The sequence below is a fragment of the Amblyomma maculatum genome, chromosome 3, assembly GCF_055883805.1.
Source record: "Amblyomma maculatum isolate TAMU_Amacu chromosome 3, ASM5588380v1, whole genome shotgun sequence".
NCBI lineage: Eukaryota > Metazoa > Arthropoda > Arachnida > Ixodida > Ixodidae > Amblyomma > Amblyomma maculatum.
Window position 1 is genome coordinate 53,038,818 of NC_139346.1, and position 125,357 is coordinate 53,164,174.

At 46.5% G+C, this 125,357-nt stretch overlaps 1 protein-coding gene across 2 annotated transcripts; it reads right to left on the minus strand.

Moving 5' to 3' along the window:
* Positions 1–49,520: 49,520 nt before the first annotated feature.
* LOC146194771 (monocarboxylate transporter 9-like) lies at positions 49,521–121,446 on the minus strand. Of its 2 annotated transcripts, none has more exons than XM_084597537.1 (5): positions 121,293–121,446; positions 91,511–91,746; positions 82,729–82,872; positions 51,211–52,110; positions 49,521–51,122 (listed from the first exon to the last, which is right to left on the minus strand). In XM_084597537.1, the coding sequence occupies exons 1-5, from the start codon at positions 121,295–121,297 to the stop codon at positions 50,935–50,937; spliced, it is 1,473 nt and encodes a 490-aa protein (XP_084453663.1). In that variant the 5' UTR covers positions 121,298–121,446; the 3' UTR covers positions 49,521–50,934. The 2 variants fall into 2 exon arrangements, with proteins under 2 accessions (XP_084453663.1, XP_084453662.1); XM_084597536.1 differs by having other exon boundaries at positions 91,511–91,761.
* Positions 121,447–125,357: the final 3,911 nt, after the last annotated feature.

The window sequence follows — 125,357 nt, forward strand, 5'->3', positions numbered from 1 at the left end:
CAGTCATTGGCATTGTTCACATGTCGCAATGTATTGTTTGGTTGTCTTATAAATTTGTGGCCAATAAAAACGGTGGCGAATTCAGTGCAGGGTACAACAGACGCCTAGATGTCCAGAGGTAATATCATCGTGCATGGCATGCAAATCTTGTTCACGGAGATCTTTTGGGACGACAAAAAGGAGGGCAGCACCGTCAACTGAGTAGTTCTTGAAAAAAACTCCGCCTTCGATAGTAAACTGCGTTGACTCTGCTCTTCCTTCTGCCTCTTGTGTAAGAGGCTGTAGTGACCGGTCGTTGCGTTGTTCTCGCCTAAAGGTCGCCATACTAGGAAACGTCGACGCGATTCAGGCTAAACACCCGTCAAAGCTTTCTTCATCGTTAACGGAAGTCGGCAGTGGGTGCCGTGACAAGCAGTCTGCATCACTGTGATGTCGTCCATCTTAGACGCGACACCAAAGTTGTATTCTTGTAGGCATATGCCCAGCGCGCCAGACTACCAGATGGATCGTGAAGTCCGATGAGCCAGCATAACGAAAGGTGGTCAGTAACTATGGTGAAGTAGCGTCCATATTGGTATGGTCGAAACTTGTGCACAGCGGACACAACAGCGAGACACTCCAATTCGGTAACTGTGTAGTCCCGTTCACATTTCGTCAGCGTGCGACTGGCATATGCAACAATGTGCTCAACCCCACTATGCAGCTGCTCAAGCACCGCCCCAAGACCGACGCCAATGGCGTCAGTGTGAGCCTCCGTCACAGCAGAATGGCCGAAGTGGCGCAGCAGTGGTGCTGAAGTCACAGAAGATTTGAGTAGATTGAAAGAGGAGTCGCACCCTGGGCTCCACACAAATTGCGAATCCTTGTGCAGTAGAGAAGTAAGCTGATGGGCAAGTTGCGCAAAACCAGCAACGAAGCGACGAAAATAAGAAGAGAGGCCAAGAAAGCTTTGAAGACTTTTCAAGGTGCACGGAGTTTCGAAGTCGCGTACTGCAGCAATCCTCTGCGGAGATGGCCTGATACCATCCTCGTTGACGAGGAACTCAAAATCTAAAGTTTGTCGTTCTCCGAAATTGCACTTCTTCGAATTCAAAATGAGGCCCGCTTTGCCACTGCGTTCAAGAACTTTATGGAGCCTCTCATTGTGCTCTTGGAAGGTCTTTCCAAAAATGATAACATCATCAAAGTAACACATGCATATTTCCATTTGAGACCACGAAGGATAGTGTCCATAAATCGCTCGAACGTCGCGGGCGCTTTGTATAATCCAAAGGGCATTACATTAAATTCGTATAGACCATCTGGTGTTACAAAAGCAGTCTTCTCACAGTCGGATGTATGTAGAGGAATTTGCCAATAGCCAGATCGCAAATCAACAGAGGAGAAATATGACGCCGAATGCAGACAGTCGACAGCGTCATCAATTCGAAGTAACGGGTATACGTCTTTCTTTGTTACCACATTCAAACGACGGTAGTTTACACAAAATCGCCAAGAATTATCTTTTTTCCGCCCCAAGTTTACTAGTGCGGCACACGGAATGGAAGATTCTCGGATGATTTCTTTCTCCAGCATTTTGTCCACCTGTTCTTGAATTATCTTGCGCTCTGCCGAGGAGACTCTGTAAGGTTTTTGGCGAATAGGGTTGCGTTTCCTGTGTTAATTTTATGCTGTAGCCGAGAAGCTCTAAAATGGCTACCCGATCCGCTTGAGGGAAAGTCGAACACTTGGGTATGAGTTGTCAAAATATCTTGCAGAATACGACGTTCACTAGATGGGAGCGATTTGTTGACTATGCCCTCAAACTCAGCACAATATTAAGGCTTGTCTTTCGCAGCTCCTCTGCAATTGGAAATAATTCCAGCGGTATGAGTCACATAATTTTTAAATCTCGCGAGTTTCAAACCATAAGGAAGACGAACAGGCTCTTTTGACACGTTCACAGCCCAGAGGTATGCGCGACCATCCTCCGCCTCCACGACCGGAGCTTGGCACCAAAATATTTTGTTCGCTCCATTCGAGACATCTGGCTCAACGGCTATTGAATGTTTGCCCATGAAGGATTCAGATGACTTCACGAGGAGAAACGTTGCCATCATCGCAGGCAGCAGTACATATCTTCCTTCAAGGCGAGAACTCCTTGATGACTGTGAGACATGTTAGCTACTAATGTGGGGATAATGTTCGGCTACAAACAAATTTTACCGGCACTAAAGTGTAAAGGCGTACCGCACTCGCGCAAAAAACCAACACCCAAGATAACGTCATGCGTGGCACGTCTGAATACAACGAATTCTGTGCTATGGCACTCGCCATCAATTACAATTGAAACTGAGCACAGGCCAACCGGAACTTAAAGGGGTCGTGAAACGTTTTCAGGAAATTTTGCACAGCTTGGTTAAATGAAATCGTTTACCTGCATCATATAATATACCTCGATTCGTTTCATCACCCGCGTTGATTTAATAGCGACAAAAACAGAATTTCGGTTTCCTAGCGCGTGTCCTCCTCAACTAAACAGATACGTCATAGCGTTAAGCCAATGAGCAGCTCCCGTTGTCGGAGCCTGCTGAGCCAAAGTTGACCAAGCTCAGTGTATTTTAGAGGTTTTAATTGTACCCTACTCTACGCTCACACAGGGTTTTTTAATATGGCCGACGTCCCAGGTTCCAGCGTCGCTGTATATTCTAGGCACTATAGCCGCTGCTATAGTGAACTAGAATGTAGTCGCTACTGTTAAAACATGGTTACATCGTGGGCTTTGAGCTCACGATGCAACTATTCGGTTGCCAGGTCGGCGAAGGAGGAGCCTGCGACCGGTACAGTAACACTTTTGTCGAGAGGCCGCGGTAACCGCGGTACAACTCCGGCTTGCAGAAGCCCCGACCGTCAGCCTCCCGATCCCAGCCGTTTCGGAACTACGCATTTGTATGTATGTCCGAGTCTTGCAGCCTAGCCTACGTTTGACAGTTGCGAGAGTGCGCAATCGCTAACCGAAGCTTTCGAACAGGCGCAGCTGCGGGCGGTGCGTGCCGATGCCGACTGCTCTTGAGAGCATCTGGCGAGATCCCGGCGGCGACTACGTAGTTGAAGCAGCCGTCTGGGTGTTACAGATCATCCGCATTAACTACTAATGCTTCTTGGTCATGGACTGCTAGTCGAGAATACAAGGTATGAACCTTGAGCGAAAGGCGACATAACTTGAACAAGCGGCCGCCTGTTTTCCATTTTCTCGAGCAAGAAATGCTGTAATGAAATCAATTGCGGAATGCAGTGCTAATAAAAGAACGCTTCCCCTTTAACGTTACTTACTTGCGATCATCTACACTGTCTACAGTGTTGATATTGCGGCACGTTAGCGCGAACACAACATCGCTCGTTTTCATATTTTTCTTGTTTCCGTAGACGGTGCGCATGAGCACGACGTTTCACCATGCAGATTACTGGTTTGCTGTGTTCCATGCACGAGTAAATGAGAAAACACGCATCATCTGATAGTGTGAACCTGCTAAATGGAAAGGGCTTGCACATTGATTTGAAGTAACGGCAAAAAAAAACGCTGTCCGGACACATTTGCGTCTTTTATTAGCCAGGTATGACCTTCAACAAGTGCAGCACTTCAAAACAGGAATACATAAGGAATGCCACAAGAAATGCAGTAAATAAGTAGAAAAGCAATCTCATTTCGGAGGAGTCTGTGCTACGTGAAACTGCATGTAGTGAAGTAGCCTGTCTCCTGCAGAAGCCATGGGGAAAATGCACTAAAAAACGACACAAGAGAAAAACACAAAGAGCAGGACAGGCTTCTGCAGATGATCACTAACTAGCCCGTCAACTTTTTTTAGAGCCTGTCCCCACTTGCTGCCAGAACAATCACCATATCAGCACTCAAAGTTTTATTTGCTAGTTCTTTTGTTTCTTTTCTTAACCACTTGCATTAGGTGACAGCGTTGCATAGTGTGCAAATATATTTAAAAAAAATTGTATGACTTCACTGATACCATCATCAACACCTCCACACAGTAAACCGCTCCAAAATTATTTGACACTGATATCTTACATGTGCTGAAATGTGGCAATCAAAAAAAAAGAAAGACGTTCTTCCAAAGGCCAGTACACCGAAACTTCCACAGCTTGAGTAAGTGTTGGAAATTTTACAATTAGCAAATGAAGTTATAGAGTAGTTTTGCGGCACTTGCAGAAATTTTGGCACGTGGCGTGCTGTGGGGAAACAACTGAGAGCCGTTGATAGAAATGGACTTGTCGTTTATGGCTCATTCGAATATAATGACTCCATGCACAGAGCTGCTTAACGCATAAGTCGCATACTTAACATCTTCGTGCTATGCGGATATAAGCGTGCACATTGACATCGGTCACAACACTAGTATACAGGGTGTAAGACGACTACCACGTTTTGTCAGTGAAAAGCTGCATTGCCTTCAGGCATTATTTTGCTGCAGTAGCAAATTGTGATTCCACTGCAGTTCTAATATTTTGTGGGTCTCATTCTCTCTCGATGACCTGCAGCAGAATTCAAAGTCTACCATACCTCCAGGGAGAAGAAATTGACAGTGCAGCTTCTGTTAGACGGGAATTAATTGTACAGATGCATGAATAACTTTCAAATTTGTAAAAGACCTAAACCACATTTTCATTTTGCTATGCTGAAAAGTGAATATTGCCTTTTCTCTTGTCAACAGGAGGCACCGCTACATCTGCTGCAGCCACCTTGCGCACTGGCTTTGGGAATGCCTCGGCAGACATCACAGCAAAGTCCTCCCTATTTGTGATACAAGCTAAATAAGGGAAATGTTTCCATCTGACAGCTACACTGGTTTCCAGTTTGCACAAGGTTTGTAGAGTCATCACCTTATTAATTCTGAAACATGCCAGAAAACATGAGAAGAGAGAACTGCAGGTCAGCTGGACTAATAATTGAAATTTTGCTAAAGGATAGAGGCAAAAGAAGACTTGCACAGAGATGCACATGTAATAAAGGCCCCAAAAGACTGTTGACCGACTTCTTAGCCACCAACACGTCCTTAGCCTTTGCAGTATTGTGTGCCTTTGGATTTGGATCTGTGGCTTCGTTTTTGTAACGAGTGGTCCTTGACCATAAGAAATTTGCTTTTTTAGATGATTTTTTAGACCCTTTCTGCTTTGCACGCTTTCAGTGCTTTGGGGTTTTTTGTACACGTGCATTTTTGTGCGAATCTTTTTTTGCCTCTTTCCTTCAGTAACATTTCAGTTGTTAGTCAAACTTTGTCTTGTGCTCCTCTCTTCTCACTGGTTTCGTCTTCTGGATGGTTTTAAGATAAATCACTACCAACTCATGCAGTTGTTAGTCTTGTTGATATCACTAGCCTGACTACACCCACTGCTGGGCAAATGCCTCTCCCATATCCTCCCGAATAACCCGATCCTGTGCCAGGTACATGATTCCCGCTAACTTCTTAATTTCATCTGCCTGCCCGAGTTTCTGCCGCCCCCTGCTACACTTGCCTTCCCTTGGAATCTACAAGACATATATAGGCTCACTTAGAATGAATTTTGTGTACTCAATCCCTACCTATACCTTTGTCGGATGCATTTTTTAAACACTGAACTCAACACTTGATTGTGAAGCTGTATATACCCATTTGTATATTTAAGAATGAGGAAGAGAGAGAAGAAGCATGAATAAAAGGTGTCTTGCTCTAGGTCAGCTGCCTTCTAGCCTAAAAATTTTAAATGCATTGATGAACCTGCGGTCAATCAATAAATTATTTTGAAAGCAACATGTCTCTAACACTCATTTGGTAACAATAGAGGATGCCCAAATGTACTACAAAGTGGTGGTCTTTTTAGCACTGACAAACCTAGATTTTCTAGTTGCCGCATTCACCTTTAGACGGCCTCGAAAAATAGTGGCTCATGGGGAATAGAAAAATCGAACGGTTTTCTGCAAAAGCTACTTTGAAAGGTGGCCACTGTTTGCAACACTTTGCATTCTCATTCAGAAGCAAGCCAACATAATCTGCATATAAATAGAAATGCATACAATAATATGTGCCTTATCCTTTGAAATGTACCAGACATTAACCAGTCATGAAACAGCTTGATGAAAAGGTATGTATAGTAAAGCCTCCATCGTTGATGATCATACCCATAGTTTGCTTAAAACATCTGCACTAGAACCTGCATGACGCTGAGTTAATTGACCGGCTGGTTGAATATGGCACCAAAATGCTGGTAATACAATGAACTTCCTCGGTGCTGGGGTCAAGTCTGGAAATATAAAGTTGGGATGATTTAATTGTGAAATCTTTTGCTGCTGAATTCACTGCAGGCTAGAATGTATCAGGATTAAAGGGCAGCTGTAGACCTAAGGGCAGCCCACATTGTCTCTGCATCTTGTGCGTCCTAGGGCACATATCTACATACCGTGCATGTTTTGCTTGTAAACAATGTAACCACAGATTTGCAAAGCTCCAAGAATGCTACACTGCTGCTGTCTGGGTAGCTGCTTGTGTCGCTGAATATTGTGAAAGCCTTTTGATGGACCGAAAACTGCTTGGTGAATACTTATGCAGAGTGAGGTTGTTCAGGAGAGCAGGTGATATGTACACCTTCGCAATTTAATCACACAAGCACAGACTATATGATACTCGTACAAATTGAAAAATATAAGGGAAGGAATTGAACTGAAGGCTTCTCGGTTCGACAGTCCAAACTTCTGCTACTTGTGCTTTGGGCTGTGTGTGCTAGCCCACTTAGAATCTGATCGCCCGAGCCAGGAAAATGGTGCACACCCATATGAGCACCACTCCCAGTGATCTTTAACATGAACATAGAAGTGCAGGTGCTTGGGATAAAGCTTGGCTGCCGCAATGCACCTCAAACAATGGCATGTTAGCCAGAATAGCAGGTTGGGCTTGTTGGTTTTCCATCCTGAGGTAACAGCGCAAAATGTGGACGGGAGCACAAGACGAGAAGACGATGAGTCATTGTGTCGTCTTCTCGTCTTGGGCTCCCATCCACGTTTTGCGTTGTTACTTCAGAATGTCACGTTCCTGCCCAATATCTACATAATTGTCATACGAACCACTTTGTGTGCATTTACGACTACTTGCACAACACCGTTGCTACCCACTGATGACGAGCAGCTGAACAGCAATTATGCACGTGCACTCCGCTGCCATTAATCCCAAATGCTATCACGCTACGATTTGCCACATTACCCCACCCAACCTCTGTGTGTAATGACTCAACCTTTGGTGCGTTTTTATGTTCTCAGGATACTGAAGAAATCCATAGTACCGATTAGTTGATTCAAGCAACGTAATCTGACATACATTTGGTGAGAATATCAGAACTATATCCATGCATACACAGATAGATCTGTGTCGCCACAAGCGTCACCTACAACTGTGGTGATACCCGCTCAGAACACGACTCTTTTTTTTTTAGGGCATAATTCTCCACAAACCGCTGCTGAGCTTGTGACCCCTTGGTAAGAGGCTTCCCATTTATGTGGGAAACCACTTCAGAAGTGGTGTGCATTCACAGTTTAAAAGCCTGCATTACAAATTTTTGGAAGTTTTCAACACCACACCCTTATCAGCATTTGGCCTTTCGCACTACACGTCACTGAGTTCCTTATATCTGCTTGTGCTGAAGGCCACGAGATAGTGCTTTAGTGGATCCATGCATACGTGCCAATTATATTCCATTATGCATGCTTTCTCCATAGACTGCACTTAAATGTGGTCTCACACACTGTCCGTTTACATACCTAATTGGACAGGCGGACTGCCCAGAATGTTCCACGTGACATTACGGAGACCGTGGAGCGTGTACTAGTGGTGTGTCCCAGTATATGCGCGCAAAACAATAACTCGAGTTACTTTTTTAAAGTGTTTCGGCAACAGGCCTCTCTCAGAGGACTTATTGGCCGGTTAGCCAGAAATGGAAAGCTCTACAGGAAGTGCAGGCTTTCTGCTGCTTGTTGCATGACACAGGACTTGACTCGTGACTGTGGTGCAAGTTACTATTCCTGTATAAATTTTAATGCAGTCACGACCCTCTTTGTTCTTCTCTTTCTCTTTCCTTGTACAGAGTAGCAGGTCAGATATTGAACTTTTCAGTCAACCTATCCGCCTTTCCAATCAATAACACTTGCGCGAATGTATTTCTCCTGGATGGTTGATCTGGTAATCACACCATCATAATGCAAGGACATGGGCTGTATGAGCTTCTGAGGTGTACAATGTTTACCCTAGGAATGTCTTTTTAAATGATGTGAAGGATTCTGAGCTCTGCTCAACATGATCCTCCTCTTTGGTTTCTAAGGCATCAGATTCTATGGGACTAGGTGAGTGCTGTAGAAAGAATGTGACCAAAGTGTAACCAAGGGGCCTGTTCTGGGTGGTACGGTATGCTGGTAGGGGAACCTGTTTTGCTGGCCTCACGGTATCGTTCAAAATAAAAAAATTCTAAAATGCGCATAATTACTGCAATGAGGACAGTCTGGCAGATAGAACTGGTGGCTTCTGCGAGTCGAGCAGTTCTCTAATAGGCATATCTGTAAGGCTACAAATTGGAACTACTTTTACTACTTTTATCACGCGAACTTGCCTCAGACCGCCTACACGTTTTTCGCCAGTGCACTGGGCCAGCGGTTTTGCGTCGGTACGACGCATCGTTTGAGGTGAGCTTTCTTCGTTTCCATGCCGAGGCTTCGAATGACGCTGAGGTTCATTTCGGACTTCCAGTAGAAAGTAGTACGAACACATGAACCCAATCGGTGTGCCAAAACTTGTGAAAGCGAACGTTGCTTCCACTCGGAGAAGTCGTGCTGCAATCTCGCGACGCACACGGTTGGCATAGCGAGCACTCAAACCCGCACAACACGCCTAAACCCAGAGCCTAACATTGTCAGGAAAAAGAGGCGAAGTCTGAGCACTGTAGAAGTTGTAGAAAGCATGTTTCCAGCTTCCTTTTTTGAGAAAGGTTACGAAAGAGGCGTCGGCAAGGTGGGGGAGCAAAGCTGCGACAACGCGTTGGGTGAAAAGGCCACCCAAGTACATTGTACCAACCTTTATTTTTTTTTTTCTGTCGCCAGCCACCCGTAACATACGAGTGGCTGGCGGCTCTGTTGTTCACTTAAGGATCCCCTGAAGGCCGAGATGGGGCGACAGAAGCGCGACGAGGAGCATCACGAGGCAACTCATCCGGATGGCCTGGACGCTGCTGGAAATAAAGGTACGATGTTGGTTGCAGGGTCCACTCCACGCCGTTGTTGTAAGGTGGTTCACTGTTATTTTGTGCAGCCCATGGCGTACGCTGTTCCCATGATGATACGGACCTCAATGTTAGGTGGTAAAGTACATCCAAATATGTACGTTGGCGCTTAATATCCAGCTCCTCGCGTATAATCCTCCTGACCATAGAAGCGATGTCTTCAGCCTGCGGAATCTCGATACCGGGAAGCAGTTGTCACATTAGAAACACGGCCAAATTGGGGCGCTATCCGAATGCCTTTAACGCCTCAAATGCCCAGCACTGCTTGGTGACATCTGCTACTGTGGCAAGGGATTGCGGTAAGAACCCGCACCCTGAGGAGCCCGGCTGCAAGCAGCTTCCTCACTGCGTAGCCTGCGGCGCATCCACGTATGTCGCCCTGAGTGCCCAGTGTCCGGCTCTAGCTTATGCAAAGCCTGTCGACAAATCGGCACCTAAGAAGTCAGATGATCCGAATACGCATCAGGTGATATCCTCACATACTGTCTCCAAACATGTATCATATGCTGAAGAGATCTCTTCTCCAGGTTTAACCGATCTCATTGAGAGCCTCAGAGCAGAAATATCTGAACTACGCCGCCAAACATCAGCGTCTCCGGGAGATGACAACCAAGGGCAAGATAAGAAAGGACACTCAAGCTCGTCCCCAGACTCCGCAACGCAGGCGCTCAGAGAAGGGCCGCAAAAGCCGTTCGCCTACCCGCCGACCGCAACCCACAGCGTCTGTTTCCGCCTATACCCCCATGCTGGGGCTAATCCGACAGGATCGCGCCCAAGAGACAAAAAAGCTGGAAGAAACTCTGCGAAAGGATATTAATGCAACACTTACTGCTGTCCTCACTTCCATGCAGAGCCATCTGCAGAGTACGTTTGAGGAGTTCCAACGTTCCACACTCACAGACGATAGTAATCTGTGCCCCTTTCATGAGTACTATGGCTCATGATTGATGACCTAGACAGGAAAAGTAGGAAGGCATGCTTGAAACTCAATAGGCAGAAGACTAAGGTAATGTTCTACAGTCTCGGGAAGGAACAGCAGTTTACATTAGGTAGCGAGGTAAGGGAAGTAGTAGGCAATTATGTCTAATTAGGACAGGTAGTAACCGCAGATCCAGACCATGAAAAGGAAATAACAAGAAGAATAAGATTGGGATGGAGCGCATATGGCAAGCACTCGCAGATTATGACTAACCGCTTACCGGTATCGCTCAATAGGAAAGTATACAGCAGTTGCATCTCACCTGTACTCAACTATGGGGCTGAAACGTGGAGGCTAACCAATGACTTCTACTTAAGTTGAGGACAACCCAGAGGGCTATGGAACGAAAAGTGGTAGGGGTAACATTAAGAGATAGGAAGCGTGCAGAGTGGGTCAGAGAAATAACTCAAGTTACCGACATTCTAGTGGAAATTAAGAAGAAGAAATGGGCATGGGCACGACAGGTAGCACGAAAAGAGGATAACCGATGGTTGCTTAGGGTAACAAACTGGATTCCAAGATAAGGAAATCGTAACAGGGGGCGGCAGAAAGTTAGGTGGGCGTTTGAGGTTAAGAAGTTCACGGGGGTCAAGTGGATGAAGCTAGCACAGAACAGGGTTAAGTGAAGAATTATGGGAGATGCCTTCGCCCTGCAGTGGGTATAGTCAGGCTGATGATGATGATGGCTCATGGGATTCAATGGAACTGCAGTAGCTTCCATAAGAACGGACCTACCCTTCGTACAGAACGTCCTACTCTTCGTTCCGTCCTCTTTTCATACTCCTTCAAGAAACACGCGGTCCTTGTAAAATTCCTAGTTACTGCAGTTACCAGACACCTACTATCTAACATAAAAACGGCCGTTCAGAGGGACAGGCGGCCGTAATAATCCAAACGACTGTCTTTCCACTCAGCTCCCGCTTCAATCCCTTTGCTCTCCCACTCGGGAGATTGTTGCAGTAAAAATCTTCCCCACGGGCCAAAAACCTTTCGTCGTGGCATCGGCCTATTTCCGGCCAGGTAACGTCATGGCAGAACCGTGTACCTGGCTCCTTGACCTTGAAAACACAACACACCCTTTTCCTATTCTTATCGACGGAGATTTCTACGCACATCACGCAGCCTGGAGCTCATCTCAGAATAATTAACGTTGTAAACCCCTATATGAAGCCCTTGATCAAACTCTTCTTACCCTGTGCAACGAACGTAACATGCCGACTCGTATCGGTCTCCATCCCTTTCAAGCGGACACTGCACTGGACCTTACATTCTCTTCACCACGTCGTCTTCGGCGCTGGGAAGTCCTTTCTAATTCTTGGGGTAGTGATCACTTGCCCATCTTGCTCACTCTCAATCATAAATGTCTTCGAGTTCGGACAACACGTTCGTTTTTCAACTGGGACAAGTTTAATTCTAATACTACGACCCCCTTCTCGGCTACTGACTCTTTCCTGTCCGTTCTCCGAGATGCCCGCACTCAAGCTCTCGAATATATCCGTTGTGACGATTCCACAGTTGGCATGGATGCTCACCTGGCTAACCTTTGGCGTCGCGCAGATCACCTCACGCAACGTTTTCGGACACGCGGAAAACGTCACAAAGATCTCGTACATCTTCGACGACAATTCAAGCTTATCCGGGCATACCAGCTTCACCTGCAAAGTGAAGCTTGGCACTCTACATGCGACCGTCTTGGACAAGTACTGGGTTTATCACAACTTTGGCCCATCTTTCGTGGCCTAAATGGCAAGGCACTCGGGGCCCCTCCTTTCGCCGAGCTCCTTCTGAATGGTAACCAGGCTGATGTTGAAGATGAAGTTATACACACCTTTTCCCTCACGCCAGGCTAACGCCTCCACCAGCAGCTGCCATTTTCTTAGTCAGAAACCCTGTTCAAGACCTGGATCGCCATTTTCTAAGGGAGAGCTGCAAGCAGCCCTCGGAAGAGGCCGCGCTCGCGCCACACTCGGGCATGGCCGAGTTAGTTGGCAGGAGCTTCGCAATCTCGACTGGGCCGCCCAGGATGCATTTCTCGACGTCATTAATTCTTACTTGGAGACCGGAACGATACCGGATAAACTCAAGCTTTCTCTTATTTTTCCTATCCCTAAACCTGGCAAAAACCTTCGACTTCCTTGTAATTTGCGTCCAATCGCCCTGACTTCACAGCTCTGTAACTTCAGCAAGCGCCTGCTGCATACCCGAATTAGTCACTACATTGAATTATTCAGTCCTGGATTCCATCCAGCTCAAGCCGGGTTCTGCCCTAACCTTGGAACTCATGACTGCCTTTGGCTTTTGCGAAGAGTTCTGAATAGAGCTCATCGTAAAGTGCTACCTATCTCCTGGCTGTCGATATACACAAAACCTTTGACAATGTTCGCCATGAGGTTATCCTGGAGGAACTCGCCAAACATTTCCTAGCACTCGTTCCGAAATCTGGATCCGCCATATTTTGACATCTAGACCCATACAGCTATATGGCAAAGTTCAGAGATGGGTGCCCAAACCTCATGACTTGCATAGGTTTTGAGATAGGGGTGTACCTCAGGGCTCCATCCTCGGACCCATGTTGTTCAACTTGGCCATGACACGCGTCGCCGAGATTCTGGAACTCGGCACAAGCGCGAGATTCGCTATATATGCCGGTGATATTACCGTCTGGACTGAGGAAGGGGATTACCTAGACAAATATTCTATGCAGACTGAACTGCACGCGGCCCTTCTTTGTCTTGAAGATACACTAACCAAAATTGGCCTTGAAACTCGCGCCATTAAAACAGAATTGATTAGTATCGACGGAAAATATAAAACAAACCCCAGTATGCAGGTCCATCCTCACATTGAAGTCAACACCATCACCTCCTCAAATGAGCAAATCCGCATTCTTGGCCTGCCCATCTCAAGCTGCAACAGCCCCCAGAAATGGGTTCATCAGCTACAACGAACGCCTTTGGTCAGCACTGCTACACACTATTCGTCGCCTCTCCAACCGGCACAGCGATGCGCGGCAACATGCCTGCCATGCGATGGCCCGAGCAGCGGCGTTCGGAAAAATCCTCCACACACACCCGTCCTCCAAGTGTCGAAGACCGACTTCGCTAAAGTCGAACGCCTTCATCGCGCAACACTACGCACTATTACCGGTCTACCTAAACACACTCTTATAGCCGAACTTGAGCGTTTGGCCGTTCTTCCACCTCTAGCTACCATCGTTTCCGAGTCGCTGACGCGTCATCGAATACGTCTAGAGAACCCTGCTCAAGGGCGTCGCCTGCTAGCCTGGGATGGACAGCGTAACGACAAAACACCAGCCCTATATGCATCTCTTCCCCCTTGGGAGGTGCCAATAGTCACAAGCCTCCATCGCCGACCTATAAACCGCGATTTTTTAAATCCCCGGGAGCTCCTCGGTGCACATCTCCGACAAGAGCGAATCCCTGATACCACTGACATACACCAACGCTTCAATTACAAGCGAATTTGCGTCTATGGGCCGTGCATGCGATGAAAATCCTTCCCTTTCAGGCGCATATGACTGCCACCTACCTCAAGGTACCCCTCTTCATGCTGGACTCCTCGCGATTTGGGGAGCCTTGTGAGAAGTGCCTTGCTCCGGAACTGGTTCAATACGTATTCTTACTGATTCCTATGAAGCTTTCAAGGAAAGCGCTACTCGGGGTTCACAAGATGCAACTGCTACGGCCATACAACACCTCCTTAAACGCCCCCAACCTGTGACCAGAACTGTCGTTATTCAGTGGGCCCCAGGTGACTCGGACGAATCAGGGGGCAATGCGGCGGCCCACACCACGGCTGCCTTGGCAGGTGGGATGTTCACATTTACTTCCCCACCCCCCTTGCTTCATCCTTACTCGACCTTGCGCGGGCAACACACCCTTTCTCTTGCCCTCATGCGCTATACTCGAACCAGTCTTCGTGGCCTCATTCAGCATCGCATGCAGGGGGCTACACCAGACCCGCCTTTTACGCAAAAAACCCACTTCACCCGAAGTCAAGAAGTCTTTTTGATAAGCTCATCGCCCATGCGGCTTACACGCCACGTATTATGGCCCGCTGGTGTCAGTATACAGAGGATATGATTGCCTGCCCCCCCCCCCCCCCCCTGTACGACTCTAACGCGCGGCGGCATATCTCAACTACTCTGGGATTGCCCTGCTTTTTCTACTGGATGCTCTGAGATCAAACCCTACCGCCAGAACTATCGTTCCCTTCTAGGAAATGATGCTAACACACTGATGATATTTGCCAAGTATGACTCGCTTAGTGGCCTGGTTAGAGCAATATGATTTAAGTGACGACCTAAACAATGAAGATTTTGTCTACTCCCCTTTACTCCCATCCATAGCCATGAGCCTTCCCATTCAATAAAGGACATTCAATCAATTAATGTACCTCCAATTGTATTCCGTTCATTGCAAGTCCAGGCGTCCACAGAGGTCAGTCAGATACTGCACGTTCCTTTCCAAAAATTCAAACCGACTAAATACGTTTGACGGTGGCTCAGTGGTTAAGAGGATCGGATACTGGACTGAAGTACTCGGGTTTGAACCGAGTGCAGCGACCGCACTTCGATGGAGACTTTCTGGTGCTTTTCAATGTCAGTGCATGCTAAATACCTCCAAGGGAGCTAGTTACTTCGCAGACATCCACTACAACACCTGTTTTTTTTTCCGCTTTCACTCCCACTTCTACACTTCCCGTTATGGCATGGGTGTATTGTCACGTATAAATTGTGACAAATACCATGCCTTTCCTATAAACAAAATAGTGTTATTATACCTGTTCTGACGCTATAGCGGAATGGTTCAGATGCCCTTCTATTGTGACGGCATACTCTATACGAACCATAGTTCCGCAGCCGCGTATCCGAGGAGGCGAAACGCAAAGGTGTTCGTGTGTGTTGTAATGACACTGCCCTTTAAAGATCCCATGTAGGTCGAGGAAGGAAGAAAAATACTTTATTTAGCCTTATGTTAATTTCAGTGGTTTTGGAGGCGTCTTTAAGTGTGTCTGCTTGTTTCACCTTCTGTAGCCTTCTCCGTCGACCTCGTCCACGTCTAACCAATGGCCGGTTGACCTCATTCCAGAGCTCCGATGGCCACTGCAGCCCGTTGCGCTCGCTGTACTAGACTTTGCAGGTCTTCACAGCGGTTGCTGGACAGTACAGTCTTCCAATGCTCCGCACTTGGATTTCTTATTTGGGTACCACGTCTATGTTTTGACAGGTCGGTGTGATGTGATATACTGTGGGTTTTTCGTCGTACCACGGTTATCTAACCACGCTCATCGTAGGGTGCATTTTGTTAGAAATGTGTAGGTTTGAGTGTGAACCAGCTGTCTGTAATTGTCTCCAAATGACAGCTTCCGTTATGTTGAGATAACTGTGCCGTGGAGGATATCGCATTCTTCTTCCTCCATAGTTTTCCTCTATAGCCAAGTATTCCTTGGGCACTGGCGATAGTTCCGTGGCCTTGTCAGATGCTGGGTAAGTATAAGTGTATGTTTTGATCTATCCTCTCGGCCTCTTGGTTCCCTGCCACCTCCATGCGCACCGGTACCAATATAATTTTGTATAGTCTTGTTGTTCCCTTCATGGATTTTAATTTTGTCGCCTCGTTCGAGGATTATATATAGCGCTTGACGACCTACCCTACCTTTCATGTAATTTCTACAGACTTTGAGAGTCCGTGAGTATCGTTAGCAACCACCTGGTTCTAAAGCCCTCCGCCACCGCTTGCTACGTTTCGCCACCGATCCGCGTGGGACAGCTGACGCGGCCACCGCATAGCAACAGGCAGAACCGCGAGCGGATCGGCGCCGTCCATCGGCCGCCCAATGCTTCCTCCCGCGGGCAAGTCTCGACGTGATCTTGCCACGCGCCAAATGTGTGTGCGTGCGTGTGTGTGCAAATGCCGGCCAAGCCCGGAGCTCGAGGGACAGTGCGTCGCCCTCGCCCGTCTGCAGGAGGTGGAGGAGATGCGGTCGGGCCGCCTGCGATTGAGTCATCCCGTCTTGTCCAAACTTGTTGGGCTCTTTCTTCCCTGTGAGGGCTCCCCCTTTCCCTGAGAACTGGCAAACCTATAAAAAGCAGCGGCCGACTCCGCTGGGCCAGAGACTACTTTGACGCGCCGTTGACACAACACTAGACACCAGCTGTGTGAGAGTGTCTGTATTCTCTCCGGGTCAGCTTCTCTGCCCGTTTCTTCATGACGCTGTAGTAAAGGTTGTTCCGTTAGAAGACTCCTCGTCTTTGCTGGGACCATTGATGCCGTCCGCCGAGCCACGGAGCCGCCAGGCCAACGCTACCGAGAGTGCGCGACCCAAAACCTAATACGCTAGAGCAACGGCTACTTCCTCGGCCTCTCCTACCGCACAGGGTCGAAATTACTCCAGCCCTACAATACAGTGCCTATCACTTCCCGCTATTATTCTCGCTGTTTTCCTTACCTTACTGCGCACTTCAGACATCTACGGAAAAAAATTTGTCTCAGCACTTTTATAAGAGGAGAATGGCGAAAGCCTACCGTTCCTTTCGTATCATTTGCCTCTCACTGTTTGTTTCCTGCCCGGTGTTCGTTGCGTTGCTACCTAAAAAATTAAAGAGCACTGCAGAATCTACACTGGAGTAGTTTGAAAGCACGGATGCTGCTGTTGGTTGCTTCTGGCTACTTCTAGTAGCTTAATTCCCTTCTTGTATGAACATTTTAGTCTTTGGTACTTTGAAATTGCACGCCAATTCATTCCTATGCCTTTTTTCGCCTCTACTTCCGGTTGCATGACGTCACATCCTCTACCTCCCATTAATTCCCTTCTTGTTATTCAACCCTGCATGCCGGCACTGCGGCGACGGGACGCAGGCCACTCAAGACCATATACTGTGGGAATGCGCCAGCAATTCCAAAGACACTCTTGCCAGCTCGCTCAGCGTAGGAATGGGACAAGCTGTTGGCCAGCCCAAGAAAAACTACGCAACTGGCCCTCGTCACGCGAGCTCGAGAGGTCGCTCCCGACTGGAGGCCACCCTAGACTCGCCCCAGCCCGAAATAATTCATTTCAGTTCGTGGCAATAAAAGTTGTTACCACCTACCCCTTTTAGTCTTTGGTACTTTCAAATTGCGCGCCAATGCCTTCCCTAGCCCTTTTTCAGCTGTACTTTCGGTTGTGTGGCGTCACATACTTGTCATATTCACTACACCTGTTTCTCTCCGTTTTCACTCCCGCCTTCTTCCCTGCCCCGCCGGGGTGGTGTATTTGTACCAATTCAAGCAATAATGAAAAAAAAGCCGGGGTGGTGCAGTGGTAAGACGCCCGACTACTGTGCCGGAGTACCCGGGTTCGAACCCGACCTCGGTGGCTGCGTTTCGATGGAGGCGAAACGAAGAGGCGTCCGTGTGCTGTGCGATGTCAGCGCACGTTAAAGATCCCCAGGTGGTCGAAGTTACTCCGTAGCTCTCCACTACGGCTCCTCTTTCTCCCTTTCTACTTTCACTCCCACCTTCCTCCGTTTTCTTACCGCACGGTTGAGTCGTCCACAGAAACAAGTGAGACAGTTACTGCGCCTTTCCCTTCCAATAAATCAGTTTTTTTTTCCTTACGGCGTGGTTCAGTCGTCCGCAGAATGTGTGTGGCAGATGCCGCGCCTTTCCTGTGGACCACTTATTCTAATTAATTACCTAAATAATTTATTGGCCTAAATATTTTTTCTGCAACAGCAATACGTCAGCCTCTATTGACTGACACCACTCATTAACCTCTACCACTTGTCAATTCTCATAGCCTGAGTTGCTTTGGGACGTTAACCCCACAAACGAAACCGTCAATTACCCGCAGCTGCTGTGGACACAATTTTGCGGACGCGGTGTGCGGACAAAAATCTGTGAACATAGCGAAGTCTTTCGCGTTAATAATTATAATTGGTTTAACGGAAAGGGAAAGGCACAGTATCTGTCACACTTTCTCCAGCATTTGTGTGTTTGCACAGTACACCATCGCTAGTGTCGTGCGGCGTTCCTTGGCGGGTGTTCAAGAGTGGAATTGCAGCAGATGACAGGAATGGTAGACATGGAGAAATCTCGCGGAATCTCGGCCACAGATCCGACGCCGCCTAATAAGAGGCGTTGACAGATCTCACGCAAAAACTTTGCGCACAACTCTCGCTCCAGAGATTTCGTTACATGAACCTAGAAGGGCTTTCGCCTTAAATGTGGGACAGATACAGCGCCTTTAGTTTGCTGTGAACTCACGGCGGAGATTGTGTGCAGCTAATGGTTTATTGTTTTATCTGTGTTCCAAAATTCGACCGAAAGGAGTGTTTTGTTGGAAAGCAACACTCGGACAGCCAAATCGAGACCTCAGCTGGTCGCAGCAATGCGTGAAGAGGAGCTACGGTCTCATAAAGTTGTTTCCACCGGGAATTGAACCTCCATCTCTCGGATCTCAAGCCAAGCGCTTTAACCAACCCGGCCAAGCCCGGAATCATGAATAGCGCATTTTAAGTCTTTCTCTAGCGTGAAGATGATGGTGGAAGATAATGGTAGTGATGATAGGCTAGTAAGTGGCGCATTTCGGTTGAGTGTGTACTGAGCATTGACACGATCGGATTGAACTACATTAGATTTTATTGGGTTGAATTGGTTTGGATTGAATTAGACAGGAGTGGATTGTATTGGGTTTGACTGTAATGCACTCTACTTGATTGGACTGGAAAGGATTCCACTGGATTGGTTTGGATTAGATTATATTACACTGGATCGGAATGCACTGAATTTGATGGGATCAGATTGTATTGGAGAGGCAGCCCAGCGCTGGGCACACATGCTTTCGCTCCGTATATCCTAGCCTATCTGAGCTAAGCCACCACCAATTTCCAATCGTAACCATAGCTCCCTAGCTTTTGCTAGGCCTCGGTTTAACCAGAGCTAAACCACAACTAATTTTTTATTTATTTGGGTATGGCACACCAAGAAGCAAGTATGTGCGCTGCCTGGAAGGAGCAGAGAACGTTGACTTTCGATCATTGAGGAGAATTGGGAGACTTATAAAACTTCTGCTTCTTCCTTAGGTTTCAGGGCGTCTCGTAAAATTACATTTGGGAACGTTGGATTGCGTATCTGACATCGGTTATAGCGCTGTTTTATTTCGGCGAAGTTTGAATTGCCATTTGTTTTTCTGGCTTTCGTGTTAATTGTAATGCGCAACCAAGCATCGAAACCCACAATTCTGGTGCTCTAAAATGTCCCCTGACTGCGCAGGCCACCATCATCAAGACAATGCTGATTTCTACCCTCAGCTTTGTGGCCAGCATTCTTGACATCCCCCCGGACAAGAAAAAGACAGCCCCAGAAACATATATACCGCTTTTTGTGGCAGGGAGCTCCCGATAAGATAAAGCGAGCCATTGTCTGCCTGCCCAGATTCAAAAGTGGCCTGGTGCTGCCCGATCTGGATATCCATGCAAGGGCTTTGCGCATCAAATGGACATTCACAGCCGTCGAATGCGACATGCCGCTGACAAAAACGATGGCTTCGTACTATCTGTAGACGCGGCTGCGAACATTCACTGAGAAGGCCCTACACCACAACACCCCGCATGCAGCGTCACTCCTATCATTTTACCGAACCGCAGCCACGGACTTAGAGTACCTGAAAGAAAACTCGTCTGGCGTTTACCCACGAACCATGTACCTGAAAGATGCTATCAATATGATCCCCTCTCCGCTCCCTACCCGCCTATCGAGCTACATGTTACGTGCAGCAAGACCCAGTTGGCAGTATATAATCGCCCACTTCTCGATGCACGCCGGGCCTGCCTGATGTGGAGGTTCGCAAGAGGCATCTTACCAAAAAGAAAGGGGTGCCTTTGTCCCGGCAACGTCGGCAATTACTCACCTGTGTCCCTTCTGCTTGGCCCGAGAGACAGCGGAGCACATCTTTCTTGACTGCCTAATTCCCACAGCTCTGCTAGAGCGTCTGAGAGATATGTTCGGCCTCCCCGGGATCCCATACCCCACCATACGTTACTTGAACCCGCTTCCAAAGGAAGGGCGCAAGCAGTTTGTCTTGACACTGGCAGAGATCAACTTGGTTGGCCCGCTGGAAAGCGGCCTACTCCAACAAGACTCCGAGCCTCCATGAAGTGAAGGCCAAAATCAGAAAAGAACTATGGTTCCACCTAGAGAGAGAGAAACGCCACTTAGGGAGAAAGAAGCTTTTTGAAGAATGGGGACACCTCACGGTGATCTTCAAAGAAGAAAACGGAAAGCTAAAAGTGAGATATTAGAAGACTTGCTCGCGTCAGGTTTCGACCCACCGGGGTGGTGCGGACGTGGCGCATATGCACTACGACCCCGCCCCGGTGGGAGCAGGCTGGATTGCATGAGCCCCTTGTCTGGGTAATGCCCGCTCCTCGAAACAAAGAAACCCCCCAAAACATATGGTGCGGCAGGCCTTGCCTGGGGTAGCAGTAGGATGATGATGGTCGCAGGTTGAGGTCTGTACCCTCACAGGATGATCGCACCTAGTGCATCCTTCCTTCCATCTGACAAGACAAGTCAACTCTATGGTTACATGTGAATTAAGTGCAAGTTTAGTGAAGTGGTGGAGACTTGATTAGTGGCGGGCGTCTCTGCGTGTTTCACGTTAGGGGCGTCCCGTGGATTTGTCACCTTGGCATCTTCAACGCCGTGGCACCCTTCGAAGACTGAGGGCTTCTACATTAGTCGTCCCTGTGGGAACCTGTCCCGAGACCGTCGTCGATGCGGCGGCTTCAATAGTGGGTTTACCCGAAGTTTACTGCGTCCAGCATATGGGCGCCCAGTCGTTTCAAGTTACAGTGAAGAGCATGGCATCCATGTCTCTAATTGTTGACGCCGGCTGCCTCGTCATCGGCAGAGAGCGTATACCAATCGTCCCTGTTGGGCCTCAAGTTACCACCATGGCCTGCCTTTTCCTACCGTCTCACCTCTCAACCGAAACGCTCATACAGGTCCTGAGCCAGCATGACAAAGTCCTGTCCGTCACTGCGGGCCAGATGGACTCTGGTAAGGGTGTTCTCACTGGGACGCGGTATGTTCGGATGGAGATGTCTGCGCCGTCAGCAGTACCCAACTACTTACGTGTCGCTGGGCATCGCGTAACCTTTGACTACAAAGGTATGTAGCGTGTTTGCCGGCGATGTGGTTCTACGGAGCACTTTTGTGCGCAGTGTTCAGCGCCTTTTTGTGGACGCTGTGGTATCCACGATCACCAAGGCGAAGGCTGCGCCCTGCCCTGCCGACGCTGCAGCGATGACCTCCCGACGGTGACGTGCCCGGTGCGCCGTTCCTACTTGGACGCAGCGGCAAGCGTGTTTCCTCCGCTTACACCCATGAAGCCTACAGTGCCGGCCCGATCTGCCAAGCCAGCTTAGTCGGCTAAAGGCAAGGAGGAAGTGCAAATGGACTCTGTACAGGGCACGACATCAAAAACGTTGACGAAATCGTCTACAGGTACAATGTCGGAAGGAACGGCCAGAGGTGATGATATGCCGTTGGACAAGCATACGACTGGTCTATCCCAGCCTGAGATTGCTTGCGCGAACGCGGCTGACATCGCAGTGGTCCCCGAATCATCGTGTGAGCCTTCAGTATCGAGGCAGCTCCTGCCACATCGTCACCGGAACCTCAGTGCACGTCTAAAGTTCGCGACGCCCAGGCCAAGCATGGAGTTCTGGGAAAAAAGGTGCAGTCGGCATCTAAGGTTTTGGCTCCACCGAAAACCCGCGGTGCCCTCGGAACGCAGGCTGGTCATATTTTCAGGCTGGCGGCGACGCCGGCCACAGCTGCCGTTTATAAGATTCGCGGATCCTTGGAGAAGCAAACGGGGCGCGTGAAAGAACTACCGGCATTACGAAAAGACTTAAAGAAGTCATCTGATGTGAGCCAGAAACTGGAGGTGGACGATTCCAGCAGCTCTTTCAGCCTTGGTGTCGGGCACTCCTCGTCGCTTTCAACGCTCAGTGAGTATGATATTGAGATTGAGCTCCAGCGAGTAGGGAATAACCTCGGTATTTCGTCGCCGAGCTCAGGATCGGATGCGGCACAAGGTCGCCCGGAGGAACACCCTCCCAAGAAGTCCCGTCCTTCTTCAGGAGGGCCGGGGAGCTCCACCTATTGCGTGTGCAAAGCACTTTCGTGGTGCCACTTTAGGGTGCGCATCGGCCTTAATGGCGTTCCGAACTCAATACCCGATATGCCATTAGGACTGAACATTCTTTAAACGCCCAGGGGTATTTTAATATGCGAAAACAGACAGAAATAGTAGATTTGGCTTTCAGAACATACTTCTTGTGTCTTCAGGAAACAAATTTTACTACTCTTTCTGATGTATTGGCCTTTAAGCGCGATTTTCATTTGGAGTGCTTCTTTTCATTCGCCACTTCGCGCTCGAGTGCCGTAGGAATTGAGGTGCTCAACAGATCCCTTTTGAGCATCACCCCTTCACATATGACGGTTTTGGGCGTGTGCTAGTGTTCGATTGCTTATTTGCTGCTTTGAGGTTGCGCATCTTGTGCGGACTCCAGCCTTAGTAATAACTTCTTTAAATGGTTGGATGTTTACGGTTTAGACGGCCGCCATGTAATAACAGTGGCGATCTTAACTGCGATAGACTCACACGTAGATGTTCAAGGCCCTGGTCAGGGAGACCGACTTGGAACGCACGTGAACTGCAGCGCCTGGTTCAGCATTTTGTGCTTGGTGATGCCCACGAAATCATGTAAGGGTCGCGTTTCTGCTGGAAATGGCATCGTAGTTTATCTGCGAGCAGGTTAGATCGCGCATATGTGCCACAGCCCCTTTCAACGTATGTGTCGGCTATGGAATGTGCGACCTTGCCTCAGACGCCCATTCATATTTCTGACCACCGGCCAGTGATGCTCAGCCTTTCCTCTCCAAGCGCTGGCTCATTTCGTCCGTGGCGTTTTGATGTGCGCATACTACACGATTCGCGTTCGCGTTAGAACTTGTCGCGAGCTTTACGCGTCTCGCTTTCTGATAGTGCAGAAAATAAGTGGGACACGCTAAAATCAATTGGGCGCATGCACAGTTCGGTAGAGGGTCGTCCACTACGTCGCCGCGTGTCTCAGGAGCTGGTAGACGCAGCTGCGAAGATCCGCATCGCACACAGAGCGGGTTGGCATACCCCTCCGATGCGCGCATGGTGCGACGAGTTACATAACCGGTATCAGTGCCTTATTGGAGCCTCGTCCCTTTCGGCGGTGGCCTGACGTAGAAGACTAGTCCATTTGCACATCCTTAGGTGCTTTGATGTGCGCGGGGAACTTACATCCATAGCTCAGCGTTGAGCGGAGGGCCCCAGTCTGCGTCCCATAAAACTAGGGATTGTAGGCGTTTCTTGACGAATTTTAAAGGCATGGAGCTACGCTTGATGGAGGAACTGTAGAGACGCATCCGATGTTAGCTGGGTTGCCGCTGGTCAGCCTGGAGATGCATGATGTGCTTTGTAAACTTCCCTCTTTAGAAGAGGTAAAGACAGCTTTAGAGTCAATGAAACGCGGGTCTGATGGGCCGCCTGTGGAATTTTATTTGGGTTTCTGGGACGTTGTCGGTCCTGCACTCACCATGTCCTTCGACAGTTCTTTGAGCATTTAGATTTTCCGGCCAGTTTTGAAGAGGGCGAATAATTGTAACCACAAAACGTGATCCTAGATCATCTCGACCAGAAGAGTGGAGGCCGATCACCCTTCTAAAAGTAGACTACAAGGCTCTCGCAGCCATCGTGGTTCGGCGCTAGAGGGATGTGATGGCCTCCCTTATTGGTTTTCATGAGGTGTGCTCTGTTCCTGGCAGGGAAATAGTTTGTCGTATGCCACTCGGGACATTATTGATTACAAACATAGACGCTCCGCTAGTGGCATCCTTGTTTCTTTAGATCAAGAAAAAGCCTTTGAACGGATAGAACATGGCTACATATTCAGCGTTTTGCATGCTTTTCAGTTTCCTGTAGTTTGTAGACATGGGAGGCGTCAAGTTCGGTGTAACAAAGCTCAAGCCCCGAGGTGCCATCCTGCTTCACAGCGTCTCGGTCGCCCTCTTCAGCGTCGGTCGAGAAATTGTGCACGCATCAAGTTTCCGAGTACCACTGTGGGTTACTGATGCATCGCTCGCAGTGGCGCTATCAGCTTATGGCAACGTACAACACGACCATGAGCCAGCGTTCAGGGGCCGCCCAAGAGTTGAAACAGGATGCTGGGTTGCTCAAATAGAAATGAAGCCTATCCCAAATTTTCTTTCAGTGTAAGGCTACCCTGATGTGTGGCTACCGTGGCCTCTAGAAGCTTTTCTGAAGTTGCCGCCTGGTAGATCACATGCCCCATCCGAGACATTGTGAAGCAGGATGGCACCTCGGGGCTTGAACTTTGTTACACCGAACTTGACGCCTCCCATGTCCTGGAGGGACTTTACTCCGGCTGAATCGGTGACAGATTTGCGGGCGTCGATGTCATCATCAGCAGTGCTGCCTTCTGGGGTGGTTAAGATAAAACAATGAGGCTTCGGCGAGGGCCCGCGTAGGCAATCTTCAGACAGAACGGAGCGTTGGTTTCCACGGAAAACAGCTTGGTTCCAGGCGGTTCACTTGATGCAGTACTTATGTGGTAGGTGCGGAATCTTCAGACATGACACAAAAGGTTGTGAAGAACCGTGCCGCAAATGTGCCGGCCATGACGCCATAGCTGACCGCGTCCAACCAAGGTCCTTTGCAGCAGCAGTTGCGCGGACACGCAAGTTGCACCTGTGCTCAAACCCCAAACTATCGCATCGGGCGCAAATACGGAAGACTAATCGGACACTGACACCTGCATTATTGATGGCGAGTCTCGACACACAGAACATCACAGTGGGAACAATGCAGAACATCTCGAAACGAAGTTCCCAGCCTTGCCAATAATCTCTTGACAAAATAAAATTGTCGAAACTACACAGGAAGGCTCATCCAAGCCTGCCACTTCATTGTCATTACTTAGTGATGCAAGCTCCAGTGAAATAAATGATGCAAGTACCGACAAGCCACAGCGCAACGATACCGGACGCGGTTCCCACGTAGCTGTGCGCGACATTTAGCCATTTCGCCACAACATCCCTGCCTGCCTGCCTGCCTCAGCCTGGCCGTGTCGGCAAGCTTCTCGCCGAAAGAAACAAGTGGACTTGAAACACCCACTCAGCCGCCTTGTCAGTCCATCCCCCTTGCACTTCACTATGGAGGGAGATCGCCGGCAACGTTACTAGAACAAGCTCAGTTACACAGCTCCGCCCGGAGAGGTGTCCCCGGTGGCGGTCGCGTGACCTAGCGGCGCTGCAGTTGACTCTTGCTGCTTTCCGGGCGCGTCGTCTGCTACACGCGGAGCGAAAGCATGGACCGCCCGGCATATACGTAGCTGTTACGTGCTGCTGTTGCACTCGACACGGCTTCATTGCAGTTATGACTACATTATGACAGTTTTGGCTTCGAAGGCATCCATTACCTCAGCGAACGCTTTAGTGCGATGCGAAATTTAATGCCATGAAACAACAGTGACAGCGTTGTCGACTTGGTCGCCAGAACCAGCGTTCTGGTATTGTTCTGCTCTTAGGTTTCATTTCTTTTTTATACGCGATATCGGTAGGGCTAAGTCATTTCGTAAGAAGGAAAATAAGAAATATCAGTGTGCTGTCATGCAAGTTTTCGCTTCTTATTTAGCAGCGCGCACCTTCCTTTCCAGTTTGAGTCCAATTTGTGACAGGGATTCAGGCCGCCGACATGTGTGCCTCCAATTCTATGCTGTTCACTGTGAACGTAAAGTGTGCGCCGAGAAGATGCTGCGTATGCTTTGCCAACTACGTGCCAGCCTCTAGATGCCTAAAATGGGCGGAATGCACAGACGGCGTTAATGGCGTTATCGCGTCCTCTCTTAGGAGGAAGCTTTCTGCTTTTGTTTTTCTTTAACAACAGGCCTCTTCACGCTGGCCGCCATGCAAATTTGCACCGGGGGCAACGAAGCCTATTGAAACGATTACAAAAGTCCGTCATTTGTTTGGGTCACTGATAGACTTCCTCGAGTATAAAATGTGGGCAAAAGCTCTGTACATAAGATATAACTTGCTTCGAAGTGAACAATTTCTGATCTGCATTTAGCAAAGGAACTATATTCAACTAATTTCGTTATAGTTCGTGTAGCAACGCTCTTTATTTTCTAGCTGGCACATATTTCGAACGCGAAAGGTATTATATACCGAAGAGAAAGCACACCAATAATCGCGCTGCTCTGTGTGTTTCGACAGCAATGCCAGTAGAGAACATGCAAGATTCCAAGAGCCTATCAGTGTACATCGCGCAAATTGGGCAGCTGAGCTGCACACACCGATTTCGATTTGGATCATTATGAGTTCGTCGCAGTACGAGCAATTCGAAGGAAATATGAGCATTTTTGCGACTAAGAAATAGACGAGCCATCAGGGCGAGGAATTGTGCTTGTTTAGAAGACGTTTGTCATTGAGCGGTTAATTGCAACGGCAATAATATGTTGAGCATAAAATTCTCATATCATGTGAATTGAGCGTTGCTTAAAGCTCTTCTAAAGCATGTCAATTGAACGAAGTTGTCCCCGGGGCTTCTAACTCAGAGCTAATGAGAAGAGAGGAGACATCGTAAGAACTGCAGAGAAATTCGACAAGCAAAATGATCACAAATAGCTGAGCATGCGGCATATAAAACGCTGTGAACTGCGGCAGCTGACAAGAAAACGAAAAAAGATAACGAATGAATTAAGCCTTTATTTTATTGAGGGGCTGACTCTCGGCCGCTGTTGGGGTAATTAGAGAGTTAGGAGGGATGGGAGTGTAGCTTATCGCTAGGTATGGTTCTTCTCGTTGTTAAAAGGTGAGTACCTAAAAAAAGCTCACAAGATGATCTATATAGATCGGCATCTACAAGCTAGGCCTTCCAGACTTGCAATGACTGATACGTCAAGCTCCTGCCTGGACTGAGGTATGATATGTCGAACAGCTTCTTAACTGAATTTTTCTGAGGCGCGCAAGCACAGCTTATAAGCTTCTGAATGAGCTCAAGATATGCTACCAACGAAGCATATATTGAGCTCCTTAATGCATGCACTGAAGTGAATTTGCTGCAAATATGGTTTTTGCTTTAAATACAAAATCACATACTAAAAAAAAGATGGTCAGGGGAAGTTAAGGACGCTTACGCTCATTTCCCACCAGACACACACACAAAAGCATTATGCTGCCCACTAAAATATTTCTCAAACAAAGTATAATGTTCCCCTCCGAATTGGATGTAACCTTGCAATGTTGATTAAGCCAAGTTCTGGTTGTTTGCTGCGATCAATTAGCCTTAGTGTTGTTGACAATATTCCTTTTTTTTCCATTTTTTTTCTTGTTGCGCTAATACATAACAGGTTCATGCAATTCACTTCTAATGCCCTTTTTGGCGCAGTAGATACCTTAAAAATAAAACGTGTTTTAAAACTACATTCCAGGGCTAGTTTGAAATTACATTAACTTTCCCTACAAGCAAAAAATTATGTCGTTTTTCTTTTCTGTGTGTGTGTGTTAATGAGGAGGGGAATCTATCAAAGGCGCGAGTTGAATACTCGCAATATACGTTTTTTGAATAGGCTCAAGCGCTTGTTCAGTCAATTCCATCCGCAGTGCACACGCCCATTCTCACTGATTTTTCTTTCAGTGAACTCATTAAATAACTCTTCACATCTGACGTTGTTTTAGACGACAAAGGAATATTTTTGTTTTTTACATTGCTATATACGGGAATGCAAGAGTACCGATCCGGAGCTGTGTTCCACGCCATACCTCGAAAGTGAGACATTAAGAAAAGCGCTTCTGGTTAGGCGACGAAGGCCGTTTATGCATAATCTGCGTTCACTATATCGTTTGACACGAATAGCCAGACTTCATGCACTGCATGAACAGGCCGCCTAGGCTAGCAGATTTTTGCGTGTAGTTGCGGCAATCAGTGCAGCGCAGTAGTAGCCGTGACACCCACTGCGTTACATTCTAAGGCTAGAGTGCTCCTATGCAATGAAAAGTTGACTAATTTGTTTGCATGACAGGATCTATTCCCTGAAAGAACATATTACAAAACACAGGCCAGGGAGTAACGCAAGAAACAGTGCTTGTCAGCAAGCCGATGGCGCTCCACACTTGTTTCACAGCAATAACAAGTAAATTTCGCATAACACAAACGCTTTCTTCGAGGTAATGCGTCGCTTCGACGCCAAAGCTGTCGCAACGTAGCTATAATTATACTACAGCCACGTATAGTGCAACGGCAGCCCGTAAAAGCTACGTGTGTGCTGGCTGCTCCATGCTTTCGCGTCGCGTGTAGCAGACGACGTTCCCGGCGAGGAGCAAGCATCACCGCTAGTTCTCGCGGCCGCCAGCTGGGACACTATTCCCCGCTGGGTGGTATGGGCAGCTGTGAAATGAATTTGTTCTAGTAACGTTGATCGCCACACCATGAAACGGGGACACCCTGCTTCTGCGTACAGCGGAAGCTCCTCTGGTACTATTAATCCCCGTAAGATTGCAAGTGCTCTGACACAGTCATGGCCCACTCCACCATAAAGAATGGGCTTAGTTTAGTTATACCTTTTTCCTTCGTTTCAAAATATCTGCGTACGCTCTCTTCATAATATTGGTTGTACACCTTCTATTTCTGAATGCTCAAGGTTTGCGGAACGACAAACAGAAATAGATCGTGAACTTCGGGCACGCACGCAACTTAGAGATTTTTTTCTTACAAGAGTGTCATTTTAGTTGCCATATAATATCAAGTAGTTTTTATCCCGGTTTTGTGAAGAAGCGTTTTTACGCTAACAGATAGCTTCATGTCTGGAGTCGGAGTTGTAGTGTCTGCCTATCGACAATGTGTCAATTGTTATTTCGGTTTTGATGGACGAACGTTAGGGGTTGATTTTAACCTGCATGGTCGTCGTGTGGTATCACTTGTAATATACACTCCGATACAAAGCTCTTATACATCTGAATTGTTTTGTGGAATTGATGATTTTATATTTGATATTTATCTCTATGTTTGGTTGGAGATTTCAATTGTGTCGAGGATCCTTTTAGAGAAGTCAGTGAACGCAGACAGGGCAGACCTTAAACGGTAGTACGAACATCGAAACTACTTATTCATAGCTTCAGGCTCAGAGATGTGTGGTTCGACATTCATGACAATGAATGTGAAGACACATGGCAACGAGGCTTTAACATGAGCTGATTGAACCGCTATTACTTTCCTTAAATACTAGACCCTCACATTATTGGCTCTGATGTCCTTAGATTTCCGCTTCATCTCCTACGCATCTCTGATCACTTCCCTGTATCTGTCCATTTCGCCACTCAGTTCCCCTTAGACATTCTTGGAAAATGGACAAAACGCTCGTACACGACTCGCCGAGCGTTTCAAGCTTTCGTGTGGTACTTGGGTACGCGTGCTGCCGTCCAGTAAAACCGCGCTGTTGGGATGCCTTGGAGGCCAGCTGGCGCGCAGAGCTCATCAAAGCAGGCCGAGAAAGTTGAGGTTAACAGCTGAAATAAATGACATTCTTCGGATGGCATGTATAGTGCGGCGTAGCGAGCCTCTCACGTTCACTATAGGAGATTATTTCAGCCAGTTAAATCCTGTTATGAACGCCTACTCCGCCTGAGCTCTCGCGTAGTTGCAGAATTGTTCCTAAAGGGGAGGCCTGTCACTTATCCAGCTATTCTCCGCAGTGTTCGTAGTGATTTTTTAAAGGAGTTACACCCATTCCCTTCGTTGTAGTGCCTAAAGAAATAAAGTCTGACAGCCGCGAAGACATAAAGGATGCGTCCAGCACGTGTTCAACCAGCTGCTCTCGGCTGAATGCAGTTGGTGTCAACTGCCATCCGGTAAAGTAGCTCGCACCACTAGAAAGGAATGAAACACAAAGCCGTGAAACGGATTCAGTAGCCAAGACATTCGACCTACCTTTTTCTAGCCGGCATACCTAATCAAGAGCAGTACTTTTTGCGCAGCTTTTTAGGCAGCCAATGTGGCCCGTCCTCCTCGTAGTGTTCTGCAGTGGTTAGCTACTGCGTTTAGGTCGTTTCTATTGAACGAGAAGACTGAGAGTGTTTCGGGGCTCTTGTTCGCTTGCCAATCGAAATGGGTGGCTCAGTATCCCAGATTCTGAAATAATGTACCACGTGTTGGTCCTAAAAGACACCTGGGACATCATCGTGGATGTAGCATACCGTGCCAAAGAACCTATTGAGTATCTAATGGGGACCTCTCGTCATCTGTTTAGAATAGCGGCATGTGAGGGCCCGCCGCCTGCGATTCATCATCATCATCAGCCTGACTATACCCACTGCAGGGTGAAGGCCTCTCCCATATTTCTCCACTTAACCCGGTTCTGTGCTAGCTGCATCCACTTAACCCCTGCGAACTTCTTAATCTCATCCGCCCACCTAACTTTCTGCCGCCCCCCGCTACGCTTTCCTTCCCTTGGAATCCAGTTTGTTACCCTAAGCAACCATCGGTTATCCTCTCTTCGCACTACATGTCCTGCCCATGTCCATTTCTTCTTCTTAATGTCCACTAGAATGTCGGTAACTGGAGTTATTTCTCTGCCCCACTCTGCACGCTTCCTATCTCTTAATGTTACCCCTACCATTTTTCGTTCCATAGCCCTCTGGGTTGTCCTCAACGCTTTCAGGGCTCTTCATAGGCATCATCGTGAAAGGAAGGAACAGTACGTTCCACGTTAAAGAGGCGTTATCAGCCTAAGAACGTAAACCCCTTTGAATACATATTACAAGATCCTGCACCTTTATTCCTAAAGCGCATTAACCCTTTTCTCCTAAAGCTTCTAAGCTAATTTCAATCGTCGTAAGTTTTTGGCTGCTCCATTTCCACCCTTCTCAAGCTTGTTGGTGACCTTACAGCATACACTGACGCTCGCGCAGCAATAGGCTTCACAGTTAACCTTGACGAGAAAAAGGCATTTGACCAATTGGACCACCAATACCTGATGACCCTTCTGGAGTGTTACAACTTTCCACGCATCTTCACGGAGCTTCTAGTCGTCTCTATAGATACATCTCAGCTGATATCTTCCTCAACATTGTGAACACGCCTTGCGTCGCAGTGACTCATGGTGGGCGGCAAGGCTGCCCACTCTCCCCAGTATTCTACGCGCTGGTCCTTGATCTGTTGCTGCGACGCTTGGAAGGTGCGAGTGCGGTGCGTGGTGTCTGATTCCGGGCTCAGCGATGGTTAAGCTAATAGCGTACGCGGCTGACATCACACTTCTAAACCGCGACGCAGATAGCTCGGTGAGCTTTGGGCAAGTATATAACGATATTCCCCACTCTTAGCGGGCCGCCTTCATGAGGCGAGGAGTAAACATTTATGTGTAGGGTAACGCCGATATACGGTGCCGGACCAACTAGCGTCTACCATGTTAAATATTAGGCGTCACGTTCTCAGCATGCGGTGTTTCGGCACGCACGTGGCAACACTGCAGCCATTATAGAACATGCGAGGCCGCTTCCACTGCACCTTGTTAAAACTGTTCTTTGAAGTAAGTTATAGTTAGTGGCCCGTATCGTTGTGCCTCCCTGTCCTGTGGTCCGAAATTGAACTCGCCTATATTTCGTTGGTTTTGGGATCACAAGACTGAGCTTTTATCGCATGCCCACCTCCGCCTTTCGCTAGACCGGGGCCGTTGGAGCATGCCCTGCCTCGTAACATTTTGTCGTCTGCTATGCACAAAATTGGTGCACACGCTCATAAGCCGGTTGAGCTACGTGAGCCTCGTATCTTGCGGTCTCGGTAAAAGTGACCCCGTTGCAGAGGCTCGATGCTATGTCTTTCTACTTTGCGGCCTCACGAATTTACACTCCGTTAGCGAACCCTTTTCTAATGAGGATTACCTAGGAATAACTTTGTTGCGACTGTCTCGCGGTCTCGCTCAGCGCCGTCTCGCTCAGAGGCAGTCTCGCTTAGCGGGCTGCCACCTGGCCCTCACTCCGTTGTTCGCTCCAGTTCAACATGAAAAGGCGTTCACGCTTCCGTGCCGCCGGATGCGATAAACGATCTCCGCTGGGGGATCGCGTGGAGAGTCCTTCCTACAAAAAACCGGTGAGAAGCTGGGGAAGGGGTTGTAAAGGATAAAAAAATGTGTCCACAACGGCAAGCCACAGACGCGCAAGCATGTGCTGAAAGAATTCATAGTGGCTCACACGCTCCACCGCTTGGCGGCGCGGATGTTCTCGGTACCCTTGTCCAGACTAGCCACACGACGGACAGCATTTGAAGCGGCTCCTGAAGTTCACCATCGTGCTCTTTTTTGGGAGAACCCCAGTTTGGCTACAAAGTTGCAGACACCATTTCGATTCATGCAGCCCTCATGACCTAGCTAGCGGTGGTAATGGGGTGCTTTCTTGATGCTCAGGTTATTGTTCTTGGTGAGGATGCCTTCCTTAGGCGGTGGTCACGTGCCACATGCATATTACGCAGTACTGAGTGGCCTTCAATGAACTGCACGGTAGATTAGCAGTCGCATACAAGTGGGGAAACTCGCTAATAGACAGTAATATACGCGTCCTAGGCGGATAGCATGTACTTTAAAAGTTTTTATGTTTTCAAGCTATTGTGACATTTCTTTAGTTGGAGTGGGTTTGCTAGCTCTTTTGTACTGCTGGCGGCATAGAATCCAGGCAGGGCGCTTGTAGATCATCCATCATTTAAGAAGACTGTACCAGGTTTTCACTACACATGTCAGTATTTGATACCAGCCATTCACTGCGTCACGAAGCAACCGCGTTGTCGCTTGTATAATGGTATGTCAGTGCAGTGTTTGGTTTTATAACTCTTGTTTGTCCCATCACATTGTTCTTATAAATTATTTTTCAAGGTGTGGTAGCTTTGCGTTTTTTTGCTTTCTAATAACTAATTAGAATAAAACAGCTTTAGTTTAGCTGAAGCAAATTCCTTCAAATTAGAATTTTAGTAAACGTTCTGACACCTTAAAACAGTGTGAACGTTCGATGGATGCGTAATAACGTTTGTCATTAATTGGTGCTGCTGCTGACTTAGATATATAATATATTAGGTCCAGGTAACGCAGTAAAATAAATGTCCTATAAAAAAAGCAGGCAAGCAACTCCTCGGCGATCAAGCTCACGGGCAAGTAGAAGCATAAACTTAATTGCGCCATCTGCTAAAGAAATGCGATGTGAAAACTGCTTGAACAAGCATACATTGTTTCAGATGGCATGCAATATTGGAAACATTTCTGTTAATTATTCTAAATTACGTTTTTATATAGCTAATATGAATACACGCCCTTATAAAAGTATAATATCAATTTAACCACGTTTATACTAGTCTGCATCCTCCTGAGGAGCTGCAGACGGTGACATAGCAGATGGCGGCCCCATAAGATTTTTGGGGCCAGAATCAAATGTATGTTATAAAAACTGTCGTAAAAACGGCCTCAGTTTTGTCGTGAAAAAAGGTAAGTCTTAGCGAGTAGCTACAAAGCCAATGACTATTGTTAAAGCAGTGGAACAGGACTTCAATGTCTTCTTATCTGATTAAGCGAGCAGCTCTCGCTTGGACAGACGCCGCCATGCTTTCACGCTTACTTCACAAAAACCACTGCGCTATCTCCTGATTATTACATGCATACGTTACGATTATTTCTAAGTGTGCGTTTTCTATACAACCGCTATAATAAAACTCTTTAGTGATGTTGTCGAATAGGCTTTAAAACCGTTTTTGCGTACTAAATGCACCATTCTGTGAACTACCAAGTATGACCCAAACTTCACATTGATCAAGCAGACCTGTGAGGTTATTATCCCAGAGGCCCGTTTACACCCTACAGATAATCGACTCTCTGCGTCTGCGTACGTGATGTAACACGCGCTCACATCGAAATGTAGATCCCAGGATAAGGGTATTGTTAGTTGCCAGGAGCCAGTGCCGCTTAGATCGTCTCAGGGCATAACAACGTGAATAAACGAAAAATCACCTTATGCACTAAATTACAGACATGGTTCAGAAAAGAACATAGGCACAGAGGCCGAAAACTACTGGCTAACGCAACTTACGTACACAGCGCAGTGCCGGCCAGGGAGAAACCATGACGTCCCTCCTGCCGAAGAGCACAGCTCACTGTGAACTCTCACAACGGTCTCTCTCGACCACCGGCCAAGCGTCTTCTATTAGGAACGAAAGCTGCCCCATTGAAACTGTCCAATCCTGACGCAATAGTTGTCGGCGGGCCAAGAGGCTCAGTTGGAGAGCGCGCTGGTCTGCTGTCACGTTTCTGTCGCCAGCGGTCGCTGAGGCGCCAGGTTGCCTGGCGGTCTTACCCAGATACGCCTGGTGCAGATGCCTCTTCTGAATGCGCCGGTGCCAAGCGGAGCAGCACCAGGGATTGTAAAACGGCGTCCGATGCTCGCCTCCACCCGTTCCATTTCCGTCGTCGGCTGCTGCAGAAACCGCGGGAACCACGCCTATGAGAATAGCTCGTCCGCTTCCCGCAGAGGTCGCGATAGGGGTCACGCCTTCTCGAATTCCCCTGAAGAGGCCATGCCATCTGGGTTAGTTTTTGTTCCCTGTTTTATCCTGAAGAAAGCGGATCGGCCGCAGGGAGATCAACTCGAACCCAGTACCTCCACGCGCTTTCACAAACTCGTGCGTCCGAGAACATGCCTGCTGCGATATCGTGCATGAAGCATAGGAGGCTGTTCTGGATCTGCGGGAAAATTTCGCCCTTCTTGTGGCTTCAAGCACTTGAGGCGGCGAGATGCGCTTCCCTGAGGGAGGACTTGGTCTTCTCGGCGAGCACCAAGACAATTCCAAAGCAAATCACCGTGGTCAACACCGACCAGGTCGGCCAAAGTAACAGCAAACCACAACACGCGCAATCACCCCGACTCCGCTCCGTGACACACGATGCTGTCCACAACAAATATGGCATCTCATCCATTCTTAAATTTCGATTCTGAGGGATTTGGGCGATTAAGAGAGCGCATCATTACTCTGTTGACACACTAAACTCGTAGATCAGCGCACAAAGCCGAATGTTAAACGTATGCACTAAAGAATGCACAGATACGTCCATTGACTGAACGCACAAGTATAACATTTGAAGTTTTCCCATTAATGTAACACTTCAGAATAACATGCTCTACCCATCGGCATTGCCATTCTTCTTTCCCTTCTTACATCTCAAAGAGAAGTTATATCCTTAAGAATGATGCTCCACCGAAGCAAGCGTTCGTTCTTTTGTGACATCTGTCCCAGCAAAGTGAGATCACAGTGGTCCATCTCGAATACGAATTTTGTTCCGTATAGCAACCATGACAGTTTTTGTGCTGCCCAGACTAAACATGGACATTTCTTCTCTGAGGCGCTGTATGCTTCCTCCCTCAGTGTCAGTTTCTGGCTTGCGTACAGGATGGGGCGTTCTTTGTCATTTCCTACCTGACTCCCCAATACTTACTCCCATTCCTCTCCCTCTAGCTTCGCATTGGACTACAAATTCTTTGTGTTAATCGGCCGTCCGCCGGACGGGACTTAAAATGGCCACATTGTTCACTTCTTGAATTTCGTTCTCCTTCACCTGATCCCAGAGAACAAGTTCATTTTCACCCTTACTGACTGCATCTTTCAAAGCGCTTGCTCGTTGAGAATGACAGGGAATGTACCTCTGATAATACCCAACAAGCCCCAGAAAAGAGCGGATGTGTCTCCTTTTTCGAGGAGTAGGGAATTCCGCGATCGACTTATCCTTACTTTCTGATGACTGTCTTACTCCCCGACCTATAACGTGCCCAAAGTAGATCACGTGAGAACAACCAAATTTGCATTTTTCAACTTTCAGAGTAAGTCCAGCATCTCTCAACTAGACAACATGCTCCTCGGGTGCACTAGGTGCTCCTCCCAGCTGCTTGAGCAAATTACTACATCGTCCCAAATAGGGTACGGCATAGCTTTGTAGGTCTTTTAGAACAGTATACATCAATTTGAACAAACTTAAAGGGGGCGTTTTTGAGGCCGAAGCTCAAAACGAGAGGTGCGAATGTCCGCATTGGTGAAATTAACGCTGCGTAGTGGCTCGCGGTGTCTGAGAGATGGACCTACCAATAACCCCTCACGAGGTATAACGCTGAGATAAACTGCGCCTCACGCACCTTTTTAATCTCCGCGCAATATTCGGTATATGATAGAAATGATCTTTGGTCATCGAGTCTCCTAGCCTGGTACCTCAACGATGATCATGGGAGACGTGTAATCGGTTTCGGGTTGGTTGATTGCCCCAATCTCGAGCGTCCGCTTAATTTCTGCCTCAATTATTTGTTGTTTACGATGGGACAAACGGGAGACTTTCGGCCTAATTGGTTCCGAGAAGGTCAGCGCGATCTCGTAAATGATTAACTTCGTTTTGCCGGGTCTACTGCTAAATATGGCCATAAATTCACTCAGAAATTTCATAAGGTCAGCTAGCTGCCTTTCTGGCTGTACTTCGTTTCTCGGGGAGGCGACAGGAGATCCTCAATGCTAAAATATTTACAACTGTCTTGATCTAACGCTGGTAGATTAGGAGGTACTCCTTCCGGCACGTTTACCAACATATTGAAAAGGTCCTCTCTGTCTACATAAGGATTTATCAGGTTGCAGTTGCAGAGAACAATATCAATCATTTTGCTTTGCCTTTTAGGTCGTAGTTGGTGTCAGACAGTTTCTATTAAGTTTCCACTCAGCCGTTCCATTGTAGATCCAGTTAGTGCTTCCTTGATTGGCGCAAAATCAAGTCCTTATCGCCAATATAGAATGTTCGCTTGCGGCATTGTCTGTCATAATAGACTTTCGCACTTTGTTGTGCTGTTTTTAAGTTCTGCTATACCAGAGCACGTGTAGATCTTAGCCGCTCTAGCAAATCTAGAACGTAACTCAAAGTCATCTGGCTTTCTCCTGTTGACTACCAAATGTTTTTTACGATTCGGAAACAACGTAGGGCTCTACTGTACAACGAGTTCGGCCTGAGTGAAACCCCATCGCTTCACGAGGCACTGTTCTCAGCGCGAACTATGTCACCAACAAACAACTTTTCATCTTCCTTTAAGGTTGATATTACAATGAGCGTGGAACCCTTTTCAACACAGATTGCTCTTTTCCAAACCGGCTAGACTGTGGGTGGTATACTGAACTGTGAACTAGTCTACACCACATTTTTTTTCTGAAACATGGTTGATAAAGCGTTAGTGATAATGGTTCCCTAGTCGGCCTGAATTTCTGCGGGAAACCGATTCGTGCGAAAGTGGTGAGCAAAGAGTTCACTAACTTAGATGAGCATTCTGCCTTTAAAGAAAACGGCCTCCGGGAACTTAGTTGCTGGGCACAGCATGGTGAGCATATATTATTATCCGGATTTTGTCTGTGGTAGAGGCCCTACCCTGTCGATCACTTACCTACGGAAAGGTTCGGTGATCAGTGGAACCAATTTCACAGGAGCTTTACATCTGTCCTCCGCCTTCCCGACTTCTTGGCATGTGTCACACGATTTCAAGTACTTTTCAACGCGTTTGAAGCACCCTGTCCAGTATCCAGTACTTTTTCGAGATCTCGAGCTGATCGAAAGTTTTGCCTTTCCGATCTTGGTAATGCTTTTAAAACAGGCCACCCTTTGCGATAATTGCAACGCTTCGCCTAACCCGGCCCTTTTTCGCAGTTGTTTGCATATGCTTTAAACCTGGGTCCTTGTTTCGCTCAGTATTTACCTTCTCTTTGTCTACCTGCAAAAGCCGCCAAAGCCTTGCGAAATAGGAAACAATAACGACTTTTCCGCTTTCTCTTTTTCTGACGGTTTCCTTGGTGCTGCAGTCTCAATTATGTCGCATCTGGGGGCAACCTTGACCAATGGTTCAGCCAGAACACCTCGTCACGAGTTTTCTTCTAAGTTACTTCTGAATGGGAGCACCCATTTCCCGCTTCGCCCTGCGTTAGGTCCTGTTTAAACAGAGCGATGATCTGGTGGGTTTTCGCGCGCGTTAGTGCATGCCCTCTTCCTTCTCCAAACTTCTGTCCTCGCTGACACAACAGTCTTTCGGACAAATCTGAGCACAAATAGGGATATGCCAGTGAAACCATTTTTGAAACTGCTGCTTCCGTGATCATTTCACCGAACGGGCCTGGAATCTTGACCCTTACCATAGGCGAACAAACACGGTGCTCCTTTAGCATCTTTTTAATCCAGGTTACTTCAACCTTGAAGTGTCGGGAGCAACATAGGATGGGTCCACTACATCCATCGTCGCAGCACTGTCCCGGAGCACGCTACAAAGTTTACTGTTAACTTTTATCTCATGAAGCCAGTGGCGAAGAAGTGTCAGGCTTTCATTGCTGCTGTTTTTGCATCCGCAAACAACCCGCGGTTTCGTACACCTAGCAGCGATGTGCCCTAGTTCTCGGTAGTTGTCACACCCTAAAAGCGGCCTTGTCTAGAACTTTCTTTTCCGCACCTTTTCCACCTCTCGTCCTTCGAATGACCACCATCATTCTCCGAGGCCTTTTCGGGGACCTTGTTCTGGTTATTTCCTGCACCTCCTTTGGATTTGGTGAAGGCCTTTTCGAGAAAAAAATACGTTTTCAAGAAGGGTTTCCTTCTTCTGGCGGTACTTCATCTGCCATCACCTTTCGTCGCATCGCCAACTCATCTGTACGATGAACCTTACGCTCAAAAGACTAAATTTTCTTTACCCAGTACCGAAAGCTTTACCGCCGTCGGGATGCTGCGGAAAAGTTGCTCTAGACTGATACTCTCGACCACCTTGTCTCTGGTTTCGTACGCATTTGCCCCTTTAAGCCACTTGAATAGGCTGCTTTTCTACGAGTACGCAAACTCCGCATAATCCTCAGCGGTTTGTTAGGCTGCCTCTAAACGCTGTCGAAAAGCATCCTCCGAAAGGCGGTATTTCTTTACGAGTGCTGGTGTCAACTTTTCATATTTTCCTGCTTCTTGCTGGCTAAGCGGCCCAGTACGTTGGTCGCCTCGCAGGATACATAAATTAGCAACCATTATGACCAAACATTGTCAGCGACATTGCTTCTTCGGCAGGCCATTTCAAAGTTAACTAGGTAGAGGGCGATGTCTTCGCCCATTTTGTAGGGATGCATCAATGTGCCTGCCCGCTGGGACTCCACTCAGTTTAACTAGTCCGCTGTGCTTGCTTTCGCGTTTGGGCTGCCAGACGCTGGCTTTCGACTTGGAGCTCCATCATTATCAACTCTCTCTGTTTATATGCATTTTTTGCTCGTCCTCTATTTGTTTACGTTCTTGCTGTCTTTTAACAATTTGCCACGCAATTTCGATTCCCTCTTCCCCCATATCGCTACTTTAGATTCCTGTGATAATTTCTTGTTTCTCATTTTTATGCGTTTTCGCACCTAGTTGCTCACACAACAGCAGCAACTGTTCCTTGACTGTCTTTCTTAGCTCTATATGATTGCAGTCCACAAGATACCTTTGTTCGCTTAATAAATGTTCTGTGCAAACTATCACTGTGGTACAGATCCCTGCTTCCCAGCAGTTTAAGATATTAACCCAGAGCTTAAAGCCTGTTGAATCAGGGAAAGTAGTCAAAGTGGTGACCTGCAAATGTACACGATGTCATCCGGCCCATCCCAAGCGCTACCAAACAAACGTTAGATGTCAGCACCGGTGCCGATTAGACCATCTTGTGACGAGACGACATGAACAAAAGAAAATTGAGTTTATGCACTAAATTACAGACATGGTTCAGAAATAACAACATCTGCACGGGGGTCGAAAGGTACAGGCCGACGAAACTCTACGGCCACAGCACAGCGTCGGCTACGAAGAAGCCGCTACGTCCCCTCCGATTGAGGAGCACAACACGCGGTGAACTCTCACGACGGTCTCTCACGACGGTCTCTCTCGACCACCGCCCCAGCATCTTCTTTTATAGGCCCAAATGCCGGTGCCATTCACACTGTCCAATCCAGAGGCAGTAGTTGGCCGCGGGCCAAGAGGCTCAATTCAAGAGCGCGCTAGTCGGCCGTCACGGATCTGTCGTGGCGCGAAGCGGGAGAGGAGGGCCGGGCCTCCACGGCGCTGGCGGTCGCTGAGGCGCAAGCGTGTTCAACTGTCTTGCACGGACACGCTCGGCGCAGAGGCTTCTTCTCGATGCGCCGGTGTCATGTGGAGCAGCACCGCAAATTGTGTAAAACTGGAACTGCCGCTCGCCTCCACCTGCTCGCTTCCCATCGTCGGCTGCTGCAGCAGCCGCACGAACCGCGGAGCTCGATCCCAATAGCACATTATGCGTGAGTGTAAGGGCCAATGTCGCAAAAAAGCCAGTGTTGGCGTTGTAGCTGTCTGCAGTAACGCGAAAATCTACAACGAATGAAAAAACCTGAAAACCAACATCCGTGCGTGTGAAACGGTATTGCGTAATTGACAGTGATTTTAGACCGGCTTCACATCGAACGTAAACAGCGCGTTCCGCTGAGCGTGCACTGGGCCGCATCAAACTTTAAGAAGTGGCTTTCAAGCTTACCGCTGTCGTCATCACTCGGCAAGCCATAAGAGGAAAATATGAAACAAATGTAACTCAGAAAAGCTCACTAATGTGTGGGAAGCCCTATCAAGTATAAGGAATATTGGGGGACGTTAGGCGTAGCCCTAATTTTTGTACTTATTTCAATGGAGCCGTGTGGAAGAAGGCGAAGCCCAGTAAATCAAAGGTAGACTGTGGTCAACTAGTAACGTATACAGCAGCTAGCTTTGTGTTTCAGATCCCGTATGTGGTCATAGGTGATCTTGCCCTATAACTTGAGAGACAGAGAGTTGTGTAAAAGAGAAGACACTCCCAGGGAACTCAGGCGATTCTAGCGAAAACAGAGGCCAGTGACAGAAACAGGCCCACACATCCTATCTCTGCGTCCTAACGAATTCTGCATTGCATCCGCATTGATCACACCTGTCTTTAAGCCTGGGTGGAAATAGTTTTTTTTATTCATTTCAGCACTTTTTCTTGAAACATTTTTTTTTATGCAGGTTGGAGCTAAAGTTCATTTGATAAAGGTAGACATTGGCTAATAACTGTCTGATATCCGTTTATATTCATGTTACTTGCCCAGGTGGCGAATGACTGAGGAGTGAAGGAAGACGAAGTTGGAAGGACGACGAAGTATCGAAGGCGCTTGTGCGCCTGTGCTGCTTGCTGCTCTTGTGTGTGGGCCAACCCCTTCCTTAAAAGGTATCTCTGGTATCCTGAATCACAGTGTACGTGACATTCTGGGGGAGGTGCTAAGTGAAACGATTGCCTAAGGAAGTCTCCATCTAAAAGACGTCGCATCAGCCCTGTGTCATTTCATACCCCGGCGCATCACTCCAGTAGACGGCTCTGGGACTGTCTCCGGAGCTTCAGCCATTAGCCGACGCCATCGCATCCAGTGCTTCTGCTCAGCAAGTAGCCGGCGTCTCACCGGCCTGTGATTACCCATAGCAGGCCCCTCGGGTACCGAAGTCTTTCCATGGGGGCCTCTTTGAGGATATGGAGGACTGGTTCGTTCAGTTTGAGCGTGTCGCTGCTTTTAGTAAGTGAGACGATGCTCGCCCTATACGACAACAGCCTTCTCGTGTGTCTACCAATAAACTTGAAGTAATCCGGACTCAACTTCAGGAGATGCTAGATTATGAAGCTGTGCAGCCTTCACAATGTCGGTTGACATCACCAGTCCTTCTGGCCGTCCTGGTGCCGTCTTCTTCATGAAGGACGGCACTCGTCGAGTTTTCATCGACTATCGGAAATGGAACAATATGACACAGGAAGACGTATACCCATTGCCGTGCATTGATGACCCACTGGACAGGTTGCGACGTGCTAAGTATGTTTCATTCATTGATTTCAAATGTGGCGGTTGGCAAATTGCAGTGAAAGAAAGGACGCAGAAAAAACCACATTTGTCACTCCATACGGCTTATATGAATTCAAAGTACTGCCATTGGGATTGTGCAATGCGCCGCATACATTCCGAAGGATGATGGACACCGTCCTCACTGGCCTCAAGTGGCAGATCTGTCTTGTGTGCTTGGACGACCGTTGCTGCTTTCCCGAAATATTTTACCAACACCTACAATGTCTTCGAGCTGTTCTGAAAGCCCTCGATTCAGTTGATCTCATGTTGAAGCCACAGAAATGCCACTTCGGGTAAACAGAACTCAAGGACCTTGGCCATATTATTGCGTTCAGATCCCAATAAGCCTGCGGCCGTCGCCCGCTTTCCCGTGGCAGCTAAGAAGACGTGCAGCTCTTTCTGGGTCGGTGCGCTTATAATAGGCGGTTTATTGCGGACTTTTCTCAGATTGCGGAACTTTTGACGCACAAGAAAGGACACCTCCTCTGTGTGGAACTCTGAGCAGCAGACCGTCTTCTCTTTGCTTCGTGAGTGCCTCCAAAAGTCCCTTCTTCCGGCGCACTTCTATGAAGTGGCTAACACCGAGGTGCACACTTACGCCACTTGCATCGGTCTTGGAGCGGTCCTCGTTCAGTATCAAGACGAGATTGAGCGAGTAATATCCTATGCTAGCCACACTCTCTCTAGTGCCGAAACGAATTCTTCCACGTCGGAAAAGAAATGCCTTGTGGTCTTGTGGGCCACTATAAAGTTTCGCTCCTATCTTTACGGCCGACGATTTAAAGTTGCCAGGACCATTATTGGGCTGGTTGCCAAATCTGCGAGACCCATGGACGACTTGCACGGTGGAGTTTACGGCTTCAGGAGTCTAACAAAACTATTGCTTATAAGTCAGGCCGCAAACATGAAGACGCTGACACGCTGTCACGAGCACGCGTTGAGAGTGTTGATTCTGCAGATGATGACGATAGCGGCTTTCTAGGAGCCCTAAACGCATCCGAGCTCACGGACTGACAAAGAGCTGATCCAGACATCCTTCCACTCATCTCTTATCTGAAAGGGCGTGATACGACCCTCCCTAGATGAGTATTCCGGCACCTTGGTACCTTCTGTATACGGCAAGGTACCCTGTATAAAAGGAACTGCCAGGGCCAAGAAACAGCTTACCTTTTGGCATTGCCATGTGAGCTCCGTGCGGATATTCGCTTAGCATATCACGACGAACCGGCGTCTGGTCATTTGGGTTTTTGACAGACGCTCGCTCGAGTGCTCAACATGTATTACTGGCGAAGACTCTCGCCGCTGTGAAACAGTATGTAAGAAGCTGCTATTAATGCCAGTGCCGTAAGACACAGCCCCAATCTTGCCGGATTTCTCAAGACCGTTAAAGCACCGTGTGTTCCGTTCGACAAAAATTGGCATGGATCTTCATGGTCTTTTTCCTTTGTCGCAAGAGAGAAACAAACGGATAGTGGTTATTACTGACTACTTGACTCGATATGCTTAGACAAAGGCAAAGTTTCCGAAGTCGCCGAGTTTTTCACGCCCAACATCGTCTTGCCGCATGGAACCCCTTCGTACGTCATTACAGACAGAGGGACAGCTTTTACTTCGCGGCTCATCCACGACATAATTCAGCCGAGGTGCACGACCCATCGCCAGACAACAGCGTACCGTCCAAAGAGCATCGGCCTTATCGAAAGGTTGAATACGACGATTGCGGACATGTTGTCAATGTACGTCGATGCGCAGCACAAGACCAGGGATGAGGTGTTGCCGTACGTCTCCTTTGAGCAGTAAGATGTGTTGTCGGCCTAGTTGCTGCAGTACTTCAGACATCTTAAGTTGCGCGAACAAAGACACACACAAAACAAGGTACAGGACGAGCGCAAGTCCTGTACCGTCTTGTGTGTGTCTTTGTTCGCGCAACTTCAGGTATCTGCAGTCCTTTGAGCATAATACAGCCTTGCAAGAAACAACGCGCCTTGATCACACCATTTCGACTTGTGTACGGACGCGAAGTTCAAAGTATGCTTGATTCCATGCTCACGTATCCAGAAGGTAGCCAGCTTGCCCAAAAAAGACACCATCTTGTGTTACTGCGTCGATTATCGTAAGCTCAATCAGGTAACGAAACGGGACGTGTACCCGCTCCCGCTTATCGACGACGCATTGTACCGGTTGCGAAATGCCAAAATATTTCTTGTCACGATTTCAAGAATGGCTTCTGGTAGATAGGAGTGGATGAAAGGGACAGAGAGAAAATAGCTACCCCCGACGGCTTTTATGAATTGAAAGTGCTCCCTTTCGGTCTCTGTTCTGCGCCAGCAACCTTCCAACCAATAAATGACGCCGTTCTCTCTGGACTGAAGTGGCAAGCGTGCGTAGTGTATCTAGATAATGTCGTCCACGATGCTGCCTCACACGTAATACCAGACAGAGGGTATAGTTCGTCATTTCTGGCATGAGGCTGCTAACGCTGTACCACGGAAGGCTTACCAGATGCATGCTCTTGACGTCTTGAGCAAGCGATTGATGACACGGATACTGCAGATGCCAGCACCTACGCCACAGAACAATGTCTTTCTGCTGAGGGGCACCAACTCTTTTCGGTTAAAAGAAGAAATTGCTGTTGATGATGGGTAACCTACATTATAAATATACTAAGATGTAAAAATATACGAATTGTAACCTATTGCTCGCGTTCGGTTTGTGTTTATTGCTTCTCTACGTGCCTAACTATGCATCATATAACCCAGCGTTCGCTGACTGCACATGACTTCTTCCTTTTTAGAAACGGCAGAGGAGAAAAATAAGAAATTGAGAAATTAAATGCAGAATTGCAACCTGCGCCTAAGGACGCATATTCGAATCTTAGCCTTCTAGCGAGCATTTCAGGCAGGATGGAGGCAAAATTATAAAGTTCGTCTGTTTGCGATGTCAGTGCGAACTAATAAGCTCCAAGTAGTTGATAACATCGCAGAGCCATCAACAATGGCGTCTTCCTTACTCAGATATGTGTCTTCTGGACGATGAAGGTAGCACAAAGTACAAGACGATTCAGCGATGAAATGCGGAAAAGAAAAATTTCAGTGCCGCTATCTATGCAATAAATGTCGCCGGCGACACTATGCCACACACAAGCACATTTGTCTTTTCTTGGCGTGATGTCGTACTGTTGATACACTCTGCGTCCTTTTTGCTAAACTCAAGACGTTCTTTCACCTTGTCTGCACAATTCCCAGCTGCATGTGCACCGTGTCGAGCCTATGCGTGAAGCCGCAATTCAGTCAGCGTGTTTACTGCCTTCCGCCCTCATTTTCTCCTCTCCTGGTCAGCATATAGTGCATGCATCGGATAAGGCGCCGGCTGCCACGTGGTTCGTCATATTCCTCTGTGCTTCTTTGAAACTTTTAAACTTCCCTTTAACAACTTAACGGGGGTAATGGAGCGGTTGTTTGTAGCTACTAAACTACGTAACTAAATCCCCACTCCTTATGCTTCTAGGCACATTTTCTCACGATTTTGAAAGGAAGAAAAATAAAGCTTATTTTCACACGCCGTGAAGGGATTTGAGAAAAATTAATGAACACTTAGTGTCATGCAGCGGCTTTGCAATACCCATGTTTAAAACAATGTCAATGAATATATCTGCCTGTGTGTTTCGTCTTGGCCAACTTTCTTGGCCACTTAAAACCTTTTCAGCGGTTCACCTTTCCTTTAGTTTATATGCTTTCTTATGTAGTTCTTATGTGTAATTTGATTCGCATATTAAGGCGAAAGCATTTAGTGGCTCATACTCCCGGTGTCGGTCACATTATAGTTCTCAATCGAATGATATCGTGATGACGTCATCAGAAAAAGCAAATTCTGCTTCCACCATTAATCAAAACTCCACCCCTGGGATCCTCAATCGAGCGCTTTTTTCAACTATGCTGTGCCTGGGATCGTCTTGTCCGCTTGCCTACGCCGGGATGATAGTGATGACAATGACCCTGCAATTAGTGATAGTGACAATGTTGACATCATCGATGATAATAGCGGATCAAGCTCAGGCTTTTGCATTTCTGCACTTTTGATTTAACAGTGCTCTTGGAATTGTTTTCGCAATTATAGAAACATCATTATGTTCTGTGTATGTAGAACCAATACACTTACATGAGAAGAGACGGTTTAGCACTAAAAACTCATTATCGATGTCTTGCTCTATAAACATGTGTTTGTAAGTTGTTTAGTGGCAGCAGGGTATCAGCTGATTATCAAACTCACTCGTTTTTAAGCGGTACCTGTAGTAAACGCATATCCACATTTAGAGCCCCATCACGTACATCCTCAATTGCTTACATGTTCTAATGCAGAGGCATGTTGGTCCTAAATTTAAATCGACAAAGCAGCCTTCTGCGTATCGCGCTGGAGGCAAGGTCGATGAAGATATCTGAGAAGCTGCGATAAGGAAACAACATTCATATGCATACAGTAGAAGTATCTTTTATCTTCTTAAAAAAAGACAAGTGTTTATAGCAGACACAATTATATTTATGTAACGCTCTAGAGTAAAGCACGTTCTTGCTTGTTTAGCCGCTTAGGCCCTTGCCTTTATTCATATCAGCTTCAAATTGTACTCTCAGCAAGAAATCTAATTCTCTACACAACCTTTGAAGCATTCCTCGTTTTGTGATGTAAAGAATTACTGCGAAAATGGTAGAATTTAAATATCGGGCGGGGACTGGTTAACATTTGAACCTACATATCAGAAATAAAACAGTGTGATAAAGAGTTTCGATAACATTTGGACTGCCTGGGGAACTTTAAAAGTGTACCGACAATTTTGAGTTGTCGTTGTGCCATAAAAGAATGAAACGCCGATTGTTCTATGCAGTTGGCTGCATCATAAGTATTGCAGTTAAAATGTCTAGTGTGCAGCCACTTCATGCATGTTTGGATATTTTACGCCTGTCAAACTTTTTGCAGTTTCTGTGGGGTAAGCAGCTCTTTGATTTACTTAGTAGTGACATGAATTTCACCTGCAGCGCAGGTTTCTTTACTGCGAACGAAGTAAAGCCCCAAATGCGCTTCCAAGCCGTCGCTATTAAAGCACTCCTTCAATTCGAGCTTATTAAGTGCGGGGTGTTTTGAAAGTCCTCATTTTTTTTCAGGAAGAGAAAAACAAAACACCCGCTGAACTGCTTCGAGGAGCTTTACAAACTCTGCCAGCGTAATGTCGACATTTTCAATGATTGGGAGGGAAGCCATGGTTTCAGAACCCAGGAGGTGCTGTCGGCAAACACTGTAGTGCCACACGTAGCGGCCACTGGTGACTGCTAGAAGGAATTTTCTATTAGAGGCAGATAATTTCTTTAGTGAATGCCAGTTTGTGCGCGATACTCCAGCTCGTCACGTGTATAATTGCAAGCGTCGCTTGAAGATATTCTGTTGTGCTACTTGTATGTCTTCTCTATGCTCTAACTGGCTTGCGATCGATGAGCTTCAAAGGCCCATGCAAGCAGATTAAGTAATTTGATTGGCAATTGAGAACATCTTTCCTTGCTCCACGAAACCGAAGACATCCTTAAATATCCATTTTAGTCCAGGTCCTATGTTCTGATGGAGTCGTCAAACACACGGCCTTTCCACATATTGCACAGTCCCATAAAAAATCGCCTCATACGCACCGCACACTTTTTCACCAGAGGCAGAGAACGAATACTGTAGGTTGCGAACAGAAGACTGTTCTTGAGCTTTCGCCGTAATATGCTGCAGAAAAATACTCCAACATGGCACAGGATAGAACACTGATCAATGGTCTCGGGCCTGTTCCACACGCGGCAATTCACCGACTATGGCACGAATATGTACTTATCATGAGGCCACGCTTTTAGAAATGTGAGCTGAAGTGGGCAGTTTAAGCAATAAAGTTTTTGCACCAAATGCATTTAACACGCTTCAAAACGCTAATGTCTACAATCTCATGAAAGGTTGCCAAAACGGTATATGCTACATATCCCACCGTCGCAACCAATCACGCCTCATGTAAAAAGTATCGCATTATAGCGCTGTTTTGAAATTTCAATCATCTTCATCAAGTACCGACTGCAACATCCTCTCGCGCTCTGTATTGAACGTCGCCTTCTTCATGAAGAATCTGGGCCACTCCTACAATTTACCGAAGTAAACATACCATATCTATAGCCGATCCAGCTCAGTGAGGATAAGTTCCGTTAGCGTAGCTTCGTGCGAATTCACCAGGACGCGCGACACTTTCAATTCTTTCCATTACTGCATTGGCATACTTAAGCGCAACCATAGAATAATTTGTATTTCCTGCGGAAACTTGCGTTTCCCCTAAAACACGTGCTCTTTGAAGGGCTGGCTAAAAGCTAAAAATAAAATTATCGTCGTAGTTCAGTTCTCAGAAAAGCGCGTTAATTGCTTTGAGCTTGGCTCCTTAATTCCAGAGTGTACGTTGATTTCCTCTGGTAGCTAGTGAATTGCTAGGTTGCTTCGGTGTTTACAGAATAACCTGCTATAAACATTGAGGTTAAATAACGACCCGCTGAAAGGTGAAGACACCCGAACATGCGACGTTCCGCGCTAGCGCCGCTATGCGTCAGCTGACTATACGTAAAGGTCGGATTGGTGAAACTACAAGCGTGATATCCATACTTCCATGAAATCGCACACTGGTGGTGCAGTACGTAGTGCGCTCGACTGCTGTGACGCAGGATGCAGGATCGAATCACAGTCGCGGCCGCCCCTTTTCGATGGAAGCTTAAAACAAGGCATCCGTTCACTGTGCGACGCCAGTGCAGGTTAAAGAACCCAGGTGGTGTAAATTTCGGGCTCCGTCTACTATGGCGTCTCTGATTGCCTCAGTCGTTGAGGCGTTAAAGCGCATAAAACATCACACCTATATCCCGGGGAACGAGATGAATACGAATGCATCATGGCACAAGCCTCTGAGGCTCAGGTGCTGCGTAGCTTTGAACAAAGGCTAGATGGTATTTCTTTTGGAAACCGTGAGAGCATAGGTCCTATGCTTCAAAGTAAACGCGTATGCATCGTCGAACTCCCCATCTGCTCACTACTTGCAGTTCGGTACTATAAATGGAAATAACAGACGTTGCTCCTTAAAAGGCGGAACATGTCTCATCCTCAGCCGTAGCGATAACATTCCTTTGGTATGCTCCCTTATGATACTTTTTATGCTTGATGCAACCTTCACGACCGAGGAGATAAAATTTATTAACTGTGATTCATTAAATTGTACATGTTCTCCAGACAAACCCCAGACGAGAAATGTTTTGCAGCCGTACAAACCATCTTATTTAAATAACATTGTTTAAAAGCTGTAATTTTAAAAGAGTAGAACTTCGGAAATGACTAGATAGAGGCATTATTGAGTCACTTCTATAATTAGAAGAAGCATACGACAGCCGTAGCAACCTGAATATTTGCATCTATGATCAACAATATATGGCGAGCCAATCGGAAGGCACTTTACTGAGTTCAGTGTTTTGAAAGGTGAACATGAAAAAACACTAGAGCTGGGGTACGTGGAGGACCGAATTCGTATCAACCAATGGAAACAAGCCTAGGCTTTGTCCACCTATGGACAGAAGCTATTATTTTGCATATCGCGAATTTGAAGCGATAGCACCTTAAAGGGATACATTTTTCACTGAACGGTTGACTTTTAATTGCCAGCTTGTTGACTGAAATCATTTAAAGATACTCTGCAAGCAACCATTGGTTTAGAAAGTGCTCTGATTTATTATGCGGTCCAGTACGGTAAAATACGATTGCCATCAATTGGAAGAACTTGCTTAAAGTGAACATGCTGCTTAGGATGCAAAATGCAACAGATACAGAAGCATGACAAGCACAATTTATCGTATATTTCAGGCAGCGTTTTGATTTTAAATGCCTGTCATTGCATCTACGCGCTCTAGTAAGGCAAGCCTAAATGAATGCAATCAAGGCATTTTTTCTTGATGCATGGTTTTGCAGCAATATTTTTACGTATTTTATGCAAAAGTCTTAATAAAACAGGGTTTTTCTTATTCTTGATGTGTTGTCTACATTGACATAAACGGAGAAAATAAAGCTCCTGTGTTTTTCTTCCGGTGTTTGAAACCCCTGTTGATAATGTCACTCTCCAAATATAAGGGGGGGCCCAAGCTTCGTCCTAAGAGTAGAGGTGGTAACGTCTTTACCATCGCATTTTCATTGCGCGATTTATTAATTTATTTAAGACCATTTTTGGTTAAAGAACTGCGCAGGGCACTATGGCATGTAGGTACGGCATGTAGGTAAGGCATGTAGGTACGCATGCAGGTACGGCATGTAGGTACCTACGGCATGTATAGGTACGCATGTGGCTTGAGGTCCTTATCTCGGCTTATCCTCAAATTTAAATCAGCAGGTGGATGCTGAATGGGAATGGAGATACTTTGACACCACTCCGAACGCTGCACAAAGAATGTCACCTTCATAATGCTAATAACAAAGTACGCGAGTATTCTTTTGTGGCGCGTTTGAAATCATGACAGTATTGTCCTCTGTAATTTGGGTTACATCTATGGTTTTGCGGCACAAGGAACACAGTACGCTCTAGCATAACATTTTTAACTGCTATCTCTGCAAACTCAAGATCCCTGAAGCTTCTTTAAACACCCAAGTTCCGACTCCGCAGATACATTCGCGGCCTGACGTTGTCCCCTTTTGATGGCACTGCTGCACGTGAGTGCTGCCAGGAGAATGGCAACCACGGTATTCACTCCGGCGAGCATGAAGTACAGATTGTCGTATGAGCCTCTGACATCTCTGAAGAATCCTGCGCACAAGAGGGTATTCATAAATCACTCACATAATTTATAACCGAGTAATATTATGATGTTCTCAACTTTTGCGAATGTACGTACCCAAAATGGTTGGTCCAGCGAGCAACACGGGGATGCTTGCTAGGCCTGCCACACCGCAGCAGAAGCTGAATCTCGCCAATCCGATGTGGTCAGCCTGTATCAAGGGCCTGATGCATATGATGTAGCCCTGCGCCATGCCAGCTACACAAGCGAGAGCCACCACGTGCTCGTACTTCGAAGCACTCGGCATCGTGAAAAAGGAGGCAGCAGTTGCTAAAAAGCAGGTCACAGCAATAGGTGAGCGGCTGAAGGGAATCTTGTCTGATACGAAGGGTATCAAGAGTCGCCCTACGGCTTGACCTAGAGCATTGTACATCAGTATCCTCTTTGCACTTGCTAATCTGGAGCCTTTGTCGACACCGTAGTCCACAATGGTGGTCGTGTAGGTGGCGGTGGTGTAGTCTGAGACGATCTGAACTAGCGCTACGACGTAAAATGCAGGCATTGCAAACGTCGATAGTATGCTATTCGAGGAACCGTCAGACGGGTGCGAACTTGAAAATGGCTGTCGCGACTTTCGAGAATTCTGGTCGTCCGGCACGACGTCGTTGCTCTCATTGCACTCTTCGGTATCACAAATGAAAGAGCTGCTTGTTTCATTCTGCTCTTTCTTGTGCTTTTCATCTCTACCATTTTCCCCTTTTTCCCTGGGGAAGTTGCAGGGCCGTGGCTTTCGAACAAACATGATGGCTGGCAGCATATGCATCATTACACCACCGGTCAGAAGAAGGCACCCCTGCAGTCCGTATTTTGCGGTAAAGAAAGAGGTCAATGGAACTCCTGTTGCTCCGGCGGCAACAGTACCTATATCCTTTATAGCCGTGGCAGTGGCTTTGTATTTGTCGAAGTAGACAAGCAAGTACAGGGCGACGCCCAATAGTGTCATTCCCATGCCTGTCCCTGCAAAACACAACGGGTAAAAACAAGAATAATTCACGGAGTACGGTACACTGCAAAGGCAGCGACATAAAAAGACATCAACCTATTCTAATCTTTTGGGCCTCTGTTTGCAATACATCATCTAACAAACTACACAAGCCTTTCTTTCTACAAATAAAAATAGTTAATTAACCTAAAATATTGAGCGCAGCCTTCTCGCCTAAGACGACGTTGGCTGGGGACATCGAAATATTATAACAGATATCAGCAGCAGCTGCAATATAACAATTCGGAACACAGTCCGTGCAGCAAAACATAAAATGCGTATTGATCAAGTCCTTCCATTAGTTCGGAATATTTAGGGCACAATAGGAACTGGTTACAAGCCCCTATTAGGAGGTTACTTTATTCTATGCTTCAGAACTGTAGCAGTGCGCTACATTGCTAATTAGCCACGAATGCATTAAAGTAGTAAATTACTGACTAAGGACGCAATTATTGAGAAGAAATATTTTAGAATATTTGTTTTGCTTCCTCCTTCTTTCTCTCATTTACAGGGCTAAAGAATTTTTGAATACTTATTTCATTTGAACTGCATAACGATGTGATCCTAGGGCTGATGCTCTAAAACTGTGTCTCATACCTATCGGCTCAAGAGGCACATGCTTGGCTTGCAGATCACATTGCCCTCATGAAAATATTTACGAAAAATAAATCGCTGATTTTTCTAATTTTACTCGAAGTTGAATAGTTCAATATCGTGCGAAGATAAGATTTAACTTTTTTTTTGCATGTCCTTGGTCATGCTGCGAGAATAATGGCTAGATTTGTGCATATAGCTATTCGTTGTAAACAACTGTTATTAGTTTTTCTGGCCATCTTGCTTTATATAGTTAAGTTGTTTTTAGCCAATGAATTGTCATTAAGTGCTTAATGTCATATCACGCCTGCCACTAGCTATGCAAAGCTTCTTTCTCTATTATCATCTGAGGATGCATGTCTTCACCCTAGGCATTACAGAGTGGTTAGCCCCTGCGTTTTCATTAAGATTTCCTCCGAACCTCAAGACCTCAAGTTCGGGAATGAAATATTGTGTGTGTGTGTGTGTGCGCGCGCGCCTGAGCGCGTGCGTGCAACCATACTGCAAACTCTGGTTGTCCAGCCACTTAGTCACATAGGAAGAAATATTCAGGTCAATTTCCTGTATCAGCCCACCTAATTCGGAAAAATGGATCACCCTAGGCATTCCAGAGGAGTTAGCCCCTGCGTTTTCATTAGGGTTTCTCCCGAACGTCAAGTTCGGGAATGAAATATTGTGTGTGTGTGTGTGTGTGTGTGTGTGTGTGTGTGTGTGTGTGTGTGTGTGTGTGTGTGTGTGTGTGTGTGTGTGTGTGTGTGTGTGTGTGTGTGTGTGTGTGTGTGTGTGTGTGTGTGTGTGTGTGTGTGTGTGTGTGTGTGTGTGTGTGTGTGTGTGTGTGTGTGTGTGTGTGTGTGTGTGTGTGTGTGTGTGTGTGTGTGTGTGTGTGTGTGTGTGTGTGTGTGTGTGTGTGTGTGAGCGCGTGAGTGCAAATATACTGCAGACTCAGGTTGTCCAGCCACTTAGACACATAGGAAGAAATATACAGGTCAATCTCTTGTATCAAACCAGTTAATTCGGACAAAGCTGAATAAATTCGATATCCTGTCCATTGTACTCAAAGGTGGGATCTATTCTATGGCATGGAATAATCGATGAATTGCGTTATTTGTGCCACGCTTTTGCTAATTTAGACAGACGACGAGTCCTGCGTATACACAGGACCTTAATACAAGGCGATGATGGCTTTGTTAAAAAGAGTAGCTGTGGTGGGTGAACAAGGAAGGATCAAAATAAAAAAAATACAAAAACAGTACAGCATCCGAACAGCTTGTCTTTTTTTTCTTCCATCGTCTGCCAATACTGCTCTTCATAGAATGACTGGTATAATATCTGGCCCAGCAATATACGCCCCTCCGGGTCGAGATGATGAGCCTTTTAGTGTCTTGTTCACTGCAGCTGAAGTAAGATTGTTCCGCAATCAATTTAGAAGGACTTCTGATGGCTGGTTACCGTTTAAACAATATTAAATTTGACACACGGGGAACTCGGTGTCGATCGCGGCAGTGATGGTAGCATTTAAATGGTGACAATAAGAAAGATATCCGTTTACTGTGGGATCTCTGTCTACACGGTCCTAACGTCGCACCAACATGAAACGCGCTATTTACAAATGATGGGAGCTGTGCATTGCGGCATTAGTAATAGTCTGCACCACGTTGGAGCCTTGCACTTCATAAATGCAACAAACCACTATAGTTATGAAATTAATGATCACAGGCTTTAGGATTCATGATAGAAAAAAAGGAAAATCGGTTTAGAGCCAAGGTTAGAACAAACGTAGACAGGCTCAATAATGTAACGCTTTATCGGCTGAGCAAGCGGAGCAAGTAATATTGTGTTTTTTGGTACACAGGAAGTTTTTTTGTTTTCTCTTTCTAGTGTCCTGCGCACGCCACAAGTGGTACTATCATCACAGGTCTTGCTACCGCGAATCGGGAAATCATTTTGCATCACGCATGCGCATGAGTTGTCCTTTGGGTGACCACAGCTTTTTAGCCGATATATGTACTGGCCCACCAGGTAGCGTATTTCCGTCTCCTCAACGGTAGGGTCCCGTAACTTCTTTCTCGTTTATGGTTGCCTCTCAGCGGGTTAAACGGCGATTGTTACCGAGATGTGTGTCTGAACGCAACCTAAAGGTCACATACACTCACTAAAGGCAGGAAATGATTACGTTGAAAATAATTAAATAGTGTTAGCATTTTTATGCTGTTGTTTCGTGGCTATTAAGAATTGAAAACATTTCTTGAGTTATTTTATAGCCTCGTCAATAAAGGGTTATCACCATTAAAAACTTCTTAATAGAAACAAAACGTCTACCTCGCTGATATGCTTTGAAGTTTTAATCCGTACATATAAATCTTACTATTCTCCTACTGCGTGCGTTAGTATTTACTCTTTTATATTTTGGTTTTTCATATTTGCATTTCCTTCTATATTCCCTAGCATTTATTTTTTTATTTTTGCGATGTAGTTATACATCTCAAAATCTAATATCTCTGCACCCCAATTCTTGGCCGATCCCCCTGTGTGGGTATGTGTCATCACATTAGAGGAGAACAACAACAATAACGACCTGACTGCTTGTTGGTGTTCTGCGATGCCAGAGTGCCAGAGCGCCTTCTGTGTAACGTTACGTTACAAATCTGGTGAAGGAATTGCTGGGTAATGATCCAGTCCTGCATAATCAACCTGTCACTACGAAGCTTACTCCCGTACATCAACGCCTCGGCCGCCGCCTACGGGGAGATCCCCCTGAATTCGGACCCCTTCCGGCCGCTACTATGACGACGCACTCTCAGACGGCAGCAGAACCTGCTGCAATGACATCTGAGAGTAGGCTTCCCACCCACATCCTGTGTCACCAGCCGCGAACACCCCCCTCTTTTCATAGAGACGTGTTCGAGGGCGCCGAGGAGTGGCTTGAGACCTACGAGCGAGTCGCTCGTTAGAATGGGTGGACTGGTGAGCGTAAGCTCCACAACGTGTGCTTCGCTCTTGAAGAGTCTGCACAGACATGGTTTGAAAACCATGAGGCTTCCTTTCCATTCTGGGCAGCCTTCTGTCGTGATTTGAAAGCCACTTTTCCTAGCGCCGACCGCCACGAGCGAGCAGAAGCTGCGCTGCACTCGCGCAATCAGCGCCAAAACGAGAGCGTGCGTATGTTCTTTGAGGACATGACACGGCTTTGCAAGCGTGGTAGAGTACCACTCGTTTTTTGTCGTGGCTTGCAGTCATACGCTTTACGAAGTGGAGTTCTCTACAAGCGCAATTTTGAAAGATCAAAAGAGACATTTCTACTCGTAGTACCTACGCACCTACGGCCTGACATCTTAAGCGCTTGTCACGACGAACCGTCCGCCGGCCACTTGGGAGTTAGTCGTACGCTTGCAAGAATTCGGGAGAAATACTATTGGCCGAAATTGTTATCTTCAGTGCGATCTTACGTTAAAACCTGCCGTGATTGTCAACGCCGAAAGACTCCACCCGCGAAACCAGCTGGATTTCTTCAGCCGATCGCTCCCCCGAAAACTTTCCAACAAGTGGGGATGGATCTTCTTGGTCCTTTCCCGAAGTCAACTAATGGAAAGCGTTGGATTGTTGTCGCGACAGACTACTTGACCGGATATGCGGAGACCGTGTCGTTCACAAATAGAACTGCCACCGAAGTAGCAGAGTTTTTTGTCCACGACATCGTGTTGCGTCATGGTGCTCCGGCTGTTATCATTACCGACCACGGGGCAGCTTTTACGGCCCGCCTGACTAAGGCTGTACTGAACCTTACACACACTAGCCATAGACGGGCCACGGTATACCACCCGCAAACTAATGGCTCGGTGGAACGGCTAAACAGAACTCTGGCTGACATGCTGTCTATGTACGTGGATACAGAGCATAAGTTCAGTTCAGTTCAGTCGTTCAGTCGTGTCTGCCTCTTCGTGACCCTATGCACCATATCACGCCACGCTTTCCAATCTCTTACTATCTTCCTAACATCACATAACTTCATCTGCAGTGCCTCGAGGATGCCATCTAACCAACGCGTTCGCTGCCTACCCCTTCTCCGGCGACCCTCAACCTTTCCCAACATCAAATCTTTCTCCAGCGACTCCTCTCTTCTCACCAGATGACCAAAGTAGCTGAGCTTTAACTTTAGAATTTGACCCTTCAATGAGCAGTCAGGGTTTGTGGTCGACAATATCGACTGATTTGATCCTCTGGCACTCCAAGGAACTCTCAAGGGTCTTCGCCAGCACCACAATTCAAACGCGTCAATTCTTCAAAGGTCAGCATTTTTCACAGTCCAACTCTCGCATCCATACATCACAACTTGAAAGACCATAGCACACGTTATACGGATCTTGGCTGGCAGACTAATGTCTCTGCTCTTCACTAGGTGGTCAAGGCTAACCATAGCTCTCTTTCCCAGAAGCAGGCGTCTCCTAATGTCATGGCTGCAGTCTCCTTTCGGGGTAATCTTGGAGCCGAAGAAGAGAAAATCTGTCACAGCTTCCACTTCTTGTCCCTTGATGCTACAGGACTTGATAGGGCAAGACGCTATGATCTTTTTTTTTAATGTTCAGTTTAAGCCCAAACTTTTCACTCTATTTTTGTACGCGCGTCAGAAGTCTCGAGATCCACTTCACTTTCTGCCATTAAAGTGGCATCATCGGCATATCAAAGGTTGGTAATACGTTTTCCAGCAATCTTCAATCCAGCTGAAGACTCGTCCAGACCGGCCTTCCTCGTGATGAACTCGGCATATAGGTTAAATAGGCAGGGCGACAGTAGGCAGCCTTGCCTCACTGCTTTCTTAATTGGAAACCAATCAGTAAGACCATGCCCAGTTCTGACTCTGGCCTCTTGCCCTTCATACAGGTTCCTGAGGAGACAGATTAAGTGAATTGGAACTCCCATTTCTTGGAGAGCTTGCCACAATCTGATGTGATCGACGCAGTCAAACGCTTTCGCATAATCAATAAAGCAGAAGTAGATGAGTTTCTGGAACTCTCTCGCTTCTTCCATGATCCAGCGAAGGTTGGTAATTTGGTCTTTAGTTCCTCTGCGCTTGCGAAACCCAATTTGAACGTCCGGAAGCTCCCGATCCACATACTGCGGCAGCCTACCTTGAAGGATTTTCAACATCACCTTGCTAGCATGCGAAATAAGCGCGATCGTACGGTAGTTGGAACAATCTTTGCACTGCCTTTCTTTGGAATGGGGATGAAAACTGACCTCCTCCAATCCTGTGGCCACTGCAGGGTTGTCCAAATCTTCTGACATAATTTATGCAGATTGTTAACAGCGTCATGGTTGAGGTTTTGAAGCAACTCAGCGGGAATGCCATCAATTCCCCTAGCTTTGTTCTTAGCAAGGCTGGCTAAGGCCCATTCAACTTCACTCTTCAGGATGCCCGGCTCGAGATTAGTAATCACAACCGCCTTATGTTGGGTTTTCACATTCGGGTCCTTCTTGTACAGTTCTGTTTATTCCTGGCACCTCTTCTTTATCTCTGAGGCTTCAGTGAGGTCCTTGCTTCGTTTGTCCTTTATTACGCCCAGCTTAGCACAGAAGCTTCCTTTGACATCTTTGATTGTCTTATACAGAGCTCTTGTGTTCCTTAACTGGCTGTTGTCCTCAACTGCTTGACACTGTATGTTCAAGAAGGCATTCTTATCTCTCCTTGCTATTTTCTTAAAATCCGCATTGAGAACCTTGTATCTTTCTCTTTCCCCCATAACTTTTGCCATCCTCCTTTCCTCAGCTATTTGCAAAGCCTCTTCAGATAACAAGCTTGGTTTCCTGCATTTCTTTTCCTTTGGAACTACCTTAGTAGCAACTTCTTGTATTATATCACGAACATAAGTCCACATCTCTTCGGGCTCTCTGTCTTCTAGATCTAATTCTTGAAATCGATTCCTCGATTCCACAGCATATTCTGATTGAATTTATTCGAGATCATACCTGAAAGGCCTTCTAGTTTTCTGCGTTTTCCTCAATCGAAGCTTAATTTTGGCAACAAGAAGCTGATGATCGGTGCCACAATCGGCCCCAGGCCTTGTTTTTACTGCTTGTATAGCGCTTCTCCATCTCTGCCGGCAAAGAATATAATCGATCTGATTCCTGTACAAACCGTCCGGTGAAGTCCATGTGTACAGGCGCCTCTTGTGCTGTTGAAAATGAGTATTCGCTATGGTCAGGTTGTTTTCTTGACGAAACCCTACTAGCCTCTGTCCAGCTTCATTTGACTCGCCGAGACCGAACTTGCCTACAATTCCGGATATTTCTTCACTCCCGATTTTAGCATTCCCTCTCCTGCGAGAAAAACGACGTCTGATGATGGGGTGCGGTCTAAAAGGCATTGTAGGTCCGCATAAAATCTCTCAACGTCAGCTTCTTCAGCAGTAGTTGGTTGGTTGGTTTGTGGGGTTTAACGTCCCAAAGCGACTCAGGCTATGAGGGACGCCGTAGTGGAGGACTCCGGAAATTTCGACCACCTGGGGTTCTTTAACGTGCACTGATATCGCACAGCACACGGGCGCCTTACTTTTCGCCTCCATCGAAAAGCGGCCGCCGAGGCCGCGATTCGATCCCGCGTCCTTGGGAACAGTAGTCGAGCGCCCTAACCACTGCGCCACTTGAATAACTGTTATGTTGAGAGGGTGACCTTGGATCCGAAGTGAAATCATTCGGTCGTTATTGGGGTTGTACCCTACCGACTGCTTTGCCCATTCTTCTGTTTAATAAGATAGCGACCCCATTCCTTCTCTTGGATTCTTGCCCGCAATAAAAGACATAATGTTCGCCGGAGTTAAATTCTCCCATTTAGGTCCACTTGAGCTCACTGATACCTAAGATATCAAGGTTCAATCTGTTCATTTCTCGCTTGACGACATCCACTTTGCCTTGCGTCATAGATGTTACATTCCATGGTTGCTATGTGAGATATCTCCTTGCAACGTCGGACTTTCCTGTCGCTTCCCGACACATCCACAACTGAGCGTCGTTTTGGCTTTATCCCAGCCGCTTCATTCGTCGTGGAGCTGCTAGGAATCGCCATTTGGTCATCCCCAGTAACATGTGGGACGCCTTTCAACCTGGGGGCTCATCTTCCGGCGCCATATCATTAACGGTATTGTGACTAGCCATAGGGTTTTCTTGGCAGGAAATACTGGAGTGGGTTGCCATTACCTTCTCCAGTGAATCACATTTTGTCAGAACTGTCTGCAGCGACCTGTCTATCGTGGGTGGCCCTACACAGCAGAGCTCACGACTTCATCGAGTTTCGCAAGCCCCTCCGCCACAACAAGGCAATGATCCATGAAGGGGATAGAGCATATGACTTGGGATCAAATCCTCCCATATGCCACGTTCGCATATAATACGGCACTTCAGGAGACGACGCGGCTCACACCCTTCGAGCTTGTCTTCGGCCGTCGAGTAACCACTCCACTGGATACATTGCTGCCCGCATACACCGACGACGAACATGAGCTTGACCTGGACATTGCTAGTTTTACTCAGCGTGCGGAAGAAGCGCGGCAGCTGGAAAGACAGCGCATATACCTACAACAGCAACTAGACGCTGACCGTTACAACAAGGGACGGCGCTTCGCTGCCTACGAGCCTGGAGACTATGTCTGGATTTGGACGCCCGTTCGTCACTGTGGGCTCTCTGAAAAATTGCTGCGTCGGTACTTCGGCCCATACCGTGTCCTACGCCGCCTCAGCGACGTTACTTATGAAGTTGAATCCGCGACCCAAGATCCCTCAAGCCGCAGGCGACGGAAGTTCACTGATGTACATGTCGTCCGGATGAAACCCTACCACGATCGCCCCGCTGACTAATTTTGAGACTGATGGGGCCCCGTTTTGTGTTGTGGTATCCGATACCAACCTAGCATACTATCTGTCAGCTCATCGCATCAAGCAGCATTTGCAGCATCGAGGCGATGCTGCCAAGAAGGGGGGCAATGACACATGCCATTCATAGACGACGACGAAAACTTGAACGGGCGATTCGGAGAAGACGACGAAGCAAAAACGGTGCTCCGCTTTCGTGCTGACCTGATTGGTTCTTGGTGTTCTTGGGTGCCAGAGTGCCAGAGCGCGTTCTGTGTAACGTTACGTTACAATATTTTATTCGTTAAGTGCTCAGGTTAGTGTACCCATTGCGCCACTGACGCAACAAGTACGGCAGGCTTTAAATGCGCTCTTTTCATTTTTACAATATTTCCGCTATCTGTCACCAGGGGGCGCTGCTCAGAAGGCCCTATTAGCCGATTTTTGCAAACTAGCAAAAAACGACTGGAAGATTGGTGGCTTAAATGCAGAGAAGGGACATAATATTAGTATTGTAGGAACAAAAATTTAATAAATAGAATGATGGTTTAGTTAACCATTCTAAATCAATAATTAAGATATAGGGAGAAACATGAGCATGATAGGTACTGCTACCACCCCGTTTCAAAGGGGACGCTCCTATATTCCATCCATCCACCGTTGAGAGAACGGATACACGCTACCAGGTAGTATCAGCGTGTTGAGTCAATGCAGTGTTTAGTACGTTAAATAAAACTATATATTGAGGCAAGTTTCTCGTGCAAAGCAATGAGACATTAATACATTTCCAGGAAAAAACAAGTACACATAGGTACCCAATATCTGACGACTTTTTTTTGGTCTCTTGATATCTTCATACAAACACCGAGCTTTTCTTGACGTCCATTAAATTTGAACCAAGTGTTATACCTTTGTTGTGAAACAGAGCACACTCAAGGGTTAATAACCCGTCAAACGTTTAAAATACATTACCCACATCTGTGCCTATATTGTTTTCTGGATCACATTAATACCATGACCTGTATTAAAATGGGTGAAGTTTATTTTTTTATTCGTAAATGATTTTTAAATTAAACGTCTTTGTTAATAAATGTTAGTACAGGATATATGCTAAATTCCTCAAAGCGTTTCAGCAAATCATTAGTACTAATAATTAGCGTTAGCATATATTGAACACTCTATTTATGCAAAATTGCTTCCTCAGCCACTTCAGGCTCTTCTCTGGAAGTAAAAAAGTAGTATGGTGTGTTTCCTCTAATAAAGATATTCTTTATCTCCTTAAAGTTGCAATTTCAGCCAATTAGCACGTGCTATAATATTTTTGCCAACATTCTGGTAAAAGGCATAATATCCACATACAAACTATGAAAAAGTTTCTCCCTTAATATAACGCTTTCCTCCTGCGTTGCCAGCGCCCTTGAGCAAAAATTAAAATCTAACTATTTTTTTTTACTACGACACTCCTACAGAACACCTGGAGCTTATATTTATAAAAACGTGACGGACTGCGCCACACATGGGCAAAACATTTCTCGCAGGCGTTATATTGGTACGAGGGAGCGAGTGACTGACGACGTATATAGTGTGCTCGCAAACAACAACTACCACGACCGAGAAACGCATGAAACATAAAGGGCTATTATAGGAGAAGACAACGCCGCATACAGTGTGGATGTTCGATGACCCTCGAAATCTATGCACCGACGTTCACAGCGCAAGTCCCGACAAATACTTCCCGTATCGTCGTAGGTGGAGGTCGCGGGTCTACGCTGGGTCCCCGCAGCTCCTCGGAACCGTCGCGATGTCTACCGAAGCTGCTCCATCAATATCGGCAACAACCACTGTCATCGTGTCCCACCCCCCCCCCCCCTGACCCTACCCCATTGTGCGGTACAGATGAGGTTGATGCCGAAGACTAGCTCTCGCTGTATGAGGTGTTAGCCAGCGCAACATGTGGGACCCCACGCTGATGTTAGCCAATGTCATTTCTACCTCAACGGCACCGCACGCCTGTGGTTTGAAATTCACAAAGAAGACATTCCCTTCTGGGATGTTTGCAAAAAAAAAATCTTTGTGACCTATTCGGAAAGCCTGTTGGCCGTAAGCTCATCGCCACGAGGGACCTTGCAAACCGCCCTCCCACATTTACCGAGTTTTACATCACCTATATCCAAGAAGTTTTTGCGCTGTGACATAAAGTTGATAAAGCTTTGACCGAAGCTGATAAGGTGGCGCACATCATCAAAGGCATAGCCGAGGATGCATTTAGCCTGCTACTCTGTCGGGACTGTTCTACGGTTGGCTCCGTTCTACAGGTTTGTCGATTATACCAGGCCAAGCACCGGCACATTGCAATACACTTCGACCGGCTCCCAAACAGCGCCGCTAGCTCCACGTGCGAGTATCCGTCGACTCTAAGGCAGCCTTCAAACCCTTAAAACGTGCATCGCATTGATTCGTCGTGAACTGGAAGCACTCGCCGCTGCTCCATCTGCCCCCGCCCTTCTCGGAGAGCAACATGGCTACTGTATCTCTTATTCAAGCCATCTCCGTCAGGAGGTTGCCAATTTGAGTGTCCCCTGTACCACACAATGGAACACCAGAGTTCGAGCCCCGTCCCTCCCATGGTCGCTTCCACTACGCTCCAAAACACCGAGAGACAACGTTACCGATACGCAATGTTGATGTGTAGTGTAGCCCTGATAACAGGTCGATCTGTTTCACGTGTTGATGTGCAGGTCACACCTCTCGGTGCAGCCGCTTATCCCCACGACCTCGACCTTTCCCCTACATTGACCGCTATCCCGACTATGGCCGTTCGCCGTTTCGCGCCTCGTTATGAGCTACCTCGCACCGAGAACCCTCAGCCTACTTCTGCGCCCAGCCGCTCTCCCTCCCCGCCAGTCCGCGGTTCCCGTCCAGCTCTTCCTCCTCGCGGTTTCTCACGATCCTCCGCAGGCCTCTTTAAGATGACGATGCATTAGTACCTCGAGTTGGTAGTCCTCTACAGCCCACTGTTTCGCCCTGTAATCTCCTCTCCCTCTATGTGGATAGTGTTCCTGTCTCTGCACTCACTGACACTGGCGCCCAGGTCTCGGTCATGAGTCCATCATTTTGCTGCCGCCTCATAAAAGTGCAGACACCAGTCGGTTTGCCCACCTTTCGTGTTGCCGATGGCAGTACTGCTGCCGTCTATGGGGTGTTCACCGCCCAGGTCGCCCTTGCTGCTTATGGTATCCCTGTTTTGTTCACCGTCCTCAACCAGTGCCCTCACAATGTGATCCTCGGTCTTGACTTTTTAACATCCCACACTGCCGTTATCGACCGCTCCTGCGGCCTTCGTTTGAACCTCAGTGTCTACTCAGAAGTTCCTCAAGCCTACATCCCAACTTCTCTCCAATGAGTTCGCTCGCCTGCCCCGCGACTCTGCTGTTTCCCTACACTGTCACATTTTCCGCCTGTGCTTGATGGTGACAATGTTGCTTGCCCCATCACCGAGGTCTTTATCCACCGTAACGTCGTTCTTCCCCACCTCATCGTCCGCGTTACACATAATAGCACACCCTTCCTGTCCTTAACTTCATCCTATAGCCCCGAGTTCTCTCCGAAGGAATACAACTTGCTACCTTGTCCCCTCTCACAGACTTCTCCCTATCTGCTCTCACTCCTGGCCCACCTTCGCATTGCTTACCACCATTACAGACCCTATTTCCCCGATGATGACTTCCGACTGCAGCCCAGAAAACGCTCAGGACCTTCACAACCTTTTGATGTCCTTCGCAACATTTTTGAATTTGTACCGGTCCTCTGGGTCAAACTTAAGTTGTGACCCACCGCATTGACACCTGCGATGCCAGACCTGTACATCGGAGCCCTTATTGTGGCCCCCTTTCTGAGCGCCAAGACATCCAGCAGGAGGTCGACAAAATGTTGGTGAACAATATTATGGAACCTTCGAACTGCCCATGGCATCGCCTGGCGTGCTTGTTAAAAAAGACAGCCTTTGGCGCTTTCGCGTCGACTATTGATATCTGAACAAGATTACAAACAAGGATGTCTACCCGCTTCCACGAATAGATGACGCCTTTGACTTTTTACATGTAGCCCGCTAGTTTTCCTCCATTGAACTGCATAGAGGCTACTGGCAAATCTGATGACGAACAAGACCACTAGAAGTCAGGTTTCGTCACACCCGATGGACTTTGCCAATTTAAGGTCATACCTTGTGCACTTTGTAACGCCCCTGCCTCGTTTGAGCGAATGATGGACTCCTTACTTGGCGGCTTCAAGTGGACAACTTGTTTATGTTTTTTGGATGACGTGATTGTTGTTTCGCCCTCGTTTGAAAGTCAGCTTAGTCGCATTTCTTTCATCTTGGCACTTTTCCGCAGTACTGCACTTATTTCAAAGAAGTGCAATTTTGATGTCCGTGAACAGAAAGCGCTTGGCCATTTGGTGAATGCCACCGGCGTGGAACCCGATTCCAACAAAGTTCGCACTGTCACTGCTCTTCCATCTACCCGTTAACCTCGCTATGTCCGCAGTTTTTTTGGACTCTGTTCTTATTTTCGTCCATTTGTCCGGAACTTCGCAGTCATCGCTCACCCTCTCACCAACTTGCTAAAGAAAGACTCTCCTTTTTCTCGGGGACTTCAGCAAGTTAACGCATTCTCCAGCCTCATCGCTGTTCTCACCAATCGTCCTGTGTTGGCCCATTTCGACCCGTCTGCACCGACGGAACTTCGTACCGACGCCAGCGGCCACGGGATTGGTGCCATTCTTGTACAGCGACAAAGCGGCCAACATTGCGTGATTTCGTACGCCGGCCGCCTTCTCTCTTCAGCGGAGCCGAACTGTTCTATTACGGAACAAGAGTGCCAAGAGTGCCTGGCTTTTGTTTGTGCCATTTGGAAATTCCTACCTTTCCCTGTTATTACCGACCAACACGCCTTGTGTTGGCTGTCTTTCCTTGAAGATCCTGCTTGGCGCCTCGGCCGCTGGGCATTGCGTTTGCAGGAGTATACACTTCCCGTTATACAGACATCCTTTCGGCTCCTTCAGAATGCAGATGGCATGTCACGTTTACCCTTCGATTCCTCTTCCCCTTCTTACCATGAGCCGGATCCCTGCGTATTCGCTATATCTGACTTCTCTCATATCGCTGAAAAAAAAAAACACTTGGGCCCATCGCTTCGCTCTGTCATTGGCTGCCTCCGAACTGAGAGCCGTGACACCTCCCTATGTTGTAGCTGCATGGGAACACGCTGTACCGCCGGAACATGGAACCTGATGGCGCTGTGCACTTGCTGGTCGTTCCCAACATCTACGCTCTGCAGTTCTTCATCAAAGCACGACGTTCCACAGCTAGTCGTCGTGGCCTCTAACGCATATACGACCGCATGCGGCGGCGTTTCTTGTGGCCTGGCCTCTATCGCTCCGTCCAACAATATGTAGCCGCTTACGACCTCTGTCATTGTTCCCGTTTTCTGCCTACCGGACACCTGCAGTTGATTGCCATCTCGACGGAGGCATTTTCATGTGTCGGCCTTGACCTCCTAAGGAACTTCCAAGAGTTCTCCTCGGGAAACAGATGGATCGTTGTGGCCACCGATTATGTTGCGCGGTACCTGATTACTAGCACCATTCCAACCAGCGGTGCCTCTGACGTTGCTGACTTACTTCTGCAGGACGTCATATTCCACCACGGAGGTCCCCGTCAAATACTTGCCAGCCGTGGCTGCTGTTTATTTTCCCGAGTTGTTGACGAAATATTGCGTGCGTGCTCCACTCGTCACAAATTCTACACGTCCTATCACCCTCAGACGAACGGCCTTACGTAACGTCTTAAACGCACACTCACCGACATGCTCGCCATGTGTGTATCCGACAGTCACCGCGACTGGAATATTACGCTGCCATTTGCCACCCTCGAATACAGCTAGTCGCGCCATGATACTGCTGAGTAATCTCCATTCTATCTTCTCTTTGGAAGAGACCCCTTGCAGCCCTTCGACACTTTGATTCCCACAAATGACCCAGTCAGTACTTATGCCTGCTGTATTGTCGCCGGAGCCACTGCCGCCCAGCAGATTGCTCGTCACATGCTGGCTGCCTTCAAAAAAGGCTCAAAAACCCAGTTACGACGCTCATTACCACGATGTTCATGATCCTTCCAGATCTCTGGTGTTGCTCCTGCTCCCGTCTTGCCATGTGTGGTTGTGCGAAAGATTTCTGCCACAAAGGTCCTTACCGTGTATTACGTCCAGTGACCAACCAGCATATGATACTATACCGCCCTGCCCAATGTCACCGTTCGCTACACGCACATCCGAAATATGGCTTTTGGCCCGCCTCAAGCCATATTATTCCAACTCCACACTGCACGCCTAACACGCACCGTCGGAACGTTGCCTTTCGCCAAGGCTGATAGTGTTACCGGGGAACACAAAACTGGTCAAGTGAGGTGCTCGCAGAGGACGACGACAACGAGCGAGGAACGCGTGAAAGATCAAGGGCTGGTCCAGAAGACGACGACGCAGACAGTGTGGATGCTCGACGGCCCTTGAAGTAAATGCGCTGAGTTCTGGCCATTGCAGCGCAAGTGTCGACAAATAGTTGCCGTAACAATATAATAAAAATGAGAGAAATGGTTTTATCCTTCTGTTCGGAAAAAAAAAAGAATAACAACCTGAACAGAATTGAAATCCGGTGTCCGTAAAGGCTATTTGGTGCCGTTCATGTCATTTCGCAAACCTGCTCGGTAGACAAAACGTTTAGGTAGGCCTGAATGCCGCACCATATGTGAGCCTAGACGAGCGGTTTTACAAACCTGAATGCCAGACTTTAGCACACGTGGTAGCCCAGGAGACACAAAAAATATGTCTATATATATTTAGCGAATTTGATGAATTGTTCTATTCGACCAACTGAAAGATATTTCGAATTTCTGATAAAGCCACCTGAAGAAAGATACATGACCATACCGCAAAAGATTGGAAATATTTTAAAAGTCAAGTCTGGTGTACTTATTGCTTTTTACTTTACGATTTGCTGTTTCTAGTGAAAAGCTCTCGAATCAAAGATTAGATAGCAACCGTTTGCCAAACAGAATACTTATTTGTTTATTCCTAAATAGTATTCCAATAAAAGTGCTAAATTAAATGCTAATAATGTTAAAAAATAATAAAGTGATCAATAAAATTACTGAATTATATACTAACTAGAGGGGAGCTGAGTTAAGTCTGTTTGCAAGTACATGCAGCTTCATTTCTCGAATTTCAAAACAGGTCAAATAAAAGGAATGTCCTTGTTGCCGTTTGTCATAATTAAAATGTTGGTTGTCATAAAAATAAGGTGTAGTCGATAAGTCCTGGCCCATACGAAAGACCCCCGATAACACTCAGTCGCTAACAAAAACGGAGCAATTGAATAATAAATAAATTCTAATAACGACAGTACGTTCGGTTTGCCAGCATCTCTAGTGCTCAATATAATGCTGAGCAGAGCGTTCACGATACATGTGAGTCTTGGTGGTAAATGTAGCCGTGTGGACCTTTGGCTGAGCTCCAAAAGAGTTACCAGCGCTCGTTTTCTATTATTCGGGTACTCTAAAATGGTGCCTCTACACAAAGTTTGCGGAGCAGTTTACCACGAGCATTAACAAAAAAGAATTTCGATGCTTTCCGTTTTGCATGTCACCGGGCGGTAAATTCTCTGCAGTTTCATTTTGTCTTTACTCCACTGAACTGGACAACACGCTTCAGAGCAAAAACAAAAAAAAGCTGATCACAGCAAAACGTGAGCGTGCCCATGATGGTTATATTATTATACTTGGCACTTGTTCCTTAGCGTAACAGCTTATCTCGTATTCCTCGATTTAATATCGGGTGTTCTTATTTCCACCGTCGTTAGTTTTGTAGACTTGCGGCCATTGACAGTTGGTGTTGGAGCTTTACGTGAGGTTTCTTTCATCATCATCATCATCAGCCTGACTATACCCACTGCAGGGTGAAGGCCTCTCCCATATTTCTCCACTTAACCCGGTTATGTGCTAGCTGCATCCACCTGACCCCTGCGAACTTCTTAATCTCATCCGCCCACCTAACTTTCTGCCGCCCCCTGCTACGCTTTCCTTCCCTTGGAATCCAGTTTGTTACCCTAAGCGACCATCGGTTATCCTCTCTTCGCACTTCACGTCCTGCCCATGTCCATTTCTTCTTCTTAATTTCCACTAGAATGTCGGTAACTTGAGTTATTTCTCTGACCCACTCTGCACGCTTCCTATCTCTTAATGTTACCCCTACCATTTTTCATTCCATAGCCCTCTGGGTTGTCCTCAACTTAAGTAGAACTCTCTTGGTTAGCCTCCACGTTTCAGCGCCATAGGTGAGTACAGGTAAGACGCAAATGTTATATACTTTCCTCTTTAGCGATACCGGTAAGCTGCTAGACATAATCTGCGAGTGCTTGCGAATGCGCTCCATCCCAATCTTATTCTTCTTGTTATTTCCTTTTCATGGTCCGGATCTCCGGTTACTACCTGTCCTAAGTATACATATTCGCCTACTACTTCCAGTACTTCGCTACCTAATGTAAACTGCCGTTCCTTCCCGAGGCTGTTGAACATTACCTTAGTCTTCTGCATATTGATTTTCAAGCCTACCTTTCTACTTTTCCTGTCTAGGTCATCAATCAATATTTTTATTTTATCTCCCGAGTTGCTTAGCAAGGCAATGTCATAAGCAAATCGCAGATTACTGAGGTATTCTCCATCTACCCTTATCCCTAACTGCTCCCATTCCAAGTCTCTGAATACTTCCTCTAAGCAAGTTGTGAATAGTACTGGGGAAATTGTGTCTCCTTGCCTAACACCTTTCTTTATGGTAATTTTGTTACTTTCTTTATGCAGAACTATGGTTGCTGTGCAGCCACTATATATATCTTCCAGCACTTTCACGTACGGCTCGTCTACCCCCTGATTTAGCAATGCCTGATTTACCGCCGAGGTTTCAACTGATTCAAATGCTTTTTCGTAATCAATGAATGCTATGTATAAGGGCTGGTTATATTCCGAGCATTTTTCTATCACCTGATTGATGGTATGGATATGATCGATAGTAGAGTACCGTTTCCGAAACCATGCTTGATCCTTTGCTTGATTAAAGTCTAACGTTGTCCTGATTCTATTAGCGATTACCTTAGTAAATACCTTATACGTAACAGACAGTAAGCTGATTGGTCTGTAATTTTTAAGGTCCTTAGAGTCCCCTTTCTTATGAATGAGGATAACGTTTGCATTCTTCCATGGTTCCGGTACCTGCAATGACACCAGGCACTGCGTATACAAGGTGGCCAGTTTTTTTAACACGATATCCCCCCCCCGTCCTTCATCAAATCCGCAGTTATTTAATCCTCTCCAGCTGATTTCTCCCTTTTCGTAGTTTCTAATACTTTCTTGACCTCGTCACTGGTGGAACGTCTGAATGTTTTTCCCTACCGCCAATCTCATTACGGTCCTGACTACTTTGGCTACTGTAGAGATTTGTATAGAACTCTTTGGCTGCTTTGACAATCTTATCCATATTCGTGATGACGTTGCCCGCCTTGTCCCTTATCGCGTACATCTGGCTTTTGCCTATGCCCAATTTCTTCTATACCGCTTTAAGGCTTCCCCCGTCCTTTACAGCATGCTCAATTTTCTCCATGTTATACTTCCTTATATCGGCCACCTTGCGCTTATTGATTAGCTTTGGTATCTCGGCCAATTCGTTCCGGTCTCTTTCTTCGATCCGAGGTTTCTTTACGTTGCTGTAATCAACTGTTGCCCTCTATCAATGTGCTATGAAACTAACATAGCGTGTTCGAGGTAGTGACATCGCGTCTCAGCTTGGCCGCATTCTAAAGCAAGGGTGCGTGCCAAGCAGAGCAAGTCTAATTCGAGACCTGTGAGCGTCGGACATATGCAGTACATAACTCGGCGAATGGTTTTCGTTACGTGTTGATCTCGTTTTCTCAATCGGCACACTTACCCTGTAAGGTTACTTTGAAATGGCTCCTGCTTAACACCTTCAAGTAGGAGTTGTAAACTGCTCACACACATTCCTAAGGTACGTGGCATTTCGTATTTTATGTCTAAATGCAATTAAGATGGGTAAAGGGGGAGCATATTAGAACAGGGGTCTCAGTAAAATTATTGATTCTAATGATCAAGAGACAAAATAACCGTAAGATCTGTAATGGGTAACAGAACACGATCTAAATTTTTATTTATTTTGTTACATGAGCAGCACACGAAACGTGTTTACGTAAATCACTTAATCTCCCAGGGGGAAGAAAACACATTTTGAATTGATTAAATTTTGAGGTTTAGCGTCCCAAAGCGACTCAAGCTATGAGGGATGGCGTAGTGAAGGACTCCGGAAATTTAGACCACCTGGAGTTCTTTAACGTGCGCTGACATCGCACAGCACACGGGCGCCTTGCTTTTCGCCTCCATAGAAAAGCTGCCGCCGAGGCTGGTGCTCAATCCTGCGTGCTTGGGCACAGCAGTCGAGCGCCGTAACCACCCCGCCACCCCAGCGGGCCCCGCCGGGGTGGTGCAGTAAGACGCGCGACTACTGTGCCGGAGTACCCAGGTTCGAACCCGACCTCGGCGGCTGTGCTTCGGTATGGAGGCGAAATGAAGAGGCGTCCGTGTGCTGTGCGATGTCAGCGCACGTTAAAGATCCCCAGGTGGTCGAAATTACTCTGCAGCCCTCAACTACGGCTCCTCTTTCTCTCTTTCCACTTTCACTCCCACCTTCCTCCCTTCCCTTACGGTGTGGTTGTGGTGTCCCCAAAAAAGAAGTGAGACAGTTACCGCGCCTTTCCCTTCCTATAAATCAACCAATCAAATTAATCAGCGGTAGCGGAAGTAAGCATATAGAGATAGTAATGATAACCTTAAAAAAAATTCAAAATTTTATAATAAACCGTATACCTATGCAGTCAGAGTACGTGCTTATATTGAAACCCGAAAGAGCATGTCATGCAGTTAGAACTGCTCATAGTCTTTCTAAAGGCTAAGTGAGAAGCACACTAACTATAGTGTTTTTTTTATTTAGTTCACAGGAAAGGAAAGGCGCAGTATCTCTCACACTTGCAGTTGTGGACACCTGAACAGCACCGTAAGGGAAGTAGCTGACTGCGCCGTAAGTGAGGGGAGGAAGGGGGAGTGAAAGTGGATAGAAAGTAGAGCTGTAGTGGAAGGCTACGGAGTAATTTCGACCACCTGGGGATCTTTAACGTGCGCTGACATCGCACAGCACACGAACGCCTCTTCGTTTCGCCTCTATCGAAACACAGCCGCAGAGGTCGGGTTCGAACTAGGGTACTCCGACACAGTATTCATTAAAGAAAAGAGGTGCATTTCGGCCAAGCATTCAGTGCCTAAAACTGATGAAAACCAGTCAAGTAGAGAGGTATCAATAACACCAATGTGTCTGAGGACGAAACAAAAGGGCATGTGGATGGATGGAAAGAACTTTATTTAATAAAAAAAAGGCTGCCAGGGTGGTCCCCTACTAGTCCAGGAGTCCACGGGCTTTTGCTTCACATAGAGCCCGATCTACCAGCTATTTCTGACCGGCGGGTTGAGCTGTCCGTAAAGCAGCTTCCCAGGAAGAAAAGGTGGGACGGGGGATGGGGGGCACTGCCTGGGGGAAGGTCATTTCCACAGGTAGTGGAAAAGTGAGGATTTTGGCTCGCCACAGGTGTCGCAGTGAGGGGGAAAGCCAGGGTGAAGGCATGAGATACGGTAGGGGGAAATGAAACAATCCGTCTGCAATTGTCGCCATGTAGTACTGGATAAGTGTGATAAGGTGCTGTGGGGTGGTGGCAGTGTCATGCGCTTGTGTTTGTAGAATGTGATTTGGTGGTATGTAGAAAGGACCGATGCGGCCTCCTGCGCGGAGTTGGATGCCTGATCATCCAGGGCTCGGGTAGAGAGTTCTCGAGCCAGCGCATGAACGCGATCATTACCGGGGATCGAGGCATGCCCTGGGATCCACGTTAGATTAACCGTTCGGTCGAGAGAGGTGGCGGTGGTAAGAATATGATGCGCGGCCGGTGTCGCCACGGCGTTTAGGCAGTGGCGGTATGCCGCCTGAGAATATGTACAAATTTCGGTAATGTCTTTGTCAATGGCTGAATGGGCAAGCGCGAGTGCGATGGCGGCTCCTTCCGCTTCTGCAGGCGAATTAGTTCGGACAGTGGCGGCGGCCCCCACCCTGCCATCTTCGTAGGCAGCGACTGCAGTGAAATATCCTCCTTTAGAATTCCCTGCCGCGTCGACATAGAGGATATCAGAGCGGTTGCGGTATCTTTTGGTGTAATAGCTGGCTCTAACTTTCCGCCTTCCCTGATAAAGGCAAGCGCCCATGTTGCGTGGTAGGGGCTTCTGGTATATGTGATCCTGCGTGCCCGGAGAGATAATGAAAGGTGTAGCACTTGCTGGGGTGGCGATTTGTGGATTGAGACGGAGTTGTCGCAGTAGGCATTGTCCTGTTTCCGTGCCACTCAGGCGGACTAATTGGTTGGTGCGTTCAGCTTCTATTAATTCGTTAACGGTATTGTGAGTACCAGTGGCCAGCAGATGTTCTGTGCTAACCGTCCGTGGAAGACGTAGGGCGGAGGTTACGGCCATGCGTATTAGGATGTCCGCCTGTTCTGCTTGGCGCTGAGTGAGTATATGATATGGGAGGAGGTATGTGATTCGGCTAATGAATAATGCATTGGTCATATTGTGGGTTTCGCGTTCCGACAGCCCATGGTTGCGCGCAGCCACACGCCTGATTAATCCAGCAACCTGCTTGGTCTGTCTTTGCAAGAGTTGAAGGGTGGCGGTTGCATCAAGTGCGTTGTTAATGAGAAGGCCGAGAATCTTCGTCTGAGACACAATGGGCACGGGGTTTCCGTACATGTGAAGTTCAATGGGGGGATCTCCGGGTATGGGTTTAAGCTGCATTCGTTCCGATTTAGGTGGAGAGCATCGGAGGCCTGTGTTTTCTAGATAGATGATGGTGATGTCTATGGCAGACTGCAAGATATCCTGGGCTGTTCGAAGGGATCCGCCTGTTGTTTAGAGGGTTATATAATCTGCATATAAGGCTGTGTGGAGCTCTGGGATAGAGCAAGGGCCTTTGCTAATGGCGCTAGGGCCACGTTAAAAAGTAGCGGTGATAGCACCGCTCCTTGAGGTGTTCCGCGGTTAGACAGGGGGAAAGGCTGGGAGGCAATATCACGAAGGTAAAGTTGTGCCGCGCGTCCCTGAAGAAAGGCCCGAACATACTGCCATATGCGCGTGCCGCAGCCCGTGGTGGCTATGTCGTCAGGATATGGTCATGGCTTATCGTGTCGAATGGCTTGTGAATATCCAGGGCCAGTATGGCGCGCGTAGAGGCTGTACGGCGCTTAGTGTGTAAGAGAGACTCTTTAAGGGCGAGAAGTACGTCTTGGGCCGAGAGGTTTGGGCGGAATCCAAATTGAACATGAGAGAGAAAGCCTGCAAGGGTGGAAGAACGGGCTAGTTGGTAATTCATGTTGAAAATCAAACTAGCGCACTTCAAAACAAGGACACAGAGAGAGAACGACAACACAGCGCTGACTTCAACTGGTTTTTATTAGAGAGTGACACATTATATATGTACGAAAAGTGGGCGTAAAGAATTGATAACAACTGCTCAGTTTGCACGTGGCGTAAAACACCGAACGCAAAGTTAAAAGACGCCCGATAACAATATAGGTCAAAGCAAGGCAGAACGGCAGGGGTATGAAAAATAAAGAAGCGAAAAACGGGGAGGCATGTAGGTAAAAGCAGTTAAAGATGGCATGATCCGAAGATACATAAACTAAAATCGAAAAAACCAAAAGGGGGACTAAGAGCGATAAAAGCCAAAAGGGGCATTAAGAGCGATAAAAGCCAATAGGGGCATTAAGAGCGATAAAAAAAAACACAAAAGGGGCATTAAGAGCGACAAAAGAATCAAAAGGACAATTAAAAGCATTACAAGACCGAAAGGGCATTAAAAACAGAATACCTAAAACAACCAAGGCCAGGCCGCTAGAGGCTGAGGAGTGTACCCGGAATCTAAACATTAAAACTACTGTGCGTCTGGTTCAGATATTCTAACTCGCGTTTAGTCAGGGCTATTGAGGGTGTGCTAACACAATTTTGACCTAGCTTTAGAATGTGAGCGGCTTCTATGATTTCGCGTGTTAACTGATGTGCATTTCTCGCAATGACAGTGCAATTATGAAGGGATGGCTCACAGGGCTGAGAAGGACACTTTAGGCAGTGAACACCAAGGTTTCTTTTCGTAGTATTGTAAACACTGTTTGAGTGTTCCATGAGTCGTTCGTTTAGGCAACGCCCGGTTTGCCCCACGTAGGCCTTGCCACAGCTCAGGGCAATCTTATAGACGGCACCAACTTGGCAGGGAACGAAAGGTGCCTGGTGCCTAACAGGGCAGGCTGGCTTTCGCACAGCCGGGGCATTGACTCTGCGGCAAAGCTTGGAAAACTTGTCAGGCGCCGAGAACACAACACGGACGCCTGCCTTTTTCCCAATCCGTTTGAGCCTGTGGGAAATAGTATGAAGGTAAGGCACCACAGCAACCTTGTGTTGATGCTCAGGAGCAGCTCTCACTTGACCCCTTTTAAGCTTCTGCAAGAGGGAGCCTGCTACTGAGGTCAGCAAATGCTCAGGGTAGCCAGCATTGATCAGCCGCTGGGTTTGCTCATCGATGCTCCGGCCCATAGAGTGTACACAGGACTTCATTAAGGCATTTGTGAAACAAAGGTTCACAATGCCCCTCTTGACAATCTTAGAATGGGCTGAACTGTAGGGCAACAAGGACTTGCCCCCTCTCGGCTGGTACCACCAGCACAGGTGGTCATCTGCCCTGGATAGCCTTAAATCAAGAAAGCGTAAAGCTCCCTTATCCGGTACCTCATCGGTCAAAACAAGGGGAGAGAGGCACTGTTCAAAGCGAGAAAGCACTTCTGAAACTGAGCTCTGAAAAGTACATTCATTACTAGCCAAAAGGATTAAGTAGTCATCGACAAATCTGAAAATCTTTACAGCAGCTGACGAAGATAGCTGCTGTTCTAATAGTCGGTCATGATGGGCGAGATATATATCACTTAATATTGGAGCAATGCAGGAGCCAATGCACACTCCGCTCTTTTGAATAAAAATGCTTTCATCCCATGAAACAAAAGTTGAGCTAAGGTAAACTGTCAAAAGTTCCAAGAAGCCGCTCACCGAGATGCCACAAGAATTCTGGAAGGTAACGGATCCGAAAGCATCGATACAACTTTCAACACACAAAAGAAGCTTGTCGTGTGGAAGTGAATAGTAAAGATCCTTAATATTGACTGAAAAAGGCATTAGAACATCAGTGGTGTCTTTTAAGAAGTGAAAAACCTGTCTCGAATCTCTCAGAAGGAAAGGATCATCTACTGTCAGCACTTTGAGTTTTGTTTGGAGGAATAACCCCAGGGATTTCTGCCAAGTGCCTTTCTCGGTGACAATTGCCCGCAATGGACAGTCAACTTTATGCGTCTTCGCAGCGAAAAATACGTCCAAGCTTTTCTTGTCTGCTGCATCTATGCTAGCAACCAGTCGGTCAAGATTTAAGCGCTTGCAAACTTGCTTAGCGTTTGATTTTACCCTGGAAAGGGAAACCTTATCGCGCCGTATGAAAACAGAAGCTAGAGCTGCAGCTGCCTTTTCACCAAACAAACCTTTGGGCAGGACAACAAAGCCATCTTCTTTGTCTGCCACCAATAACGAGAGCTGATGTCCTCTTAAAAATGAAGCGACATAATTGAAGGGCCTAGTTTTGTCACTTAACTTGTAACGCGACAACACTTGAACACCTTCAGACAAACAGCTAGAAAATTCAGAGTCCGGAGCATGTTTTGCGACCTGTCTCACCATGCTGAGTAGTTCCGGGGGTGACTTCTTTGGTTCGACGGCGTATTTCGGGCCCAGGCTGAGAACACGAGTCACTTTGTCTGGCAGCACCACATTCCCAAGCGTGTGCACCTTGTTATTGAGGCTTGCTTGCTGTTTCGGTGTGTTGGCACGAAGGCAGCAGAGCTCATACTGCCATAGGGCTTCAGCAGTTCTGTCAGCGAGCGCAGAAAGCTCACGCCATTTCATCTTCGTTCTTCGAGAGCTGTCGACGCGGTGAAGGTGCAGGTACAGAGCCTCACGGTAGAAACGTGCTTATCGTTGCCACTCGGACCGAAGTATCTTCATGATTCTTGTGCCATGATGAAGGGATGGTTGAAAGCCTCCTAGGAAAGCCTTAATTCCGTGAGGAAGCAACTTTACACGAATGCAATAAGCCAGAGAACGTGCACGGCAAACAGCAGCTGCCAAGAGAGCAACGAGGCGAGATGGGTCGGAAGAGAAACACATAAAAGGGCCCGAGGAACTAGAAATGTAACTTGCAAGGGTGGAAGAACGGGCTAGTTGGTAATTCATGTTGAAAATCAAACTAGCGCACTTCAAAACAAGGACACAGAGAGAGAACGACAACACAGCGCTGACTTCAACTGGTTTTTATTAGAGAGTGACACATTATATATGTACGAAAAGTGGGCGTAATGAATTGATAACAACTGCTCAGTTTGCACGTGGCGTAAAACACCGAACGCAAAGTTAAAAGACGCACGATAACAATATAGGTCAAAGCAAGGCAGAACGGCAGGGGTATGAAAAATAAAGAAGCGAAAAACGGGGAGGCATGTAGGTAAAAGCAGTTAAAGATGGCATGATCCGAAGATACATAAACTAAAATCGAAAAAAGCCAAAAGGGGGACTAAGAGCGATAAAAGCCAAAAGGGGCATTAAGAGCGATAAAAGCCAAAAGGGGCATTAAGAGCGATAAAAGCCAATAGGGGCATTAAGAGCGATAAAAAAAAAACACAAAAGGGGCATTAAGAGCGACAAAAGAATCAAAAGGACAATTAAAAGCATTACAAGACCAAAAGGGCATTGAAAACAGAATACCTAAAACAACCAAGGCCAGGCCGCTAGAAGCTGAGGAGTGTACCCGGAATCTAAACATTAAATCTACTGTGCGTCTGGTTCAGATATTCTAACTCGCGTTCAGTCAGGGCTATTGAGGGTGTGCTAACACAATTTTGACCTAGCTTTAGAATGTGAGCGGCTTCTATGATTTCGCGTGTTAACTGATGTGCATTTCTCGCAATGACAGTGCAATTATGAAGGGATGGCTCACAGGGCTGAGAAGGACACTTTAGGCATCCAGGGCAGATGACCACCTGTGCTGGTGGTACCAGCCGAGAGGGGGCAAGTCCTTGTTGCCCTACAGTTCAGCCCATTCTAAGATTGTCAAGAGGGGCATTGTGAACCTTTGTTTCACAAATGCCTTAATGAAGTCCTGTGTACACTCTATGGGCCGGAGCATCGATGAGCAAACCCAGCGGCTGATCAATGCTGGCTACCCTGAGCATTTGCTGACCTCAGTAGCAGGCTCCCTCTTGCAGAAGCTTAAAAGGGGTCAAGTGAGAGCTGTTCCTGAGTATCAACACAAGGTTGCTGTGGTGCCTTACCTTCATACTATTTCCCACAGGCTCAAACGGATTGGGAAAAAGGCAGGCGTCCGTGTTGTGTTCTCGGCGCCTGATAAGCTTTCCAAGCTTTGCCGCAGAGTCAATGCCCCGGCTGTGCGAAAGCCAGCCTGCCCTGTTAGGCACCAGGCACCTTTCGTTCCCTGCCAAGTTGGTGCCGTCTATAAGATTGCCCTGAGCTGTGGCAAGGCCTACGTGGGGCAAACCGGGCGTTGCCTAAACGAACGACTCATGGAACACTCAAACAGTGTTTACAATACTGCGAAAAGAAACCTTGGTGTTCACTGCCTAAAGTGTCCTTCTCAGCCCTGTGAGCCATCCCTTCATAATTGCACTGTCATTGCGAGAAATGCACATCAGTTAACACGCGAAATCATAGAAGCCGCTCACATTCTAAAGCTAGGTCAAAATTGTGTTAGCACACCCTCAATAGCCCTGACTAAACGCGAGTTAGAATATCTGAACCAGACGCACAGTAGTTTTAATGTTTAGATTCCGGGTACACTCCTCAGCCTCTAGCGGCCTGGCCTTGGTTGTTTTAGGTATTCTGTTTTTAATGCCCTTTTGGTCTTGAAATGCTTTTAATTGTCCTTTTGATTTTTTTGTCGCTCTTAATGCCCCTTTTGTGTTTTTTTTTTATCGCTCTTAATGCCCCTATTGGCTTTTATCGCTCTTAATGCCCCTTTTGGCTTTTATCGCTCTTAGTCCCCCTTTTGGCTTTTTTCGATTTTAGTTTATGTATCTTCGGATCATGCCATCTTTAACTGCTTTTACCTACATGCCTCCCCGTTTTTCGCTTCTTTATTTTTCATACCGTTGCCGTTCTGCCTTGCTTTGACCTATATTGTTATCGTGCGTCTTTTAACTTTGCGTTCGGTGTTTTACGCCACGTGCAAACTGAGCAGTTGTTATCAATTCTTTACGCCCACTTTTCGTACATATATAATGTGTCACTCTCTAATAAAAACCAGTTGAAGTCAGCGCTGTGTTGTCGTTCTCTCTCTGTGTCCTTGTTTTGAAGTGCGCTAGTTTGATTTTCGAGAGAAAGCCTGTTGCTTCTAGGAACGGTTGCAGACGATTGAGAATGACATTATCGAAGAGCTTGGCGACACAACTCGTTAAGGATATAGGGCGCAGGTTTTGAAGAGTGAGGGATTTGCCCGGTTTGGGTATAAATCGCATGCTGGCGTGGGTCGAGGTTGATGGGAGCGTCCCAGCATGCCAGTGGTTATTAAAGATTTCCGTGAGTTCCTGGAGAGATACTTCGTCCAGATTGAGTAATGCCTTGTACGTTATGCCGTCCGGTCCTGGCGCCGTGGAGCGGCGAATCTTAAAGAGTGCTCGGCTAACTTCACTTAAAGTGATGTCAGCATCAAGTTCGGAGTTAGGCGGAGGTGCATTTAGTGGATCTGCTGACTGAAGGGATATGGGTATATAGGTGTCCCGTAGTTGACCAATTACGTCGGTGCCTTTTTGGAGTTGTAGCTGTATCAGACGTTGTGTGTTTACTTGTGTCTGTGCTTTAGTGGTTGTTGGATCTAAAAGATCGCGTAGGAGGGCCCACGTGCGTTTAGTGCTTAATGTACCCTTGAGGCCGTTACAAAATGTTGCCCAGTTTGCACGGGCTAAGACGTTGGCGTATTCTTCTGCCTCACGAGTGAGAGCGGCTATGCGGAGTCTCAATTTACGATTGTGTCGCCGGTGACGCCAGCGTTTGAGAAGTCCCTGTCGGGCCTCCCATAGATGAGCCAGGTGCGGATCAACCTGCGGTGCAGTAGGAGTATTTTTAACGCGTTTGCTGTTCTCCCGGATGGCCTACACTAGGCGGTCTGTCCAGTCGGTGACAGTAGGGACTTCGATAGAGTCAGCTGCTAAGTATGAGCACAATTTATGCCAGTCGGTGAGAAGGTGTGTGCGATGGCTGAAGATCTTGGAATCGTAAGCGATAGTAGTGGACACTGGGAAGTGGCCACTCCCAAGGCTGTCTTGTAGCACCATACGAGATTTAACAATTAAATTTGGTGAGGCTCATGTGAGGTCCGGCGTGGTATCACGAGTGACACTACTGCCGATGCGAGTGGGTACAGTGGGGTTTGTGATCAGGCCGAGGTTATGATCAGCCATTGCGGTATATATTAGGTTACCTTTGGGTGCGTCTGAGGTGTATCCCCATTGCGTGTGGCGTACATTAAAGTCCCCCACCATAAGGAGTTGTGAGGTGCGAAAGGAGCCCAGGATTCCCGGAATAGATCTGCCTTTATTTTTAGGGTTGCTGTATATGGTAATAATTGTGAGGCTGCTTGTTTGCCCGCGTGAGCTGAGATCTATCGCGGTATATTGAGTGTCTTTACTGTCGGGCGTGCTTGTCGGTGTGCGGTCTAGTACCGGCATTGATGCGAGTGTGAGGATTGCCGTACGTGACGTAAGGGCTGCCGTCCGATGACCACGGATATGAATGCGATTTGTTTCTGTCTCTTGCAGAGCGATGGCATGCGGGGGATTAGGGGACTTTGCGATACATGCTGCTAGTTGCGCTTGTTTTCTGCGTATGCTGCGGCAGTTCCATTGCCAAATTATTGTTTCTGTTTGCGTAGTGGATTGGCATCGCTGCCGACGTTTTCGCGTGCTATTGTTCTGTGTCATGTTGCTGAGCTGCAGACGCTGAATGAGAGCAGGCTTCAGGTTGAACTACGCGCTGCTTGCGAGGCAATTCCTGATGGGGTACAAGTTCGAAAAGCTTGTTGATGCCGGCTTCATGTTTGTCTAAGCGTGTGTTGATCGTGGTTTCTATCATCTCGGTCATGGATTGTATGAGCTGTTTCTGCATCGCTCCGATTTGTTCGGCAGCTATGGTGTTGATTCTACTAGTAACTTCTGACCAAAATTCGGCGGAACGTATATATTGTTTAACTGCCTCTTGAGGTGCAATGGGAAGAATTGGAGGGTTAGGGGTTGGATGAGGTGAAGTAGCGGAGGCTGCTTGGACGGGCAACTCACCTTTTTTAGCAGGGCCGGCTCCTTTCTCGGGTGTGGCTTGCCGCACCGACAGCGCCTTCTGGGTCTCCTTGATGCGAGCAGAGGACTCACTGGCTTTCGACGTAGATGCCTCAGACTCGGGGTCTCGAACGCCAGACACTATGTCACGAACGCCGGATGAGGGACCCCGGACGCTAGCTTCTTTACTGCAAACGCTGGACGCGGGGTCATTGTCTGGCCTGGCAGACGCAGCGCGCGTCTTGAAACGGCGCTTGCATTGCGGAGCGCCAGTTTGATGGTTTTCTTTACAAATAACGCAAGAGGGCTCACAGTCGTGGTCCGTCGCTGGATTATTTGCTCCACATCGCGGGCACAGCGAAAGGCCTGTACCGGGGCAGACGTCCGGACGATGGCCGAGCTTGCGACAAAGGTTGCAAGCTTCAACCTTGGTTCTGAAGGGAACGCAGCGGGTTACACATCCTTGATAAAGTATGTAATAGGGGACTCTGATGCCTCGGAATGTGATCAGAACAGACTCGGTAGAGCCCATACGCCGACCCATAATGATGGTATCGTGCCGGTCAAAGTCAAGAAGACTAGAAGTGATTTCCTCTGCGGAATGGTCCAAGGGAATTCCGTGGATGATGCCTCTGCACGAATTCAGGGGATCAGCGACGTGCGTGGCAACGTCGTAGGTAGTATTGTTAAACTGGAGGGCTTTAATCTTGTGATAAGCTTCAGTATGATGCATGTTAGGCGTGCTGATAAGGAGGGTGTTATTCACGGGATTAGGTCGAAATTTATCAGATTTTCGAGGCTTGCAGAACGGCTTGGCGAAGAGCGTGAGCAGGAATCTTGGAGCAGTCAAGGCCCCCGCGAAGACGAATAATAACCTTGTAGTCGCTGGCTGGTAATGGCGGTGGGCGAGGCGTGCGCCGGCGAGGAACTTGCGAGATAGGTTCCTTCATCTCCGACTGGAGGGTGATGGATTTCTTGAGTGAATGATTTCTTGAGTTTCGGGCGCATCTGTCGTGCACTACACGCCAGCTGCTGTCGGTGGCTTCTTCCGGGGAGATCTCCTCTCCATCGACCGTGTATGCGTTGAGCATAGTGGGAGGGTAGGCCTAGGACGCTAGGCCTAGCAAGGGTGTCGGGGCATGTGATGGTATTCTAGACATTCAGACGACCTTGCTGACTAGCTATAATTTGCTGCTAGCCATCTAGTCAACTCATGTGAAGCCTCAGTAGTAAGGATGATGGCCGAAATTTCCGGAGTCCTCCATTACGGCGTCTCTCATAGCCTGAGTCACTTTGGGACGTTAAACCCCACAAACCAAACCAAATATTCAAATACAACACGGTTATTAGCTGTGCGTACTGAGAACTTAAAGCTAAATTAAAGATGGCATAAGGTGAGAGGTGTAGCATCTGGACTTTCGTTTTCACGTATGCGCACATATGAAAGAATCGGCACGGCTAATTTAGAAAGCACGAATGACGGCGCCACGATGGTTTCGGCAAACAGTTTCTTTTCATACCTTGTACTATTCCGAACGTAACTGTAAGCCAGGTAATGTTGGGCGCAAATGCCGACGCGACAAGCCCAGCAGGAGCCATCACACCACCCAAGAGTGTTATCTGGTAGAGAGACAGTTTGTGCTGCACCATGCTCACCAGCAGACCTGCAAAGAAAGGAGGAATGCAAAGTGATAGGTGAACATAAGTTTTCATTAAAACATTTTAGCGTTTGTTAAACGAATAATATCTGAAAATATTGGTATGTATCAAGTGACACATTGATGTGACCATCAAGTTTATGGAGATAAGGACATTCTCTTTCAGGGTACCAAACATGCAATATGCTTGAAACAGAATGTTGGGTGAACGATTTTAATTCTGCTTGCCTGCAGGTATTCTATGCATTAGTCCATAACAACATAATCCGTCTTAGTACAAATACAATTTCAGGCTGATTGAAATTGGACAAATATGCCGGCAAGACAAGTGCATATATTGATTTCAGGCCTGTTATGCATTGAAATGGCACTAGAACAGTTGAATATCTGTAAGTTAATTCCGCACTATCCATCTTCAAACGAATTGAATTTTTGTTTACTGCAGACAGCACATAAGGCCTAGAAGGAAGGCCAGATTAGAGAAGCCAGTTACAATGCGGGAGAATTGCAGCACCTAACAGATATCAGGGGCCACAGATAGGCAAAGACAACAAAACTGTAAATATGAAACAGTGTCCTGATGATGTGAAGCTAGGCGTAATATTTCAGAATTTGCTTTACTCTATTGAACATTTCTTAAAAACGTCGGAGGCAACTAATATATTAAAAACAATTTTAACCTCTCCCACTACTAACTTTATTAATGTTACGTTACTATCGACCTACAATCTTATAGGGAAACCTGGATATATTGAGTGGCAAATTTAGGTAATATATAATGGAAGAAGGTCTCCTCACGCAGGCCAAACATGACCTTGAGAGATCAAACTCGGCGGCAGAAAAATATTTTTTATTTGGTTATAGTGCTACGGTGAAGGGCTTTGTAAAACACCTACTGAAATGAGAAAACATATGTGGACAAACATAACGCGGTGGTAAAGTGCTGAGGCGCACAGACAAGCTAGGAAACGTAGGGCGTCAGTGCATTGTGTCATTTGCCGAAACTAAGTTAGTAACAATTTAGACGCAAGGCTTTTTATTATATTGTGAAAGAGTGGTCTTGGCACTTTGCAAAAATGTTTAGCAGGAGGATGTGGCTTTCAAGGCTTGTAGTATATACACAGTTTGGCTAAGATGTGATGAATCTGTTTTAAGACACGAATTCAAAACAGACATGCAAGCAGCAGCCAAAGGTGACTCTGCAACCATTGGCCATAATCAACACAAATATGTTCATAGTATCTCGTATATTAGGCGAAGGGTATTAGTTTTTATGCTCAGAATGTGGAAAGGGTGGAAAATAAGCTTTTGTGCACCTAATCGTGTATATTCATTTACACCATTGCATAAGCTCAGCACTCAGAATACTATAGACATGAAATGAAACGCAAACATTTTAACAGAGTTTAAATGCGTGATAAAATTATTGAAAAACAGGCTCTGGTAGCAACCGCACAAAGCAGGCTACCTGCACACCGAAGTGATATTGCCACGAGGGCAAAATCTGGGCAAGACCCACACAGGGCTACATAACATCAATGCGCTTAGGGAAGGGGAGGCTTAACGTAAGTTGCCCCGACTAGTACTTCAGATTCTTTACCTTGGAGAGACACGCGCTTGAGACCAGCACAGAACGTAGACGAGGAATGCATTGTGTCATAGCGCCACTGGTAAAATGACCATCCTCCCACCTATGCTAGAAAAGTCAACTGAAACTAAATTGATAGGACGCTGAACCTTCCCCTTTAAGAGTTGACAGCGGTAAGAATATCGGGCACGAAGGTCGGCGCCCTGAGTTCACTTGTGAATTTTTGCTTTCATCTCTACCACGCGGCACTGAGAATATTCGGCCCGGCCCGCTTCTGTTGCAGTGCGTCCGCCGGCTTAGCCCCGGAACCCAGCGTCTTTGGCCCTTTAAGGGGGCATTGCTCCCACCTCCCTCGCGCGATAATTCAGTACTAGGCCCACTTGCGGCGCATTGCACCAGCCTATCTTGTCCTTATCTCGGCGTTTTTGCGCCGCTTAACCCGAACCACCTCTGAACTCCTAATCCTCGCGTCTACCTTCTGGGCTTGAGGGCATGTGGTTGAGCCGGTCGCCGAGCAGATGTAGACGGGCCACATGCACTTGCAGAAAAGAACAGCAAATAAGAGCTTATTGCCTTGGTAGACGGTGCGCAATATCGTGCATTCTAGGCAGAAAAAGCCTTTGCATCAGTTCTTTTCGCAAGATGGTGGTGGTGGTGATGATGATGTTCTTTGGGATTTTAGAAGTGTGTGATGAGAAGTGTGTTTTTCTATCACCTTAGACTGCAATCAAGCAAAGGATCAAGCAGGGTTTCGGAAACGGTACTCTACTATCGATCATATCCATATCATCAATCAGGTGATAGAAAAATGCGCGGAATATAACCAGCCCTTATACATAGCATTCATTGATTACGAAAAAGCATTTGACTCAGTTGAAACCTCGGCGGTGATGCACGCATTGCGAAATCAGGGGGTAGACGAGCCGTACGTGAAAGTGCTGGAAGATATATATAGTGGCTGCACAGCAACCATAGTTCTGCATAAAGAAAGTAACAAAATTCCCATAAAGAAAGGTGTTAGGCAAGGAGACACAATCTCCCCAGTACTATTCACAGCTTGTTTAGAGGAAGTATTCAGAGACTTGGAATGGGAGCAGTTAGGGATAAGGCTAGATGGAGAATACCTCAGTAATCTGCGATTTGCTGATGACATTGCCTTGCTAAGCAACTCGGGAGATGAACTGCAAATAATGATTGATGACCTAGACAGGAAAAGTAGAAAGGTAGGCTTGAAAATCAATATGCAGAAGACTAAGGTAATGTTCAACAGCCTTGGGAAGGAACAGGAGTTTACATTAGGTAGCGAAATACTGGAAGTAGTAGGCGAATATATCTACTTAGGACAGGTAGTAACCGCAGATCCGGACGATGAAAAGGAAATAACAAGAAGAATAAGATTGGGATGGAGCGCATTTGGCAAGCACTCGCAGATTATGACTAGCAGCTTACCGGTATCGCTCAAGAGGAAAGTATACAACAGTTGCATCTTGCCTGTACTCACCTATGGGGCTGAAACGTGGAGGCTAACCAAGAGAGTTCTACTTAAGTTGAGGACAACCCAGAGGGCTATGGAACGAAAAATGGTAGGGGTAACATTAAGAGATAGAAAGCGTGCAGAGTGGGTCAGAGAAATAACTCAAGTTAACGACATTCTAGTGGAAATTAAGAAGAAGAAATGGACATGGGCAGGACATGTAGTGCGAAGAGAGGATAACCGATGGTCGCTGAGGGTAAGAAACTGGATTCCAAGGGAAGGAAAGCGTAGCAGGGGGCGGCAGAAAGTTAGGTGGGCGGATGAGATTAAGAAGTTCGCAGGGGTCAAGTGGATGCAGCTAGCACAAAACCGGGTTAAGTGGAGAGATATGGGAGAGGCCTTCGCCCTGCAGTGGGTATAATCAGGCTGATGATGATGATGATGATGATGATGATGATGATGATGATGAGATGCTAGTTGGTAAGGCATTATGAAGACATAAAGCTATGCAGGAGACAGGACAAAGAAAAGAGCCAGACAGGACGAGCATAGACTAACAACTGATGTATTGAACGAAACGTCTTTCCTCCAAGAGCATAACGCATGCGCAACCAAACTGAATGCCAGAAACAGAAGTACCCTATCTTATCAGCACAAAAAGTCAAGTTCTTTCTGACGCAGGGGAATTGATGCCTCGCTAACACATTTTTCTGCATCCTATCTAGTAGTTTGCAATGCTTTAAAAATCTCGCGTGTCTTCCTGTCCTTCGCGCAGCCTATATTCTTCGTTTGCTTGAAAAGCGGCGTACAAAATACTTTTTTTATTTTGTCATTAATCTTACGAAACCGGCAGTGTCTTGCTAAATGCTGTCGCCGTGCTGGCTCAAAGAGGTATTGTTCTTCTGAAGGCGTCTTCCTAACATATACGGAACCACAGCTGAATATGATCTCGTAATTAACTCCAGTTTTACAGGTTACAAACTTAGGTCTGTGGTTGACTCCGCACCCTACTTTCTTTTGCAGGTTATTGTTTGTTAATCGGCATAAACGACAGTTTACATAAGGCGGTAAAGAATAATTTGACACTAAAGTTCTCTTCCACCTTCTTTAAACCGTGCGAGGTCTTGTGCACGTAAGAAAGAACTTCAAACTTCCTCCTCTTGCTTTCAGTGAGTTCCTGTTGGTTTCGTTTCAACCATATGGTTTTCAGCAAAGATTATGCAAAAGCTTTCAGAAGAGCAGGAGGAAAACCCGAAGATTAATGCCGATCGACTTGACTGGTAAAACTACATTTCACCATGTATGGACTTGACATCCGAGGATGCGATACCCCTTTTTACGAGCTTTGAGTAGGAAAAATCATAAAGTAAAAGAGCCTTCCTAAATCTTTTTATATAGGCTCAGCATAGATGGCCCTCTGTATGAAAAAAACAATTTTAAGTCTAAAAACTCTAAACGAGAGATTTCCGGAAGCACAAAAATAAAATTAAGATTAGTGTCTGCGGATTCGAAGGACGCTAAAGTTTCATTCGCAGTCATCTGTAAACTATCTTCAGGGTTAATATTCAAAAGGATTAGCAACTCGTCAACGTATCTGACAACATGCGTGATCCGGTCATCAGTAAGAACGTACGAAGGTTCAGTGTCAACTTGAGCTAAAAATATCTCAGTTAAAATAGGAGCCACGTTCGAACCTATACAGATATCTCGCCGTTGTACATAAAACTTGCCCTTAAAGGTTACAATGGTAGAAGAAAAACAGAGTTTCAGCCATTCAAGGAACCCTTCAACTTAAATGCCGCGTGCCTTCTGGAAGGACACCACTCCCGAACGTTCGATGCAGTTGCGGGCCGCCAGGAACAAACTGCAGTGGATCACTGAATAGAACAGCTCCGCAATGTCTATTGAGAAACTTGAATTGGTACTTGACGAGTTCTCAGTAAACATTTTCACCGAGCTATGAAGATGTAGGGATTACGTACCACTTTGCAGGGGGGGCGGGGACGTGCGAAATAAGCTCGCCTGATACGCGAGACATCACTTTGGATGGATGCATGAATGGCAGTGATATAATAGCATCCCTTTAGAAGCGAGGTGGTAGCAGTTGCTATCATGCTCATTTCCCCCCGTATATCTGAATTATTATTTTAAATTGGGTAACTATACCATTATTTTATTTATTGAATTTTTCTTTCTACATTACTAACATTAGGCCACTTTTCTGCTTTTAGGCAACCAATCTTCCAATCGTTTTTTGCTAGCTTCCACCGCAGGTTCATTCACCCGGGCACTGGTATCTCTAAACTCCAGAGCTTCAGGAAGAGTGACTGCGCCTGCACCGACTTCCGGATGGATACCATAAAATTAGAGCAAAATAGGGTGAATTCTTTAGGTGATTTACCACATACTGCACATGTGTCATCTTTCTTGTTAAATTTATTTTTGTAGCTGCGTGTTATAAGACACCCTGATCTAGCTTCAGAAAATAGGGCACTGCCTTTGGCTATGCTGCTCGCGCGTTATCTAATACGACATCCCCGCTGTATCGCGGCATTTGTCAGTGAACGCCGCATGAAAGTGCTAAAAACGCAGATTAGGAATGTAATTTGCGATTTGCTGAACAGATACCCATAAATTTCTTCCTGAAAGCCTACCGACTTATCAGGTGGCAGCGATAAGGTAATTCGTACATCAGGCCCACCGGTATTCGAAGAAATGCAACACGGATCGTTCGCTCACTGTTGTTGCGCGCTCGTCCCGAAATCTGAAGAAACTGAGATTTGTTCCGTCAGGGTGCGAAAACTTAACTCTTTGCTTCCTGCTTGATGTTTCGGTTACATCCGCAACGCCGACACAGACATTTCTGTCACACGAGACCCTTGAAGCTTTGACCTTAGAAAGAGGGCAGTAGTTTGGTGCGCAAAAAGTTGCCCTTTATTTGTCTTAATAAGGTTTGCGGCCGACCACGCGTACTACAGGATAGGGAGCGAACACAGTGGAACGTTTTCGGAACCACCTTTTGGTTTAGATACTCAATTGGTCTCAGGTCAGTGTATGTCCCATGTATCGGCCTATTACTTTTGCTAGGTCTCAGTTCTCGAATGAGAATCCAGGTCTGCCCATGATACCCAGTTGTGTGCCGAATATTAGGTTGGCGGATGTTCTAGCACTTTTTACTTTCCGGCGTTATTGGTTGCGAATGCTAACATTGGCCAGCTTGTGGGCCTTTTCGAGCTGGTGCATTAAGGTTCAAATACCAGCATGCTAGTTGTCGTTGTGAAGATGTGGTAGCATAGCGCCGGGCAACATAGCTAATTCTCTGCCAGTAATCAGGCCGAAGGGTGACATCTTTGCCATTTTCTACTGTCGTAGTGTACTCGAAGGGGATTCACGGAAGCCCCTCATTCTGTGATTTATAGCGGCGTCTAGTTTACATTGATAGCAAGTCAGCGAGCTTTGCACTGAGACGCTGCTTAAACCTTTCGTTTGAGAGCCCTATGATGTTTCATCCGATGGTTGGAGTGACTGTGCAGCTACGTTTGCATTGGCATGAGGGTACTGACATATCGCATGCATCCTTGCAAAGGTACGGATGATTGGTAAATGCCGATAAGTTGGTTGATACTGGAAAGGTTTGCAATTTCCCCTCACAAGCTGGTAGGGCAGTATTGCAAGCACCATTTAGGAAGCCTATGATGTGATGAAGTTTGTGGTGCTAATATTTTATGTTGCGATGGCTATGGCGCAGTAGGTATCGTCATCAGAGAAGATTTACAGGAGCACGCCAGAGACAATCCGCGTCTGATAGCTGGCGGCCAGACTTGAGCATGAAACGTATGTCCAATTCCTGCAGTCGTAGACTACTTTTCACAGCACAGGCTGACGGATCTTCGGATTGGCTTGACCGCACAGCGCGTAATAGACAGTGAGATTATTCAAAAATAAGACTGAGACTTCGATGTCGCTCTTAGAATGCCTACACATGAATTCTCAATGAATGGGTACATTCAGCTGTACACAAAGAACGACTGTCGTATGCGATAGCGTGTGCTTGGCCGCCCTGGATTTACTAGAATGACGCCAAGACATGCCTTGCTTCCATCGTTAGCAAGCTTCTTCTCGGCATTTTAGTCGATGTGTGCCAGTGCTGTAGGAGCTTGTAATAGTCAACGAAGGATTTCAAATTGCTTTTGCTCGTGTTGCGTACCAATTTATATACGTGCCTGTCCTAAGGCGCGTAAGGGCTTGACAATGCTGGCCATGGTTCATATAGTTCCTGTGTAGTAGGCATGAAATTGTCGAAGAGCTTTGTGTCCTGCGGCAGAGGGAGGTTGGGAATAGTGGTTATTTTCTCGGGATAGGGTGAACACCAGCGCGAGTTAAACTATATGCCCAATCACACAAGTTCAGTGTACGCGCAGTGGCAATTTTTGTTTTTATGGTAAGCTGAGAAGGTTTTGTGAATTGCTGCAGAATTTTATTTTCGGAAGGCACTCTAGGAACGCTGGAGCAAAAAGCACTACGTCGTGAAGGAACACGAGGCATATCTGCGGCTTCAGATCTGCATGGACGGGGTATATAATCTGTTGGAAGGTGGCGGGTGCAATGCAGAGATCCGACGGCATAGCTTTAAACTCGAGCATTCTATTCTGAGTAACAATGCCGTTTTCTTTCCGATTCTCCTAATTACTTTAATGTGCCAATAAACAAATCTCGGAGCCCTCGTTGGAAAGCGGAAGAGGTATGCGCAGATTATCCGTAGGTGAGAGAAAACATCTATTTGTCATTTTGTTTCTTTTGCTGCAATCAAAACAAAACTTCGGTGTACAATTCTTTCTCTTGATGAGAACGACCGGTGCCGCGCACGGGTTACTGGAATACTAAGTAGGTTCGTCACGAAGTATCTCCAATTTGGCGATTAGCTAGTTCAGTTGAGACAGAGACTCTCGAAGAGTGAGCATGGTATCACTTATGTTTATTCTGTGCTCGACCAAGTGCACTCTGGTGCTCGGTCATGTGTACTCGCAATGCCGACACCGGCACCACGAGATTCCCTGGAGAACGGCGCCTTTACCGCTGTACCATTAGTGCTCTAGGATTATTCTTCATTAATATCACTATTATTGTTATTATTAGGCCCAGGATATAATTTGTCCCGTACTTTAGATAATCCTGACGTCCGTGGACCCTCACGGGCCTCTCAAGAGTTTTCAATGTCTTCTCATGAGGAATAAGAGGAGGGCATCGATAAGCTTTAATATCGGTAATTAAGACCATTGCCCTCTTAAAAGCTGAGATCCTGAGCAGGCTCCGACTCGAAGGGTCAGTTCTAATATCTCCGTTCTCGTTTGCAGCACAATCAGGAATGTTGAGCAGCCAACCAGCCGGCAATCTGTGAGCTTCCTTGAGAGTGTGTGCTGCGTTCTATGAAGCTCTTTCACTCATCAAAAATAAGGCAGAACAATAAAGCACATTTTTTAAACAAAAAGCCTGGTGAAACCGTGTTCCAAACCGGATGTGACGCATTGTGCAACGATTGTAATGTGCGCCGTTCCTAATGAATGAACTACGTACATCCTCACCTGAACAACCGCCAGCGATAACCATCGAACTCTGGGGCCATGCTGCTTGCTCTCGCTTTATTCCGTACTTCTCTATGAAGAGTACGTAAAGGTATCCGTAGCTCGATGCTGCGATGCAGGACAGGAAAGCGGTGCAGGCAGACACAACGGGTACGCTCCAGCACTTGTCCACAACACCACGGGGGCATTTACCAGCAGGCCCAACCGCGGACTTCGTTCCATATTCTGGCATCGTGCTTGAGAGGAAATTTCTGAAGATTCAAGGAATCAAAATTGGTTTTTTGTACATGCTGATAAACGATTCATAATAAGTACCGTGACAGATGGAATTTTCCAAAATAGGAAAGCCTTGGGCTGATTTTTGTTCAGTAATTACGATGCTTTGCCTTCAGCAGCAGTACAGACAAAACTAGCTGAAGGTGCCCAGAAGCTTCCTCTAGCTACTTTTCTCCTATAACTGTTCCGCAGAGCATATCAAAATTGTGCGGTAGACAATTTAACTTCAGGTATATCATGCACAGGACGATTATTTTTTACAGCCTCTTGAGGGAGGCAGGTGAATAGAAGTAACTGGTGTCTGGTCATTAAAAAGTTGTTTTCCCTGTTCAACAGGTAGTCTGTTTGATTTCGATAAGAAACTTAGTCAGATAAAAAGCCGTAAAAACAAGTGTTCCAAATATGCTGACAATATATGATCAACAATATCGGATACAGCACATTCTTCAATAGAAAAGCGTTTCTTGCTCATCAATGGCGCCACGAGAGCGTGTCACCAGACCTTGTCACTGAACTCAAAGTTACGTAAAAATTCATGCCAGGGCGGGGTCCACCACACTTCTCTGCCCAAGCCGAGGGCTCTAACCACTGCTCTTGGAGCGCACCTATTAATTTCCTTCTTTAGCGTATAGAAGCTGCAGGGCGTTGAGAGAAAAGAGAACATTAAAAGAAATAAAAAAAACGTTAATAAATATGACGTAATAATAAACAAATTAAAAAAGGAAAAGGGAGATAATGACGTGTCTTCTGTCCCAACAAAAGCAGCAACAAAACTCGCACTTTCGAATTTATTTCAGTTCGGATTTACCAGTGCTCTGGTGTTTTTGGCGTCCCATATATTTTTAACACCATTGAGTTGACACAAAAATGAACACACAAAGCAATATTATAATCCATGGCATATCTTTACAAAGTGCTATAAAAATAATAATTCCTGATGTGTACATTAGCAAGTCTGTTACTGCACACGTGAATTTATTTATTTTATTATATTTTTTATTTAGCACATAATGTGGACCAACTATGGTCCACATTAGGAGGGGCTCGTTAAAAAGCAAAGTGCAAAAAATTGCGATCCTAGACAGCGTTGGTATTTACAAAACACACGCCAAAAGAAGCAAAACGAGAAATGAATACTTATAGAAAACTAAATGAAGTGAATTAACGCATCAAGGCTCCAGATGAATAGAAAAAATAAGCAAAGTCAACAACATAACGCGTCACAGATAGTGTCGAAAGTTGATACAGTCACTCATCGGATACGAGCAGTGGGGAATGATGTGGCAGTGAGTTCCTGTCCAAAATCGCGTGAGGGAAAAAAGAAAAATATATGAATATCTGTGTGATCAAAATTATGTCCTATATAGTGCTTGTGCTTACGAAGAGATTTCCTTAAGGAGCGTTTAATTATGTATTCTTGTGGAGCAATGCTTAGTTTTAAAACATAAAGGTGACTGAAGACATTATTTTAAATTATTGTGTACATGTTTTTCACATTATTTGAAGATATCTAAGAAAATCTACATTGGGCTTGGCATGCATCAGAACCTACAGTCATTCATCACGCTGTGAAGTAAAATTCAATAACATAGTGCTGGGCTAGTTGGTCAATCATACTTGGTAAGAATAAAGTGCAAAAGACCACAGGAGAGGACGCGACACAAAACAACGCTACTATCAACTTATTTCATTTTGTCAGTAAGCCCCTCCCCCCCCCCCCACACACACACACATTATGTGTGTATATATATATATATATATATATATATATATATATATATATATATATATATATATATTGTAGGGGTGTATTTATTTAGATGGATATAGCCGCTCAGGAGGAGCTCGCAGCGGAGCGTCAGGCGTGGTGAATCAGCAAGGCAGCGCCCAACTTCTTCGTGCTCGAGCGATATATATATATATATATATATATATATATATATAAGCTGTCATATCGCGTGACACTCTGAGGCGGCGCAACCTATTTTAGTGAAATATAGTTGGCGCTTTTCTAGTGTGACATGTCATGTGACTGCTTTTATATATGTGACTTGCAGACAAAATAAAATAGGTTTATAGCAGCGTTCACTTGTGTCGTGTCATCTCTTGTGTTTGTCTTTTTTACGCTGTCTTCTTACCAAGTAAAATTACGTCCGTAAAATTGCATGTCGCCTGTTTAGTCCCAGAGTATGGTCTTACTCATTTTTTTATTTCCCTTCCTGTTAGTGTACTTAAAAAGCCCTACAAACGGTTTTTTTTTAACACGTAATTGATTGACATTTTTTTTTATCTTCTGCTCATATCAGCCTAAGATTTCATGCAAGAATAATCATCGGATAGCTTAAACTTAGTGATTCTTCACGATGTAGTGCGTCCCTCTATGACGCTCATTGTGGAGAACGATATACACAGTGATCAATTTCATCCGAAACACTGTACGCGCTTCAATTTGAGAGCAAATAAGAAAGTGCTGATTTATTTTTTCCACAAGGTTGATAAAAGACTTTCCATGAAGTGTCACTTCGGATATGTCGTGATGTTGTGGTTTGCATGTTCACATAAACAAGCAAAAAAAGCTTCCAAAACCCAGGATCACCGGACAAAAAAAAAACTAAGCAACAGCGTGAAGTTCTTTTTCTTAGTCAGTTTTTGTGTATTGTTGTATCGACTCATTTTCTTTTTAAATAATAATTCCGTACACAGTAACATGGTTATATACAAAGACCCCTCACTAAACGTTGTTGCTTAGTTCGAGAGTACCTGATTCATTAAAGACGCTGGGTAAAACTTTGAAGCAACATATATTTGGGTAGTGATCCACGATATGTTTTAAGAACAGCGAAGTGAGAGGTTGGACATCAGCGTTTCGGAAACGTCAGTTATTTGTTCTCGTTTACGGAAGTGTTTTCACCAAGTCTACAACTTCCTCGTCAGTAGTTCGATCTCAAAAGATCTGTCTGCCGTTTCGCAAAGCGACGCAATTCATTCATATTTGTAGTTGTTATTTTAAGGACAAGAGAGTTTTGAACAGGGCACCTATACCGTGGGTAGCTCATAGTAAATAATGCTAAACATTAGTGTTTCGCAGACATGTCTTACACGTTTAATGCATAACGAATGTAGAGCGAAATTAAAAAAGCTAAAAATAAAAATTCTTACAATAGATTAGTAATAACCATTCATAAAATTAGTACAATATGCATATTATATATGTTTTGCGCCTTTTTCCTTTTCAGCAGGACATCAATGGGACTTGTCATTGCCTAGAAGTAGGATTTACCCCAAACTTTATTGAAAAGTTGAAATTCTGCTGCGTCTGAAAACGAAGAACCCCATTTCCTCAGACAGAAGGAGCGAAGTGGTGATATTTACCCTAAAATGCTCGACATTGACGGTTGATTCTTTCTGGGCATAATGGTAAAAATCTATGTGATGAATAAAGTCGGCTACCGAATATAATTTATATAGGTTTCGAAATTCAAATTTGTACGTCCATATTCTCCGCCTGGTGTCTAACTGCTGTGAGAGTGGTCGCTTAAATCTACACAAGACGTTTTCTCAATCCCTGTTAAACAGCACCATCTGACCACCGCCAGAAGCTTATGAATCACCCGTGGGCATTACTGAGGAATGCGCATTGCCTAGGTCAAGACAGGAATGATGAATGTAACACCATGGAAACCTATACGTAGCAAAACCTGGTAGCGTTATTTTCAATATGCCTTTTCATGCCCCGACTCAAGTGTAGAAAAAAAGTACCGTGTACCCGGTGGAATGATAATTAAACTGAATATAAAACATGAAGGAAGGTGTTTATAGCTTAAAAGTAGCATTCCCAAATTTTCACCGCATTCTAGTATTTTGACATCAAACATTTATGAACAATTTGAGTGCACGACGAATGCAAATTATTGGTGGTTGCGTGCCGAGGCATTATATACTTGGCGAATAAAATGCGACCATTGTCACTTGCTAAATAACCCCTTTAAATATTGGGCTTATTTAAAAAGCATCGCATTTGCTGATTTAGACAGCATTGTTTAAGAATAATCTTTGGAAACTTGTAAAACGCAATAAAAAACGAGTAAATAGATCTGATAAAAGGGAAAATATCTTGAGATATTAGCCTAACAAATTGCACTTCTAAAATTCTGTCACAGGAGAATCACTGGGGCTGAGTCCAGTGGAGCTATTAGCAAAACTACATATGTCCATTGTGTACTTCGCCCGTGCCGTCGAGGGGCAGAGATACTTGAACAGGCCTTCATGCTCGGGCGCCATAATCTCTGAGGGCTGTGTAAGGACGCCAGATATTTGCGCTGTTATGTAAACGTGCCCCGATAAGACTAGGTGGAACTCAAAACGAGCTACGGAGGGCTCCCATGCTTTGTTATGCTGTTCTGTGGTTACTCCGCATTCAGCGGCTCATATTCTGCTTATATTATATTTATAGTCAGGAGAAGATTGGCGGTGTTTAGGTGCTATTCATTCTCTAATGCAGAGTACCTAAATCGTATGTGCAGTGCCTATTCCTTTATATGTGCTGCGGGTGTTCGGGGCAACTTGAGGAGCACGGCCGTACGTATGATCTTGACCTCTCGAATATGGGGATATTTCATTCTCAGCCTCGGGAGACGACGTTGAAATAAGCTGGAAGAGGAGTTAGCGCTGAAAAAAAAAAAGCATCTGAATAGAACACATATTATACCTTAGGCGAGAACAAGATTTAGTGAGTGGGAAACGTTAACAATTTAAAACGACAACATTATAACCAGTATGCAACCAGGCTGGGCAAAAGTTTTACGACTGTTTGTAGTGCACGAATAAATAAGAAACGCATGAACATGAAGTCCTGTGCAGCTAAGTTGACAATGTAGATTTACTAGAACGTAATTCATAGCCTATGAGATTTGTGATATGGACAGTGTAGAGCAAGCCTTGAAGACGCACCTTAGCATAGGAGGAGTGGAAGGAATGTTATTATGGGGAGAAATGAAATTACGCCATATGCAACTATGCTGCCGATGTGATTGCATTATGTGATAAGCTATTCGAAGCATTATATGTCGAAGGGACGAAATAATATAAATGATTCAAAGGTATTCTCCGGACGCTTCTGAACTGTCAATATTCCAGAAAGCGAATCTAATTCGTATGTTTTACTGCTAAGAAAGAAATGTATATTTATCAATTTAACAGTTTCTAGAAGTCGGGTGTAAGGGCGGGCTGCAATAACATCTACACCCAGGAACAGCTGGCACGTATGCGCTTTTATTTCTAATTTTCATGCCTGTGTATTGGACTGGGGAACAGTTCACTGCGCTGGGGGGCTAAAAAAGGAACGAGTAAAACTACGCGAAAACGACGGGACGTAAGAAACACACAGGCACAAACAAGGCGCAGAGTTCCAAAAGTTGGAAGTCTGCGCCTTGTTTGTGCCTGTGTGATTCTTGCGTCCAGTCTTTTTCGCGCAGTTTTACTCGTTCAATTAGTTTGAACCAGCTAGCCCTTCAGAGTGTATTACTTCAGTAAAAAAGGAACTTCTGTATTCTTTTCACTGTTTCGAAAACTGCCGACTCTAAAAGATGGAAAAGGTATTTAGGTATTTTAAAGCAAGGCGACATTCCCAATTGTGGCGGCTTGCTTTATACTAGTGTGAATTCAGTTTTGGCAAACATTTAGAGCGGTCGACAAACAAGGTATCTGCTCTGATTGCAGACCCATCGACATTTGGTGCGCGCAGTCCAAGTAAAATAAAAAAGCACATCACCCTGACGTCAAAGCGCTGCTGGCGCACAATACCTAAGATAAACGCTGAAAGAAAAATCAAGCCCATTCTCACAGGAACCGGCCGCCTTTTCAGGCGTCTCTGCCAGTTTCTGGTCTAATGTGATGGCTGAAAGAGATCGAGCACGGGATCGTTTTCGCAGCACTTCGGTACGAATGCCGCTGGAGCAGGGTAGCCTCAGAAACAGCCTGGATCTACACAGAAGCAACAACAAGGTGAATGATGAAGTAGTCATCGGTACAGATTACAGAACTGCTCCTTCGCAATGCTTACACCTAATGCTTCGAGGCGTTGTTGGAGCATGCCGAAGTTAAATGTGAAAACTCACAACGCATAGGCATACTTCGAAAGCTTTGAAGTGGATGTCAATACCAATGAAACATGGAAGCGAAAACGTTGAAGGTGTTCCTTTATTTGGCGGGTGTCAAGCGTACGAGGAGCTTAAGAAAATATTGGTTCCGTAAAACCCGCCAACAAGATGGCGGTTTCAAGCTGTCGGATTTATTTTTGGCTTACGACGTTTTCCCTGCTCCTTGTGCGGCCGTTGCCTCATACTTAACACAGTTCCCAGGCCTCTTCTGGGTGTGCTCGCACAAGATAAGCCGGTGTCGGCGCTTCGAGTTCCAAGAATTCAACGGTGGTTGGCGGATGCCACGTATCAATACAATCTCAAGTTTAGAAAGAGGAACGGCAATCACGTGGCCGAGAAACACATGAAGACAAATATGAGGGTTTTGGCTTTTTTGCGGCAACGCCGCTCAGTGCGATGCAGTTGCAAAAGAAATTAAGCACGATCTTGCTTTGTGGCAAGTTGATTCAATATACCCTCACTGGATGGCCAGCCAGATACCCCGCCAAAATGCAAGCATATTTTGCGCGCAAAGATGCTTTTTCAGAAGAACGAGGATGTCTACAGTGGGGTCACTGAGTCATAATGTCAAGCGTTTGCAAATGGAGGTTTTGACGCTGTTGCCGGCTCTACATCCACAATATGCATGGAGATGCTGCTTAGATCTTACTTTTGGTGCCCTTGTGTTACCACGTACTGGTCCGTTTTACACGCACAACAAGCACTACAAAAACTATAGTGCCTGGAAACCCTCATTGCAACTTATGGCTACATCTAGAAATTGATGGCCCAGTTTACCTCGCATGACTTTCAACAGTTCCTCAACCAACTAAGAGTCAGGCACACGACGACACGGTCGTACACACCGCATCCAACAGTGCTACAGGGAAGATCATGAGAACCAGCAAGGTAGCACCTCTGAAGCAAGTACCTTCTGAGATTGCTACAGCGCTAAAAGCTACCATGCCGGAAACCTCCGTGATCTCCTGTCCTATTGGTACACACCGAATTCGTAACTGCAAAGCAACCAGCTGAACTTCTTTGAAGTGTTCACCTGTTGCAAATTTGTTTCTGCCAGTGCGAAGTTTTGCAGGTTCCCTGTTGGGTTGTCTCAGAGTAAATAGAAAGCAACGCAATCAGCAAAAAGGCCCCACTGAGTAGTTGCCGGTTAATAAAGAAAATTTATGTCAAGATATTGAGAGGTGAAGTTGCATCATTACAACAGGAAACCAAGAAAAAGAGTTGCACATTCACCTTGTCAGAAAACGGGACGAAGTTCGTTTCGCCCATGATAACCATTCGAGACAGTGAAAAATTGTTTCGTCTATTTCGCATCGCGTTCGACTGCAAGTTGGCGAAGGCCAGATTACCTAATGTAGCTCCGAGAAGACTATAGCTGTTGAGCCATTGCCAGATGGTAATAATCTAAGTCAAATTCATGAATTCTATGACGGTTCTTCACTGTGGGCGCAGTTGTAAGTACACAACCATGAGGTCAAAACATCACCAATAGAAGCTAGGCAGCGCGGAGGGACCCCGATACCATCAGGAACGCACAGCCCTGATGAGGACAACATGGAGCTGGATGTGCCTGATGGCTTCTGAAAACTCAAATCGGATTAGGATAATGTCCAACTGATAGTACTAGAGTTAGCGGGACGCAATCAATACTAAATTTCTCTCTCTCTCTCTATTCGCGCTTTGTATGTTTTCCTCGAGTGAGGTCGTCCTTCAACGATGTCCATGTAAACACGGTGAACCTTTTTTTAGCCCATAGAGATAGCCAATATAATTCATTGTTCAAACGTATCAGTTTTACACGTACATCTATGATATGCGAATATATCATGTCCTGGCAATTTTTTCGTCGCATTAGAGTGCGTGCTTCGCTCTACTGGACAGAAATCTCGTGCAGCACCACATATCCCAGTGCATTTTTTAGATTCACATGCTGCCATCCAAGCAGCGGTGGCACTATATCACTTCCCACTGCGTCTTTTGCATATGCAATCCTTTAAATAAGCATAGCTGTTATAAGCAACTATCAATGAATAAATCGGCGGGCGGGAGACGCGTTTTGACTTATGCTCGAGCATACGTGCATGTTCCTATCGAGAGGCGAATTTATTTCCAGCACTTTCGCATTGCAGGCTCGTCATCAGTTTCAGATATGAACGTGCAACATATGGTCGGACGATGTGCAGCGATTGTTGGTTGTAATTAACGCATACCGTTACTGGTCCATGCAGAGATCGACAATGAAAAATAAACTTTCAGTTATGTTCAGTTCTTTCGCATTAAAAAAAATGTTTTTTAAATCATGCAGCTTAGCTGGGAAATCACATGCATATATCAACCTTTGCCTTCGCTACCTTACATAACAAAATCCTGATGACATAGGAGCACATCTAACTTCGGTGTCATGGTACAGATGACAGAGCCACAACTCCGATAACTACTAATACATATCTCACATGCAATATACAGGAGTGACAGGAGTCTTTTAAGGAGAAACAGGACCTTTCCGCGTGTCCTGCGCGTCCTCCTACTAGTTCTTCATGCTTATGTATTGGTCATTTACGCCCCAAATCGGATCCAGCATATTGACATATCATTTCATACTGGGTGATTGAAATCGCATACAGGTTTTCTCAGTAGGGCTGGGAGACATTCTGAGAGACACAAGCCAGAAGACGCCACGAAAAGTCGAAGTAGTTTAACAAATATTTCATTTGTTGAGGGGGAAGGGCGTACTGTACCGGCAAAATATGAAGGGCGTCGCTGTGGCGTCTTCTGGAGTGGACTATATCATACTGTGAGTGAATAGGTGCAGCTGGTGGTGACTTCTGGAGTGGACTATGCTATACTGTGAGTGAATTTGTGTATACATGGTGGCAGCTGGAATGGACTGTGTTTTACTGTGAGTGAATGTGTGCATAGATGTTGACTTCAGGAGTGGACTATGTTACACTGTGAGTGAATTTGTGTATAGATGGCGGCAGCTGGAATGGACTGTGTTTTACTGTGAGTGAATGTGTGCATAGATGTTGACTTCAGGAGTGGACTATGTTACACTGTGAGTGAATTTATGTATAGTTGGTGGCAGCTGGAATGGACTGTGTTTTACTTTGATTGAATGTGTGCATAAATGGTGACTTCTGGAGGGGAATGTATTATACTGTGAGTGAATGCGTGTATAGATGGTGGCAGTTGAAATGTACTGGGTTTTACTGTGATAGAATGTGTGCAAAGATGATGACTTCTGGAGTGGACTATGCTATACGGCGAGTGAATATGTGTATAGATGGTGGCAGTTTGAATGAACTGTGTTTTACTGTGAGTGAATATGTCCATAGAGGGTGAGTCTGGAGAGGACTATATACTGCTATAAGTGACTGTGCGCATAGTAGGGCAGATTTCGCAGATATTAAGATTTTTCTTAACTCAGAAGTGATATTCATTATAAATATAAACAGCGCGAACACCAACTCGCCCAACAAAGTATCTTGGTAAGTCCCAAGTGATGATACGGTGGAGCTATTGCCGGCCGAATAAGCTACGCTAATTCCACTTGTAACATACAACTCAATTAAACTGAACTTGTCATAGCCTAGCGGCGCAGGATACTCCAGAAGCGTGCTCAAGAATAAATGGAGTCCGTTCTCTCGGGTACTATCAGTTCAGACACCTTCCTCCTCTCTGGTTTTAGGGGCTGGCTGCCATAGTAAACGATTAATATCTCTCCCTTCTCTGCCTGACAAGAAAACGCCGTGTTGGACATTATGGCTATTTGTATAGCATCCCGGAAATGATCGAAAAGGCCTTACATCTGTGGCCTAACCTAAACGCAGTTGGGAGCAATTTAGCCATTGTTCGAAAAGAAAGTAGGCATTAAAAGGCATAATGAAAATGCAATATCAAATGCCAATAGAACGCTAGAAGCATTCATTGGATTCTACGCAGAGTTTTAAAGGTGCTGAAATAATCAAATGAAAGCTTCAGAAGCAGTCACTATAGTCCATTTTAATTTATCATTATGGAACACATACAATCTGTATGATGAGGTTACCACTATAATACAAAAGCGTCTTGAACTAAATCAACTTTTTTCAGGGCTTCTTATGGGCGCGCGGAAGGGGGGGGGGGGGTTCGAAACTCGGGATCTTATAACTACAAACATCTAGCAAGTAAGTGCCCTGTACAGTGTGCGTTTAATTTCCTCCTCTTCCAAGTGCTAAACCTTTTACGCAAGCAAAGGAGACCACTGTGTGTTTTGCAACCTGATATTAGAAGTGCTGAATGTCATGAACGAAGTTAGCGAGATTGTGAAAAACGAGAAAATTTAGTCTCCTGCTTGACATGTAATATTTTTATCACTTTGAATTACTGTGCATAAGGACGAGAACATTGACTGATTGGCTGGTTGCGTGCCAAGGCATCATATACTTTGTGAAAAAATTGCGCCGACTGTCTAACATGCAAGGTGTCGCGCTGGATATTTTGTTCAGTTAACACGGCGCCAGAATATAATTTATGGACTGTAACGTCACGGACAACTAATAAGGCAAACTGCAAACATGACAAATATTTTAGGAAGCTCTCACCTCAAAGGTTGCAATGTTCAAACGCTCCCACTGGCTGATTATCGGTGCTGTGGCCATTTGAGATTATTGGCACCACACCGCCCACTTTTTACGACGTGCTTTATCGGTTGAGAGACACGCGTGCTTCTTGCTTCAGTAGCAGTGTCAAGGACCGTACAAGAATTGTAGCTTTCTTTTATTTTCGTGGGAACACTCACTGCCGATAAGACAAGGAGAAACACATAAAGAAAGATTGACGTAGGAGCACTAACCGTGCTACCTCATGGTGTTCAGTGTTTTTCCGCCCACACCGCCACTCAGTTGTCTCTGTATTCTGAGATTTTAATAAAAGTACGAAATATGATGCCCAGGAAATCTTATTTTCCCAACAACAATTATTTAAAGCGGCGAAGAGCATGCAATACGTTCGCGCTAATAGGCAAGTTTTAGAAATAATTCAGTTTAGGCCACGGTTGATGGCGTTGTTGGATACTTCATATTACGAAAATGACACAACGACAAGAGAGAAAAGAAAGCTACAGGACTGATGTCAGTTCTGTTATTTTGTGTTCATTTTTCTCCTTGTCCCATCCGCCTCGTATTCACTACAACACAAGGCTTAAAGGTAAAGTAGCGGGATAATATTAACGCAATGTTATCTTACTGGCACCACCATGTGGTGAGCTCGGGAGACTGGCACGCGCTCGTCTTCTTCGCTTTCGGTGCTCGCCCGCCAGTTGGTTCCGTGCCTGATCTTGCCGGTGCTTTTACTTAGTCCTAAGTAAACCTGCTGAACCAGTTTCACTGGCTTCTGTGACCTTTTTGGTGGAGCTTCTGGGTAGATCCCATGTACGAAGAGCCTCTGGCTGCCCCCTACGCCCATCTACACACCGTGGACACGACACCTGTGCCCAAGACGAGCCGTCGCTTGAGAGGCTTAGAACCCGAGTGTGGTCCTCTTGTTTCCCCACCGCGAACCACGATGACTACAGCGGCAATTCAGACCACCACTCAGCTTCCCGTGAGTGCCCAGCAGCTGATCTGCCATACTCCACGTATGCCCACGCCGTTTCATGGCGACAAGTTCGAGGACGTTGAGGACTGGCTGACCAGCTACGACCGGGTCGCTGTGTTTAATGCGTGGGACGAGGAGCGAAAATTGCAGAATGTTTATTTCGCACTAGAAGACGCCGCCAAGATGTGGTTCGAAAACCATGAGGCTACCATTTCCACCTGGCAGGATTTCCGGCGGCAGCTGCTCGCAACATTCAGCAACGATACAAGAAAAGAGATGGCAGAACTCGCTCTACAGTCCCGAGCACAGCGGCCTAATGAAAGCGTCGCCATGTTTGTGGAAGAAATGACTCGCTTTTTCACCCGGGCGGATCCGTCCATGTCAGAGGTAATGAAGGTGCGCTACCTTATGCAAGGCGTCAAAGAGCAGCTGTTCGTTGGCCTTGTACGTGACCCTCCACGTACTGTTGCTGATTTTACAAAGAAGCAACAAGCATCGAGCGTGCCTTGAATCAGCGATTTGCACACTTTGATCGCTCTGCAAACATCGCTGCCGTAGACTTCCGCTTGCCAATGGCCGGAAACGACAGGGAAGCCCTTCGCGAACTTATCCGAAGCATCGTGCGCGAAGAGCTGCAAAAGCTGCCCTCTCTCGAACAACATCCACGTGTTGGGGGCATCTAGGATATGGAGCGCGAAGAGTTCCGCCAAGCAGCGCCATCAGTACCGTCACCCCAGTCGCCTGCACCACAGATCATGACGTACAGCGACGTGTTGCGTACCCCTGGGCCTGAACAATTGGCACCCTGCAACCCTGCTCCTCCCGCACGTCCTCCACCGCAATATCCAGTTTCGACTGGTGTGCCTGAACCTCGACCACCCGTTCGCAAAGCACACGCGTGGCGCACGCCGAACAATCTGCATTGTGCTTCCACTGCGGCGAAGCCGGTCACATTCTGCGCCGCTGCCCGTACCGTCGGATGGGCTTGCGCGGATTTTCCCCGGATGCCCCTCGGCCGCGCTATGGAGAACGAACTCGGGATATCGACCAATACCTCAGCGACCAGGTCCCACCTGCGTCCCTCCAGCGACGCCAGTCCAGGTCACCACCGCCGAGACAGTTTTCAACTAGCCACCGTTCTTTCCTCAGGCAGTCCCCAAGTCCACACCGGGAAAACTGAAGACGGCGACCCTCGGGGGTAGGGCCGCCGTCGATGGACATTACGACCAACATCCTCCGCTCACCGATTCGATCACACATACCGACTTCCGACCCTTCGCTCCGATCAAAAATCCGACCACATTTTGACGATCGCCGAAGCTTTCCTCCGACGCCCCCAATCGATGCACCGCACGACCAACGAGTCCGACTACCTCCCGACGATCACAGAAGCTTACCTTCGACGCCGCAATTCGACGCAACGAACGACTCGTCAGCCCGACGATCCCTGACAAGCCGCACTTTGTCGACGGTGAGCTACATTCTGCCGAAATACCGATCGTCGTTGATAACCACAACACGACTGCCCTTGTAGATACCGGCGCTGATTTTTACGTTATGAGTCATGGCCTTGCTACCATTCTGCGAAAAGTCCTGACTCCTTGGCACGGAGCCCCGATAAAGACAGCCGGAGGGCACATGGTAACGCCGCTCGGAGTGTGCACCGCTCGCGTCGAGATTCACCACGTAACTTTCTCGTGCTGCTTTGTTGTGCTAGCAGAGTGGCTCCAAGGACCTGATTCTCGGCCTTGATTTTCTTAGAGAAAACGACGCAATCATCGACCTCCGTGACTTCATGGTGACGTTTTCCACTCACCGCGCAATTTCCGACGAGTACAGACAGCACAGCGACGACTACACAGACAGGCCAGTTTTCCGACTGTGCGACGACCATGTCACTCGACCTGCACGCACCAGCATGTTTGTGCGTGGAGAGGAACGAACGTGAATTTATTGTTCAACCTACAAGTCTGCGTTGCTCGGGGGGTCTTCGCCTTGAAAAGTAAACGAACTGAACTGCTTTTAACGAACTTTAGTGCCGAATATCGCCATTTACCGCAAGGTACAGCTATCGCTTATTTTGACGAAGTCAGTGCGCCATCTGCCCATTGCGCCCTTTCGCTGGCCAACGAGAACCCTCCCGAGAGCACTGGACATACTGTTCAAACTGACGTGAATCCAGCTTTTTCTCCTACCCAGAAACGCCGCCTTCAAGCAATTCTGGAGACTTACCGTGACTGCTTTGCCGTCACTTCCAAAGTGAAACAGACGTCCGTAACCAAACATCGAATTATAGTTGATCCCACCGAGCGCCCTATCCGCCAACACCCCTACCGAGTATCGCCGAAAGAATGAGAGGCTATTCGGGCGCAAGTTGATGAAATGCTCCGCGAGGATCTGATCCAGCCGTCCACAAGTTGTGCTGGGCGCTAAAAAAGACGGAACACTCAGATTCTGCGTCGACTATAGGAGGCTTAACATAATTACGAAAAAGGACGTCTACCCATTGCCTCGAATTGATGACTCTTTCGACCGACTTCGCCACGCCCGATACTTTTCATCGCTCGATCTACGCAGCGGTTACTGGCAGATCGAAGTCGACGAACGTGATCGAGAGAAGACCGCATTCATTACTCCTGGCGGACTGTACGAATTTAAGGTGCTTCCATTCGGTTTGTGTTCCGCTCCTGCAACCTTTCCTCCCGCAACCTTCCGCTCAACTGTCCTATCCGGCCTGAAGTGGCAAACGTGTCTCGTCTACCTTGACGACGTTGTCATTTTCTCTGCGACCTACGAAGAGCACCTTAAACGATTGACGGCCGTGCTAAATGCCATCCGCGGGGCCGGACTCTCATTAAAACCAGAAAAATGCCACTTTGCATTCCAACAGCTCAAGTTCCTGGGTCACGTCGTGAGTGCTGAGGGAATTAGCCGTAATCCAGAGAAGTCGGCTGCCGTAGCTGCTTTCCCGACCCCCACTGATAAAAGTTCCGTACGTCGGTTTTTGGGCCTCTGTGCATATTACAGGAGATTTGTGCACGACTTCTCCCGAATAGCGGAACCATTGACTCGTTTAACAAAGGACGACCAGCCTTTCATCTCGGCCGACGAGCAGCAAAGGGCCTTCGAGGAGCTTCGCAAGCGCCTTCAAACAACGCCCGTACTTGGCCACTTCGATGAGGAGGCCGACACAGAATTGCATACCGACGCCAGTAACGTTGGCCTCGGTGCAGTTCTCGTTCAGTGGCAAGAAGGCGTTGAGCGGGTGATTGCTTACGCCAGCCGCGCCCTGTCTCGTTCCGAAACGAATTATTCTACTACCGAAAAGGAGTGCCTTGCAGTTGTGTGGGCGGTAACGAAATTTCGGCCGTATTTGTATGGTCGGCTGTTTAGAGTGGTCAGTGATCACCACTCACTCTGTTGGTTAGCGAACCTTAAAGATCCTTCAGGCAGGTTAGCCCGCTGGAGTCTCCGCTTACAGGAGTTCGATGTCACTATTGCGTGCAAGTCCGGCAAGAAACACAGTGACGCTGACTGCCTATCCCGAGACATAGCATAACAACAGCTTACCACCCTCAGACGAATGGCCTTACTGAGCGACTCAATAAGACCATCGCCGATATGCTTTCTATGTACGTCGACGAAGATCATAAGAACTGGCACCAGATACTACCGTATGCAACATTTGCTTATAACACCGCAGTCCAGGAAACGACCCGCTTTACACCGTTTCGTTTGGTGTACGGTCGCGAAGCTGTCACCATGCTGGACGCAATGCTACTGCCACATGTCGCCCACCCATCGATTGCCGGTGCCGACCAATTCGTCCAGCATGCCGAGGCCGCTCGCCAGTTGGCTAGACTGAGAGTCCGGACAAAGCAAGTTAAAGATGCTCGACGGTATAACCTTCGTCACAGGGAGGTAATTTACAACCCTGGCGATCAGGTTTGGGTGTGGACACCTGTTCGCTAGCGGGGTTGCTCCGAGAAGCTTCTGCGAGAAGCTTCTCCTTGGAGGAGAACAAGGGTTTCCCTGTTGGAAAGCGAATCGTGTTTTGAGTACCTTTACCTGCCAAGTATCACTTGCCAGAGTCAGTCTAGTAACATGAGCTGTTACTTTTGATAATGCTTATAGGGGAGTCTCCTGGGGAGACTGGTGCGGCACTGGGACAATGAAGCCCTGCAAAGAATTTGCCGTCCAGAAGTCGTGTGTTCTGCGCGTGCACGACGATATGGAGGCACGAGCGTCTCTCACCTGTCACTCATATGCAATTATAGCTGGAAGCAATCACTGAATGAAAGCCAAAACGAATCAATGGGAACACAATTTTTTTTTTAAATAATACTATGACTTCCATCACCGTAGTTGTTGGGAAGGGGAGCGGAACAGAAGTGATAAACGCTTGATAAAGTTCAAATCTCAACTTCCTTTCAAAGTTGCAAGTTTTATTTCCATATTATTGTTTTGCACATAAAATCGTAGAAGGTATTTACTAAGATTAAAAAACAGCGCGGCTACTTGGCACAAACAGAGAGGAGAATAACGGACAAGCGCTGACTAACAACTGAAGTTTATTCGAAAAAGCACAGATAATATACACTTTTTTTCCTCAAGAACCAGGATGCATGCGCTCCCAAACAAGCATCAGTCTAATCATGGGAATCCAAATATACAATCTCAGCGTCATGCAGAAGCACCGATGGCGTGCTCACGCAACTATCCCTTTTCTATGGATGTGATAGGCTTCCGATAACTCCCTGGTTAGTTGATCCTTATGCCTGTAGATTACATTAGTGTTGTTAAAAAGAGGTGTGCATAGTTTTTTATCAGGATATCTCGGATCATTATTTAAAGGGCAGTCCCTGTGGTGCAGGGCAAGGTTCGAAGATGGGGCATTTTTCAAAGATGCCTTATGTTGGCGTAGACGGGTGTTGATATATTTACCTGTTTCGCCTATATACCTCTTTCGGCAAGAAAATTCAATGTCATACACCACGCCTTCAGCACATGGTACGAACTTAACCTGGTGATTTATTTTACACGACCTCCTCTCGCTTTTTTGTTGATTCTTCATTCTTCTGTCCACTATGGCACATATCTTGGCAAGTTTTTTGGGGGCTCAAAATACTACATCAACACCATATCTTGATCCTATGTTCCTTAACCTATGCGACAACCGGTGTACGTATGGGATGACTGCGTACTTCTTTCTACTGCCCTGCTCCTGTGGATGAGAGCTATCTACCGACTTTAGTTTTCTTAAAATTTTTTTACAGGTAAGCGAGATTACCTGATCCGGATATGCCGCTAATCTTAATCTGTCAATCTGCTGTCCAAAACTACTAATCATTTCATGCTCACACGATTTTGAAAGGGCGGAACCCAAGCACGCGACAGCTATACCACATTTTACCAATTTTGAATGGGCTGATTTGTAACTATGTAACGGCTTCTCCGAACGCAGCCGGAAAGCCCAGCATACATTATCTAAGTTTAATACTAACCTTAAATCTAAAAATTGGAACTCCTTGGCGCTCGGCACCTCGAAAGTAAGCTTCAAACCCTGCCCGCAACTATCAAAGACCCTCAAAATTTCACCAACCTGCCCCATTAAGTCCCCCTGCACAAAAATTAAATAATCATCAACATACCTAAAAACCTGTTTTACACCTACCCCCAAGCTACTTTTTATTGCCCTATCCACATAGCAAAGAAAAATATTACTTAGTACGGGTGCTAAGCAGGGGCTGCCGTCGCAAAAAACTTCAAAAAATCCGACTTAACATTAATAGGCAAAAGAGTGAAGCTTTGAGGTTATTGCAGGAAATGAATTTGGAACGCCTTCGGGAGTCTGTTAACGAGTCAGAGAGAAACTGTTTAGAAATTTTCTTTTCTGCCAAAACCCACAAGCCGGGAATTCCTTTCAGATGCATACTTACGGAACGCGCCTCCTGGCAACACTCCGTATCGGGTTTCTTGCAGAAATGTTTGGACACGCTTATAGTTGATGACGCTTTTTTGATTTCTAATTCAGTGGCCATTGTAGAGTATTTGCAGTGTCATAACCCTGGTTCAAGTGGAATGTTCAGCATTGACGTCCAAGATTTGTTTTATTCTCTTCCTCAGGATAGGCTCCTGCAGTATGTTAGAAATTGTATAACGATTGATAATGATGAAGAAGAGTTTATTTCGGCTTGTGGGGTGTCTGTTGAATCTTTTTTGGAACTGTTAATGTTTTATTTGCAGTCGACTTTTGTGGAATGGGAGGGTGAACTGTATGCTCAAAAACCGGGGGTGTGCATTGGTTCAAAAGTAGCACCCGTACTAAGTAATATTTTTCTTTGCTATGTGGATAGGGCAATAAAAAGTAGCTTGGGGGTAGGTGCAAACAGGTTTTTAGGTATGTTGATGATTATTTAATTTTTGTGCAGGGGGACTTAATGGGGCAGGTTGGTGAAATTTTGAGGGTCTTTGATAGTTGCGGGCAGGGTTTGAAGTTTACTTTCGAGGTACTGAGCGCCAAGGAGTTGCAATTTTTAGATTTAAGGTTAGTATTAAACTTAGATCATGTATGCTGGGCTTTCCGACAGCGTTCGGAGAAGCCGTTACTTAGTTACAAGTCAGCCCACTCAAAATTGGTAAAATGTGGTATAGCTGTCGCGTGCTTGGGGTCTGCCCTTTCAAAATCGTGTGAGCATGAAACGATTAGTAGTTTTGGACAGCAGATTGACAGATTAAGATTAGCGGCATATTCTGATCAGGTAATCTCGCTTGCCTGTAAAAAAATTTTAAGAAAACTAAAGTCGGTAGATAGCTCTCAGCCACAGGAGCAGGGCAGTAGAAAGAAGTACGCAGTCATCCCATACGTACACCGGTTGTCGCATAGGTTAAGGAACATAGGATCAAGATATGGTGTTGATGTAGTATATTCAGCCCCCAAAAAACTTGCCAAGATATGTGCCCTAGTGGACAGAAGAATTAAGAATCAACAAAAAAGCGAGAGGAGGTCGTGTAAAATAAATCACCAGGTTAAGTTCGTACCATGTGCTGAAGGCGTGGTGTATGACATTGAATTTTCTTGCGGAAAGAGGTATATAGGACAAACAGGTAAATGTATCAAAACCCGTCTACGCCAACATAAGGCATCTTTGAAAAATGCCCCATCTTCGAACCTTGTCCTGCACTACAGGGACTGCCCTTTAAATAATGATCCGAGATATCCCGATAAAAAACTATGCACACCTCTTTTTAACAACACTAATCTAATCTACAGGCATAAGGATCAACTAACCAGGGAGTTATCGGAAGCCTATCACATCCATAGAAAAGGGGATAGTTGCGCGAGCACGCCATCGGTGCTTCTGCATGACGCTGAGATTGTATATATGGATTCCCATGATTAGACTGATGCTTGTTTGGGAGCGTATGCGTCCTGGTTCTTGAGGAAAAAAAGTGTATATTACCTGTGCTTTTTCGAATAAACTTCAGTTGTTAGTCAGCGCTTGTCCGTTATTCTCCTCTCTGTTTGTCCCAAGTAGCCGCGCTGTTTTTTGATCTTGCAATGCACCAACTAGCTGAGGTTTCCATTCTTCTGCAGTTTATTTCTTGTACGCTGAGCTCTCCTTTTTGTTCTAATACCGCTTTTCTTCAGGACCAGGCCGCCTTGGCTTCACTAATCGCCGTTACGGCCTTCAAAGCTCGCCTGGCTACCTGGCATGCTAGACGAGGCTTGTGCCCTGTTGAGGTGCAGCTATGGTGCGGAGGACTTCTCCCGTCAAAGGGCCACAGTCGTCGGTTGTGCCGCATAATGGCATCAGAATGGTGGCACAAGCATAGGCACTACAAGGATTGTCTCTGGGTGGCCTGTGGTAGGGAGAGGCAACGTGTACGGTGCTTCAGGGCGTGGTGTGACCAAGCGAAGTGATATACAGAGTTCATGTGGTCTTCTTCACGTCCCTGGACTTCTGCAAGGACTTCTGCGAGAACGACGCCATCCGGAACTGAAGGCAAGTTATTGATCTTGGGAGACACGCTTGTGCCGGAAAAGTTCCAAAAGGTGCTGAAGCAAGGCCCGAAGTTTTGTGTGCAGCCCACCCTTGGCAAGGAAGAGAAGTTGTCGCTTGGAAGGTCTGTGCCTCGCCAGGCCAAAAAAGAGGAGCAGCCGAGGTGCATGGTTGATTGTGTGGAGGCTATGAAGGGGACTGAGGGGGGGCATGTGAAGGGGTACAGCTTTGCCCCGCTGGTGAATTTCCTGTCATCTGAAGATTTGAGGCTATTGGTTTCCGATAAGGAAGGTCATTTTGTTGTTGTGCCAGGGAATATATTCACAGAAAAAGCAGGGGCTGCCGTCGCAAAAAACTTCAAAAAAGTCCGACTTAACATTAATAGGCAAAAGAGTGAAGCTTTGAGGTTATTGCAGGAAATGAATTTGGAACGCCTTCGGGAGTCTGTTAACAAGTCAGAGAGAAACTGTTTAGAAATTTTCTTTTCTGCCAAAACCCACAAGCCGGGAATTCCTTTCAGATGCATACTTACGGAACGCGCCTCCTGGCAACACTCCGTATCGGGTTTCTTGCAGAAATGTTTGGACACGCTTATAGTTGATGACCCTTTTTTGATTTTTAATTCAGTGGCCATTGTAGAGTATTTGCAGTGTCATAACCCTGGTTCAAGTGGAATGTTCAGCATTGACGTCCAAGATTTGTTTTATTCTCTTCCTCAGGATAGGCTCCTGCAGTATGTTAGAAATTGTATAACGATTGATAATGATGAAGAAGAGTTTATTTCGGCTTGTGGGGTGTCTGTTGAATCTTTTTTGGAACTGTTAATGTTTTATTTGCAGTCGACTTTTGTGGAATGGGAGGGTGAACTGTATGCTCAAAAAGCGGGGGTGTGCATTGGTTCAAAAGTAGCACCCGTACTAAGTAATATTTTTCTTTGCTATGTGGATAGGGCAATAAAAAGTAGCTTGGGGGTAGGTGTAAAACAGGTTTTTAGGTATGTTGATGATTATTTAATTTTTGCGCAGGGGGACTTAATGGGGCAGGTTGGTGAAATTTTGAGGGTCTTTGATAGTTGCGGGCAGGGTTTGAAGTTTACTTTCGAGGTACCGAGCGCCAAGGAGTTGCAATTTTTAGATTTAAGGTTAGTATTAAACTTAGATCATGTATGCTGGGCTTTCCGGCAGCGTTCGGAGAAGCCGTTACTTAGTTACAAATCAGCCCACTCAATATTGGTAAAATGTGGTATAGCTGTCGTGTGCTTGGGGTCTGCCCTTTCAAAATCGTGTGAGCATGAAATGATTAGTAGTTTTGGACAGCAGATTGACAGATTAAGATGAGCGGCATATCCGGATCAGGTAATCTCGCTTGCCTGTAAAAAAATTTTAAGAAAACTAAAGTCGGTAGATAGCTCTCAGCCACAGGAGCAGGGCAGTAGAAAGAAGTGCGCAGTCATCCCATACGTACACCGGTTGTCGCATAGGTTAAGGAACATAGGATCAAGATATGGTGTTGATGTAGTATTTTCAGCCCCCAGAAAACTTGCCAAGATATGTGCCATAGTGGATAGAAGAATGAAGACTCAACAAAAAAGCGAGAGGATGTCGTGTAAAATAAATCATCAGGTTAAGTTCGTACCATGTGCTGAAGGCGTGGTGTATGACATTGAATTTTCTTGCGGAAAGAGGTATATAGGCCAAACAGGTAAATGTATCAACACCCTACTACGCCAACATAAGGCATCTTTGAAAAATGCCCCATCTTCGAACCTTGCCCTGCACTACAGGGACTGCCCCTTAATTAATGATCCGAGAAATGCTGATAAAAAACTACGCACACCTCTTTTTAACAACACTAATGTAATCTACAGGCATAAGGATCAACTAACCAGGGAGTTATCGGAAGCCTATCACATCCATAGAAAAGGGATAGTTGCGTGAGCACGCCATCGGTGCTTCTGCATGACGCTGAGATTGTATATTTGGATTCCCATGATTAGACTGATGCTTGTTTGGGAGCGCATGCGTCCTGGTTCTTGAGGAAAAAAAGTGTATATTACCTGTGCTTTTTCTAAAAAACTTCAGTTGCTAGTCAGCGCTTGTCCGTTATTCTCCTCTCTGTTTGTCCCAAGTAGCCGCGCAGATTTTTGATCTTGCAATGCACGAACTAGCTCAGATTTCCGTTCTTCTGTATTTACTAAGGTAATCGGTAATAGAATCAGGACAACCTTAGACTGCAATCAATCAAAGGATCAAGCAGGCTTCCGGAAACGGTACTCTACTATCGATCATATCCATACCATCAATCAGGTGATCGAAAAATGCTCGGAATATAACGAGCCCTTATACATAGCATTCATTGACTACGAAAAAGCATTTGACTCAGTTGAAATCTCGGCGGTGATGCAGGCATTGCGAAATCAGGGGGTAGACGAGCCGTACGTGGAAGTGCTGGAATATATATATAGAGGCTGCATAGCAACCATAGCTCTGCATAGAGCAAGTAAGAAAATTCCCATAAAGAAAGGTGTTCGGCAAGGAGGCACAATCTCCCCAGTACTATTCACAGCTTGCTTAGAGAAAGTATTCAGAGACTTGGAATGGGAGCAGTTAGGGATAAGGGTAGATGGAGAATACCTCAGTAATCTGCGATTTGCTGATGACATTGCCTTGCCAAGCAACTCGGGGGATGAACTGCAAAAAATGATTGGTGACATATGCAGGAAAGGTAGAAGGCAGGGTTGAAAATCAATATGCAGAAGACTAAGGTAATGTTCAACAGCCTCGGAAAGGAACAGCAGTTTACATTAGGTAGAGAAGTACTGGAAGTAGTAGGCGAATATATCTACTTAGGACAGGTAGTAAACGCAGATCCGGACAATTAAAACGAAATAACAAGAAAAATAGGATTGGGATGGAGCGCATTTGGCAAGCACTCACAGATTATGACTAGCAGCTTACCGGTATCGCTAAAGAGGAAAGTATATAACAGTTGCATCTTACCTGTACTCACCTATGGGGCTGAAACGTGGAGGCTAACCAAGAAAGTTCTACTTAAGTTGAGGACAACCCAGAGGGCTGTGGAACGAAGAATGGTAGGGGTAACATTAAGAGATAGGAAGCGTGCAGAGTGGGTCAGAGAAATAACTCAGGTTACCGACATTCTAGTGGAAATTAAGAAAAAGAAATGGACATGGGCAGAACATGTAGTGCGAAGAGATGATAACCGATGGTCGCTTGGGGTAACAAACTGGATTCCAAGGAAAGGAAAGCTTAGCAGGGGGCGGCAGAAAGTTAGGTGGGCGGATCAGGTTAAGAAGTTCGCAAGGGTCAAGTGGATGCAGCTAGCACAGAACCGGGTTAAGTGGAGAAATATGGGAGAGGCCTTCGCCCTGCTGTGGGTATAGTCAGGCTGATGATGATGAAGATGATGATGATGATGATGATGATGATGACATAAATTCTCATATTTTCCCGCATAGAAAAGGGCGAGATGACCAATAGCGAATGTGCAGTATTGAAACCCTCTTCCTCTTAAACAACGCTGCCGTGATCGCAGCATTAAATCGCGCATCATGTAATGTGTGCACACTAAATAAAACAAAAAGTAAAAAAAGCGTATGATAGCGACATTTATTCGATTTTATGACGAAGTATGCAGTTGAGGTTCCCAGGGATTCTTCATCCTCTTCTGTTTTTGAACTGTTCAGTCCCAAAGCGAGCCCATTCAGGCACTTATACCCGCAAGCGAAAATTTTAACGCAAGGCTACGTCTGAATGGGCGGATCTGAATCACCGCAGGGGGTAAACATACCTATGACAGGTGTGCGTCATGGTAAAAGCAGAGATTGTGTGAAAAACGTGTTGTTCACTCTTCCTGCTTATATCCGAAGGTTTTTACCGATCAACCCATTTCGACAGCAAAATGCCCACATTCTCGCGCTGATTGATGCGCTATATCGCTGAGCACAGACCAAATTTTTTTTTCTTCGCTGACAACGCAGACGCCGAAAATACCGACAACGCAGTTTCCAGGGTAGGGGCCCTTTAACGCTGCCGCGTTTAACGTATCCTTGAATTTAAATCACAGCTAAAGAACGTTTCCAAATAATTTACAGGGGAGGCACTAAAGACGTTCCTGAATGCATTAATGCTAGAATAAATAGTGCTTTAACCCCGATTTGAAGCGCTCTTGAAATTTCCTATACGATATTCCCATTTGGAGCAATATCAAAACCTTATAAAAAGCTCATACTGTAATACTCCTGAAACCTGAAAAGATTTAAAGCCTTATTAGCGGTTATTGGACAATAGCTCGCAATAACTGCCCGAATAAAGTGTTTCAAAACTCACTTTACATTACGAGAATATTTATTCCTAACTACCGATAAATTCTTCGCGTCCTTAAGCGCATTTTGATTGCAAATCATTAAAGGTAGAGTGGAGTCACATCTACCGGCCTGTCAAAAAGCGATGTCCTTGACATGCACAAAAAGACGTTGCATTTATATTGCAACGAAAAAGAAATCCGAGCGCCTAAAAAGTTAGCAGGGGAACAAAAGCAGCCGCAACTATACGGGCTTCATCTAAGGAGGCAGGGCAGGCTTGCTCAATGGAACCTTCGTCCCAGGTATCCATTGTCCAGGGAAATAAAGCCCCACCTTCCTGTTGGACCCGTGTTTTTATATCCCACGTCGCGCTTCCTTTTAGCTTCCGCACATGACCACCATCTGCACGCAGCGAAGAGTCGTCTATATTGTAACGATAATTGCGCTGAAAATCCAGGAAACACCCTCAGCCTAGAAGACTGCCGAAGACAGAGTGGTCCGAGCGCAATTACAGGCAAACTTCACCTACGCCCCACTGACTGTCTCAGCTTCGTCGTCGACTATTGTTTGTATCCCTGCCCTTCTCTGTAGCATCGAGTCGATGCGGCGCGGTGCTAGTAGGAAGAGGTTAGCGAATGAGTACACAGAAGCGTCACAAGGACCCAGCGGCGGTTGACGAAAAGTTCCATCATACACGATCGTGATATGATTTCAGCCGAACTATGTGCACAACTTAAGGATGCTGTGATCATCGGAATGGATCTGAGGCTACGGGAATAATGGCGTAGGTGACGTCACTGATGCGAAGGAAAATTTTTTAAGGGACGAAGTATCGGCGTAGTAACCTTTCAGATAGGCCGCGATGACGAACAAATATCCACCAACAGGCGTAGTCGCCAGGCTCGTAAGTGACGATTATTTGGCTGAGGTTATATTGAGCAGCGTCATTTGTAGTTGTCGGTGGATGCACAGGCGTGCTAGTTGCCGCGCTTCCTTAGCACGCTGAACGAATGTGTCCATGTCAATTTCGGCGTCAGAGCCGCAAGAAGGCCCAACTGGCATCATGACGTCCAACGGCGTGCTCACTTGGCGAATGAAGACAAGCTGGAACGGAGACAGTCGCGCCGTCTCTTGAGCGGCACTATTGTACGCGAAAGTTATGTATGGCAAAACCTCATCCCAAGGACGGTCTTCAGCGTCCGCTTAGACAGAAATCATGTCGGTGAGGGTACTATTAATGCACTCCACTATAGCCCGTTGGTCGGAGGGTGATACGCCGTCGCACGTCGATGGCTAGTGCGAGTCAGTCATGGCCAACTGCGTTAGGCGAGCCGTAAAAGCTGTTCTGCTGTGAGTGGCCACCACGGCGGGGCGTCATGATGTAGGACAATATTATGAACGAAAAACTGCACCAATTTTGCTAAGGTAGTAAGTACCTTTATCAAGAGGCCGCTTTCCTTGAGCTTCGAAGCTGTTACGTTTCTCGGTGTTTCGACGAACGATGAGCAAGCGGTCACACTGAAGCTTGTAATGAATGCCGTTATTAAACCTCGCAGCCGGGCAGGAAATAGCGACGCAGCTCTCGGACGAGGTGCTGTTATTGCCGCCGATATCAGGGCTTTTCATATGCGTCATCGGGACCAGAAAAGAACGATACCTTCCGCGTTAAAAAGGGCATTATCAGCCGAAGAACGCAACAACTCCTCCCTTTTTTAGGACGCCATCACGCATCAATGAACAAGTTCTCACTCCGCTGTTGTACACAGCCGTGAACTACCCAACACTCAAAGTTGACAACAATGAGGTCCTTGAATATCACACCCCTGATCCATAAAACAGTAATGACGACTTGTTCGGCTCAGGTGAAATACCGCTTCCGAGATTCGGAGCGGCGGAGCCAACAGATGAAAGAACCAGCACATCACCACAGCAAACTGACAGGTAGGTGCATCACAGCCATGAAAAATAGCAAATACCAGTGCAGCTGCCTCCGTGCCGTTAAAAAGATGTCCACAGCATTGCCCATGGTTATACGGTTGAGCCGACGGTGTCCCTTGGAACCTTCGGTCGATGCAACCGGCGTCCCATGCATTCTTCAAAGAGCTGACGGCTGAGTCGACGAGGAAGCAAACAGCAGCGACCATCAAGCCCCACAGAAGCAACCCAGGCGCCCAAACGTCAATCTTGTTCAGCGAAAGTGTCGTTTGGCTTCCATATTACACTTCCCAAGAAGTCTTTCTAAAGGCATATTGTTACCTTTAAATATTTATTAGCGAAATATTTGAAAAGAGTAGTAAGCGTGAATGATTGTATGATGAGACCATCTACAGTTGTGCAGATGAGCCATCAGAAACAAGAACACAAGATGGCATACTTATTCGTGCGCCCGACTTAAGAAAGCTGAGCGTGCATAATGTTTACCTCTCATATGGTTTACCACTAAAACCTATTCCTGGTGAGTCCAACTCCACCGGAGCAATGTGCCGTTCTTTTGAGACAGTTGCTGGAGCCACATCAAAGGTCGATGATCGGTAATAACACTAAATGCAGTGCCTCAAAGGTAACAGCGAAGCTTCTTGACAGCCCACACCAAGCAAGCGCATTTTTTCGCTTTAGTGCTGTAAGCTTGCTCCCTCGAACTTTCTGCTTCCTGCTGACAAACAAAATAAGATGTTCTTTTCCCTTTTGGTTTTCTTGGCCTTTGCACCACGCGCATCTCCCGTTCGGAAGCGTCGCGCTGTACCAAGAAAGGCCTCCTGTAGTCTGGGGTGGCCATCATAAGCAAAGCTATCTATGACCGCTTCAGGTACTCAAACGCTGTACGCTTACGATCCTCCCACTGAATGTTATTGGGTAGCTGTTTCCTTAGGACACTCGTTAGTTGATTCGCCTGTTTCCGGCAACCGGAAAATGTACTGGTGGTAGTAATTCACCAATCCAATGAAAGACATCAAACCTTTCTTCGTTTGCAGCAAAAGAAATTCTTTGATAGCTTGAACTTGTTGTGGTCGTCTTACTGCTTGGCCGACGACATGACGCAGATATTCTACTTCATTAAGGGCAAATTTACAATTCACAGCGTGAACTGTTAAGCCTGCGTCTTGCAAGCAGGAAAATACCTGCTGAATATGTTTCAGAATTGTCCGCCTATGTGTCTGAAAAATTGCTATATCGTCCATGTACGGCAGAGATAAATCCCCTATTCCGGCTAGAAATTGATTCATTAGCCTTGAAAATGCATACGGAGTATTTTTTCAACCGAACCTAAAGCAAGGGGCTTGAAGACACCGAATGAAGTCATGAATGCTGCCAGGTTGCTTGCACGTTCCGTAACTGGTACTTGCCAGTGTCCCCTGACAAGATCGATGACCGATATGCACTATGACATGCTTACTTTCTCGATGCAAGCTTCAATATTCGGGATCGGGTAGACCTTCGTTACCGTAACGGCATTTAACTTCCGATAGTCCACACAGGTCTCTACTAAAATCATAAGAGACACATCAATTTCTTCCTTATCAATTAGCTGTAGTTTGAGCATTTGATCTAGTGCGTCTTTAAAAGTTTTTCTTGACGTAGGGAAAAGCGATACGACTTGCACTGAATTGGCGACTGACTGATCACTTCAATATTGTGCTGGTCTGTTGTGGTCTTTGCGGGAATTCTAGAAAAGAAATGGTATTTTTCGTTCAAAGCAGTCAGATCCGCCAGCTGATCGCTACTACCTTTCGCATCAGTAGTAGGCCCCCAGATTTCTGCGGCGACGGCCAACATTCTATCGGTTTTCCCCAGGTAAGGCATATGAGGCTGAACGTCTTGTTGGCTTAGTGCTATGCTGACGACATGTACCCTTTCCACGTAGGGATACATTAGGTTGCCGTAATATATGCGCATCTCTTCACTATGTCCAGAAACTTTTACGGCATAGTTTTTCTCAGATAGCTTTTGCTGGATGGTCGCAGGTCGTTCCCACTGCACTTGCAATTTATTTGCCCTTGCAGATCGTAAGGGCAGCACTTTGGATCCTTCCTTGTAAATCTTACCCCGGGCTTTTTTTACGATTTGCTTCAACAAGATCTCGAGTTTTGTGCAGGCAGTTCAGTAGTGAGAGTACATACTCTGTTACCACAGGGTTCTCTTCTTCGCCTTCACAGCCTTCACGCAGTAGTTGCAAATGTGAGCGCAGGTTTTTATCGTAAATTAATTCCGCAGGCGTAAAACTTCTGGACTCGTAAGCGACGGGAGCAGAGCGAAAAACATAGCTGGCAAAGGCAAGTCTCCTTTTTTTTTTCTCTTAGAATAAGGCCGTGAGGATACGTTTCATTACCGAATGAGTTCTCTGCACGCTATGAATTTGTGGGTGCTTTGCCTAACTGTGCAAAATTTTGATGCCACACATTTGAATACAAAAAAATGCTTGTTAAAGCACTGGTGAAAAGCTACTAAGGTAACACTGAATCTACGTTGGAAATGCGATTCGAGAGAAAATTGTCAGAAGACTGTCTACCACTCCGAGAGACGTCTCATTTTTTCATAGGCACGGCCTCGGGAAATTTGTTCGCAGTACAGACCGCAGTTAATAGGTACCTATAACGAGCCTTAGTCGTAGGTAGGGTATCTACGGCATCTATCTCTTAGAACAGTTAGATATACTCTATTTCTACTCATATAATTCAGAGCTACCGCTGGGCGCAGCTTCAGGGCAAGTGAGTGTTAGTCAAATTATTATGGCGAAAGGCTGTGATGGCTCATACTGTCGTCCGTTCGCAGAGGATGTCACACCTTTAAGCGACGTAAAAAATGGCCACAAACAATTACTATCTATCAGTTACTAGACTAACCACAACACTTCCTAACAATTAACAGTAATTGTCTGGCGCTAATAGGGTAGTAATTACCACAAATTATTACTATTGTTAGCGCTAGTTAGATACCCAATACTACGAATTAGTTAGCACTAATTGGTTACCAATTTAATTAGCACCATAGTTGTACAGCAGTAATGCATAGTACGACATGTGTGGTCGTGCGCACGAGAGTAGTGAGCAAGATCTGTCATATTGCGCGAAATGTGTCCTTGTCTATCGTTCCTGCTAACTGCATTCCCAGACTTGAACGAGCGCCGAGGAACGCACGTCATAGCTGCGTTGGTGTACCGTTCTAACTCACATTTGCCGGGGAAAGTGTGAAGAGACTGCGTCTTTTTTTTCCCGTAAACTAATCATAATTATATGCCGCACTGCTACGAAAACCGATATAAGACAAACGATGAGGCAAATGATGAAGGGTAGGCTTTCAATATTCTCCTCTTGAGAGTCATCGAAATGACCCTCTACTTTTTTTTTCCATTGAGTGCTCCGTGAAAAGTTAATCCGGTTAGCTGCCGCTAGTATAACACAATATCATTGTGACGTGAAGGTGGAGCTAATGTTTATTTCGCTTACCTCATAGCCGAAAACGGAAGCGGGCAAAGTCAGCGCTTAGCAATCCCCCTGGTCCCTGGTCCTCTTGAGTGACTACCGCCAACGCAAAGGCACAGCAGCACCTGTGGCGACACCAAATTGTACAAGCCTTCTCGCGTGCACGGTCACCCGCACAGTCTCCTCAATCGACTCTATCTTATCTACTAATAATCATGTGCGGGTAAGTCAGTAAGCGATAGTAGAAAGCATGATGAGCAGAACTAACGGGGACACAAAAAAAGGCGTGACTAACGCTGACCGGTCGTCCTTGTGCCTTCTCTTTTGTCGACATTACTTTTCGACTGCTGCTATCTTATCTGCCTTCGTCGCATGGAAAGTGGGTGTCAGGTTCACCTGTCTGGACAAGCAGTAAATTGAACTTCGCTCTAAATCTGCGCTTTCTTGCATTCACAACGAAATAATCGCTACCTTCTTGCTGAAATGCTCCTAACATTACGGAAAGGGTCGGCTCGACAAAGGACTGCGTGTGCACATTTCGCTTCATCTTTGAATGTCGAGAGCGTGTTTGATGCAAATATTGAGTGAGCCATGATATAGCACATGGAAAGCAGAACAGCAAAAACAATTTTAGAATGAGGCTTATGCTACAGATCAAGAGTAAACGCCATAGTGAGTGTTAGTTTGCTTCATCTACGTTTAAGCTAGAACTCTGCAATGTAATGGCTAAGGCCATTAGTACGGCAGACTACGTGCGCTACAGTGACTATTGAGCTTGAATTCTTTTAATTATGATGGACTACAACCCGACTCAGAACTTTTATTTCTTTTTCTTAATTGTTTTGTTTTTATTTATTTCAACTATAGGTTATTAAACAATCAATCATGCATCTGGTATTACCTGTCAATCAGCCGTCAAACTGCCCATCTACTGCCTAGCACAAATCGATGAAATACTGGCCTGCATTTCAACTGTCCCGTTTCGATAACTTCTGACAACTCCCGGCAGCACCCGAGCCGACATTCGGGTATGGGGATGGTTTTTTTTCACAAAATGAGCTGTAAACGCTTTGCGTAAAAGAACCAAAAACAGGGGAATATGTATAGAAGCGACAATAAGTATAAGAAGGGAACAAACCTGTGCGGAAGGACAAGCGCTTAGCCTTAATCCTTGTTTCTTCACTTTCGTCCCAGCATTTGTTTTGCGCTGCCACTTTCCATGACAGACCGCAGAGTGTACCGCATCAATATACGTATCCGCGGTGTAACGAATTTTGATTTTGCATGAAAAAGGCTTCATCGGCGCCCATTGTACTGTTCAGTCTGCTATGTGTGGTATGTGGAAAGAACACTCGCAAGGCACACTGATGAGGATTTTTGTGCATTTTCCTATCTGTTCAGTTCAGTGTAGTCATTCAGTCGTGTCCGACTCTTTGTGACCCTATGTACCATATCACGCCGCGCTTCCCGCTCTCTCACTATCTTCCTAACATCACATAACTTCATCTTCAGCGCCTCGCGGGTGCCATCTAATCCTATCTGTCACTGTCAGGCTTTTCACGTTATCTGCGCTTGCTTACTGCCGTCGTGCTAAATGGGGTAAAACTCGGAGTAAAGCACAACGCCGTCATCCCGCATAGAGCCGCAGGCATGAAATCGAGTTGAAAGTCAGGCCGCAAGGTGAGACTGCCTTCAGGGGCTGCTTACGAGGGAGCCGTGGTAATGCAGGGGCTGGGGCGAGGGAGCCGGAAGAACAAATAAGTCTCCGGGAAGCAGCAGGGATGCATTGAAGACGAGTTTTCCCGACGAACGGCCAAGGTCCCGACGAAGAACGGCGAGTGGGCCAATAAGCACCATAGGAAGGTGGGCAGTACAGTACTCGCGATATAGGCGAACAGTGAGGGCAGTCTTAATATTATGATGGAGCCGCTCGGCCTTGCCGTTGGCACAGGTTGGTACGCTAAGGTATGGCAGTGTTTAGTGCCCGGCAGACGGGTGAGGCAAATGAAGAGGGTGCATTCGAACTGGCGACCGCAATCCGGGGTAACAATGCCCGGGCAGCATAAGCGGGAAACCAAAGCTGAAACGAAAGCTTTGACAAATGTTTCCGCTGCAATGTCCGGAATAAGCCCTGCTTTGAGCCCCCAATCGAAGCGCTCGGTCATCGTCAGAATGTAACGACAGCCACGAGAGAGAGGTAGCAGTCCAACAAAGTCAAGATGAACATGGTGAAAGCGACAACCAGGCGACAAGAAAGACTGGTGTGGAGTCTTTATGGCGAATCACTTTGGCTGACTGGCAAGTATGGCAGGAGCGGGCCCACTGGCAAACGCGAACGTCGGTGTTAATATTCCGCCAGACATACCGGTCGTAAACGAGGTGATGTATTGTTGGATGCTGGGATGGCAGATGTGAAGTAAATCAAGAATGGCGCGACGAAAGGCCTCTGCAATGAATGGACGCGGTAAAGCTGATGGCTTGTCGCACCAGAACAATCCGGGAATAAGCGGATGAGGCGTGAGCTGCAGACGGAGGGAACGGGGTAGTTACGTAGGGCTTGAAGCTAACGATTGTCTGGCTGCGCGCGGGCCAGACAATCCCTTCCCACAGCAGATGTAGACACTCCAATGGAGGCAATACATGAAAGTGCATCGGCTGCATCATTGCCAATGCCTTTGATGTGTCAGATGTGAGTTCTCAACTCCGATATGTAGCCAGCAGACGAAGTTCGCGGGTGACGTACTACTGCTGGCGAAGTTCACGGCCGACGTACTTGGAAGAGTTGGTACGGACCATACACACCAGTCGCTTATGATCCATTAGAACATTAATGGCTGACCCTCCAAGAGGTGGCGATAATGATAGATGGTGGAGTAGATGGCGAGAAGCTCACGGCCAATTACGCTTTAGCAAGTATCAGCAGGTTGGTGCTTCCAAGAGAAGAAACCCTGTGGGTGCCACTCGGAGCCATTTTGTTTTGCTTGAGAATGGCTTTAATGGCAGCGCTAGAAGCAACCACTAGCAGACGAGTGGCGGCGGAAGGTCTAGGGTGGATGGAAAGGATCGGTTCGGCGAGGGCTTGTTGTGCCGCCGTGGAAGCAGCCTGTCCTTCGGGAGACCAGGAATACGCAAAGGAGGTTGATTTGGTTGGGCGAAGAAGCTCGATGAGGGTGTGAAGAAGTTTGAGTTTAATTTTTTTAGCTTTACGATTCTGAAGGGTCACATCTTGAGTAAATACAAAAATGATTGCGAGAAACTCGGAAGGCTGGTGGTATGTTCACTTGCATGTCCGAGCTATGCGAGCTTGCATAGATGATCTAATGGAAGAGCGTCTTAATGCAGAATTGTACAATGAACCTCACACTAGGCCTCATAAATATCAACCTCACTGCTGTTTTGAGCATGCTGTGGGGCAGAACAGATTTTTGCTGTGTAGGCCCACTGGTTCTTTTACCACTGTCTGAGCGACCAGTGCGACCTTCTGCACCCTCTGCCCGTGCCCATTTTCTTGTTTCTGGCGCGGTTCATTTCCCGTTGTTGCGGGCAATTCCTAGCAATGTGCCCCTGCCCATGGCATAGATGGCACTTTACTATGGGCTTTTCAAAATGTATCTGTTTTTGGCCCATTTGCTGCACTGGCGCCGTAAGCTGCTTTGTAGCTCGGCCTTTACCTTTTGCTTGCTCAAAGATCTGTAGAGCCTTTGATAGCTCTTTAGGCTTCAGCCAACTTTCCCCTTCGCGCAGGCGCACATATCCGATGCCCTCTGAGCTGAGACCTGCCTTAATGCGATCAGACACCATTAGGTGAGTCAGCGCCTCTACTGAGTCCACCTCTCTAGCCTGGATGTAATATGCTAGGTACGTTTTCACGCGTGATTCAAACTGAGCCCAGGTCTCCTCCTTCCTTTTTGCTGCTTTTTCAAATCTTTCCAGGTACTCAGTTGGGGTGAGTTTTAGCTCAGTTAGAACCGCTGCTTTAACTGCCTCATAGTCCGTACATTCTGCTCCGTCGAGGTTACGAAGCTAGTACCGGACTCGCTCTGTAAGCCCCGGTATAATTAAATGCACTCGGCTATTGTACGGCACACT

Excerpts from the sequence above, each read along its gene's own strand:
- LOC146194771 (XM_084597536.1), bottom strand. Across the intron at positions 82,873-91,510 it reads TATCGCTGGCGGTTGTTCAG|GTCTGCTGGTGAGCATGGTG; the intron begins GTGAGGATGTAC and ends CTTTCTTTGCAG. Across the intron at positions 52,111-82,728 it reads TACGTTCGGAATAGTACAAG|GGACAGGCATGGGAATGACA; the intron begins GTATGAAAAGAA and ends TGTGTTTTGCAG.